The 144,179-nt window shown below is 43.3% G+C and overlaps 8 protein-coding genes and 3 non-coding genes across 22 annotated transcripts in view; 8 read left to right on the top strand and 3 right to left on the bottom strand.

Moving 5' to 3' along the window:
* SLC31A1 (solute carrier family 31 member 1) overlaps positions 1 to 14,789 on the bottom strand; it is a 19,438-nt gene extending 4,649 nt beyond the window's left edge. The window contains exon 1 of one of the 3 annotated variants that reach the window (XM_075185440.1): positions 14,687 to 14,789. Coding sequence is in view for 1 of the 3 variants with exons in the window: in XM_075185439.1 (XP_075041540.1) it covers positions 1,636 to 1,637 (2 nt within the window). In the remaining 2 variants the exon portion in view is untranslated. Of the gene's footprint in view, positions 1 to 139; positions 412 to 1,635; positions 1,654 to 14,686 lie in introns of those variants that run through there. The other 2 variants (XM_075185439.1, XM_075185441.1) reach the window with 2 other exon arrangements.
* A 244-nt stretch (positions 14,790 to 15,033) lies between these two features.
* On the top strand, positions 15,034 to 38,718 carry FKBP15 (FKBP prolyl isomerase family member 15). Of its 4 annotated transcripts, XM_075185434.1 has the most exons (31): positions 15,035 to 15,192; positions 18,539 to 18,648; positions 18,827 to 18,908; positions 19,820 to 19,889; positions 20,086 to 20,160; positions 22,145 to 22,243; positions 22,527 to 22,676; positions 23,279 to 23,347; positions 23,689 to 23,832; positions 24,388 to 24,515; positions 24,737 to 24,785; positions 25,038 to 25,157; positions 26,383 to 26,488; positions 26,689 to 26,798; positions 27,378 to 27,489; positions 28,232 to 28,341; positions 28,431 to 28,544; positions 29,419 to 29,513; positions 29,891 to 29,993; positions 30,350 to 30,382; positions 30,722 to 30,893; positions 30,988 to 31,124; positions 31,691 to 31,837; positions 33,117 to 33,200; positions 33,670 to 33,771; positions 34,162 to 34,215; positions 34,303 to 34,404; positions 35,241 to 35,348; positions 35,962 to 36,728; positions 37,471 to 37,555; positions 38,133 to 38,718. In XM_075185434.1, exons 1-31 carry the CDS (start codon positions 15,143 to 15,145, stop codon positions 38,208 to 38,210), a joined length of 3,765 nt encoding a protein of 1,254 aa, XP_075041535.1. In that variant the 5' UTR covers positions 15,035 to 15,142; the 3' UTR covers positions 38,211 to 38,718. The 4 variants fall into 4 exon arrangements, with proteins under 4 accessions (XP_075041538.1, XP_075041535.1, XP_075041537.1 ...); XM_075185437.1 differs by lacking the exon at positions 37,471 to 37,555 and having other exon boundaries at positions 15,034 to 15,192; XM_075185436.1 differs by lacking the exon at positions 34,162 to 34,215.
* Positions 38,719 to 47,055: 8,337 nt separating this feature from the next.
* On the bottom strand, positions 47,056 to 86,623 carry LRSAM1 (leucine rich repeat and sterile alpha motif containing 1). 5 transcript variants are annotated; one of them, XM_075185432.1, is made up of 25 exons: positions 86,503 to 86,623; positions 79,153 to 79,256; positions 75,093 to 75,149; positions 74,948 to 74,992; positions 73,614 to 73,691; positions 73,383 to 73,451; positions 72,560 to 72,644; positions 70,399 to 70,520; positions 69,021 to 69,111; positions 68,803 to 68,933; positions 67,850 to 67,879; positions 66,985 to 67,107; positions 66,754 to 66,893; positions 66,104 to 66,148; positions 65,844 to 65,914; positions 64,794 to 64,893; positions 64,035 to 64,122; positions 63,865 to 63,939; positions 59,849 to 59,929; positions 55,281 to 55,376; positions 54,965 to 55,063; positions 54,755 to 54,886; positions 54,469 to 54,541; positions 53,989 to 54,137; positions 47,056 to 52,643 (listed from the first exon to the last, which is right to left on the bottom strand). In XM_075185432.1, exons 2-25 carry the CDS (start codon positions 79,222 to 79,224, stop codon positions 52,518 to 52,520), a joined length of 2,178 nt encoding a protein of 725 aa, XP_075041533.1. In that variant the 5' UTR covers positions 79,225 to 79,256; positions 86,503 to 86,623; the 3' UTR covers positions 47,056 to 52,517. The 5 variants fall into 5 exon arrangements, with proteins under 5 accessions (XP_075041533.1, XP_075041532.1, XP_075041531.1 ...); XM_075185431.1 differs by lacking the exon at positions 86,503 to 86,623 and adding an exon at positions 86,318 to 86,495 and having other exon boundaries at positions 79,153 to 79,252; XM_075185430.1 differs by lacking the exon at positions 86,503 to 86,623 and adding an exon at positions 86,318 to 86,494.
* Positions 86,624 to 86,770: 147 nt separating this feature from the next.
* Positions 86,771 to 90,714, top strand: RPL12 (ribosomal protein L12). Its single transcript, XM_075185427.1, has 7 exons — positions 86,771 to 86,935; positions 88,036 to 88,109; positions 88,742 to 88,840; positions 89,578 to 89,659; positions 90,209 to 90,295; positions 90,454 to 90,566; positions 90,659 to 90,714. Exons 1-7 carry the CDS (start codon positions 86,899 to 86,901, stop codon positions 90,662 to 90,664), a joined length of 498 nt encoding a protein of 165 aa, XP_075041528.1. The 5' UTR covers positions 86,771 to 86,898; the 3' UTR covers positions 90,665 to 90,714.
* On the top strand, positions 87,844 to 87,968 carry LOC142102649 (small nucleolar RNA SNORA65). The gene has a single exon (XR_012679304.1). It is a non-coding gene; the product is annotated as a small nucleolar RNA SNORA65 (small nucleolar RNA).
* Positions 89,375 to 89,500, top strand: LOC142102650 (small nucleolar RNA SNORA65). Its single transcript, XR_012679305.1, has one exon. It is a non-coding gene; the product is annotated as a small nucleolar RNA SNORA65 (small nucleolar RNA).
* Positions 90,030 to 90,155, top strand: LOC142102651 (small nucleolar RNA SNORA65). Its single transcript, XR_012679306.1, has one exon. It is a non-coding gene; the product is annotated as a small nucleolar RNA SNORA65 (small nucleolar RNA).
* Positions 90,715 to 98,625: 7,911 nt separating the features above from the next.
* On the top strand, positions 98,626 to 110,619 carry ZMYND19 (zinc finger MYND-type containing 19). The gene is made up of 6 exons (XM_075185426.1): positions 98,626 to 98,959; positions 103,927 to 103,986; positions 107,403 to 107,509; positions 107,726 to 107,869; positions 108,647 to 108,827; positions 109,538 to 110,619. Exons 1-6 carry the CDS (start codon positions 98,909 to 98,911, stop codon positions 109,679 to 109,681), a joined length of 687 nt encoding a protein of 228 aa, XP_075041527.1. The 5' UTR covers positions 98,626 to 98,908; the 3' UTR covers positions 109,682 to 110,619.
* A 3,548-nt stretch (positions 110,620 to 114,167) lies between these two features.
* DPH7 (diphthamide biosynthesis 7) lies at positions 114,168 to 122,670 on the top strand. Of its 3 annotated transcripts, none has more exons than XM_075185422.1 (10): positions 114,168 to 114,224; positions 115,604 to 115,768; positions 116,287 to 116,423; positions 117,239 to 117,326; positions 117,869 to 117,960; positions 118,054 to 118,220; positions 118,541 to 118,613; positions 119,050 to 119,115; positions 120,087 to 120,253; positions 120,393 to 122,670. In XM_075185422.1, exons 2-10 carry the CDS (start codon positions 115,628 to 115,630, stop codon positions 120,818 to 120,820), a joined length of 1,359 nt encoding a protein of 452 aa, XP_075041523.1. In that variant the 5' UTR covers positions 114,168 to 114,224; positions 115,604 to 115,627; the 3' UTR covers positions 120,821 to 122,670. The 3 variants fall into 3 exon arrangements, with proteins under 3 accessions (XP_075041523.1, XP_075041525.1, XP_075041524.1); XM_075185423.1 differs by lacking the exon at positions 114,168 to 114,224 and adding an exon at positions 115,169 to 115,180; XM_075185424.1 differs by lacking the exon at positions 119,050 to 119,115.
* Positions 122,671 to 124,018: 1,348 nt separating this feature from the next.
* MRPL41 (mitochondrial ribosomal protein L41) lies at positions 124,019 to 126,019 on the bottom strand. The gene is made up of 2 exons (XM_075185425.1): positions 125,911 to 126,019; positions 124,019 to 124,539 (listed from the first exon to the last, which is right to left on the bottom strand). Exon 2 carries the CDS (start codon positions 124,525 to 124,527, stop codon positions 124,120 to 124,122), a length of 408 nt encoding a protein of 135 aa, XP_075041526.1. The 5' UTR covers positions 124,528 to 124,539; positions 125,911 to 126,019; the 3' UTR covers positions 124,019 to 124,119.
* Positions 126,020 to 127,515: 1,496 nt separating this feature from the next.
* PNPLA7 (patatin like domain 7, lysophospholipase) overlaps positions 127,516 to 144,179 on the top strand; it is a 112,726-nt gene continuing 96,062 nt past the window's right edge. Inside the window, exons 1-5 of the mRNA XM_075185421.1 lie at positions 127,516 to 127,614; positions 138,112 to 138,143; positions 138,683 to 138,757; positions 140,398 to 140,485; positions 142,724 to 142,806. Of these exons, the coding sequence (XP_075041522.1) occupies positions 138,114 to 138,143; positions 138,683 to 138,757; positions 140,398 to 140,485; positions 142,724 to 142,806 (276 nt within the window). The 5' untranslated portion in view covers positions 127,516 to 127,614; positions 138,112 to 138,113. The remainder of the gene's footprint in view (positions 127,615 to 138,111; positions 138,144 to 138,682; positions 138,758 to 140,397; positions 140,486 to 142,723; positions 142,807 to 144,179) is intronic.

Below are 144,179 nucleotides of genomic sequence, written 5' to 3'. Positions count from 1 at the left end.
TCTCTCTCACGACTTGTTCAGAAGACTGTTAATAGAATGCTCTGAAGCCACATTTCAAAGAAATGCGTTGTGGAAAAAGGGAACTGAAAATCATGTACACATAGGAGTCAAAATATGGGAAAATTGTGCATTGGCTGACCTGGGGCTAATGTGAACAACAGTCGTATGCAGGTACCGGGATCAACGAGTAAGACGTGTACAGCGCGTTTCGCCAATCACATTGAATTCCTTTATATTCTGTAATCTATGGCTTCAAACAGCTGAAATTAGGTCAACTGGACATAAAATTTATACTCTCTGCAGATGTTAAATAAACACATTATAGGAAAACAAAGAATCAGACATATCTCTGGATAATTTGTTTTATACTCATGATTGGCGGGGATGGTGCACACAGACGAAACTGTAATCTTTATCCCGATTGGGCAAAACTGGCCAAAGACGACACTCCCCAATATTGGAAGAATGTGATTAGCTCACCCCCTACACCCAGGTCGTATAAAGCGGACACATCCAGCTATTTTTTGCCCAATTCAGTCTTCGTATCAGCGAAGCGTACAATTATCTGTGGGTAATGAAAGACCTACGACCAAATCTTGTAAATAGTTTAAAAAAAAAAAAAAGACATAATTACAATTTAAATAAAAATGGGATACATTTCTGTCGGTCGGTGGTCTAGAACGCGTTTGAAAAGCCTTGTGTGCTTTAGCAAACAGGAGGGAAGAGTCGCTATATAGGATAATACGTCCATATTCATAGAAATTTAAATAGAACTTTATTAAAAGGAAGTGCAGATAGGTACATAAAGTGTGACAGGTATTTCTTTGTGTGTGTGTGTTATTCTAATTATCACTGTGTGCGTGGCAGTTACGAACAACTTAGTGGCAAATCATCTGCCTGTGCCCTGCAATTAGACACATGGTTCTATGAAGAAAATAAAAATATAAATTGCTGTGTGACATTTATACGACAAACTGAAATGTCCTGCAGAGAAGTATGTCACAAACATGACCGACTGCCCCCCAGTGAATGACTTCCACAGTGCAAAGGTGCATTAATCAGAGGGTGTATGTCAATCTGCTTGTGTGCCGGGGTCCAAGTATATCCTGGGACAGAACGGCTACAGTACCATGTACACTCTGGATACAGATATAACCTAATAACTACATTGCAGTTATATCCCCAAAAATCTAATGGGATTAAAGAAAAAAAACAAAAAAAAAAAACAAATTAGTCCAAAAAAAAAAAAATTGCGAAAAAACATCTTGGAAGCAGATTTGTAAATACTGTTTCAAGTTCCTTTAGTTATACAAAGCAACTTTTTGCAATAAACTAAAATCAGTAGCTTATTTAGATCAGATCGCTTGTTATTTTGTCTGACTTTACTCACACAAGCTGCATCTTCCAGTAATTATATATATATATATATATATATATATATATATATATATATATATATATATATTTATTTCACTGAGGCACTTGGTAGGAACAGCTACAATAATCTCCATTGAACAAGAGTAATCCGAGTGGGGAATAACGAGCACAATATTAACGGATAGCAATAAGAGAAGTAACCCAGCGAGAGGAGAGTGTTTGCAGAGAGCACGCTAGCAGGACTCAGATAACACTCACATAACTACCGGAATACACAGCACAGCGAACAATTCAGAATAATTCCCAACGGAAGCAGGAACAGACTACAACACGTGTACTCACCTGAGAGACGGTCTGATGTCAGATTCCCCAGGACGTCAGGATAAATAGAAAGAGTCAGCGTTGGTTTATAACGCTGCTCCGCTCAGGGGACGTCCTTCCTCAGCAATCACGTGATCATCACTTTGTGCCTAATTCATTAACTTCTGTCTGCACCAAGTGACCTATAACTACACGTCTACAGATAGCTATAAAATACTGCGAAATGCATAGGAGATAATGCTCTCCCCTACCGATAATTATATGGATGTTAGAAGTCACAGATAATTCTGTGACCATACAAAGGCACAGGCTTGTAGCTATTTAGACCAATCACAGGAACCAAAGGCGATTTCTAATATCCATATTAGAAACATTATTCTCAGTAAGAGGTGCGTTGGTCCTTATGATAGACAAGTTTTCCTCAGGAACACCGAGGTCAGGCCTTGGTCAACCTGTGGCTCTCCAGGTGTTGTGGAACTACAACTCCCAGCATACCTTGCCAGCTAACTGCTGTGGCTCCGCTCATACCACTCTGCCCTATGCTGACATCCTCTGTCACCTCTGTGGGGGCAGAGGTCAGCTCTGGTCTGTTTTGTAGCAGAGGTGCATTATATGTAATAGCTGAGCATTATAATACAGTGCTGCTCGGGTCCAAAAACAAAGCATTAGAGCTCTACGTATGTGAGCACGGTGTACAAAATCTTAGGGCTCTACGGAATAACTTATATAGCGTCCTAGTGCTACGATTTAGGAGCAGAGCAACACCTAGGGCTAGATTTACTAAACTGCGGGTTTGGAAAAGTGGAGGCGTTGCCTATAGCAACCAATCAGATTCTAGCTGTCATTTATTGAGTGCATTCTACAAAATAACAGCTGGAATCTGATTAGTTGCTATTGGCAACGCCTTCACTTTTCCAAACCCGCAGTTTAGTAAATATACCCCATTGTGTCAAATTTAGGGGCAAGTATAAAATATATATATATATAATCTCTCTAAGATGTTAAGTGGATTGTTTTGCAAAGTGGAATCAATTTTATCTGTACAAAATTAGAAAGAAAAGTGGTCTATCAATGTTCAGTAAAACATACAGAGAGATTGCTATACATATTTGTATTGTGTTTGTATTTGCACCAAATAATCACATTAGAACCAATTTCTTTTTTTGAGGCAACAACAAAACATAGTATTTACCAAATCATAACTTTTAAAACACAAGTTTTAAATCGGGAAACACAACTCTATAAAACTGTTTAATATGAACAATGTGTCTACATGATATCTCTTTAAAAATGACATTTTTGGGAAGCCACCTCTTCCCTGATATGTAAAAGCTTTGAGCTCCTGCGCACGAGATCGGCTCAGACATTCCCCAAAAGTACACACTACACGCTAAGAGTATGTAAATATACTTTGGCAGAACACAGATTCCTTGGGTCATTTCCTTGTAGCGGTGATGAGTGCTGGCACCACACGTACCCAATTTCACAACACTATGAGGGACATTAATTTCGGAAAGCCAGGAAACAGTTGGTGTTGAGATTATAGAAAGGGGGGGGGGGGGGGCAAAATGACGCGAATCGCGTCATTTAGGCTGGCAGTTGCAGGATGCAGGAGACTTGCCTGCTCTCCCGGGAATCCGTGAGACCGACCAGAGTTTCAGGAGTCTCCTGGACATTCCGGGAGAGTTGGCGGGTATGGTATTATTTACAGAAGTTTATACGTGTATATTCGCGATACTGTAGTCAATAGAGAGTCTTCGATAACACAAGATCACGTTCCGGGTATATTACAGAGCTTGACGCTATATAACGCCACTACCTGTCCACATGCAGCAATCCTGCATGGTCTTATCTATCTGGGATAAATGCTATTCAATATGCGGTTATTGACATCCTACATTACTTACAGATAAGTGGCAAGAACCATTGTTATCAGCGTGATCTTTCCAGTGTCAGCAATACATTATATATTACCCTACAGCCTTTCACACACTTGGTTTATAGCAGAACTAAATGACATGGGTGGGACGTGCCCCTTCCCAGCTCCTGAAAACATTCACGGCTGCCTCACTTTTCTCACTTGTGGCTGAAATTCCATTCATCATCAATCACTTCCTCACTACCGTGTATAGAGCAACACAAAATTGCACATAAGACGACAACTAGCACAGACGAAGCCGACGGAGGGGACGCTGACGTGATAATATACCGCTTGTGAGGCCTTACTCGCAGGCCTGTCCAACCTGTGGCTCGGCAGGTGTTGTGAAACTACAACTCTCAGCATGCCCTGCCAGCTATCAGCCGGCTATCCACTGGCAAAGCATGCTGGGGCTTGTAGTTTCACAACACCTGGAGGGCCGCAGGTTACCTACCCCATGGCTAGGAAAATAATTTTGAACATTTAAAACTTTATTGTCCATAAAAAAAATACAAAATGAAAAGCAGAAAAACTCTCCGAGTCCCAATATCTCTCCAAGAATTGTGTGGAGAACAGGCGCGGCACGTCGTACAAGGTCTACCCATTTACAATCTTCACAGAGGGATCGTTAGATGTTCAAAGTCTACAAAAGTCTATAAACATAAATAAAATCACTGCTGATCAGCAAAACTCCAACCTCACCTTATAGCAATATGTACTAATCATTAACCGGAACTGATAGCAAGGCAACGTTCCACTTTTCCTATAGTCACAACAGTACGCAAACAGGATTCAGGTGTACCTTAGACTTCCCGGACTGGTCAATTGTTTTTATTATAGAGTTTGGTCCTTGTGCAATGGAGAAACAGATCCCGTGGGTGTACTTTTATTTAACCTCGCTAGAGAACAAACAAACCCACAAAAATGAACAGACAGGAAGTCTGATGTACACAGGAGAAATACTTCCCCTCATTAAACAAACAAAAAACCTCCATAGTTCTGTCAATTTAATGAATATTTTTCTAAACATTTGTGAACGTTACATATAATTCAAATACACCATATTACTTACTGCCATGTTCCGCCAACGCCTATAATATTCCGCGTAGGCGGACAATCGGAGGCATCATGTGATCCGCGGCATCTGAAGAACACCGCATCACTGTGTGTTTAAGCTTAACGTACTGCCCTCCACCGGAGTTCTTCTTAAATGGGCCTTTAAAGTAACTAAAGAAGCGGGGAGGAGGGACTCTGGTCTCCTGATAAATTATATAAAAGACGGAAACGATCGTGTAAATCCAGACCTGAAGGTAAAGACACGCCATCCGTGTTATATAGGGAATTGTAGCCGAGATCGGAGAGGGAACAAGGAAATAAAGGATTAGACGGAAGTACTGAGCGGTGTCACAGCAGATGCCAAGGGGATGATTAGGCGGGCGAGGTTCCAGCTCTGGGTAACAGTTACTTCATGCCACGGCCTGGTGACTGCTCGGTGGCAAAGGTGTAATTAATTGCATAACACACTGCGATTTAAGTTCAAACATTTTTCAGGGTCATCAGCATCAACCTTCCTGAATCTTGTGGAGGGACAGCTCTTAATTAAATTATGTCATTTGGACACTAGGAATAATCATCTACCTTGCAAGATAAGGCCGTGTAAGTCCTCAGTATAAGCTGGTGAGAAGAGCCGGCTACAACATTCAGATTGCAGCCCCTGTAATTTCCCAGTTATTTCAAGCTGGGTTTTTGCCGTGTCACAGAGCATCCCAGTCAGAGACCCCGTTCACACCGCACCTTGGACGCGGCAAATTCCCAGGTAGAACGTGTTTATACCGAACACGGTTGAAAAACCCGGGTCATACTGTTCACACTTCAGACAACCAGAGACTGACACCCGAATAACCCTGCACTGACCCCCCTTCACACCGAGCCTCGACCCGGGTCGTCAGAGCTCGCCCCTGCAAAAACCTACGTTTTTTAGGCAGCATGAATGCCTCTGACTGTCCCCCTACGCGGAATATTATAGACGTTGGCGTACCTGACGTGGCAGTAATACGGTCTATTTTAGTGTAACATGCTGCATTGGGTTAAGTTCCTCTTAAAATCCAAGTTACTTAAATTGGAATTATACGATAGTGACGTTCACAAAGGTTTCGAAAAATATTCATTAAATTGACAGAACTATGGAGGTTTTGTTTGTTTAATGAGGGGGAAGTATTTTTCCTATGTACATCAGACTTCCTGTCTATTCATTTTTGTGGGTTGGTTTGTTTTCTAGTGAGGTTAAAGAAAAGTACACCCACGGGATCTGTTTCTCCATTGCACAAGGACCAAAATATATAATAAACACAATTGACCAGTCCGGGAAGTCTAAGGGGGGTTACTGACAGTAGCGTCCCAGGAATTAAAGAGTGAACTGTAGGCCGTGAAAACTTGGGATAGTCTCCTAAAATGTAACCAACTTCTTTGGCTGGCAGGACACGCTGAGACTTGTGGTGCTGCAGGCTGATTACTTTTCAGCGACAGGGCTTGTCCTCTAGATCCAGCGCAGCCCACACAGAGCGACCGTTGTTCAGCCTGGCTCGCAGTCGCGACTGCTCATTAATTTAAGTTATGAGCGTTCCTGCTTGTTCGCAGCCAGTGACCCAGAGAGTACACCATGGTGACAGATTGTCAGCCCTGTGCACGGTAACAGAGGATCCGCGGATAGAGCCCCTTACTCTCTGGGCTTTATTTGCTGTCGTTCTGCAACAGGTCAATTCAGAACTTTAGACTAATTAACGTCATGCATTAGAATTTAAGGGGTTTCCCGCCCTTCAGACAACTTTAATTTTTTTTAAAATTTAGTTTCCTGTGTTCTTCAACAGTATTTCTCTCGTATAGACAGAGTCCCCCCCCCTCCCTTCTAAACAGCTCAGGGCTTCTCGGTGGACACAATTCTATAAAGTGCACAATGCAGAGCTCAGCTGTGTCATAACCAAGGGCAATGGACCAGCCAATAGGGATGGTCTCACACTCTGCTAGTAGACACTGCAAGTGTTAATGCTCAGTGCAAATCTGCAAAGCTCCACCGTTTTCTTGAACGACAATGAACCTGGTGTTATTGGAATAGAGTGGGTTTGCAGGATAAAGTGACAGATCAGTGGGAAACCGATCAGCCTCAGGGTCCTCCCCCATGGTGGATGGGGTTTTGGGGACCCTTGGCTCTCTGTGGAGAAGATACCTAGGAGTTTCATCCAGGGTACTGTATAACAATGACCATGTTGGCTAAACACGAACAAGTTGAGAGTATTTCATTGCAAATCCACTGATCCTTGTTATAGCAATGCACTGATTTCTGGTGCAGTAGGCATATGTTAGAGAAAATGTGTTTTTGTAGTAAAGGAAATCCCACACTAATTACACCATTTCATTTGTGAGTGACCAAGACATCTTTTAGCCTGCATGCACAGGAGGGGGTCGTTAGACTTTCATCCTGTGTCTTATAGCGAAAGGAAACCTAACAGCACGTCATTTAGGAAATCACAGATTGATAGAAGTTTTGTTAAGCTTAAATTGCATTTAAATCCAAGTTAAGAGAACATATTACATCCTGATGCTAATCAAATCATTGAATGTAATATCTCAGACTACATGGTGCCATCTAGGAAAGGGGGCTGGTCTACCCCCCTGCCAACATGTGTGGCAAAAACAGTATATAAAGAGCAGTGTTTGACCATGTAATGTATTATACCATCTGAACTTCTGGAGATCACTAGTACCTCAAACTAGTGTATAATGGTGTTTGGAGCAAATAAACATCACTGCTTAAGGATTCTGCCTAACGTCTACTACCTGCTGTAACCAACAGATAAGAGCTTACATTCTAATCAGTTCCCCGACTGTCCTGTGTTGAACCCAGCATCTCTGTGTCAACGCTCTGCCTGCTACCCAGCAGTCCTGATCCATAGTAAGGCAGTCAGGAGGTACCAGCCAAACGACAGCACAGGTTCCATGAAGAAGCCCAGTGGTGCCAGCGAGATTCTCCTACTACTAGTGCACAGTTGGCGAGTGTCGGGTGGCAAGGTGACACCAGTAAGTGTGGTCAAGAACGTCCCTTTGTTCCTCCTACAGACCGGGTGGCAAATTGTTTAATCAGAGATAAGAGAGAACAAGGGGTTTGGGTTAAACACTCCATCTGGCCAGACATAAGAATATCTTGTCTAACTTATAGAACAATTAACATAAATACACCCGGCGCAATTACATACATTAACCAACTCCGGTAAGCAGACGGGACTCACACGCGTATAGTAGGAGTGCAAATACGGAAATGGATTTGGAAGGGTTTGTTGTTTGCTTGGAGGATAAATTAAATATCATTCACAAACTCCAAGCGGCTAAGTGTTCACTCAAGACAGCGCTGTCTGTTGTGGAAATAAAATGTGAACATATTATATGTCCCATCGTTAACTAAAGAGGTTTCTGTGCTAGAATTATGTATTTACACACACACACAGCACGTGGGTGGTCTGCTTCCTCTCTTCTCGTCCCCATCCTCCGCCCCTCTAAATCAACGTCCAATAAGAAATAAAGTACATCTTGTTCTGTGACCGTTCACAGAACTCTGTACAGGTTTTTTTTTTAAATATATATATATTTAGATAAATGGAAAGGCTTTAAATAACGGTGCCTGTGCACCTTGAACAAGTAACGTGTCTCACTTTTATAGTTTTCCAAATGAACAGAGATCGGGCAGTATCAGAAGCACAGTGTGTTGCAGTGTTTCTCACAGCGTAACACCCTCCCCGGGCTTTAACCCCGGTCTGACTGACTGTCATGTGAGTAGTGATCACATGACCCTTCCTTGCCAATTCATCATACTGCATCAGTCAAAACAGTGCCATTTCTCATCAGCATTCCTTATGGTAGAATAGGCTGTATACAAATAAATGTGATTATTAATAATATTTAGAACTTCACTTAATCACTCTTTACATAATATTAGCAGTTTGGCCTTGTGTTGGAACCCCCAGCAATCGCTGTATCTAGTAGGGTCCCATGACCTCTACCAATGACCTTTGGTGCTATTCGGATCTGACACAGCGGCTCTAAGACTTTCAATTGGAGACAATGAGTTGGATCTCGTGCTTTCAATGCACCAATTTAAATTAATATTTAAAGTTGAAAAATCCCTTTAAGAAAAGCCATGACATTACTGGTTATAAATAGAATGTACATAGACAGCTTAATGAGCTTTAATTTAACTGCAATTCTGAGAGGGGTTGGCTCTGCCAGACCAGTTTACAGCAAAGATAAGGTTAATTAAGGTGTCCGTACACAAGACGATCCCAACCAAAAAAAACCTGCCACGTCTGCGTTTTATTTGGTTATACATACACGCAGTCAACGACTGTAATCACAGTTCACCCCAAAGAACATCATATAGATCCCGATCTCCCAAAGACCCAGCGGGTTTGCAGTCAATCAGGTCTAAAAGCCGGATGGACAAGCTAAGCACCAGTACTCTGTCAGTACCATCATCATTTATTTATATAGCGCCACTAGTTCCGCAGCGCTGTACAGAGAACTCACTCACATCAGTCGCTGCCCCATTGGAGCTTACAGTCTAAATTGCCTAACATACACACACACAGAGAGACAGACTAGGGTCAATCTGATAGCAGCCAATTAACCTACTAGTATGTTTTTGGAGTGTGGGAGGAAACCGGAGCACCCGGAGGAAACCCACGCAAACACGGGGAGAACATACAAACTCCACACAGATAAGACCATGGTTGGGAATCGAACTCATGACCCCAGTGCTGTGAGGCAGAAGTGCTAACCACTGAGCCACTGTGCTGCTAACCACTGAGCCACCCCTGCAGCTTCGGGATGGGGCTTGTCCATTAAAACAGGCCTTCAGCTGGAGTTCTGGGATGACGGATATAAACACAGTTAGGAATACTGCCAAAATGGAACGTGTTAGAAGCTGGCGTAATGACGACTAGAGCCAAAACAAATGTTATACCAAATATTGTAACAGCCAAGGCCAACAGCCAGGGCACAATGTCCATCCTATCAGCTGTACAAATACGTGGGGACAAATACCCACTCCCCCAGCCTACAGACACCATGCATTGTCCAGGAATAACTCATTGCAACATTCAAAGAAATTACTGTCAGTGACCTCAGAAATGTTCTTTGCAGTATGGGGGATTAGGATATTCTCATACCATTACTCTGTGCAGGCTATGGAGAAATTAAGGCGTTCTGTCTACACCTCTTTGCCTAATCTCTGCCATATTTTTAGACTTTGAGACCCTGACCTCACTCCAACGGAGATCACACTACGCACTCACTAATATCTCATACGCCACTTACCGCTAGGCCACTCCCCTTTGCCATTATATAGCAAGTCGGTTTATCAAACTCGAATATGATTGGCTGGAGGGCTCAGGGATGACATAACAGGGCGAGAGCGCCTTTAAAATGCATCTGTCACCTACATATGGCGGCAGCAGCCATATTCCTGAGAATGCCACCTATCGATTCACTTGAAGGCAGTGACACAATAAGGAGGCATGAGGCATAAGTGCATGAGGTGGAGGTTTTCTGCTGAATATATGGAGCCTCCCAATCTTTACACAGCTTTTTATACGCACACAGCGCTACGCAATTGTCGACTCTGACAGACTGGTGGACATTTACCACAACTGGTGCAATGGAAAAATTATTCTGTTGCTCATAGCAACCAGAATCAATATTGTACAAAGACAAATCAATATAAACATTTTATTGGTTGCTGTGGGTAAAACTACATTTTCCTGTGCACTCGTTATTACATAAATATCCCTAATTGTCCGAGCAAAGGAATTCCTCAAAGTTGCAATATCCGGAATCTTCCATGTGATCTGTATGCAACTGGGTACAAGTGAACAGAGGGCGCACAATGTGTGTGACAGTATCAAAAGGCTGCACAATGCACAATACTGTCATCACTATATACACAAAACACGATACAGAACAATCCACAATGCTTCTAGATAGGACACCACAATCAGCACACGGACTGATACAGACATCATCTGTGTGCGGCTATAAAGGTTATTCTGTATTAAACCACACTGGAGGATTAATTTAAATTAAATAAGCATTTCAACATTTTTTCCTTGTAACAGGAATACCACGTAGGCTTGGCACCCTATACACTTTAAAATGTACCTTTGACCTACGACGCAGGTACATTAAACAGCTGACAAAATGGCTACTGCAGTGGCCCGTAATCCTCAGGTAAATTCTCACAGTCAGCTCATGTTTGGCTGCTGAAAGCTGTAATTACATGTTGCAACAATAATTATAATTAATACATGTGATTAACCTTAATGAAAAAATAAATAAATCCGACAACCTGTACTACTGGCAGACAACAGCCCAAGCTATTATTTGCCAAATCCCCACCGTCGGCACCAGTGTCTGGGGGTTTTCTCTATAAAGTATTTTTTTCATAATTATCTCAATCGCTGTGAAGTGAACTCTCCCAATGTATCAAACGAAGCTTTAATCGCTAACGAAAACGGCGCTGAAAATAGGACGAATAACTAGACAGATAAACGCTAATTGCTGATGCGTCGCTCTGGTTGAGTGAAAAATGGTTTCACCGAAACGCAATGTTAGTAACCGCGGATTGCTGAGGATTTTGGATCCCTTTAAAATCGATTTAGCAAAATACTATTTGTAGATAAACTGAGGGATGTTCATTGTTTCACCATTATAGCAAAGATCTAACTGCATTGTCTGTTCACGCTACGCTAAAGCGCTACGGAATATGTTGGCGCTATATAAATAAATGATGATGACCACTGCAGCAAATATAACATATAACATGTTAATACACAGTCATGTTTACCAACATAATGACAAGGTGATTAAGCTAAAGATCAATATCTTATACACATACAATAAAGTGCACTTATTAGAATACAATGCCCCCCCAGCAAAACACTTTTCACAACTTCAGAGGTTCAAACGCTTCCTAAACTACCAAGTTTTTTTTTATTTTTGCTTTAAAGACTTTATTTTACACAAGGCCAGACAATTATCAAACAGTCAAACTACAAACAAGCCGGATAATTAAGAAAAGATTCTTAAGAACACAGAATAATGACAGCAAGAAATAGCAAATAACAGACGCCGCTTAAAACCAATTAAGGGGGGTGAGGTTAAAGCCTAGGGGAGAGTCAAGTTTTATTTTTATTTAAATGATTAACTAATGCCCCCCCCCCGGACGACAGAAAATTGCGCACGCAATTGGCCTTTCTGTTTTAAAAGAATATTTGTAGCATTTTGCTGCTTCATAGAAGCCTCCCAATAAAAACGCTCCAAAAAATCATAAAATAACCAAAACGCTCAAACGTGCCTACGAATATTTTTTGTTTAAACAAACGCCAGCGTAGAAAATGACTTATTTAAATACGCTTCATGAAAAAACAAATATACATATAGCTTCACAGTACAAGCTTATGCCCAAAAATTAGACCCTATCCCATTCACAAAGATTTCCTAAATACGTGGCAGGACGGGCCCTCCTAAAACGCAAACACAGATGGGAGTTGTTATGGCTGAAATCTTGGACGGTTGAGGGGCACCTTCCATACGGGGCAGCTGTGCAGGAACAAACTCCAATTATTGGCACAGACCTGCTCCCTCCCGCCAACTTCCTAATCCTGGGTGACCTTACTGCCCTCGAGCAGTGGTTACCCTGTGATCTCCAAAGACATACTGATAGGTTAATTGGCTGCCAATAAATTGACCCTAGTCTGTGTCTGTCTGTGTGTGTGTGTGTGTGTTAGGGAATTTAGACTGTAAGCCCAATGGGGCAGGGACTGACGTGAGTGAGTTCTCTGTACAACGCTGCGGAATTAGTGGCGCTATATAAATAAATGGTGATGATTATCTGTCCCCTTCTGTTAACAGCTCAATGAAAAATAACTTAAATACAGCTGGGCCGTGTTAAAGTCTGCCTGAGATAATGGGAGTACCTCTGTTTTTACTTTGCAAGAAAGTCCTACAAAATGTGAATCAAAATATGATGCAATATTCTGTAATGTTTCTTTAGAACCAGTTACCTCAATCAGTGTCTGATATTGAGGTACAACATACGTCCAAATATTAAATAGGGAAATGACCAAGCTGCTTTAATTCATATAGACTTTGATGCTGGCGTTCAATAGGCACGTAAGCAGTGAGGACTAAGTACAAGGACGAGGGTGAATAATAAAAATAACTATAATAAACAAAGGAAATATTATAGATACAAACTCAGCCGTGAGTAGATCAATGAGCAGTTTTGCAACACACTGGCATGAATCGACGGCAGGGATTGGCACAGGAGCATGCGGGGGGACGAATGATCATTCCACACATTGCAATATGTTTTTACCATTATGTCTGATTAAATTCAATCTGGATTTTGATTGTGGGCAGCGACGTTTATTGGGATCATGCAAAAAATTGTCCCACAGTTTGGTCAATAAGGAGGAAAATGATCAATAAAATTAGATTTTGTGAGGTGTCAAGTTCACATTAGGGGAAAAATTGGGAACTATGAACATAGTGTTGCAAAGAGGCCAAATATTACTACAGTAACAATGAATGTGAGGGGTCCCCACATTATTGCTGTATTAAGAGGTGATATAGGTGAAACCACAAACAATTTTGGGCTCACCAGGTGGTGGGAGGGAGTAATTAAAGAGTGACCCCATATTACTCCAGTGTCTCATCCCACATAAATCTTGTGACATGGGATGATGGGAGGTCATATGATCATACATTATATTCTTCCTACTGATAATATACAGATTGGTTTATTAAGCACTAGAGCTCTGCAGAGCATTGCTCTGAGCAGATGTTACCCCAGTCTGCAGAGCATTGCTCTGAGCAGATATAGTACTCCAGCCTGCAGAGCATTGCTCTGAGCAGATATAGTACTCCAGCCTGCAGAGCATTGCTCTGAGCAGATATAGTACTCCAGCCTGCAGAGCATTGCTCTGAGCAGATATAGTACCCCAGCCTGCAGAGCATTGCTCTGAGCAGATATAGTACCCCAGCCTGCAGAGCATTGCTCTGAGCAGATATAGTACCCCAGCCTGCAGAGCATTGCTCTGAGCAGATATAGTACCCCAGCCTGCAGAGCATTGCTCTGAGCAGATATAGTACCCCAGCCTGCAGAGCATTGCTCTGAGCAGATATAGTACCCCAGCCTGCAGAGCATTGCTCTGAGCAGATATAGTACCCCAGCCTGCAGAGCATTGCTCTGAGCAGATATAGTACCCCAGCCTGCAGAGCATTGCTCTGAGCAGATATAGTACCCCAGCCTGCAGAGCATTGCTCTGAGCAGATATAGTACCCCAGCCTGCAGAGCATTGCTCTGAGCAGATATAGTACTCCAGCCCGCAGAGCATTGCTCTGAGCAGATGCTTTACCCCAGCCTGCAGAGCATTGCTCTGAGCAGATGCTTTACCCCAGCCTGCAGAGCATTGCTCTGAGCAGATATAGTACTCCAGCCCGCAGAGCATTGCCCTGAGCAGATATAGTACTCCAGCCCGCAGAGCATTGCCCTGAGCAGATATAGTACCCCAGCCTGCAGAGCATTGCTCTGAGCAGATATAGTATTCCAGCCCGCAGAGCATTGCTCTGAGCAGATGCTTTACCCCAGCCTGCAGAGCATTGCTCTGAGCAGATGCTTTACCCCAGCCTGCAGAGCATTGCTCTGAGCAGATATAGTACCCCAGCCCGCAGAGCATTGCTCTGAGCAGATATAGTACTCCAGCCTGCAGAGCATTGCTCTGAAGAGATATATTACCCCAGCCTGCAGAGCATTGCTCTGAATAGATATATTACCCCAGCCTGCAGAGCATTGCTCTGAAGAGATATATTACCCCAGCCTGCAGAGCATCTCATATGCACCAGATCTGGCTTTCTTGTGACCCCTAGTTACACATACTCGGTTCCTGCAGATAATTTCGTACAGGTACTGTAGTCTTCTATGTGAGCCGACACTGACATCACTACACTCACACTCACACTCACCTGTCCTCCCGGCCGCTCTCTGCCCGATGTCACCTCGGAGCTCCTCACACAGTGACCGAGCGCCGCTGACTGACACATCCGCCGACGAGGACCCGCCCAGCGACGTCACCCCGGGGGCGGAGCTAATATATTTCCTTCAATGAATCCTCGCCAGAGCCCCGCCCTCTCGCTGTCACTCAGCCACAGAGTCCGCCCTCTGATTGGCTGAGCGCAGAGAGGCGTGACCCGCACGGCAGCCGTCCTCCTGCGTTCCAGGAGGGCACTCGGGCGCCACGTTGCGGTGGCTGCGATAGATTTACGTCAGAAGCCGGCTTCTCCTTTACGGCAGGAGGAAAGAGGAGGAGGAGGGCCGGGGTGGGGTACAAGGGGGTCAGCTGACAGCCCCGTGATTGTCAGGCGGCCCCGGAAGACGCGGACACCGGGTGTTTCTCCCGGCACCTACCGTACTAGGCCGGCATGTTCGGGGCAGATGAGGAGGACGGGGACTTCCTGTCCCCCACAGGAGGGTGAGTGGCCCCTGGGAGAGGAGGGAGAGCGCTGCGCACACTGCAGGGGTGCAACTGTCACCTCATTACCACCTGTCAGTAAGAGAACACTCTGTCAGTAAGAGGTGTAGTTTTTCTACCTGTCAGTAAGAAACAAATAAAGATCAGTAAAAAAAAAAAGCAAAACACCATAGACAACCTGTCTTCTGCTGTAGAACTACAAGTCCCAGCAAGAGGATAAGGGGACATTATTTATAATAAATCTGTTCAATGATAGGGGGGAACCATTTAGATTGCAAGCTCTGGTGAGCAAGATCCTCATGCCTTGTGTTACAGTGCTTTGTAAATTAAGGTTAATTAGAATGGAGACCAGAGCTGTAACTAAAGCTGGGTACACACTACAGAAATTTCCACCAACTTTTTATGCCGAGCGATTTTACATGTGATCGATGGTCTGATCGCTCGGGCCATGGACTGCATACACACTAGCCTTGTTTAAGGACGATAAGGGAAGAGCAGACGTCCCTTTAGTGACTTTTTACAGCCATGTTGTCGTGAGCAATGACTGTAATTTCGTACTCACTGTTGTGGATCGGTCGGAAGTTTATACACACTACACAGCGGAAACGAGATTGGAACGAAAATATTAAACGGTACAACCAACCAAAATGAGGCGACAATCGTCCATTTGGGCAGACTTTCCACCATCGTGTCACTGCACACACTGACCCGACTTTTGAACGAGCGGTCGTATGTCGGCTGATTGAGCCGATTATTGGACGAAAACAGTGTAGTGTGTACCCAGCTTTAGAATTCTAGCGCCTGGGGCGAGAAAGACTAATACCGCCCCCCCCTAGCACTCAATTTCAACCAAATGAACCTAAAATATTCCTAAATTGTGCCCCCCCTTCAGCTTTTCGCCCATCGCAATTGCCCCTGTCGCACAGCCCTGATGGAGACAATACAATCAACCAATGGGAGGATGGGTACATACAGCGGCTGGCTGGCAAAGTGTAATCTTGGGGGGCAAGACTTGGCTTAATGGTCTATTAGGAACATTTTAAAGGAAAAAAATGCAGATGGCCCAGCTCAAGGTAGCCCACTATGGAATCGGCCGGGGGGGGGGGGGGGCAAGGTTCCCTTTGTTCCCTCAGCCCGGCCTGCCCTTGGGTACATAACCATCCAAGTGTTCCAGCTTTTTTTTGTTTTTTGAGACGGTCTCTATAAAACTAAGATTTTAGTTACATCGGGGAGACCTGTGAATTACATGAGTAGATTTTTTTTTGTTGACTGGTGCATTTGCAATACTGAGCATGTACGATATATACAGTATACCTGTATTTATATGGACATATTCTGTCCCTGTACTGACACACTTTCTGGGGTTAACCTTTCATGATTTGAACGAATTACCAGTAAGAAGTTGCATGAATAAGTCAGGGAGGTAAAAAGCAGAAGTTAGGAACAGCCCACAAACTTCTCCATCATTAAAATGTCTGATGCATTTATTTTTGCTTAATTTATAGTCTTGCACTGGGGGATCTGAACTCTTGGCAAACTAATTTTCCTAGTATGAGCAGCTTTGAGGCCTGTAGTTGGTAGAAATATTACCTAGCAGGATGCTATGAAGTATGAAAAGTGGAGGACTCTGCAGTAGGTTTTTTGCACACCCATTGCCCACTAAAGCAAGGGGTACTGGGTGTAGAGTTCCCCTGCTCACCTGCTCAAGTGTAAACTAGCAGTCACACAGTAACAGGGAAACCTACAGCATAAGGTCCTCCTGTCATACTGGGAATTAACACAGCCTAGTCAGGGCAGGGCTGAAACCTCTGTGGGGGATGCCCAAAAACGAGCGCACAGGCCTCCACCCACAAATATACCAGCCCCGCTCTGTAGACGATCCCTTCCCAGCACCACTGGGCTATGGGCACCTGGTTAATGGACAAAAAAATGGCAAATTTACCACACCAGTAGTCCCAATATAAAGTTATTGGGTCCTTAAGATCCCTGCCATTATACAAACATAATTGTTTTAAAAAAAAAAAAAAAAAAAGTCTCATGACCCATTCACTTGTATAGTCAATTTACTGAAAAGAGTTTCTATATATAATGCACCACTCCATTGAAAATAAAACATTCACACCAATTATTTTTCGCGTTAATATTCTTATACAGTGGCTGAAGTTGAATCCATTGTCTCCAGTTTCCATTGCGGGGAATTTATAACTCTATGCTATGTGATATATATATATATATATATATATATATATATATATATATATATATATATATAATATATGAACTTTTTCTACAATCACTCCATAGTGAAGCCATTTTGTGAGGTGACCTTTTTGAAGTGAAGGTCACGTTTGTCTAAAATCTAAGGAAAGTCAGAGGACAGGCCTGAGGAGATGGATGGACAGCCCCCTAGTTAGCGGTTCTTAAACCAGTGTCAGATGATTTGTATTAATGTAATTAACTTAGATCGTAACCCAGACATCCTGATCCCATCACACGCTGCTCTCTCTCGGCCTGGGGAAGGAGATGGGAGTTAGCTCTCCAGCGTTCTGCCGGTTTGCAGTTACTTCTGCAGAGAGGTGACAGATACCACACATGCCTGTCGCACTACGTAACCATTTCGTGTCATTGGGGAACTGAAGGAGGAAAAAAAAAATATCTTATAGAAACCCCCAAGCGGCATGTCCCAGCCATGGAGGACAGACTATCTGTGGCAAGAGAACCACGGGTCAGTGCGATGTCCGATGTATGCGTGCGTATAGACCAGCCATCTTGGCTAACCTGTTACCTCTGATTTAATGCACATTAGGGAGATTACTTAAGCTGGTGCATAGAGCAGTGATGTGTTGTAACCCATAGCAACCAATCAGAAGTGAGCTTCTAGAGTAGTCTGACAAACATAGAACATGCTTATTGGTTGCCGTCGGTTACAGCACATTTTGTATTATTTGTTAATAATAATAATGGTTTCTTACATGTAAGTATATTTGAAAATACATATATTGTTATGTACATGATTAATCATTAATAAGCATTCTGCTGCATTTCATGCAAACTCTGCCACTGGGGGGCGCTGTTTCTATAATTTGTTTAGTCTATTGTTTAAATTTCATTATTACTTCTGAATGGTTTAAGTTAAATGCAGTTAAAAATGTATTCTTTTAGTATGGCGTCATCCTGATACACAGTAAGGTAGCCTGCAAAATGTATTTTGAAACCTGTTTGTAGTCAGTCAGGTTTCCCGTGAGTGTAAGTGAAGCGCGTCGGCATACCCTGTCGGCGTATCTTCTTACAAATAAAGTTTGTCATGTAATCCTAGTATAATGAATGGTGTTTATTTCCTGCATAGGGCCAAGCTGGCCTCGCTGTTCGGCATGGACCAGACGGTTTCCGCGCAGGGGAACGAATCCTTCCAGTACACGGCCCCCAAACAGCCGAAGAAAGGACCCGGGCCAGCCGGTGAGAGCATCTCTGTCTCCTGACTCTTGCTGTGAACCCCTGAAAACTAGGGGAGGGGTACTGAATAGAATCTTTGAAGCAATTGTGTTAAATGGCGGGGGGTGACAGGATGGGAGGCAGCTGTGTGGTTTCCAAGTGATCTCCGGTTTGTCCTGACCTTTCTTTACTCATTTGCCAGGTACTAAATCCCCCAAGCCCCCTGGAGCTGCTGGCCCTGCGCCCTCCGTGCTTTTCGCCACAGCCGTTCATGCCTATAAATAGTAAGTTGTGTCCAGTTCATTTTCTTTTAGAGTCCCGGGGATTTACTGTCGGCAGTAAGAGAGTTAAACCACGTACAATATTAATTTGCCATTTAAATGTTCATATAAGCCCTGTATCAACTCCTGTATCATGTAGAAATAGGTTCAACCTTTGTACTCCCAGTGATGGAGTACTTTATCTGTACGCGGTTTACTGCTGAAACCTCATCTCAGTGACCTGCAGTCCACTCCTAGAAAGGGTTACTGGTCTCTAGCCAATCGGATGTATCCGTGATGTCACATGGTACTCATGTCCATGAGCATCTGTCCACTGCACGCCGTGGAAGCAGCCATTTTGTGGGCTGGGCCAAGGAGAGTTCAGTGAATTAGGAACTAGTGACCTCTCTGAGGTACTTCGTGAACGAATATTACTGAGATACTGGTTAATAGTAAAATGTTACTCTGCATTCTCATGAATATTACTTTACACTGCAAAAGGTCACAAGTGTGTTGTTCACAGTAATGATGGTTTCTTATCCCCTCACACTTAGGGCTGGATTTACTAAACTGTAGGTTTGAAAAAGTGAAGGTGTTGCATATAGCAGCCAATCAGATTCTAGCTGTCATTTTGCAGAATGTACTAAATAAATGATAACTAGAATCTGATTGGTTGCTATAGGCAACACCTCCACTTTTTCAAACCTGCATTTTAGTAAATCTAGCCCCATGAGTTGCTGTTGACATTTGATTAACCGAGCCAGTAATTGAATGCAGCCTGCAAAATGGCCGCTTTCACTTGTTGCGCAGGTGATGTCTGTATGTTAAATTAATCTTAATCAGCTACCGTGACGTCTGCGGCGATCATGATATTTCATGAATAGTCAATTTATATCTCACTGGTGTGGAAAACTCTCACCTTGTTCTTTGTGCAGTGTGAACGGGCAGTACGCGAAGCAGGGCAAATTTGGGGCGGCCGTTCTGGGTAATCACGCTACTAAGGAGGTGAGTGGACTTCATTCCCGAGCTGCGGTGTTGCTCTATGTCACCGGTGTCTAGCATATTTCTACAACATGACGTGATGCACAAAACCATCATATGTGATTATTAATTCCAATATTCATCGCCCCTGCGTTGCGTCCAGTGATTTTGCTTCACTCGCTGACCCCCCCCCTCTCTGCTCTGTGTCTTTGCAATTCAGTACAGGATCCTTCTGTACGTCAGCCAGCAGCAGCCAGTCACAGCGGCCAGGATACACTGCGGGTTCGTGTTCACGGTAAGTACAGCCTCACGGAGCGCTTACCAAGTCCTATGTCTAAGTTTAAACTCTAATTCTCTAGGCCAGTGAAGGCTAACCTGTGACACTCCAGGTGTTGTGAAACTACAAGTCCCAGCATGCTTTGCCAGCTATCAGCTAGTTATCTACTGGCAAAGCATGCTGGGGCTTGTAGTTTCACAACACCTGGAGTGTCTCAGGTTAGCCAATGCTGGTTGTCATGAACTAGCTGCGATGAGACGTCCTCACTGCTTCATGTATTATGTAAACTACACACTAACCTTGACATTGTGCTTATGACAATGAGACATTTCCTGACTTATGTCATACCTTGTATTTTTATTTTATTTAATTTTTTTTAGCAGGAACGTACAAACCCAATTTCTCAGTACATCAGCCCCAGGTGTAGCCTATTGCACACAAACATGTGTCCTATGGAATAATATATGTAGGTCAACCGGTACAAAGTTAACAATGACTCCTGCTTCCGTCATCTTCCTAATTTGCTGTCTGGCAGATAACTGCATCGGGAAGTCACTAGATGCGAATGGCCCTCTCCCTTCATTTGGGTATTGTGCTGGTTAAACTGGCTGAGCCACTTGTCTGTTTACACTTTGCAATAGATGATGAGACAAGATCTGATTTTAGTGCTGAAATGTTTCCTTGTTAGGTGATTTAAGAGCCGGAAGTAACGGGGTAATGCGTATTTACCTCTACTCTACTGAAAAGTAACAGCACGTGTCAATTTATAGGATAGACTAGATTGTTCAGCGGATACGTGTGTTTCAACGGACGCGTTAATGATTTCGCTCTTCAACAAAGAATTGACAGTGATCAAATATATTTCCGGCACGAGAGTCCGTTTTTAGAAAAATATTTCCTAAAAGGGCGTCTGGCCGAGTTACTTTCCTATTTAACAAATGTTTTGTTAGAATATTCTTATTTACAAAGTGTTAATTTTGTATTTCCTTCCACTTAATTTAGGCTTATTTTATTGTCTTCATGTTGCTGTGATGTGTCATCTGTGTTGAAAGAAGATGCTTTATTTCTGTGATATATTGCAACACAATATTTTGTCATCCAATACTGTTGCATCATATCATCAGCTATTTATACAGCACCACTAATTCCGCAGCGGTGTACAGAGAACTCACTGACATCAGTCCCTGCTCCATAGGAGCTTACAATCTAAATCCCTTAACATACACACACGCAGACCGAGGGAGACTAAGGTCAATTTAATAGCAGCTAATTAACCTACTAGTATGTTTTTGGAGTGTGGGAGGAAACCGGAGCACCCAGAGGAAACCCACGCAAACATTGGGAGAACATACAAACTACACACGGATCAGGCCATGGTCGAGAATCAAACTCATGACCCCAGTGCTGTGAGGGAGAAGTGTTAACCACTGAGCCACTGTGCTGCACATATATTAAGGAATAGAGAGAATCAGATCTTGCTGTGTCTATATTAATGAGAGGCTGTACTTTAATCTCTTGTTATTCTTGAAGAACTAATCCTCTAATGAAGCGAACAGCACATAAGATGGTTATTAAATCGATTCCAATCATTTTTAGTCACTTACTGTCACAGTTATAATTTAAATTATTTTGCTTGTTTCTTTCTGTTTCAGCAGAAAACCAATTTTTTATGATTCATAATAAATTATTTATTCTAATAATCTATTTACCCCAGTGTGAATTGCAGTTAGATAACCATTTTCTCTTACTGTGCAATGGATTATAGGTATTTCGCAGTATCTCCCTCAGTGCTTCTATTTATACTGTGTACCGATGATCATTATCACCAGTATGAGTAAATTTGGAGCCTGGGAAGAGGGGGATATAGTCTAGATTTTGTCCAGGGACAAATCCTTGTCCTAGGGATTGAATCCTCATATTCTAGAAGTGGGTGGTGACTTATATTGTCCGTTTGAGGGGTGCGAATTGATAGTGGGGTCCTTGTGTCTTCTGACATCTACAGGTCCAGCTTAATAACTACGCCGCCTTCTACGATGACCAGAGGCAGAGCTGGTCTGTTATGTTCGAGTCGGAAGCCGCAGCCGTGGACTTCAGTAAACAGGTATTGTCCTCCACTCACGACTGGACCCCAGTGACACCTTAGTACTGTATAGAATCTGCTTCTAAAGCGCTGTATTTAAACCATAGGGCGCCAACTGTCATATTTATTTTTTTTCAGTCTAATTCTAAAAGTAATTAAATGGAAAATATAATTAGCATAAAGAAATGAGTCTGATAAAGCAGTACGTGTTATCTCTATTAGATATTGGTATATTGGTGCATTATATAATTGAATGACCTTTTATCTGCATCTAAGAGGCCTCAGCGTGTCGTTCTCCCGACAGGTGTGCATCGCCAAATGTAACTGCGCCCCCTCCCTGGACGCCGTGGTCTCCCAAGATCTGACACCTGGGGATGGGCCGGCAGCGGACGTCGGGGACTTGTTGGAAGTTGCGTACACGGGATGGTTATTTCAGAACCAAGGAATTGGACAGGTACACAAGTAATAATAAGACAGTTTTCAATGACTAATAGCTCAGAAGACCTTTCCCTTCTTCCATCCGAACTCGCTTATTGGGGTATCGCAAGGATCTGGGGATAAACTCTAGGAGGACTGCAATATCCAATCCTGGGTGCCAACTACATTAATAGTAATAATTACATTTATGTATATAGCGCTTATCTCTCAGTAATAATTTTAAGCACTCCATAAAATACATGGGTGCAGGAAACAACATAAGATCTGTTATATTATTAAACTGATATAAAGGGGAGGATTTGTTGTACTTACTGTTGTACAGTGCTTCTCAGTGCTGAAGGGGCACACAGACTGTCCCACAAAGGGATATTGGGTCTCTTGTAGCAATAAACTGGGGGGGAGCAGGAGGGTTCTTAAGCAGGGGAGGAGTTTAAAAGCCCCGCCTACAAGGAGCGGAACATATCTCCTTGTCTGTGTCCCCTGCTGCATCGGAGAAAACGATTTAAAGACAAGTAGAGAAAAATCCAATTCCTCCAACATTTGAACCCTGTGTTTCTGTAACTCACATTTCCACATTTACTCTGAAATTTTCTGCTTTTCCGTCGTATTTCTTTTCAGATCTTCGACTCCAACTTGCAGAAGGACAAATTCCTGCGCCTGAAACTGGGCTCCGGGAAAGTCATTAAGGTAAAATAACGTTCATCATGTATCTTGTATTTGAAATAGAGCAATCTACTGATGTCATATAATAGTTACTATGAACAGAGTTCTCCTAGAAAGACCATTTGTGTTTCACAGACTTTATTGGCTTAGAATTTATTAAGCTGTTTGTGACCTCTTGCTTCCTCTGTATTGTTTTGCTTAGAATTTAATATTTTCCCCAATTGTAATTCTGTGAGTGCTATTGCTTGTATTACTTCTTTGCATTGTAAATGGCCACAAATTTTGAACACTGATTTTCATAAAGTTTTATTATACCTATCTCGCGCCCTCCCCTCGGCTCTCCCTCTTCTCCTCTCTTTGGCCAGGGCTGGGAGGATGGAATGTTGGGGATGAAGAAAGGTGGGAAGAGACTTCTGGCCATTCCGCCGGCTCTTGGTTACGGTTCTCAGGGATTTTCCGGGCGGATTCCGTCTAACGCCACCCTGATCTTCGAGGTGGAGGTGAAACGGGTGAGTGACTGCGCCTGCCTTGGTTATTGTACTGTTTTTATTTATAAATGCTTTTGTTTTCTAATTTGTAACTATTTACTACTTTTTTTTTTTTTTACCTATCATTGCCCCACATGCTTCTGTTGTTTGAAGTGTCACAGTGGAGGCAGCCATTTTGTAGTTTGAACTACTATTCTACTTATTCTACCTCACGCCTCAGTGATGTTTCTATTTACCAGTTAATTGATGGTCTGCATTTTCAGTAATGTTGGTCACTAAGTGCCTCGTGCCTCACTGCCCTTACTAGTTCCTATTGATTTGTCAGCCTGCTCTGTCATGAATGTTGGTGCCTCATGCCTCAGTAGCGTCACTCATTCCTAGTGATCTGACCCCCTTCCTCTTTTATGTTGATTGAGGACGTAAAAATGTCTACCTGAATAGGTAAAATGTAGACTTTAAATGTTTATATCGCTGTTGGAGAGAGTTTTGGACTTTATATTGTAATACTACTTCTCATCCAGTGGAGGGCAGTCTTGAGTTTATGGAAAATAAAGTTTCATGTTCTCCTCTTTGCAGATGAAACAGAAGGATCTGGGAACTGATAGACAGAGCACCGGCTCCCGTGATTCCCCGGTGTCCATCACAGACAGTATCCCCCCTGAGACCCTGCTTCAACCACCAACATCTGTGCCACCCAAACCTGGGTAGGTCCTACAACCTGCCTGTTCGGAGACCATTCTGCATGTCCCATGGATTGATCCAGTATGCGGGGTGTAATGTCTCCTCCACACCACTAGGGGCAGTCACTGTTACTGACTGCAGACTTATAACGTATTGGGTTATAATATGCACATTTATTTACAGTAATAGATGATCAGTGCCTGCTTGATCACAACTGATTTCTGGTAATTCTTCCCTTCTCCAGAGAGCCGGCTGTCCGGGCCAAGTCTAACTCCATCAGCGAGCAGCTAGCAGTAAGTGGGTCAGGTCTACACTTACCTTGTCGCTGCTGTAATAAGCTTATCTGAGTTCTTTGTGATGTCTGTGTACCGTTGGAGCCATAACTTAAAATTTTAGCGCCTTGGGTGAGAAGGAAAGTTTCCGCCCCCCCCCCTAACCCTTAATTTATGAGTATTTTGGCTTAATTTGATTAAAATTGAGTCTGTCTATGAACGTGTTGGCACATTGTGGATATTTCTTGATGGCTGAGTTTTCTCGTTCCTCAGAATCCCGATATGGCCAAAGCCAAACTGATCCACAGAATGGCCAGGATGGGGCAACCAATGCTGCCGTTCCTGTCTGGAAGCTCCACGCCGCAGCCGGATTCCAGTGACTCAGAAATCGAGGTGAGGTGGCTTTGTTAATGAGCCTACCGTGGACGGTCCCGTCCAATTGGCCAATGTTGGCTTTGATAATCTAGTGGGTGTGGCTAACATAACCTAGCGCTTGTACGGGTCATATTGTGGTATGATCTTGGTTAAGACGAAATAAATAAAAATCTAATGGCGGATTATATTTTGGAGTCTACTGACGGGGTCAGATCCTGCACATGGTTTAACCTATTGGGAACTTGCCTCTGTGGGTGGGTGAGAGTGTGAAATCCCAGGGTACCTTTCTGTCCTACAGTTTCTGTGCTAATTCCCATTAGAATACTTCAATTAGAGATGGGTTATTAAAAAGAAGGGTGACTGGTTTAGCCTCCCAAACCTTGTAGTGTTGGCTAGGCATTGCGTTCATATATAGTATCCTTGTAATGTGGGGTCTTGTCTCTCGCGGTATCACGCGACATGTTTGATACAGGTGTCGATGTCCGTCTGAGCTTCTCATTTGTAGGAATGGGGAGTTCACGTGGGAGGGGCATTGACACCCGATCAGCCGGCCAAGCGTTTAGAGCGGACAGCACTACAGCGTAGGATAAGAGCTGTTGGTCAGTAACTCCCTTCGCTAACTCTGGCAGCCTGATGTTGCCTATGCAGAGTAGAAGACAAACTGTTTAATACGGACGTCCACCAGGAAAAGTCATGTCTGAGATGTTGGGTAGATCAAACTCCTCTTTCGGATCCTGGAATGCATTAAAAATCCTGTCCTGAATTAATTGGCCAAGATACTTAATCCCGTGTCTCCACCACACCCCATATTCAGGGATTAGCATTAATTTGGCTAAATTTTTAAGCCTTGCGGGGCTATAGTAGCAGCTATACAACCCCCGCCCTGGTCCATGTGGTTATAAGTGTGAAACTTGTGCTGCCATTTAATAAACTACAAGCTAGAACAGAGGCATCGCACCCAGTCTGTGAGATATTGCTGAGTTCTCCAAATAAGAGTAACGTTCAGTCTGACAAAGAGGAGATTATAAGTGGCGGATAAACAGGCATCTGGTGATATAAAGACCTTGCGCTTTCCTACACGTTGTCGCGCAGGAGTCGTCGTTAGACCGCGGTGGTTGTTCTGGCTTCGCCCACCCGATGCCGTGTAAATAAATACAACAGGGGCTCAAAATCAATAATTGATTCCTGCACTTATAGCGGAGAATTCTCTTTTTGCAGTAAAATATTATTGTTCTTGCTGTAGGACCCGAATACCCAGCGGACGTCTCCACATCCCGCTGCTCCTCTACCTGTTCGGCCCTCCCCACAAATCAGCCATACCCCTGTCACAGCTCATATACCTGCTCCAGGTAATTATTAATATAATAATCATCATTTATTTATATATCGGCAGCATACTCCGCTTTGCTTTCTAACTGCAGGTAATGTGTGTGCGCACCTGTTACTGATCCAGATCATTTTGAAAGTAAGAATGTTGAGGTTTGTTACAATATCAGGTGGAATTCCTCAGTGTCATGTCTTTATTTAATTTTTTTTGTGTCCTTTACAGTCCCTCAACAGCAGCTAGTGCCTGGGCTTCTTACCCCATCGACCGCCCTGTTACCTGTGGGGTCCATCCCCTCCCAAGCCCATTCGTTAGGGTCACCGTCTGGTTTCCAGGTGAATACAGATAATTTGACGTCTCTTTGGGTCTTAAAATGTAACAAATATAGATGCCGTGTACTATAATGGTGTAGTATTTACTATAAGGGCATGTACGACACCCTAGTGGCAGATCTCAATGTCTGCAGATCACTCTGGTCCTCTACACAGAGCCTCAGGGAAGAACTTTCTCCTAAATTGCTACAAATACACAACAATTGCTTATGACAGATAGAGCCCTGGGGGGAAATGTATCATGCTTCCGATATTGGGCGACTCTGATGGCAGACTCGCAGAATATCGTTGAGTTGCCGAAGACAGATCGTAATACATTTACCCGCTGGAGTCGACCCCACCCCCGACCTACAATAAATTATCCGTCCTGCAAATCTTGTACAAATTCCTGCATGACATGTATTTTATTACCGACTGAAATCTGTGGCCCTAAGAGCTTGCAATCTCTTGCAGCTCTAATGCAGGTTGAGTATTTGTATCATAGGAACATGTACTGGAAGAGACAGGTAGATGCGTTCGGCACATAAAACTGATATTTGCTGGAGACTATGTGTATAATAAGTGTTTATAATTCTCTTTCAGCCGTACACTGGAATCCAGTACACCTACCCCCAAAACCCCACTGCTGCCACCCAGCTGCAGCCTGTAGCACACGTCTACCCCTCTCCTGTGCAGCAGACGGCTTCCTATCAAGGTACAAAGGTTTTTGTTGTTGAATAGATGGATAGAATTTGTTGCCGGTAATGGCTGTAGTGAAATTACGAGAAGGGTTTGTTGAGTTTCCTTTTACAGATAATATGCAAAAAAAAAAAAAAACCGTGTTTTCTGGACAACAGACTTTCAGGAATTACAATTCACCCGGCAGCTCTGAGTTGGTGCTTTACCCACTGGTGAGCGCTAACGGGAAAGAAACAGTCTGTCTGTAGGTAGAAATTCTGTTATGGCATAATCCTCCATGGGTGAAGTAGTAAGTCGAGTTGCCATGTGAATGGCATTTCTCAGAAGTCTGTTCTCCTGAATATGGGTGACTTATCTGTAATACAGGTGTAGGATCAACAATCTGCATACGTGGGCAGCACGGTGGCTCAGTGGTTAGCACTTCTGCCTTACAGCACTGGGGTCATGAGTTCAATTCCCGACCATGGCCTTATCTGTGTGGAGTTTGTATGTTCTCCCCGTGTTTGCGTGGGTTTCCTCCGGGTGCTCCGGTTTCCTCCCACACTCCAAAAACATACTAGTAGGTTAATTGGCTGCTATTAAATTGACCTTTGTCTCTGTCTGTCTGTGTATGTTAGGGATTTAGACTGTAAGCTGTAACGGTGCAGGATCTGATGTGAGTGAGTTCTTTGTACAGCGCTGCGGAATTAGTGGCGCTATATAAATAAATGATGATGATACATGACTTACATATGGTATTTGTATGTGTTGTATTTAAGCCTCAGGTGATGTCACCTCGTTCCTGATGACGGAGGCCCGGCAGCACAGCACTGAGATCCGCATGGCCATCAGCAAAGTCATCGACAAGATCGACATCCTGGCCACTAAGGTATGGCGTTCCGGCGTTTCCCCATCCGTCTCTTCCTTTTCCCTCCCCCTTTGGTCTCTCACGTCTTCTCATGTCGTCTGTTTGGGCAGGTGGACAATTTGCCGAAGGAGCACGCGGCTGGGGCTTCTCACCTGCTCCCCGGGATCTCATCCATCACCATGGAGAGCGCCATGATCATGAATAATATCCAGCGCATCGTTCAGGTGAGGCGATTAAATAAATAATGTCCATCTGGTGTTGTTTCCAACACAGAACGTTAGTTGCTAATTTAATAAAGTTTGTAAACAGGTGTTGATTTTTCTTAAATAAAATTGATGCAAATATAAAAAAAATATATAGTATCTAATTAATTATTCAATCCTTAAATTTATGTAAAAAGCAACAAATGTTTGTAAGAGCTTCTGTGAGTATCTGTAGCAGATTTCTCTTCACATCTTGAAAATGCAGTTCTAGTGGATCGCTTCCAGTAATATAACTGAACTGTGTGTAATAATTTTTGCAATAAGCTGCACATAACACATTAGTCATCCAGTAGTAACAATGAACTTTTATATGCTGAAATAATAAAACCAAATGGTGTTAGAAGTGGGATGGGGTCAGGGCAAACAGTCCCCAGGCGGCATAGCAGTGTGTTTGTTAACCAGAACACCCCCCCCCCCCCCCCCCCCCAAATCATATAACCCCCGAGAGAGCCAGGTATTGCTCTGGGGTCTTTTTAGATGAAAACTTACAACCTCCATTCAATAAGTGTGTCTTGGGCTTTGTGGGATGCAGTTATGGGGCTAGGAGCCATGTACTTGGGTTCCTGGCCCCCAAAAACTTTATAAACATTGTTCAAATGTCAATACCTGGAATATCTCCAGAGACCTGCAACCAAACTTCAGCACATATCTTGAGACAGATGCAATCATCTCCTTTTAATCCCTTACTTTTATTAAAGACTAAAACCGTGTATTTAATGCACTCTATAATATAGTTTAAAGTTAACATTTCACAAGGGAATCCCATTAACAGCCTTTGATAGCAATTAGACGGTTTTCATTAAAAGCCAATAACGTAAATCTTTTATCGTGTCAGGAAAACGAGCGTCTGAAGCAGGAAGTGCTGGACAAGAGCAGCCGGATAGAGGAGCAGAACGGGAAGATCGGGGAACTTATTACCCGCAACCAGAGGTAGAACGGGCACGGTTCAGCGCCCCCTAGTGTCTACAGAATAAAAACTTTTACTGAAAATAACTTAAAGGGTAACTCCAACTTCCGAGTTATAGTTCAGGCTGATTTTTTTTTTACTTTTGTTGCTCTTGGATATGACCTGTAAGCTCAGGTCTGTGTGTTGGATACAGTTGTATCTTCAGAGCAGAACTGTTGCCATGTCTGAGGCCAACAGACATGACCTAATGTGAAGGTGGAGTTCCCCTTTAAATTGTTTTATTGACTTTTACAAACATTTATTCCCTACCGCGACATAAAATGACATGGGAAGTCTCTGTCTATTGAGGATTGCTCATTGCTACCATGTCATAGTGTGTAATATGTCCATCTACGGGCAGGTATGTGGAACAGAGTAACATGTTAATGGAGCAGAGGAACGACTCTCTGAAGGCCTCAACCGACAACACGCAAGCGCGGATGCTACACGCCATGCAGGAGAAGGTATGTTAGCCTTGTCCGCTATAATGCTTTCTGACTTACTATGGTAATGGTTGGCTCCACTCTGGGAGAAGACGGTTGGCTTGTTGTGCAATCTCTTCTCCCGTTGGTTAATCTCCGCGTGATGTCATGGCCTCTTGCTCTGTGCTTGTGAAATGATCATTGGTGGATTACGCAGCCATGAGCTGGGCCTGGTATGTGGAGATCAGTGCAATGTCTAACCTCAGATAGAATACATTCGTTATTGGCACCCATTAGTGAGCCCCCATGACGAATAACAGAGTTACGAGTCTTTTGTCTCTCCTTTTGCATTCTGATTCGCTGGCCTGTTCTCACTGTCGCTGCTTTCTCTTTCCCAGCATGCCTTGCACATGGATCTGGGCAGGTACCAGGTGAGGTCATTAAGGGTCTCGTTCTCATGCGCTCTCTCTCCCCACTACTCATTTTACTAACTTTACACATTTTTCTAAAATATTTAGAACTGCTATAATGCACAGAGTGCATATAATAATAAGCAAAAACAAAAAGGAGGGTGTTCCTCCCTGACCCTGTGCACCTGTGAGAGTGTATTAAATAGTGTGCACAGCCTCTTCAGTACACGACAACAGGGATGCCAACGTAGAACAGTTATGCCTTAAAATTCTTTTTACCTTTTTATTAGACGTAGATACAGGCATGTTGGTTGGGTCGGTGCCTGAGCTGGTCATGCAATTACCGGTTCCCTTTTGCAGGCTAAGGTGGCGGAGGAGCTGACGGCTGCAACCGGCCAGGTGTCGCGGCTGCAGCTGGAGGTCACGGCCTATCAGAAGAGGCAGATGGATCTCCAGACGCAACTCGGAGCTGCTCAGCAGGAAGCAGAGAGGTGTCGCGCGGAACTGAGCTCACTGCAGGTGCAGCTGATAGGTGAGTGCACACTCCACTCCAGGCAGGGAGTGCGTGGTTTAGAACCTTCCAACATGGCACACGGAATGCTCCAATTATCTTTTCTGTTCTTCAGAGGTCAAAGAAACGTCGGAGCAGACCAAGACCCGCGCCAAAACAGAGAAGGAGAGCCGCCGTAGCATGGAGCTCAGACTGGCAGCGCTAGAAGAAGAGATCTCCGACGTAAAGGTGGAGAAGGGGAATTTGGAAAAGGTGATTTGACCTCGTCCTGTGTCCTCTTCTTTGGGCACCGGACCTCCTAAGATTCAAGTTGCGTTTTCTCGCTGATGTTACGGTTTCCTAGAAAATTGATTGGCTGTATTATCATGAAAATTATGGTTCAGCTAATAAAATAGCTGCCTCTATTGTGTAACGTCAATAGATGCAGATTACTTGTTAATTTTATTAGAGCATCATTATCTAAATTTCTCTATGGTGGTTTCATGTTGTCTTGGGCCAGCTTCCTGTTTAAAAGAGACATCTGGCCAAAATGTTTCTTTTACAGTCTCCCTCAATTGACAGAACCACAGAGGTTCCATGTCGGAGATCCCATGGTTCTGGCAAGTCAGCTCTGACCGGTGTACACTAACCGGTGTATTCAATCTGGAGAAGCAGTGTCCTCTGGCAGTGTTGTGTTGATCCAGAACAGTAGAGATCTTGGACCTGGGGCCACCACAGTTCTGAGAGGCGGATTAATTGGCAAAACCAAAATATAGTGTTGTGATCGGCTTTATGCTGTGTGTGCATGTTCCTACGTTAACGCAAATATTTTGGCGCAGAGTTTGGCGGAGAGAAAGCGCAAGTCCCAGCAGGAGCGGCAGCGGGCTGAGGAGGAGCAGGAAGAGTTACGCAGAACCTCCCAGGAGGAGCTGGAGAACCTCAGGCAGCTCCTGAAGAAGACACGGGATCAGGCGTCCACGGAGCAGGTCAGTGGGAGTCAAGGTTGTCTAATAGGCAACATGTTCTCATGGGACTCTCCTGCGGTGGTTAAAAAGGGGAACAACATAAAGAAATGGGGGTGTCACTTGACAGATTGGGGTATTCATGGATTAATAGTCGGTTTTAAATTGGGGAATAAGAATTGGGTTTGGAGGACAACCATTAACACCTGACTCCAGATTACAGGTCCTCCTATAATATTTGATGACCACACATTGGGATGGTGGGCTTACATCAGTTTCCCTATCAAACCCAGTCCGATTTTGATATTTTAGAAGAGGCATTATTAACGTAATAATAATAATACAAAGTCGAATTGGGTGGGTAAATTTGTGAGGGCCACATTCATTCCAAAGGCGGGGGGAGGGAGGGGGAGAAGCTAAACAGTTTCCCCATTCAGATTACTCTTTACTTTCTTGTTACGCTTATTTTAGGCTACACTTCTATTTCTAAAGACTGCATTTGTGTTTTAGATGAATGCAGTGCAAACACATTAAAATCAATAAAACACCAAATTAATCTGCTATATTATGAAAACGGTTGATGTTTAGAAGGTTTTGGGGGACTGATGCGGGAGAGGGCTGGATGTAGCCCCCAAAACGTCACTTTGCCATACAGTACTGTTGTTTAGAGGGGCCGTGCTCTGTAACATGCAGCTATTTTGTAGGAAATGAGCAGATTGTGTGACCAGATCTCCGTGTGTTTAGTAAAACTATTTGCTGACACTTGATGCACTTCCTGTGTCGCCAACAATCTCCAGTCAAATATCAGCTTCAGTTATCAGTTTAGTGCAAGTCAGACTTAATTCGCTGACACGGGCAACAATATTTTCTCACAATGTGATCACAATGACGTTTTACAATTATCACTGTGCGTCACTTGAGATCCTGAGACTTTTCAGCAACCTGAGAATCAAAGTCTGAACACTTTGAGCGGTATATATAAAAGCCGCTGTACGGCCATGTGTGTGGGCAGATTGAACGGTTATCATTCATGCTTTTCTGCGTATGATTAAGATATGAAGCTAATCATTGATCTGTGTGTGGTTTGATCTTGCAATTAAAATTCATAATGGGATGGGGGGGGGGAGGGGGGGATTCACTTAAAAACTGATGTCATGTGTCTCTGTGGACTGTCCCCGGATACATCCGCGGCCACTTGAATTATCGCCCATAGAATAATCGTGCTTGTGGGAACCTGAGGCGAATATTTGGATGGGATACGTCTAGATTCTTTTAATAAAGCTTTTATTTTTGTCTTTTTAAGCTGTCGTCCTCCCGGGACCGTGATGAACAGCAGATGTCTGAGCTCCAGGGTCAGGCTGCGCAGCTGCCGGCGCTTAAGGAGAAGGTAATTCCTCCGACGGGATATATTCTCAGAACAATGGGAGAAGTGAGCGGGGAATATGATTAGTCTACCTCCGTGTGATTACCGCTTCTCCAGAATTATACCCCTACATTTCCTCTGCTAGTTCCCCTTTCATTCAAGTTCAGTCAGAATATATTTTATTTTATCTTCAATTTTTCATGATTTAAGGCAAAAATAAACGTGTTCATTTCATTTGACGTGGTCGTCCACTTTCATTTAAGATTGATTTCTGCTTCCTTTACTGAAACCCTTTTACAGGTCCTTGTTTCACCTGCCTGTAGGTGTCGCTCTAACTGCCCCCAAACCCGTATTTCCAGCAGTAATGACTCTTTGGTGGAAGCGGAGGATACTGAACTAAAATTAATGTCCATAAACAAAGTTTGGAGAGCCAGGAGGTCACACTACACGGTGGAGAATCCCTTTTATTTTCTAATTTTGTCCCCTTCCCCAGTGCGCCCAGCTTCAGGGTCAGATCGCGTCTCTCACTCAGCAACTGCGAGAGGTCCGTGCCAGAGAGAAGGAGAGAGATGTTGAAAAGGACCAGACAGAGGAGGTGAGTGATACAATGTTACACAGTGTTCCGTAACTCATGGCAACCAGTTAGATTGCAGCTGTTATGTTAACAAGCACTGTTCAGAAATGAAAACTAAGCTCTGATTGGTTGCCGTGGGTTCCAGCATTTTTCACCAGGTTATTCAATAAGTCCCATTTTAAATGTAATTTTTGTGTCCGTACCTCATTTTCCTCTATTGCAAATGAAGTGTCTTGGGTTAAATCCATGTTTCAATCTTTATATTGTTATGTGAAAGCAATGTGAGAGTACCGGTATAATCACTGACGGGTGCACATCATTAAATCTATATTTTCTGTGTTTTGTTTCTTTGAAAAAAAAATAATAATTCCACAACCCTGTTTGCACATCCCGTGTTATCGCGATGAGCAGAAAGTCGCTGAACTCCAGGCGGAGGCCGCTCAGCTCCAGCCTCTCAGACAGAAAGTGAGTCCTCCGACAACTCTCACTGACCGCAGCTGGTGTTTGTGATTATTATCTTAATTGGTTTCCCTGTTCTGTGTCCCCTTCCAGTGCGCACAGCTTCAGGCGCAGGTCGCTTCTCTGGTAGAGCAGCTCAGAGAAGCTCGTGTGAAGGAGGAGGACGGGGGTCCGGCCACAGACCTCGCAGAGGAGGTGAGGTTCTCGTGGGATAGAGGGGTGACGCCTAGTGGTGTAATCGTGCCAGTGCAGGCCCTGTAATGTGTATTTTGGTTGCCGGGGTGTATTCCAGGTCAACCTCCAAAGTAAGATGCAGGAACTCGCCGTTCCTGGTTTATATTCTCTCTATTGACAGATGTATAGCGCCACTTCTCTAAGTCCTGTATTAAGTCTGTATACTGGGATCTGTGACAACACTGTTTATAAATGCTACATATTATATTAGCCTCACTCTTGCATAAACCACACCCACTATTTAACATGGCCACACCTACCACCATCCTGCATGGCTGCTCACACACCCCTTTACACGTCATAGTGTCCTTATCTTCAGGTATAGCCCTGCACCATCTGTATTTTCTATTTCATTTATATTTCTTCATAACCTGAATTTAGTCCTAGATTGTACAGGAAGGTCTCACTAAAGCATCAAGATTTCTGGGCTCAGATTGTCGGCCAGTGACCCATGTCCTACAATATATAGGACATATGTTAGAATTAGTTTACCACGGGCTATATTCATTGATGATGCTTCGTTGTTCTTTGTAAGGCTTGGGGCCACACAACAGCTTATAAGGGCTCCCTAAGTTTGCACAAACTTGGAAAAGACTTGTCGTTAAAAATCACTTAAAATGTACCAGCTACCTGTACACAGTTTAGACGTCGTTCTGTGAGGCCCCGCCTTAGACCTGTGAGGCCCCGCCTCCTAGATCATTTACTGTCTGCCTTCTTGTGTACATTTGTTCAGCATACAAAACGTGCACTGTGTATAAGACACGTCCACTGTAATATGTACGTCTCCCCCCTCCCAGGTAAAGAAGATCATGAACGGGGTGTTCCAGACCCTCAGGAAGGAGTTTGACCTGGAGGAGTCGTACAGCGGACGAGCGGTGCTGGGAACCATCATGAGCACAATAAAGGTAATTAGCAGCATTTATCTCCAGGTTTAATGTTAGACGCCTGTCTGTGGCTCGGTGTCAAAGATAATAAATTCTAATTCTATGTATACAGCTTCTCTCCTCCGTGGTGTTGTATCCGGGCCACTGAACCAGCTGGTATAAATTAGGTTTCTAAATATTTCTGGATCCAGTCAAGTTTCAGTTAATCCTATTGGCTAAGTGTGCCAGCCAATCAGGGCAGAGCTTTTTAGTACCATTGTTTGTGGTGGTATTAGGTGTGGAGAAACAGGTAACTGTCATCTACACTTAATGGAGGCAGATATTTTGCAGTAAATCCAGTATATAGGGAAAATCAGCTCATCAATTTACTGGGAACCAGTGTCCTCCATTGAGGTTCTTCATAGCCAGATATTCATGAGGCACTGGTTCCTAGTGAGGGGATAGGCTGCATTCTCAGTGATGTCACTGGCTCCTTGTGAATGGATAGGCTGCGGTCTCATGAGTACCTCTTCAGCTTACACTCTGGCTGCCTCCACTGTGTGTTTGCTACAGTTTCCTTTGAACAAGTCCTTTCACAGGAGGTTGAGGCCGTTTTGAATCTTATTTTTAAGTATTTGGTGCTGTCTCCTCTCAGGCTACTACACTACAGCTACTGAACAAGCCCCCGGAAGATGAGCCTGCGGGAAGCAGCAGTGACGAGGGGGAGGAGGAGGAGGACGGAGATAAAGAAGCAGAAGTTCCTGTCCAGCTCGTACACAAGTCTGAATCGGCAAATCCCGGCCGACACAAAGCCAACTCTGTAGACCATGAACAAAAAGAGGAAGCTGTTAATTCTGCTGTGGAGGAGACGTCCGATAAGGAGAAGAATGAAGGGGAAGCAGAAACGGAAAACCAGTCGGGAAATCAAGGGACGGGACCCGCATCCAAAAAGCCGGATGAGATAGAAGAAGTCCTACACGTGAAGGTCATCCAGGAGGACTTTGACAGCCCGTCAGCCCTTGTACACATGATCTCTAGCGATATGCCGGAGTCCAGCACGTACGTGGAGGAGGCCGCAGGAGAATCTGTAGAGGAGAAACGTTCTCTAGACGACTGCGGGACAACTGTGAGTAGGGAATCTCGGCCATTAGCTGACGAAGCGTCTCAGAATGGTGGAACAGCTCATGAAGACCATGCCCTGCAGGAAGACCCGCTTGTGTCTAAAGCATCCACCGCCTTGTCGGAGGCAAATGATTTAGAGGACGGAAGTCCAGTAAAACCACCGCCGTTGGGAAGCGACGATGAATGTAGCAGCCCTCTTTCTCTAAAGAAAGAGACGTTGCCCCTCCGCTCATCAGGAATCCATACAGCACAGAAGAACAGTCCGGTCAAATCTGACAAGGAGAAGACAAGTGACTTCAGGTTAGCAGAGGACCTCGGTCCATAGAGAATATGAGGATCTCTATAGTTCTTTATTTGCAGCAATTGTATCCGATATACCGCACATAACCACACAGGTCAGAATTGGGTATATTAGTAAAATTGGTGGGTTCACCCTGCCTGTGACTCTTCTCTGAAGCATCTCATAGACCACTGTATATAATGTAGGTGCTAAAACACATCTTATATGGATTGTACGGTCATCAATTGCATGAACAATTATATATTCAGTAAGTCCCTCTTTATAATGTTCCACAAAAGTTCTTAAACGTCCGTCTGGAAAGTTCTTAAAGGTCCGTTCATCATCATAATTTATTTATATATATTGTTCTTCATAGTCAAAAAACATGAGACGAGGATTCCACATTGAAAAGATAATGAAAGTTGGCCTTATGGAATATATAATTTAATTTATTTATTTGGTTTCCTAAGGCTGCGGTATAGAATTCTCACTATGCATTTATAGTGCGTAATTTCTGCAAACACTTTATAATCTCCGTAGTTGTCACTCCCACAGGTGACCATTTACTTTCCCATAAAAACAAAGGGCATTTACACAAACGTAACAAAAGAGGATGTTGGCCATAGATTTGCGTTTTTGCCCAGCTGTAAATAGTGAGGACTGTGGACCAGTAAGTTCGTGGGTCATTAGTACAGACCTCAGGTGTTGTAGCAGGAAAATGGTGTCTGCCCGCTCAATGGACGTCTGTCGTTCTGCTTTCAGCCTGGACGAACCTGACGAAGAGGATTTGTTTAAAGTTCCTCCTGCGATAAAGCCAAAACATGAAGAAGAGGATGAGGAGGACGTGGCAAGTTTTATTTTAGTTTTGTTTATTCCCCCCCCCCCCCCCCCCTCCCCATATAACACCCTGCTGCGAGACTATAAGGGATTGGTCTTCTCAGTACACTGTGAGATTGCTCTTAGATGACAAGAAAATTATCTATCCTGCCCCAGCTGGTACTATGTCGGTACAATGAGAATTGTTAAAGTTTTCCTGTTGCATAGTGGAGGCAGCCATTTTGTGGACTGAACCAATATGGAAAGGGGGTGGGGGTGTCGTCATCTACAGTTTCTGTCACGGTGATGTCGTCTGTAGCTCCTACTGACTATAAAGGCAGCATTAGACTATTGAATCACCACACAAAATGGCTGCCACCACCATGTGTATTGCGTAGGTTAATGTTTATAGTTTTAATTTAATAGACCCTCTAAAACTACCTATGATGCGTCCCTTCGTTCCAGATATTTATTAGCTTTTTTTTTTTTTTAAGTGGTCTCCTCATGTCCCTTTCCTTTTGTGAGATGCAATTACTGTAACTGGGACCAATTTTTAAATTTCCATGACCAGTAACGATTACTCACTGTCCCCCCTCCTCCATCTTTAGTGCCTGAAGGGGCGACCCCCGCCGGCCCCTCTGTTTGGAGATGAAAACGATGACGACGACCTGGACTGGTTGGGGTAACTGCCACAGACCCTGGGTTTTGGAGATGAGCCTTAAAAATTGACTGCACAGCCTCGACCCCCTCACGGTCACCAGACAACTGGACCACGGTGCATTGAAGAATTATTTCTACGTCCACGTTTGCGTCTCCAGCTGATGTTGGAGCCAAGAAAACTGTCTGCTGCCATTTTGTTTCCTTTGAACGGCAGTAAGTTCTGTATAATCCTGACGTTTCTATCAGCTGCAGAGTGGAAGCTATAACCACACAGCCGCCTTTAGCGGAAGGACCCACAATGCACTGCAGGAAGCAGGACGTGACCCATAGGTTTTTGGGAATAATGACCTCCACGCTGTATGGTGTGGATCACCAGATCTCTATGTCAGTCCATTGTTGCAATTAATGTTTCTGACGACATCTATATTAGGAAACTAATTCCTTTGGGGGTTTTTTAAATACTTTGTAGGAGCAAGAAGTACATTATATTGAATTAAAACAAACAACTCTCATGTTTCCTGTTGCTGCCACTGATCAGATCATGTTTTGCTTTTGTCTTTTGTGGGACACTTAGAAGGAAAATAATTTTTTGTGAAGGGGGGGAAAACCCTCTGAAAATATAATCCTGCTAGAAGTGTTCTTTAAAACCAGCCGTATTCTATCCATCGTTTCCCCACCTCTAACCCCATCGTCTCCTCCCGCCTCGCTGGTTGTCTGTCCAACGACTTAGGGGTCGTCTCTCAGAAGATGACATTAGCATCCAGTGTAGTTATTCTTTGCAAGTTTTATGAGGCTGAAAAAATTTGCAGGTTCCCATTAAAATAACCGCACTGGTGAGATGACAGGGAACGGGCTGCAATAATCACTGTAGAGACTAATCACAGCCAGAAAGTAAACAGACTGATTTTCTCTGGCTGGTCTATGTCTTAGTACTGATCTATGTGTTAACAATGAGAAAAAGACACTCTGTTTTGGAAACTCTCCATCATATCCGAGTTTGGCAATGACATAATATACTGTGCAATTCTACGGCATTTACTAAATACACAAAGTATTCGTTTTAATGGACTCAAATACCTTTAGTAATTCATTCTGCAGGTGAAATGGTCTTTATCGCAGCTACGTTGCTGTAGCCTCCAACTACACATTGTGTCCTGCTGCCTGTCTCCATCTAAGTTTGATAATGTTTCCCCAGATGCCAGGGGAAACTGTCTCCCACATTACTAACCCAGACCACCCCCCTCTATTACTGCCCCCTTCGTATTCTGAAATGAAACCAATTGTATTATAGTTATTTCCTATATAATAAAGATTGTCAGCCATACCTGTCATTGCTTTCACCAGAGCTCTCTATACATGAGCATAATGTATATAGAACAGTCCATTGTCATAAGAAACTGTATTTCCATATTTTCACCTTCGACCTGACAAAGGTCGGCCGTTCTGGTGCACGGCCCTTTGCAAATTTTTTATAAAGGAGCTACTGCTAACTGTCATAAATAAATATGTAATTGGTTTCATAACTTGACAGAAGTGGAGATGTTTTACATTGCATTCAGATTTGCTGTGCAGAGGAGCATAAGCTACTGTTCTCTGTTATCAAACTTTTTTTTTTGAGATGCAAAGATTTAATGCAGCATCCTTTAATAGTTTTATACTTGTTCTCTCAGTTAGGCAACAACCACCAAAAAATAAATAAGTCCTACACTCATTGACCACCAGAACCACCCCCATCCCATAGAATGGTGATTCTGGCGCTCGACTTTTGGATCAAGCGGCCGGATTGGTCAGTCTGTGGCCCCCTCTAGTGTTCCTTGTAGTTTGTAGACTATATTAGGTTTTGGGGGGCAGCCCTTTGTTTGCCCCGTTACTGTTCCCATTTTATTGCTATTTCCACATTAAAATAGCTTTAGGTAACTGAAATTCTTAGAGCCAATAAGGGGCCTTCATTATATTAAAACCCCCAACCAGGAGGCTTTAGTTCATAAAGTACAGGTTGCCCTTGGTCTCGATAACGACGGGTGTTCAATATATGCCGTGGATGAGATACCCACCATAGCTACAACAATTAACGCTTTGATTTCGGAAGATGTCACATCGGTTTGCTGGGGTCAGGGAGTTATGTCCACGGCATATACTGAGGGTTGAAACCGGTTCTCCCTCTAGCTTGGAGGGACATCTGACCATGGGGCTATACCCAGACCTAGGGGATCATGTATCTTCCCACCTAAGCCTCCCCACGTACAGACCCTTGGGGCTAGATTTACTAAGCTGCGGGTTTGAAAAAGTGGGGATGTTGCCTATAGAAACCAAGCAGATTCTAGCTGTCATTTTGTAGAAAATACTAAATAAATGACAGCTAGAATCTAATTGGTTGCTATAGGCAACAGCCCCACTTTTTCAAACCCGTAGCTTAGTAAATCTAGCCCTTGGGCTCTGAGACGGATATTCTGAAAATGTGGAAGAACAGGAAAATGTTCTTTGATAGCACAACTATACATTTTATACCATGTTTTATTAAAATGGTTGGGGTTTTTTTGGCAGGGGGTGTAAAAATGTAAAAAAAAAAATTTTGCAAGTCGATCTTTTGCCATGATTTATAAGAAAATATATTATTACAAAAATTACTTTATATTATGGTTAACTAAACCGCACCCATTAACATATAGCATAGATGGCTTGATTCATTAAGGAAAGTAAGGCAAACAAATAAGTAATTTGCACCCCTTGCAATGTAACATGGTTTTGTCCAGTAGAAAACTTTAGTTTCTTTATCTTCCACTTAAGTTAAATACTGGCTGTTTTATCATGTAGCACACAAATACTTGATAGCTTTATTTCAGGGGCGGATCTAGAAAAATGCTGTACCCGTGGCGAGATAGGGGGGGGGCGATTTAGGCCCCGCCCCTTTCTAACATCTTAGGCTGCTGACGGCTGCACACTATGTGCAGGTCCGTCCAGCCGTGACAGGCAGGGACAGTGTGCTGCCCGGCTGCTCTGATTGTGTTTTAAACACAGTCAGAGCAGCCGGGCAGCACACTGTCCCTGCCTGTCACGGCTGGGCGGACCTGCACATACTGTGCAGCCGTCGGCAGCAAGATCGACCCCCCCGGATCCGCCACTGCTTTATTTGTACACTGAAATTTAAAGTTGATCTAGGACATGTCCTACCCAACTATAAATCTGTCATCCCATTTTAAATTTACCTCCCCTCCAATGCATCATGGTTTTGCCAAGGTGCAAAGTTACTCCTTTTTTTTTTTTTCTTTTTTTTTTACTTTCCTTAATGAATCGGGCCAAGAGAGTGCAAAGGGGTGACCATTCTAAAGACAAGAGAACACTTCCTCCTTTTTTTTTCTCTTTGTTTATGCAGTATCCCCATATTTTTGTTAGCTAACATTAATGTCATGTACATTGAACACAATATATCTGTTTGGGGTTGACACAGGAACCAAGTATTTGTTACACTTTTAATGTTATCGTTCATTACAGCTAATATCAGTATAAATGCAAATGAGAATATACAAGAATATAAGAGAGGATCAGAGCATCTTGATCAATATTACATAACCCCGATAGACAAATCCTGGCAAATTTATCTGTTCACATTCCTTCCCTTGAACAGTGATTTATAGAAGGTTACAACATCGGTTCAAAGGGCGTGAAGGGTGTTCCAACAATGCTGGAATATTTTTCTTGCAGTAACAAAGTTTCCTGAAACAGTTTGTGTTCAACAAGTGAGGGGGTCACAATTCAATTTTAAGATTATTCCGGTTGTCTAAATATGAGGTTCTTTGCGAAAGTAGCTTAATGTGAATAGATGAAGGAGCGGTTAGAGGCACATTCTGCAGTCCTCCTACTGTGATTTGTGAAGAAGTAATCTGCAGTTTAACGATGCTAAAAGGAAAGATGATATTGTGGATGAAGTGAGGACTAACCAGAGACCCCCTCCCCCATCCCCAAGACACACATTGGATGATACAAATGTAGAGAACTGTGTAGCTTTGGTGATATTGGGCCATGAATGGGCATCAAATGATAGGGAGAATTAACAGTCTGCCATCCAAGGGCACAACAAGAGGGTAAGACCTGGCAAAAGTCCTTATCAATGTCCCTAGTGATTATATGCTTTGATTTCTGGACTCACCTCTTCCTTCTACAGCTACTTACTTGAAGAATATGAATATGACGAAAACACAGGCGAGAGAGATGATCACTCCCAGGGCAAAGCAAAGTCTCATGCTGTCGGCTGAGAAGGACATATTGCTTGGAGTTGGGTGGGTGGCTTCATTCAGTTCCACCCTCCGGGTTATTCCTAACAGGTATGTACTTCTGATTTCTTGCATGTACCTGCCACCCCACAGATGGCCTTCATCAGGGACCACGCCATCACTGATTGTGAAGATGGAGTGATGAGGAGAGGACATCTGGTCCTCGGAGAGAGAAGGTGAGGCTCTTCCACTGGAGAAGCCAGAGCTCTCGGACTGGGCATCATTGGAGCCACTGCTGGTCACGGTCATCAAGGATGCTCGGCGTAAGGTCTCCTCATCGGTCTTCAAGGCCTGGACACCGGCTTCGGGGATGATGGTCACTCTACGGCAGAAAGGACACACCACAAAGGTCATCAGCAAGCTGTGGCACACCAGCTTCCTCAGGCAGTGCAGGCACAGGCTGTGTCCACACTGCAAGGTCTTTGGTGCTCTCGATTTGGAACAGGTCCTGTAAGCCTCGTAGCAGATGGCACATTCCCCTGGACTGTCCGCTATCTGGAGAGACGGAAGATCCATACTACCGGTGAGTGCTCAGGTTCTTCTTGGTATCCAAAATTTAAAGACTCTTCTATTTCAGTTAGTGAACGTCCCATTCATTACTGGCATCGGCTGCTTTAAATATACCTGTCACCATCACTTGTAATAGGATGAAGGGACCAGAGAATCCTCAATGCTTGCAAGGTGTCAACTTCTAGATAGCCATTGAAGGAATTCTTTGTAGGATATGCGTTTTCAATGCAGATATTGGTTGGATGGTGGAAGCAAGATTTCAATTTTAATCACACCAACTTCACATAGAGGAGTTAAGTCCTGCAAAACAAGATTTTGAAGCGCTAATGCTGAAAAAGATGCTCAACTGTGCGAGGAGTCTATCTCTGGAGCTTGTCTAATCACCCTGGAAGAGTCTGTGACATTAATTATCACACAGTCCACTCCAACCGCCTGTCGGGGGCCAAGATTGTTCTCCCAGCCAAACGATCAATGTCCAGTAAAATTCACAGCAAGTCTCCAACAAAAGTTAGGACACTTCAGTAATCTTGCTTATCTCTGGATCTCCTAGATGTTGCGCTGGTCGGTCCTCCAGACTTGGCTTCCGCTGCAGTTCTCCCGAGCCTCAGACTGCTGAGGATCCCAGTGAGTGGATGTTCCAGCCTTGGTGGGGCTCTTTTTGTCCAGTGAAATGTGGACTTCGAGTCCAGGTCTCAGGCACGGTTGGTGGATTTGTTACTAACTAATGTAAATGTTTGCATTACGAGGGGGGATAGGAACTGTGCAGAAGTTGAAGAGGGTGTAAGCAGGGTGTGCTGACCGCTGGACTTTGTCCAGGCTCCTGATGTCTGATGTTGTCCTTGCTGCTCCCAAGTTAAGCTCTGGGATTAAAGCAAGTTATCCCGATTACTGCAATAAACAGCCTGGGCCAACACTGTTCACTGGCTCCTGTACTATCCAGATCGCCCAGGCTTTCTTGTAATAAAAACAAACCTAGTTCTGGTGCAGTGGTAATCTGTGGCAGAGAATCCTGGGACCTGTAGTTCCACAACAACTAGAGAGCCTAAAATGTCCTAACCCCTAGCTTAGAGTATGAGAAGATGCTCTTACAGCCCTATACATTATAGGGAGGTGACAGAAACCTCTTGGCTTTGTATATACATGATGAATATTTGTTGGGAGTTTGAGTAAAGACTAATCTCCGTCACTACCAATTTGACATTCTAATTACTATTTTAATTTTACAAATATAATTAGCTTGGGCTGTTTGTATGTACTTAATAAATCAGCTCAGGCCACATATTTGACATCGCCCATTTTAAAAAGATTTATGGAGTTGGGACAGAATTATGAAGATAACAAAACTTTAAGTAACAAATGTATATATATTTTTACCTGGTTCAGCTACAACTTAACTCTAGAAGGTATGGTTATGTATGGGAATACCTTATATTACTTGCACATACAGACACTGTTAGGCTGGGTATACATTACAGGTTTTCAGCTAATTATCGGGCCAACCGCACGATAAACGACCGTTCGGCCCAATATCGCATTAGTGTGTACACTGCAACGATGAACGTATTATCATTTCAAAGCTCATCGTATTGTTTCATTTGATTTTTAAACCAGGGCTAAAAATCTCATTCAATGATAAACAATGTCGTACCAATCCTGCATGGTGTCTGCACTAAGGACCGGCAGTGTCCATAGATCTCTATGCAGTGTGTCTGCACTCAGGACTGGCAGTGTCCATAGATCTCTATGCAGTGTGTCTGCACACAGGACCGGCAGTGTCCATAGATCTCTATGCAGTGTGTCTGCACTCAGGACCGGCAGTGTCCATAGATCTCTATGCAGTGTGTCTGCACTCAGGACCGGCAGTGTCCATAGATCTCTATGCAGTGTGTCTGCACTAAGGACCGGCAGTGTCCATAGATCTCTATGCAGTGTGTCTGCACTCAGGACTGGCAGTGTCCATAGATCTCTATGCAGTGTGTCTGCACACAGGACCGGCAGTGTCCATAGATCTCTATGCAGTGTGTCTGCGCTCAGGACCGGCAGTGTCCATAGATCTCTATGCAGTGTGTCTGCACTCAGGACCGGGAGTGTCCATAGATCTCTATGCAGTGTGTCTGCACTCAGGACCGGGAGTGTCCATAGATCTCTATGCAGTGTGTCTGCACTCAGGACCGGCAGTGTCCATAGATCTCTATGCAGTGTGTCTGCACTCAGGACCGGCTGTGTCCATAGATCTCTATGCAGTGTGTCTGCACTCAGGACCGGCAGTGTCCATAGATCTCTATGCAGTGTGTCTGCACTCAGGACCGGCAGTGTCCATAGATCTCTATGCAGTGTGTCTGCACTCAGGACCGGCAGTGTCCATAGATCTCTATGCAGTGTGTCTGCACTCAGGACCGGCAGTGTCCATAGATCTCTATGCAGTGTGTCTGCACTCAGGACCGGCAGTGTCCATAGATCTCTATGCAGTGTGTCTGCGCTCAGGACCGGCAGCGTCCATAGATCTCTATGCAGTGTGTCTGCGCTCAGGACCGGCAGCGTCCATAGATCTCTATGCAGTGTGTCTGCGCTCAGGACCGGCAGCGTCCATAGATCTCTATGCAGTGTGTCTGCGCTCAGGACCGGCAGCGTCCATAGATCTCTATGCAGTGTGTCTGCGCTCAGGACCGGCAGCGTCCATAGATCTCTATGCAGTGTGTCTGCGCTCAGGACCGGCAGTGTCCATAGATCTCTATGCAGTGTGTCTGCGCTCAGGACCGGCAGTGTCCATAGATCTCTATGCAGTGTGTCTGCACTCAGGACCGGCAGTGTCCATAGATCTCTATGCAGTGTGTCTGCACTCAGGACCGGCAGTGTCCATAGATCTCTATGCAGTGTGTCTGCACTCAGGACCGGCAGTGTCCATAGATCTCTATGCAGTGTGTCTGCACTCAGGACCGGCAGTGTCCATAGATCTCTATGCAGTGTGTCTGCGCTCAGGACCGGCAGTGTCCATAGATCTCTATGCAGTGTGTCTGCGCTCAGGACCGGCAGTGTCCATAGATCTCTATGCAGTGTGTCTGCACTCAGGACCGGCAGTGTCCATAGATCTCTATGCAGTGTGTCTGCACTCAGGACCGGCAGTGTCCATAGATCTCTATGCAGTGTGTCTGCACTCAGGACCGGCAGTGTCCATAGATCTCTATGCAGTGTGTCTGCACTCAGGACCGGCAGTGTCCATAGATCTCTATGCAGTGTGCAGAGTCACCATCTTTTAAGCGGAAGGTTATTACAGATGAAGAGCACAGATCTGACGGTAAAACCTATATAGTGTGTACATAGGGATCGGCTGCTGATCCAGACTTTTATTTTAATCGTTGGTAAAATCGCTATTAATATCACATCAGGAGAAAGTTTGTATACTGTGAACTCAGCATAACTAGTTGCCATCCTTCATGTCAGCAATAAGTTGAGGGTGTGGGATGAATAAGAGGTCAGTAAATCACCCCCCCCCCCCCCCCCCAAGGCAGAGTCCGAAACAGCCGACTTCACCTCTATAAATTTCAGTTCTGCCAGATTTGACCCCTCTGTTTTGCTTATGAGCATTTAATTTTATAATAGAGCAGTAACGTAATGTTCTTCATCTTTTACTGTTGTTTGATTTGTATTGGCCCTTTCTTTATTAATCTATATCTCTTTATTTCTCTAGATTGTAAGCTCTTTAAACAAGGATTTACAATTCTACAATATTTACAAACTTCCATTTAGTTTTCAACTGCAGGGAAAAGTATTTATTCTCTGATATTTCAATTTAAGAGCCAGAATGATTCTCTGGTTCAGTAGAAGCGGGTTGTGGCTTTCAGGTAGAGTTTGGAAAACCTACGTCTCTCCAGTGCTGGTGAAACTATAGGAGTACTAGTAAGGGATGCTGTGTCTTGTAGTTCCACAATAGGTTGCCTACTCTGCTTCAACGATGACCCTAAACAATTGCTTGGTCTGTCAAGGCATGCTGACTGCTTTAGTGTGAGAGATGATATATCACAGAATGGCCAACAGATCCCCTAGTAATCTAAATTTAGAGTTACAACAAATCAATCAGACTCTTAAGACGTTGTTCAGGTATCCATGCAAAGGCACTTTTTTATTATAAGTACAGCTGAGGAGTCTGGGACATCCCCATGCAATGGACCAATGGCACAGCACAATGTACACAGCACAGAGAGTATATATCTGTATAGACAGCTCTAGACATAGGATCCAGCAATGTGTTCTACAGTATTATTGCACAATGAACCAGAAACACAAGTGTGTGGAGGAAATATAAAAGTCGTGTAAAGGATATATTAGAATAGCCCTGTAGTAGTTACTGTACATATACTTTTCTCATTGATGGAACAACAGCTTAGGGCTAGCGCGTTTCATTGTTGCTTAATGTGAAATGCGTCGGTGGGATAAAAAAAAGTGTTTGAGCAGCAGCATAGTGATTTGTATTGAGTTTCTTTTTGAAGGTGGGGAACCAGTTGCAGACACTGGGCCTATAAATCAGAGTATTACAATAACTGGAAGGATTTTGTATGTAGATGCTAAAACATTTTTTGAAACATCATTTAAAATTAAAGTGTCTGTACAGAATATACCGCCATATCAAAGCAGTCAGTCACGAGTTGGAGGGCCCCTTGTCCTGCTCTCTATACCTCATAAACATCTAGCACCTGACTGGTCCCCTCACCTCTGCCTGTACATTTTAACCAGCCGGTGAATGATTTGCCGGCTGTGCTGGGTGAGGACCAGAGTCCGGATTCGGCTGCAGGTCACTGCTTTGATCACCTGGTAAGTTCCAGCACGTTGGACAAAGAAGGTAAAACTATCCTGCAGGAATCTGTCCTTCTTTGCCCTCTTCAAGGTGCAAGAGCCGTGGTTAAGTAATGAATGTTTTGGGCTTTGTACCGTAGGACACTGCTGTATAAAGCATTTCAAGAGAACATTGTGGATTTGGAATCGCTATGTGTGGTGTTTCTGCAGGAACTCAAACCGCCGGAGCAATTCTATATATATATAACTAGGATGTAAGTTTTAAACCGCAAGCAAAATTTTTGCACATGTCTCAAAATAAGTGTTTATTACCTAATATTTCAATTTTAGGAAGGAAGTGGAGACACTCTGCTAGGCAGAGGCCAGTGGTGTTGACCCTGGCTTTTGGGGGAGCGAAACCTAATGAATTACACATCCTAGCATAGTACTGTCAGGGTGTGCTGGGACTTGTACTTCCATCAGAGCTAGGGAGGCATGGGTCACCTACAGTGGTCACCCTGGACAATTACGTTCTGTGGCTGTTGGGGCATACTTGAACTTGCAGTTCCACCACAATCAGTAAATTAGAAATAATACTAAGTAATTATTGATTACAGCATAGTGAAAAGTGACTTCTGGGCAGCACGGTGGCTCAGTGGTCAGCGTTTCTGCCTCACTGGGGTCATGAGTTCGATTTCCAACTATGGCCTTATCTGGGTGGAGTCTGTATGTTCTCCCTGTGTTTGCGTGGGTTTCCTCCCAGACTCCAAAAACATAATAGTAGGTTAATTGGCTGCTATTAAATTGACGTGTGTGTGTGTGTTAATGTTAGGGGATTTAGACTGTAAGCTCCAATGGGGCAGGGACTGATGTGAGTGAGTTCTCTGTACAGCGCTGTGGAATTAGTGGCGCTATATAAATAAATGAGAAGGATGATGAGGCATTAGTTAATTCTACTGGTTTTAATACAGTAAAGGTCTGAACAACCTGCACGTTAGACGGGAAGTCCAATTATTTTGTTATTCTAACTCCATTAACCCCCGCAGCGGACAACAGACAATACATGTAAATGTTGTTTTCAATCAGAACACAGCAGACTACAGGTACCAATGTTGGCAGATCATCTGATTATGAATCAGGGAAGCCCTTTAATTCGGGTGGACATCTCATTTAAAAACAAACAAGTATGGGATGGAATCTGTGTAATGTCCACACTGAAACTAGAGCCGTGAGTCAGATCTGTAACCTGTTGTCATCTTTTAATAAACCACCCATCCTTAAACACAAATTGCTTCACCTATAGAGGCTTGTGATAACACCCACAGACATATAGGTACAGAATGTGAGATATTTACATTTACTGTACAGCTACTGTTCTCTGTTATCAGTAACTTTAGACTAAGGCTAAGTGACTTCCCTGGGATTACTGACAGGAAGTCAGCTGTGCGTAGGAAAAATGTCTCCCCTCCATAATCACAACTTTACCTCACATATCAGTTGTGATAAGATCATCAAACGTTCACATATAATGTTAGCTGTAGCAGCTATATAGCAGCTCTTTTATAGAAGCCAATGTGTGTTTTGGGTTTTATTGGTCCTTTAAGTAACCCCAAATTAAATGAGGGTGAAGGGGATTCTAGCTTTGTGGGAACCGGAGATAATAAAAACACCCTCTTCTGAAACAAATCCCTGCTACTGATGAGTCCGGTATAAAATAAAGACCATTTATATTTTCAGCTAGAATGGTCACCCTTCTCAATGGGTAACTGTGGAGTCCCGAGCAGTGCAAATGTCATATCTCTTGAGAATTTATATGCCTAACAACATGCAAATGTGTATATAGTACATAGGCAGCATAGTGGTCAGCATTGTTGTCAAGTAGCACTGGGGCCATAAGTTAAGAGTCCAAGCAGGGCCCTATCTGTAGGGAATTTGTATGTTCTCCCCATGTTTGGATGGGTTTCCTCCCCTACTCCAAAAACATTCGGTAATTGGCTGCCGACAAAATGGACGTGTGTGTTTTCATGGGATTTTAAACTTGATAGGGACTATCAATTATGCCTATTCTCTGTACAATGCTGTGTAAGATGATTGGCGCTATATAAAACTATAATAATAATAAAATTCCTTCACATTTGAGAGTTCACAGGTAACCAGCTATGAAAGAGGCTTCCCGCCGTCCTCAGACAACAGCAGGGAGAGTTAGCAGTCAGTCGGGGGAGACGAAGATGGAAACTGAGCTACAGAAAAATGGCCACCTCATTTATGTAATAATATAGTCTGCAAGTAAGTCAGTTTAAACCGCACATATCGCAGACACACGGTGGAGGCAGCTATTTTAAGGTCTGAAGTAATATACATAAGAATGCAGCCAGGCACTTGTGGTACCACACGTCTCCGATAAGCTGTATTCTTATAAGTACTGGTAGAGCCCAAAAAAATGGCTGCCTCCACGTTGTGCGACAGAAACACTTTAATACTAAACCAGCCCCGACCCAGAATCTAATATTATTTGGATCAGGGACACACTTTCTGATAAACAAGGCCTAGTCCAGTGTTGGCTAACCTGTGACACTCCAGGTGTTGTAAAACTACAAGTCCCAGCATACCCTTCCAGCAATAAGCTGCTATATATTGACAAAGCATGCTGGGACGTATAGTTTCACAACACCTGGAGTGTCACAGGTTAGCCAACACTGTCCTAGTCTTTACAAGAGTCCACATCAAGCTGCTGCGCCAGATTTATATTCATGATTACCAGGTTCACTAACTGGTGCTAGTTTGTTCTGTTCTCTCATGATCTTCACTTTAAAGGTTGATTAACCTTGTAATAAAACATTAATCCTTATGCCCAGACTCAATTTCTCCAAACACACCGGAGAGCAGGACAAGTGCCTTGTAAATTGAGCTGGTTAATCACATTGTATTCCATCTATTAACAGACTGTATATAAAAGGAGAGATATAAAAACAGGTGCACCGTCAGGGGGCTATTTACACTCCAAAAACTAACAGCGTCTAATGAAATTACTATTATCCAGCCTTAAAATGTTGTAATAGATCAGTGTTGGCTAATCTGTGACACTCCAGGTGTTGTGAAACTACAAGTCCCAGCATGCTTTGCCAATATATAGCAGCTTATTTCTGGAAGGGTATGCTGGGACTTGTAGTTTCACAACACTTGGAGTGTCACAGGTTAGCCAACACTGTAATAGATGAACAGTATCGGACGTTAATAAACGGACATTGAACTAACTCTACCTGTACAATACATTGGTGACGCTGTGAGTTCTACCTGCCCAGTTCCTAAGTAGGAGGAAATTAATCAACTTTAAAATTGTCCATTGATAGAGCAACATATAAGATTTTTACAAGTTATTAGGAAAAAAAACAGGACTTATAACTCTGTGTTAATACTGGTTTTCAGGTAATGCCTCGTGCACCCTGTGGAGGGAATTCAATTGTCTGCGTTACTGCTAAAAGTAACGCGGCCTGCGCACTATTACCGATATCATGGTAATCGTGCGCATTATTACAGTTAATATGGTAATCTTTAACGCTGGTATTTGCTCACAGCTCAGGGAGCCGGAAGTAGAAATCAGAGTTAAAATTACCGTATTAACGGTAATAGGTTTAAACGCTGCGTTGAGCGTGACCGAATTGAATTCACCTCTGTACGTGTTAAAATAACGCCCCCTGGATGCAGTTCCAGCTCCAGCGAGTCGTCCCGTAATCTATAGTATACCTGCTCCTGGGCAGTTGTGATCTTCTCACAACTTATCTGCATAACAAGCGTTCACAAGGCGGGGAGCAAGTATAACGCAGAATACGGGACCGATCTCCCCACATTTGCATACTGGCTGCACTTTTTCCTATACAATCATCTGCCTGTAGGGAGCGTAGAAAAACTAATTTTTTGTTTTTTTTATGTACTAACACCAGAGTGACAGGTCCTCTTTAACCTGTACATCTTAAACCTAATTTTAAAATCTACTGAGTATACAGCAGTAGACAGACAAAGTCCAGGGTTGTTAGTATCTTAGGGGGACAGTATTGACAATTGGGGGGGGGGGGGGGGGGGGGGGAGATTGCTATTTAAAATAAAAAACTTCAGCATATTTTGAATTAAATAGGAACATCGACAAAGCTGTTGTGTGTGTCAGACAATGTAATCTAGACTATATCCAGCTATACCACAGATCACAGCACAAAGCACAGTAAACAGAAGTAAATGTGCAGATCTAGAGCCAAATGCTCATGAAATCCAGCTATGAGTGTAAGAAATACTCATCGTATAATACAATAAATTAATCTATGGTATATGTACATTTACATGAGAAATAAAATGTGTACAAACAGCTCATTGTTCTTTCTATCGTGCTCAATGTTCCTACCCTAGACATACTCAGTGTCACTATACACAACAGAACTGAACCAGAGAAGAACGGCCGGTTACACCGGAGATACTCTGCATCGGTAATCACAGCAACGCAGCAGTGAACGTAGGAGGAATGTGTATATAGATCCTGGACTTGCCTCACAATACTGCATCTATGTAACTACATCCCTGCAGTACCAGGTCTATCCACTGGTGGGCGCACATTAATAAGCATCAGAGGTGGTTGTACACAGCACTGGTCTATATTGCAACTTATTCACAGAGCGAGTGGGAAGAGATGGAGATGGATACTCAGCAGACCCATTCTCCAACAATGAATCTGGCTCCTTCCTTTTATTCCGTGTGGGCGATGAGCAGCCGCTTCCTCGTTCTCCCCGACCTCCCCTAAGTGCTGTGGTAGATCCGGATGCGTTGGGTGATGTCTCTGCGGCACAGGGGGCATGTCTGGAGGGCATCTCCGCAGTTGGTGCAGCAACACACGTGCCCGCAGGGCAGGAATATCGACTGAGCCTGAAACACAAGCCAAAAACAGAGTATTGTCATCTACACACACACTGGAGGCAGCCATGTTGTGGGTGGAGCCAACATTTACCTTCTTACTGATTTACTAGGAGTAAATCCAGTGGTGGAACTACGTCCACTACAGGGAAAGTGTGCAATCTCTAAAGAGCCCCACCCATGCGGGTCCCCCTCCCAGGGTCCCGACTCATCACATAACTGTCAGACCTACTTCAGAGTCCACCAGACATTTCTCAGTCCCCATCAGACTACCGTCATGTCTATTCAGGGTCCACAAGACCCCATCATACTATGGTCAAATCAACTTCAGAGTCCATCAGACCTTTCTCAAACCCCATCAGAATACCGAGGCCTACGTCAGACCTAAAGAGATACGATCAGCCCTACGTCATAGTCCACCAGTCCTCTCTCGGACTTTATAGCTCATTAGACCTCATAAGACTACAGTCAAACCTACTTTAGAGTCCACCAGTCCTCTCTCAGACCCAATCAGACTTCAGAGCTCATTAGACTACATGAAACTACAGCGACACATACTTCAGAGTCCATCAGACCTCTCTCAAACCCTATCAGAAAACCGAAACCTACATCAGACCCCAAGAGGTACCATCAGTCCTACTTTAGAGTCCACCAGTCTCTCAGACCCAATCAGACTTCAGAGCTCACTAGACCTCATGAAATTCCAGGTCAGACCTACTTTAGAGTCCATCAGACCTCTCTCAGACCTACTTTAGAGTCCATCAGACCTCTCTCAGACCTACTTTAGAGTCCATCAGACCTCTCTCAGACCTACTTTAGAGTCCATCAGACCTCTCTCAGACCTACTTTAGAGTCCACCAGTCATCACTCACACCCAATCAGAATTCAGAGCTCATCAGACCTCATGAAACTATGCCGAGACCTACTTCGGAGTCCACCAATTCTCACTCAGACCCTATCAGACCTCATGAATCTATGATCAGACCTACTTCAGAGTCCAGCAGACCACCATCAGGCCATAAGTCCACTATCAGACCAATAAAATGATTATTAATACTGAGCAGAACAGGCTGTTTTGATGTTTGTCTGATCGGTCTGTGCCTGGCGGTAACCTGTTACGTTATGCAGGTGACATTAGACGCCGGGGCACATAGCTATACTGGATGAGCCTAAGCTATGTCCCTCAAGGAACCGTATCTGCAAGTGCTGGGAAAGGGGTTACTGAGGTAGATAATTATTTCTATAAGGAAACACAGAGTCTTCTTGTGACCAACAAGAAAAAGTGTTAAATGTAGGAAAACGGTAATTCTGAGGAGAACAATTAAATAAATAGTGATATGTCTACATTAGGACATACCTCTAGCTCCATGCACACAACACACTCAGAGTTCCGATTAGCCATATCCAGGATGGGGAGCATGGGGGCCGATGGGCTGGGCTGGTTGGCTGCAGGGGAGCTGGGCTCCGACACAGGAGGAGTCACTTTATCCAAAGACTTGGGCAGTTCTGCTTCCACGTGAAGAGGAATAATAGAGAGAAGAACGGACCAAACAAACATTAAAAAAGTATTCTCAGTGGTAAGACACTCATGAAATAAAATAAACAAAATAATTTGAACAAAAGCGACATCATATCAACCACTTAGAAAGACGCGATCAAATACTTCTGTCATCCGCTGACCAGAAGCTTCAACAACGGACCACCAATGACGACCATCTGGCCCATCTACTGTGCCTTGTTCTCTTATTAGAGGGTAACTCTAGACCGTTGTTTATCCCAAATACAGTAAGATTACATTCCTTTACGGTTGTCAAGAACAGGACAGATAACACATTACCCTTTCTTATTCTTCGAATCTCTCTGGCTCGTTCGATGATGGATATCTGCAGGCCAACTTCCTCAACTCCGACCTGTAGTAAGAGGAAGTAGATTGGGTATGTTGCCACAAATAAATTCCCTGTTGGGCAGTCAAAAGTTGACCAGCAAGAAATATTCAGTAATACATGTTGGCAAAAGTTATTGTGTCCTTATTCTAGAACAGCTGGAAAGTTACCTGTTGCCCGAGATATACAGAAATCTGCAAGTAGACAAGTTTCTAAGCCCTTCACCCAACAAACACCTACCTTCTTCAGATTGGCAGGTGTCATCTTCTCCAACATCTCCAGACAAAACCTATGGTGAGCGAATATCGGCAAATACTTCTCTGCTGAAAGCTCTTTGAGAAGATCCACTAGTTCCTTTTCTAGACCTTCCTCCTAAGAAACAACCACAAGTCAATGGGTTTCAGAGGATGACGATGAGGAGTGATATCTACCAGATGATCTAGCACCAACCTGGATTCTGAGGGACAGAGGCTTCTGGTTCAACAGGCGCTGATACTGGATCAACCAGTAGTTTTCCTGCTTGGCTTCGCTCTTTGCGTCCAGCTCCAGCTAAAGAAAGATGTAGATAGCCCATTGGAAGACAAGCCCATCAACAGGTCCAGACTGAGAAGAACCATTAGTGGCCAAAGAGCCACTAGTGCCATATATCACATACTTTTTTGAGACAATATAGGATAAACAGAGGTATACAAAACCCATCTATGTCTAGAACATGGTCACAATTACTCGTATGTCCAGCCAGGACTCTGAGAAACGTCAAACTCACCAGCACGGCCAACAGCTCCTCTTCTCTCTGCTTCTTCTCCTTCAGCAATTGCTGTAGGAGATCACTCAACGCTCGGCGCTGCTCCGAGATCATCTCCTGATGTAATGAAAAACATTGTCACATACGAGAGGAAATGGGGGAGAGGACACCCAGTTCTAGGCCTAGGTGTCCAGTTTTAGTGGGACCTGAAGGGGTAAATGGACATCTCTCCTTATGGGCAAATAATGAATGGGATTTGCAGCCCACAAGCTCCAAACACAACAGTCAATATTCTGACAATGTACTAAATATTGCTGGTAGGAGATGTAGAAAACCAGGGCAGCAGCAGGGCAGGAGGGGGGGGGGGGTGATCTATGGAGTGGTATACGAGCAAAATGGATTTATCTCTGCTGGTAGGAAGCAAAGATGGGAAAAACAAAGATGAGTGATGAAATGACCCTTTCTCCTTCCTAACCCATCTAACATTTCACAGGCCAGCGACTGGTCGGTTGGACGTTGTGTGAATCACATCTTTTCATATAGGAATAAGAGTGTTAGACTTGAATTCTGTGGTATCTAGAGTAGGATGTGGTAGGCGGGCAGGAGTGTGTTCTACGGGAATTATTCTGGCTTGGAAGAATAGGCTGGGATACAACGAGGATCTGGTCAACTTGGGTCAATATACAATAAGAGGGAAAGTTGGATGTGAAGGACAGGCTGCATGCGGGCGTACAGAGGCCACAATGAGATGGTGGTATAATAAGGTTTAATCTGGAAATAAGAGCTCTGGTGTGGAAGTACAGAGATCTGACCAGATGTCCTAATAGGATTATTGATCTAGGAGATGCTGGAATAAATTGTTCAGGTTCTTGCATAGCAGCCATGGTGTTGGAATACGGAGGTCAGGAGGACAGGTTATGGGAAAGATTTCTTAATAGAGCCAGTGATGCCCGTTATAGAGAGGACAGGCTGGGTATTGAAGTATGAAGGCAATGTGTGTCTTGCTTGTATCATTGTTGGAAAGCTGTTACGACAGAACAGCCAACTTATCCTTTGAAATGACTCACACTTAACAGATTTGCATTATTTTATCCCAGTACATTCTACAGTCCTCCCTTCATTGCAATCGTCCATGATTAAATCGCAGTTAGGTATATATAGTGAGGAGAGAAGATTTCAAACCAGTTAGAATGTTCCTGAAGTGAGTAATTAATGTCTGACCGACCAACTAATATCAGCGACCAAAAGCTGTTCTCTAATAAGGAATATACCATAATACTGGACCTCCTAGCCGGTGTGGGGGATAGACCAACAGGTACAGGAAATATTTGTTTGAAATTTGTTGCTGCTAAAGTATGCTCTACCAGTTACTGGGAACATATGTTCCCAACAAAGGTGGTTTATTTTGAATAATATATTCAATAAATGTATGGAAAAAAAATATGTTTAAGTTTGTTGAATCGGAATTTCTTTATCTGTTATTGGGACTTAAGTGGAGATCAGATCACATTTTAGGACAAATTAATGTACAGAAAATTGTGCAGGTTTTAGAAACTTTCTCTCACCACTGTACATGGTGCCAAGTAGCATTGGGATGACCGAGGACCATTAGATTTGGCTTTATCCCATCAGTGAAATTGAACAATAAACAGAGGGCCTCATTTACGAAGCACAAAATGGCCTAGGCGCAGAATTAAACCCTCAATTTTGGCAAGCGAGGCTAGATTTCCAGCCATAGCTTTGCGCAGCAGTGAAAAAACAAGGTTTCATTTTCATAGGAGCGCAATTAGTAAAATGACAAAAAATGGTGGAGAAGGCGTACAGTCAATTCTACTCCACAAAAGGACACAGAGCTGGCAGGGATGGGGTCTTGTCCTATACTTTTAATGGGATGCATTTCGTAACTGAACTGAGAAACGCGTTTCGCCGCTGCAAAGTAAAATACATCTTTGAGCACACAAGAGTGTCAATGTAACAGACAGTCCTAATGCCCATCACTCTGATGGTGAAGTTAGGGTTTAAAGTGGTAGGAGGGTGGAATTCTGCTGAAAATAGGCATTTCTATGTCTAGTGCAAAAACAAGGCGCTTTGCGATAAGCACGTCGTAAATGAGGTCAAGAGAACACACACAACAGTGTTTTAAACCATAACACACATCCCCAAAAAGCTTAACAAATACACAAAGAAGATATTTTCAGAATATATCACACCGTTTTCTTTAAAATTAGAATGCAGACTTTATTTGTGTTGACTACGCACAAAGGAAGCAGCCGTTTTGTGAGCTGAACCAATACCCGTGAGATGTAGCAAAACAAATTCACTGCTCCTCTCAGTGCCGGTATTGTAATATTGATTCAATCCACAATATAGCTGCCTCAATTGTGTGCGGACGACAGGCTCTATTTAAATGGATATGGGTTTGGCTGTTCCTTGTGCATTCAACTATACCTGTTAGAAAAAGACGCTGGATTATAAATACGATTGACTACACAAGTTTTATTCTTATATATTTAAAATTTTTGTTGCTCTCTTTTAATTGAATATGTCTAGGCTCGTAATGCACTGAGTGGAGCCCAGGTAATGAGTTTCACAGACTACAGAAAATAATTTTTTTTGTAGCACTTTCTTATAAATGTGTTACGGCCACTAGAAAACAACGGTGTTCTCGAGAAAACAGTCTTGTCCACTGAAAGAACAGTGGATGCATCGTAGATTTAAAGACACAGGAGAGGAATACTTGTATGGATCAGAATAGAACAGCCAGACTGGTATCCATAAATGTAACCTTCACGCGTTTCTTAAATTTGTTAGAAACACACAGAGACGAGACCAAGGACCCCCAACCCTGACACAAAGTATTAGTGACGTTACAATTATTACTGTGTCTCGCTGCCAGAAACCAGCAGGAAACACGAATTAAAAGACGGACAGACTGACGAGACAGACTTGGACCAAGACCGAAATACCGATTGGCCTAAATCATTGGTGATAGGCACAGAACAATCTATAGACAGATAATCATTGTGAAAATTAAAGGATCACAAAACCGAAAAGATAATTGTTTTATTACAGCAAAATCATTCTGCATTTTATTTGGTCATTGCTTAACAAGTCCAAAGGGAAGAAAATAGTAACCAGAGATTGTTATACATTCCTATTCTGACTGCATAACTGGCTTTAGAAATCTTATTTATCATACGAAATTAGGGCCATACCAGTTGGTTGTAGCATCGTATTTGGTGACTTTACAAACTCCTCCTTCCTTCCAGGCCCAAGTTTAAAGCAGCAATATTATTAAAAAAATCATGTGTTTTTTAAACAAAGTATTGTGGCATGCTATAAGAATGTTGGTATTTACATTTCTTCCTTGTTTATAACGGTTTATGATTCTGGACTACCGTGGCAACCACAGGCACATGATGTAGAGAGCAGAGAGGCTTTGGAACACCCTCTGAGATCTGTCTGCGCTGTAACATACTCCTTTCTCTTCTACCATCACATGACACGCTGGGTGCTGTGAGCCTGTGTCTGTGCAGCAGACTGACTGTGTCTGGCAGCCATTTTTATTGGCCAAATAGATATTTTTTTGAAATGGAGATAATGATGAGTCGTAGAACAGCTAAGAAACATATATGCTTAAAACCTACTTCATTTGTTATTTAAATCAAAGAAAATATATGTGGGATTGCTGCTTTAAAGTGGAACCATCATCTACACACCAGAGGCAAACACTTTGTGGGTCAAACCTATGTCCAGCCTATCGATTCACTGGTATCTAGTGACATCACTGGAAACACGCTGTCACTAGTGAACCAAGACTGCTTTCTCATAAATAAACGAATAGCCCACAAGCTGGCTGCCTCTACTGTTCACATGTGACAGGGATTTTAAGTTCCCGTCCCTTATCTACACTCTTATCTACGCTGCAGCAATAATCTTCTGCTCCACCCCTTTAGGGACTCGTACACACGGGTATTCATTTTAAATTTTTAACGCGTTTTGCAAACTATATGAAACGCGTTGTGATGCCGATAACCCAAGAAATAATAAGCCTGGGCCTTTACATACACACTCTCTGATTATAAAGCTCATTATGTACACAGTAAGGTCTGAGATCTTTTATGATTCGATCAGCTATAGTGAGGACTAAGGCGATTGCTTTGCATCACCAGTGTGTACGAGTTTTAAACAGACAGATATATGCAGGTAGTATGATCCAAACATGATCCTAATTCCCAGCCAATAGCAAAGTAAGGTGATCAGACATTAATACAAGACATAGTTTGGACCAGAGACTTCAGCTGCTGCAGAACCTCTTGGCAAGCTGCATCGCCATTCCTCGTTCTACCCGCAAAGACATTGGCGCGTTTCCGTAGCCCACATGACTTGCAGTTGCCAGGAGGTTCTGCGGCACAAGCAATTCTACCAACACTTGTCTGTTTTGGATGGACAATTGGCATCAAACAGGGGTCCAAATCCTTCCACTCCTCTCTCCAAGTCAGCTCATGCTGTAATCAGCTAGAATTGAAAGACAAAAAGCCAGGGTCTATGGTTTTTTATTCTGAGAGACCCTGGGGGTAACCACATACCTGAAGTGCCTCTGTGTCCAGCTCTTGCCTCTTTACCTCCAGCTGAGTCAGTTGCATTAACTCAGCTTCTATTAATAAAATCTAGACAGAAGATGAGACAGGATGGTTTGGATGAATAGACTCTCACTAGCATCAGCGCATTGTGCTGCCGGAGGGAAGCCAGGGGAGAGAGCGCGACCTCCGCAGCAGCCCAGGCGTTAGGAAAGATATCACAATACATGCACTGAGACTTACGACGTTTCCTGCATAGCCAGCAACACGCTCAGACTGTTCTATTGTGAAATATCCGAAAGTAGCAAAATAACAGTAGATTAGGCTTCACGTGGTTTAAAATATAACTTATTGGGATGCGAACACCCAAAATTAGGTGTTTGGCGGTGTTGCCCATAACAACAAATCAGATTCTAGCTCTCATTTATACAGTACATTCTAGAACATGATAGCTAGAATCTGATTGGTTGCATTGGGTAACCAATCAGATTCAAACTATCATTTATACAGTACATTCTAGATATATGAAAACTAGAATCTGATTGGTTGCTATGGGCAACACCTCCACTTTCTCTCTTTAGAAAGTCCTAACTACAGGCTGATTATCGGAATATTGTGACAAACTAGCACTGAGCAGAACAGGAAGAAATTATTAGTGAAATACTGAGAGCAAAACAAAGCATTTAACAATAAAATGATAGTTAAAAGCAATATTAGAAAGACCTATTTCTACCATTCAGAAACACAACATATTTTCATGTCATGGGGATAATTTGCAACAACAAAAAGCAGTGCAAACCTTTGTGTGTCCCATTGTGCTGTGTGTGCACATACGTACAAGCCCACAACGTGCATAGGTGTACAGAACGCTCACGGTTGGTGCAAGATGGCACTAAGAACCCTATCTGTACCAATACCGTGCCAGCCTACTAAATAAAGAACAACTGTCATCCCCACTTAATAGAGGCAGACAGCTTATTAATTCTGTAGAAAGCAATACCTCGTGCCTCAGTGTGACAACTAGTTCCTAGCGAAGGGATGGGCAGTATTATCATGAATGCAAATGGTATAAACAACGTTTACAAAAGGTCGGGGGTTGTTCATACCTATCCGCTGATAGATGTTGCTAAGGAAAGACAGCTCTTCACAATCTATCTGTCATATAAGAATTCTGCCTGAATTCAACTGGTGAAAACTAAGAAACACAGTGTGTTTCTTTGTTTACAACAGATGATTTCAGGCAGAAGTTTTATTTCAAGCATCATTGAGTTACTCCAGCATGTTTTACTATCATTTAAGCTATTCTCTACAACTTGGTAAACTAGAAAGTCTCCTTGTAGCTGTGAATGGGAGTGCCAAAGAAAAAAAAGAAAAAAACTCTAATTGGATTAAAAGACCTAAAAATAGTTTATATAAAAGTAAACCCCACCCATCCGCTACGGGTGAAAAAAATCCACAGACTGGTGAACATTTTATTTATTCCACTCTGTCATTTGATACAGGACCAATAGAAAGTCTTAGGGGTATATTTACTAAACTGCGGGTTTGAAAAAGTTAAGATGTTGCCTTTAGCAACCAATCAGATTCCAGCTGTCATTTTGTAGAATGTTCTAAATAAATGACAGCTAGAATCTGATTGGTTGCTATAGGCAACATCTTCACTTTTTCAAACCCACAGTTTAGTAAATATACCCCAAATACAGATGCATGTGCAAAATGAGGAGCTGAACACCAATCGAGGGGAAGAAAATGTTCCCAAATATTGCCAATGTTTTGCCTGACATCCCACATCGACATCACCCAAGACCTTATTTTTTCAACAAAAATCACTGGCAGGGCGGCCCATCCTTGAAAATACTTCTAACAACGTCATAGAAAATGCTTTTAGTGACACGTTAATAAAAATAGGTCTTGATCCTAGATGCGAGGAGTTATCTATAACAATAATGAAGGTCACGGCTTGTTCACATCCCTACACAATCTCCAAACCACTGGTCTGACGTGTGTGTGCCTTAATTTTGTGCCAGGCCCAATTTGTACAGATGGGTGAATGTTTTGCAATGTTTTTCTGATCAGTAAACTTACTGACGGGTGGCAACCTTGACCATAAGTTATATTTCATGCACTTTTTTTAATCAGTCATGATTGTAGGAACTGGTGCTCTATCAAATACCTTTATCGCTTCAAAGACAATATAGGAGAGTACTCGTCGATCCTCTTATTTGTCAATTCTGTACCTCTATAGTGACATGCAATCTGACCCCCTGTGAGCCGGTTATGTAGTTCATGCAGATTTGCAGGGATTTTCTCCTATTGTCCCCATAGGCAAACTGAGGGGGGAGGGGGGTTCCTTGTGCCTGGAAACCCCCTCCAAGCCTGGGGCACTGTATAATTGAGGTGGTTGGACCCTGCTCCCGCTTCACACGGCTCTGCTTGAAAAGGGAGATCTGCGTGCACCTAACAGTAGTGCACGCAGCATTGTCCATGTATATTATGGGGATAGGAAGAGTTGGAGAGCAGCCAAGCACTGTCTAATATTATAGCCACGCCCCCATGCATGCTGGTCACGCCCACTGGCGGCGTGGTGTGGAAACCCCCCCTCTACAAATCCTGTGTTTGCCCCTGGTCCCCATGCTATGTGCAATAAGATACCGGCCCAGTTACAGCAGCGGTGTGCCCGAATCATCAACACTTAGCACGAGGTGGAGCAAATGCCAGGACACAAAGCACAGAACGACTATAGCGCCTGAACTGTCACTGGCAATGACGTCTCCTGCCGGTGATGTGACACTAAATGTAACCAGACCTCCCCGAAAATGTAAAAGCAAAAAGGGGGAGATCAAAATAAACAGCAATGCCAGGCAGAGGGGGAACAAAAGAGGAAATACATGCAGAGGTGTTGGCAATGGTTAGGATGAAAACATCATGTATTCGATATATATATAGCAACAGTTGTGGAACATGAAGTGCACCGATATCAGAGAATACCAGAATAAAACAGCATTTCAAATTGTATGACATATGTCATAGTAATATTTAGCCAGCACAGTTATATCACGTAGACGTGAGTACATCTAATGCAGACAAAGAGGTGGCGGACACAGCTCACATAGAAGAATAACATAAACCTATATATAGCATAGACATTCCCATGTCCTAGGCAAAAACAAGTACTGAAAATGTTTAAAGGTAGTGTCCCTTTAAACGGAAACTACCCAAAAAGTCTTGTGTGGGATTGGTCTTTGAGATTTGAACTTGTTCAGACTGCATTGAAAGATAGTTGCTCGAGATTTTTTTCTACATAGTAACTGTCTCTTTAAATAGTGGCCTCATAGAGAACCAAACGAGAACAGAAAATTGGGAATCATGGTGTAGGGCAGCTGTTCCCAAACACTGTGGCTCGTGGTGATCTCACAGGGGTGCCGTGGCCACGGCCGGTGGTAAACTGGGTCAAGCGAGGCGGGGGACTACTTGGTAATTATTTTGGCTTAGGGATACCTTGAAAAGATTATGGAGATCCTAAGGGTGCCTTGAACTGAGAGAGTTTGGGATCCACCGGTGTAGGCGATAATGGCGATTATAGTAACGGGCCGAGATAAAGCCAGCTAATAACTTACTCTAACTAGAAGGCTCCTTAACATTATACAGAGCTCAACGTTCCCTTAGACAAGATCTAATGTCCCTCCTACAACATGAAATGCTGTTTTAAAATTGAAGATCAATAATAAAATCTTGTTGCACACACAAGTTTAGACAGTCACTTTGTGGGCCTATATCGAGCCTGTTGATTCAACGGGAAGTAATGAGGTGCATGAGGCACAAAGTGCCCCGTGCCTCATCCACGTCGCTATCTTCCTCGTGAAACGATAAGACTAAATTTTCGTGAAATTTGGATCAGTCGACAAAACGACGGTCACCACGGTGTGTAGGTGCCGAGTACATATCGGTATTCTTGTAGGAACTTGTATAAACGCCCCCTCTGTTCTGGCAGAGTCGCCCCTCTCCCCACCTGTGCTCACACCCACCTGTTCCCGAATCTGACGGTGCATGAGATCTTTCTTCAACTGCAGGGCCTCAAAGGCGGCTTTCTGGATCTCTGACTGGCAGGGGGAGAGTTAATAAATATTAGTTATAAATTACACCGGTACCCTTGTACAAAGAGGAACAGGGAATTTAAATGATGTCTCCTACATACCTCCTGCAGAATCTGACTGATGGCTTTACTCTGATCCAGCTGCTGCCAGGCCTGGATCTGCTGAAGCTTGCGATCCATTTGGGCCAGACTGTCAACAACATGAAAAAAAAAACAAAAAACACTAAATGCCACTAAATTTTCACATATGACCCAAAAAAAAGTGTGTGGGGGGGACGGGGACCTAAAGACAAAGTCTGCAGGCATTTACCAGTGCGCTAGGTGATAGATAACAACCATCATCATCATTTATTTATATAGCGCCACTAATTCCGCAGCGCTATACAGAGAACTCACTCACATCAACCCTGTCCCATTGGAGCTTAAAGTCTAAATTCCCTGATATACACACAGACAGACATAATTTCTCATCCTTCATTACGATTTCTCATGGTATTATAGAACGCTATTATATATTACAGAATAGCTAATTCTCATTACACAGACCCTTTCCCTCAAAGTACAAGGGGTGAATCCAGAAGAAGTTTATGCTTTCAAATGCTAAACTGTACTTCTAATCCCGAGAAATCAGACTTTGATTGCAAATCAGCCACCTCTCCGAATGTGCTGAACAAGATACCGCAATGTCCCGAGACATTTGGCAAATAGATTAATGACTAATTTTCATTGTTCTACGACCCATATAATAATTAGCAGACTCCAGCTGCTTCGCTGTTATTACGTGACTTATAATGAATATCTACACAATCATTGACAGCTCCTGTGCGACCCTCCTGTAGGACCTGGGTTTTTCCATCTCACCTGGAACAAGTCTGATAAACCATTTCCTGACGCCGGGACTCATAAGCCATCTGCAGAAACTTGTTCTTGTAACTTTCCGCCAACATCTGCTGCATCGCGGCTGGGGAGACAGAGCGACAGGGGGGAGAACTCCATCAGGACTGGCGGGTTCACATCAGGAAACGGTTCATATTGGACATTGGCAGGAGTTTATCAACAGTCTGTGCAATTGCAGCCCCACAAGTACCATGTAAAGTTCTGTTACTGTATCTACTTGGTTCACTAAAGTATAGAGTTTACATATAGCTGCAAATCCTATAAACCGGATTATTTCAATTAGAACACTATTGAAGTTTGTTGTTGTCATACATTTTGCATTTTGACTTATTTTAAAGGGTAAGTCCACTAAAAATGAATTGTGCCTAATTAAATCATTATATTGTGTATTACAGTGTATTACATTATTCCAAAATGTCTGATAACCTGATACTTGGTGGTGGGGGCCCCTAAACCTGTTAACCAGGGCACTCACCTTTCCCACCCCTACTTCCAGTGATAATACAGAATGAGGGGTGGTAGTTAGTACACAAAGAAATCAATCTGGGGGTTTAGTGTTTAAAGCAGACCTCCAGTCTGGCGGCTAGTGTTTAAAGCAGACCTCCAGTCTGGCGGCTAGTGTTTAAAGCAGACCTGCAGTCTGGCGGCTAGTGTTTAAAGCAGACCTTCAGTCTGGCGGCTAGTGTTTAAAGCAGACCTGCAGTCTGGCGGCTAGTGTTTAAAGCAGACCTTCAGTCTGGCGGCTAGTGTTTAAAGCAGACCTCCAGTCTGGCGGCTAGTGTTTAAAGCAGACCTCCAGTCTGGCGTCTAGTGTTTAAAGCAGACCTCCAGTCTGGCGGCTAGTGTTTAAAGCAGACCTCCAGTCTGGCGGCTAGCGTTTAAAGCAGACCTCCAGTCTGGCGGCTAGCGTTTAAAGCAGACCTCCAATCTGGTGGCTAGTGTATGATAGGTCCCCCTTCCACCCCATTATGTACACACTTTCTGAGAGGCTTGGTCAACAGATGTAGTACTTACAGGCCACTTCCTTCCGGCGCAGATTGTCCGCTTCTTCCTGGGTAATCGCCATCAGCTGCTCCATTTTTATCCTGTAAAGAAGAAGATATTATGACCATGTATCACCCCCTTATTGATCCATCATTCTGATGCCCCGGCCTTTACCTAGTCTCGGATCCCACAGACATTTACACAGGGCGTGAACAGACCCAGACATATCTGTGGCAATCAAAACGTGGCTGATGTGATGACGGTATTAACCCTTTAGTAACGTCACCTACCTCTCATCCTCCAGGGACTTCAGCATGGAGGAGCTCTGCTTCTGTCTGCAAAGTAAGAGATTCAATTACTAAACAGGATCAACTGTAGAGCAAGTAATGCAAAAAATAAGTAATCAATTGATAATAAAGGGAAACATATACATATATAGGAACTCTAACCTCAAACGCTGTATATGCCAGACACAGTCTTATGTTATAACTTCTGTGCAGGCTATAAAACTCAGGGGCATTGCATCCATTGACTCTGAGAAGAGGTACGAGGGGTATCCGAGTCAAATTATAGGTGGGGGGAGGGACTGTGTTAAACGCACCAGCTTATGTCAAGGTCGTGGGCAGAGCCTAGGGAGAAGGTTCCAAGAACCAGCAGCATTGGGGCCCTGGCTGTCGGCTACCTCTATGCCTCTAGACCGCCATATTTTCAGTCCTCTCCATTTATGATAACATCTCCAATTATGTCATGCCCGGCATCCAATAATGTCACTTGCTGCTAGGCCGTGCCCCCCAAGCTACTATAATGTAATAAGACTAATAAGAGAGCTATTGGAGAAAACAAAGGCATTAAGGGGAAGTCAAACAATGGCACCTCTCCTGAATACAGAGCTTTGCACACATATTACCGCCCAGGGGGGGGGGGGGGGGGGGGATCTGACCTGCGGTTCTTCTCCAGTAGATTGGAGATCCGGTAGGAGATTCCCTTCTCCATCTGTTTCAGCTGGTCCTGCAGCTTCAGGCGATCACTCTGCAGCTGTCGTTGATGCTCGTTCAGCCCTTTCTCCATCCTGCACTGTTCCTGGGTAACACACAGACACAAACCGTGAGCCTACGCCCGTACGGCGCATCTTTATCCCCCTCCCAGAGGATCCCGGTCACCAGGCGCTCACCTCTCGCACGGTCTGTAACATCTCATCCTTATGAGAGTTGTTCTGGAGGAGAAGCTGAGCGTGTTCTCTCTGGCCCAGGTCTAAACGGCGCTCAAAGTCCAGTTTTTCCAGCATTTTTTGTTCCTAAACAAAAAGAAATTGTGCAGATCATCAATGTAATATATTATATGACCACCACGTTATAAGGGGAGATCGGTCCAAACTCACGCTTAAGGCTAAATTTATCAACCAATCACAATCTAGCTATCATTTATCTAGTACATTCTAGAAAATGATAGCTAGAATCTGATTGGTTGCTATGAGCAACACCTCAACTTTTCCTTTTATGAAAGGTTTGATGGCTCTATCCCTTAGTTTTCATGATTTAACACATGTTGGATAGGAGGAAAATACAAAATACACTAGAGCTGCTGATTAAAGTGAACGCATCATCTACACACACTGGAGGCAGCCATCTTGCAAGAGTATTGAGTACGCCACATATTAATGTAATAGGAACTTGTGAAAAGCTCCATTGGGGGATATTTTTTTTTAAAAGCGGAAAAAGCAGAAAGTGGGGTTAAGTTTTGGAGAAAATAGTGGTAAAATGAATGCATTTTCTGTAAAAACATCAACATTTTTGCCTCAAGTCTAGCGCCAAAAAGGGTTTGTAAAGCAGATTATGGACTAGATTTACCAATTGACCACCACTGTTGCAGGCCATCCCTCACTGATATCCCCTATCACGGTGTACCTCAACCCCGTACCATGACATCATAACGTTCATACATGGTGGCACAGTGGTTAGCATTGCTGACTCGCACCGCTGGGGTGATATTTTCCCGTTTCTTGCCCGTGCCACCCAGGTGACAGATTCACGACTCACCTTTCTCTTCTCGTATTCTGAAAATTTGTTCTGTAAGATAAAGTGAAATGTAGGCGTGAACAAGCTTCTAAACACTGACCACAAAAACATCCTCAAATCAGGAATGAAATATTAACTTCCCGGACAGTTAATAATTCTGTCTATATTTTACTACAGTGTCTATTGTAGGACAAACCTCATCGAAGCTAGAGAGCGTCAAACATAATTATACTTCTTCGCGGTGTTTGAACAATACCTATTGCTTCTCTCCTTTACTTCAGTATCCGCTACTAGAGAATAATCTGCGCACAGTACTTCCAGCGACAATGCTGCAGCCGTTCTTACGCCAGCCACAAGCGAGAGAGTCAATCCAGCGTGATTAGTCTCCGGAACAGTCCACGGAGCCACATCGTGCCAATGTCAGGACTGAAATTTCCGCTTATTCTTCCCTCGCACCCCATAGAGGTGTGAGGAAAAAACAAACAGAGACTCCTTATCGCAACGGCCGACAATGTACGCAGCCGGACATCGCTGCCCACAGAACCGTGTCACAAAACATAGCTGTATGACAGGGCAGCCATGGCTGCGTTAATTAGATATTCACTGGGTTTTCCAAGATGGGAGTACTGAGGTAAAAAATTGCCATAGAAGGTGAAATGCCCTATCTGTCTCACAATAACTGATCTATCACAGAGTAAAAGTAATTTTTTGATATAATTAGATGTATGCAAATCCTGGCTTTAGCTCTGTTTTGACCAATAGACACCTTAGAGATGTTAGACTGACCATCCCAGCGGCCATTTTGTACGGCGTGATAAAACCAACAGAAAATGGTGCACATAGGTAGACAAACCCTACTTATCTATAGAACATCCCTTATTATCGGTCACGTTCCCTTCCTACTTATAAATAATTAGCACTTTTTTCTGTATAACTGAAAATGGATTTCCTGACCCTTCTACAACAGAACTGACCTGCCACTCTGACTCCTCCCTCAGCGACATGACAAGAGCGCCATCCACCGCGTCTGCCCCTCCGTCGCACGCGTCGTTTTCCAGGACGGAGAGCAAATACTGAGAGGGTGGGCAGTACTCAATGCCCAGAGCTGGAGAAGAATCGGGGACAGATAAAAGGTATGATATCCACAATTGTTTGCACGGATTTTATATTATATAATATTTTATTTATTTACCTTTGCACAGGAACTGCTGAATGGTTTCTGTCCCCTCGCTGCACACGGACGTTGGGGGAAATACCATCTCAGAGGCGTTTAGAGACAGGGTCTACAAACCAGTGAAGAGGACAGATTGGTGTTATATATGTAGACTATACCAATATTTATAGAACTGTACAGCTGGGGAGGATACATAAACGCATTTAAGGAGATATTAGACCCAGATTGTTACTGACCGAAGCTTAAAGTGTAAGCGCAATGGAGGGGGACGTTCTGTGAGCTGAACCGCGATTCGTGAGAAGGCAGCCAATCAATTCAGGAGGCACCAGTGACATCACTGAGACATTAGGCAAATGTCTCATGAATTGATAGGCTGCATGCTCATGAATAAATACAGACAGCATAGGACTATGTTGTGAAGGGCTACAATGGGAATTTTGCTTCAGAGGTGCAGTATTAGCCTAAAATGAAATTTGAAGTAAAAATTACGCATATACTAAATACCCCTTAGATTTAAGCAGGGGAGAGAAATAATCTAATACTTCAATTTTTCAAGCATCCTAGTGGGGTCTATTTATACTTGGGACCTCACAGTGGATTCACTAGTGAGTAGGATTCTGGGCTACCATGGCAACCACAGTCACACGGCACATGACGCAGAGAGGCTTTGGAACTCCCCTCTGAGCTCCTTCTCCACCCTTTGCCATCACATGACTCGCTGAGAGCTGTGAGCCTGTGTCTGTCTAGCAGATAGACCAGTGTTGGCTTACCGGTGACACTCCAGGTGTTGTGAAACTACAAGTCCCAGCATGCTTTGTCAATATATAGCAGCGTATTGCTGGAAGGGTGTACTGGGACTTGCAGTTTCACAACACCTGGAGTGTCGCAGCTTAGCCAACACGAAGATAGACTTTGCCTGGCAGCCATTTTTATTTGCCAATCAGAGAGCTTTTGAAAAGGAGATAACAATTTAACTTGCTACTTAAAGAAGAAAAAAAAATAAACACGTTATGTGGGATTGCTGCTTTAAATGCATGGGGACAACATACAAGCACAATTAATGTACAGTCCCCGGCAGATCTGTTATTATATATGCTGACAGAGGGAGAAAGTTATTAATAAGCAATAAAAGAAAGACACTTAGGGCTAGATTTACTAAGCTGCAGGTTTGAAAAAGTGGGGATGTTGCCTATAGCAACCAATCAGATTCTAGCTTTCATTTATTTAATACATTCTACAAAATGACAGCTAGAATCTGATTGGTTGCTATAGGCAACATCCCCACTTTTTCAAACCTGCAGCTAAGTAAATCTAGCCCTTAGCCAGTCACTGTAGGAACAAGCAGCCTGGAGGGCGGTAAAGATTGGGATGCCAGTCACTATAAATTATAACTCACCTCTAATGTTCGGACATTGGCCAGAGATGGGGGCAGCTCGTTCACTCTGTTTTCACTGATGTTCAAAGTACGCAGACAACGGAGTCCACCTACTGTCACCGGAAGCTGCTTCAGCTTGTTCCCTAGTAAAATCATGGAAGGCGACATTAGACGCAGACATCAGAGGACTGAGCGTAACCGACAACGGAGGTGGCTGTTCTGTGTGCTGATCCGCTAGTCATGAGTAGGCAGCCAATCGATCACTAGGAAGCAGTGACATCACTGAGACATAAGACAAGTGATCGGATAGGCTGCCTTCTGATGAATAACGATTCTGCCCAAAAAACTGCTGCTTCCATTGTATGTCAGCGACAAGTACATGTAATCACACACAATAATATGGAACCGCACATAATGCTGGCACAGAGGAAAACCCAATTCCATGACAAACGGCTCTTATTGGTGATTATTAAACAATACTCACTATGCAAAACAAACCTATCAATCTAAATTACAACTATTCAAATAGCCCTGTGCAGGGGATATGCATATAAGTGATTAAGTAGACAAACGTATCTATTTATGTCAATTAAATAATATTAAATGCAGATATTTTTCTCAAATGCTACTACGCCGTACATCCACTTAAAAAAAGCTACTTTTGAAATGTTGTTTTTTGGATCTGTGTGTCCCACAGACTGGATGAAAAAGAAAAAAAGAATACAAAATGTTGTGTTGTCATAGATACCAAGATGTTTGCATTACTTTGAACAAAGAGATAGAGTATGCTGGGAATTGTAGGCTGTGCACCCACTGGAGTTATGATTCTGTATTTATCTACAGCACATAGAGATGTAGGTGAAGGGTACAATTATAGTTCCATTCCAGTACATCCAACGTGCATCAGAGAACGTACATTCATCTCAAAAGCAATGAAGTGAGATTAACAAGCATTTATAGCTTTGTTTTTACATGCATTTGGCTTGAAAAAGATACCAACTTCCTGTTAGGCCACAAAAAAAGATTGAACGCAATTGTAAAATCATATAATATACATGCAATAAAAAAAAGACATTGCTAATGTCAGTACGGAGCTGGGTACACACTACAGAAAAATTATCCCGATGCAATATCGCTAACGATTTTACCAAATCCCAATCAGCAGCAGATTCCTGTGTACACACTATACACGTTGTACAAGATTTACCGTCAGATCTGTGCTCTTCAACTGTCATAACCATCGGCTGAAACGATCCTGATTCTGCACACTGCATAGAGATCTATGGACACTGCCGGTCCTGAGTGCAGACACACTGCATAGAGATCTATGGACACTGCCGGTCCTGAGTGCAGACACACTGCATAGAGATCTATGGACACTGCCGGTCCTGAGTGCAGACACACTGCATAGAGATCTATGGACACTGCCGGTCCTGAGTGCAGACACACTGCATAGAGATCTATGGACACTGCCGGTGCTGAGTGCAGACACACTGCATAGAGATCTATGGACACTGCCGGTCCTGAGTGCAGACACACTGCATAGAGATCTATGGACACTGCCGGTCCTGAGTGCAGACACACTGCATAGAGATCTATGGACACTGCCGGTCCTGAGTGCAGACACACTGCATAGAGATCTATGGACACTGCCGGTCCTGAGTGCAGACACACTGCAGGATTGGAACGACATCGTTCCATCGTTTACCGAGATTTTTAGTTCAGTTATAAAATTAAATCAAACTATACGATGAGCTTTGTAACGATAATCAATCATCGTTGGCGCACACTAGTGTGCGGTCGTTTATCGTGTGATTGGCCCAATGTTAGAGTGAAAAACCTGTAGGGTCTGATTCATTAAGGAAAGTAAGGCAAAAAAATTACAATGCAAGGGGTGCAAATTAGTTTATTATTTTGCACATAAGTTAAATACTTTCTGGTTTTTTTTCATGTAGGACACAAATACTTGATAACCTATTTGTACACTGAAATTTGAAGTTGATCTAGGACATGCCTTACCCCAATTAGAAATCTGTCCCCACGTTATAAATTTACCTCCCTTCCAATGCAACATGATTTTGCCCGGGTGAAAAGTTACTCATTTTATTTGCCTTCTTTTCCTTAATGAATCAGGCCCGTACTGTGTACCCAGCCTAAATCTATTATAAAACCAGACACTTGCCTTTCACATTTAGGGTCTGAAGTTGGACCAAGTCTCCGATGGAGTCGGGGAGAGAACGTAAGACGTTCCGTTCTACATTCAGCACCTGGGAGAGGAAGAACGGTACATTAACGCTAGAAGGTAGTTCCGCCACTGGGAGCAGAATATCATCCACCTCTACATGACTGTTCCTAATTGTTATAAAGAGCAAGTGATGGCAAAATGCAAATGACGTTTTCTGCGGAATTGAGGGTAGGGATCACTACACATTTTCTTTAAGTGAATATAAATAAAAATAAGAAGATCACATGCAAATCAATGATCTATTTCCATATGGATGAAATGCAGCGCTTCAGCATCTCTGTAAGACACTACTAAGGGTCAACTGTGCTCCATAAGACCCGGCATTTGGAGCGTTGTAATATATGAACATGGGAAGGTAAGATGTGAAAATCGGCATTTGCATTTCAAATCCACTTTAAAAAACAAATCAATGAGTCCTTCTGGAGACAAGTTGATCTTTTACATACAGCCTATGTATGTTCTTTATTTACACCACAAGGCCACGGTTACAACGTTCCTACACGTTAGTGAGATCTATAATGATTCATTCGACTACTTTGCTCAAATCACTGTTCCTGGTTCTGTCTGGAAATTTAGAAAGCGATAGCAACACTGACACCTGCTGGCAATATGGAAGTAATTAAACCCCATCAAAAAGAATGGTCTTACTGTTATCTACAGTGGGTCATAGTGAGTAAATATTCACTAAATAAGTAATTGTGCACCAGGCATGCTCACAACACAATGCCCATCACATTCTACAAGTGTCCGATGACTTTACCCGTAAGGAGGTCAGCTGTCCTATGTCGGCAGGGAGTGATGTAATCTGGTTGTCATGAAGATCAAGGACCTAAACAGAACCATAGATATATAGATATTTCATTGAAGTTATAGATTGGTTAATAAACACAGTACAGGACACACTAAAATCATGCTTTCTGCAAGAACCTTCCATTATACAATGCACCATAACTTTATAGATAAGACTGGTAAACTGACAATTTATATTTACCTTTAAAGTGGCTAAGTCTAGTATTTGGCAGGACTTGGGGACCAGCTGAGATAAATAATTGCTATGAAGGATCAACACCTGCAAAGAGACATCGACCAGATTTTAAGAGACGTGGTTGATAGACGTAAGATTGGTTATACACGTCTTCCCAGAATCCTTTGCTGTGCAGGGCAATTCCAACAATAAAATGACCAAGAAATGTCCTAAATCAAACTAAACTGGAAAATATCTGAAATAAAGAATCTATACATTTTAGGGCTCACTTCACTTTACAACAGATAGAAGGAAAAACAAAAAAAAATTTTAATTTTCACATTGCTCGAGATGTTCGATCTACCGGATGGGGATTTTTCATGTGTAATTGCTGTAAATCAGGAAACAAAATATCTTGATGTATTTTCTTCAATATCAGAAAGGGTCGGTTTACTTAGAAGTTGTTCATTTCATGTTGTCATATATCTGGGAAAGTCTGTCCCACATCCTTAGTCACCGATTTAGAAATAAACTATTGGCAATGATATGCGCTCAGGGCCGGTACGTGTATTCTGGGACAAATTAAATAATTGCTGGGTGCACCTTACTGTGCTGAACACGTATTAATGTGTGTATTTGAGCTGACTAATTGCTATTCTTCCTGACTTGACTTGTACCTCCATCATCCCGTCCTTTCCTTGGTAGTTGCTGCTTAATGGGGTAAACCTGGAGGACGTGACCTGTGGGCATCTCTCAGTCTTTTATCTCCATTCCTGACCATGAGCGAACCCTCCTAACCCCACGCAATCCTGCGCCAATCTCTAACTGCAAAGTGGTTCCACTACTAGGTGTCGTCACATAAGCGACTTCTAAAACGTTCTAATTCTTGTAACTTTATTTCTAGCACCATTTACATATAAACTTGTTTTTAAATAACAATAGAGAACAAAAAGAAAAGAACTAATTATTTAACACATTAAACCCGCTTGGATCAATCTGCACTACAAAAACGTATTCACTTGAATACATTTTTTTTAATGTACCTGGACAAGACTGAGGAGCAAGCGTCAGTTTGTAATAAGTTAGTTCATTGTTAAATAATTTGATCTGGTTTTAGCTTTGCTCTGTATTTGTCCCGCTTTGGAACGAGTGCGTTCCCATTGGCTTTTTCCCCTACCGTGTCCATCCTATCCTCTGCTCTTTATTTGTAACAGAAATTAAAATTGTGATAAAAGCTTACTATTATTTTCTGCTAACAGCGATGATCAGAGATGGACAAAGAGAGACACAAAATATTTTCAGTACTGTAAGAGCGTTGGGTAAAGAGGCACAAGGAGTTCAACTCCGTCCTGAATACTGACCTTCTTCTGCAGGACCCGACAGGTGGAGAAAGCAGCATCGGGGGTCTGGAAGCAGACAACTGGACGTCAGTGTGGAAGGGGGACAACATCAGCATTATAGTATACACTGAATATACATAAAGAAGAGAGTCTGGCGGTCGGTTACCTCTGATAATTCACATTTTGAGATGTCCAATATATCATCAGCTCCGGCTTCCTTTGCCTGGAAAAAAAGAATAAGTGTTTCATTAAAGGGTTTGTCTGCAAAATGGTAATAATGACCGATGTGCTCTCCACGGGCAGAACCTAATAAGAGGACAGTACTGGCCCACAGCTGTCCGCACCATTCACAGGCTGGCACTCCTCGGCGCTCCGGCCACCCGCGGTCTCCCTGCTCCGCGCTGAGCGGTATATACAGTAGCACAGCAAGGTGTAGTTTCAACTACAATTTGTTTGTTCACGGCTGGGGGAACAGTCCATAGTATAGAAGGGCAGGGCCAGCGGACTGTGATTTAACCTGCTCCCCGCGGCCCCTTCCACATAACAAGGAGTCGGGATGGCGGAGAGACACCAGCGTGTGAATGGGCAGCGTGTGAACGGGCAGTGGGCGCATTCACTAATCCAAATCTATCATCTGATTTTTTATTTTCCTATTTGATTCTTTCTTGATAAATAAAGAACTTTTCGTCCTAATACAAAATATATAAACAACAAAGAGCTGTATAATGCAGCTATTTCGGGACACATATTTTTGGGAGCAGTTTTAGAACGATTTGTTAGTCAAGCAAAAGCTATTTAGGGGTGTGGTAATGCATTTGGCAGAGCACATAACTCCATCAGTGACAATGAGAAGCATATAATTATCCCAAATATTAAACATTCTAAAACTTACATTGCAAACCTGTGTCTCATCACATTTATATGTGCAAGTATGTGACCTAATCATACTTATAGTGCCAGTCTGTGACCTCATCCCCATACATTACTAGCCTGTAACCTCATCCCCCATACATTACTAGCCTGTGACTTCATCCCCCTTACATTACTAGTCTGTAACCTCATCCCCCTTACATTACTAGCCTGTGACCTCATCCCCCTTACATTACTAGCCTGTGACCTCATCCCCCATACATTACTAGCCTGTGACCTCATCCCCCATACATTACTAGCCTGTGACCTCATCCCCCTTACATTACTAGTCTGTGACCTCATCCCCCATACATTACTAGCCTGTGACCTCATCCCCCTTACATTACTAGCCTGTGACCTCATCCCCCATACATTACTAGCCTGTGACCTCATCCCCCATACATTACTAGCCTGTGACCTCATCCCCCTTACATTACTAGCCTGTGACCTCATCCCCCTTACATTACTAGCCTGTGACCTCATCCCCCTTACATTACTAGCCTGTGACTTCACCCCCTTACATTACTAGCCTGAGCCCTCATCCCCCTTACATTACTAGCCTGTGACCTCATCCCCCATACATTACTAGCCTGTGACCCCATCCCCCATACATTACTAGCCTGTGACCTCATCCCCCATACATTACTAGCCTGTGACCTCATCCCCCTTACATTACTAGCCTGTGACCTCATCCCCCTTACATTACTAGCCTGTGACCTCATCCCCCATACATTACTAGCCTGTGACCCCATCCCCCATACATTACTAGCCTGTGACCTCATCCCCCATACATTACTAGCCTGTGACCTCATCCCCCATACATTACTAGCCTGTGACCTCATCCCCCATACATTACTAGCCTGTGACCTCATCCCCCTTACATTACTAGCCTGTGACCTCATCCCCCTTACATTACTAGCCTGTGACCTCATCCCCCATACATTACTAGCCTGTGACCCCATCCCCCATACATTACTAGCCTGTGACCTCATCCCCCATACATTACTAGCCTGTGACCTCATCCCCCTTACATTACTAGCCTGTGACCTCATCCCCCATACATTACTAGCCTGTGACCCCATCCCCCATACATTACTAGCCTGTGACCCCATCCCCCATACATTACTAGCCTGTGACATCATCCCCCATACATTACTAGCCTGTGACCCCATCCCCCATACATTACTAGCCTGTGACCCCATCCCCCATACATTACTAGCCTGTGACCTCATCCCCCATACATTACTAGCCTGTGACCTCATCCCCCTTACATTACTAGCCTGTGACCTCATCCCCCATACATTACTAGCCTGTGACCTCATCACCCTTACATTACTAGCCTGTGACCTCATCCCCCTTACATTACTAGCCTGTGACCCCATCCCCCTTACATTACTAGCCTGTGACCCCATCCCCCATACATTACTAGCCTGTAACCTCATCCCCCATACATTACTAGCCTGTGACTTCATCCCCCTTACATTACTAGTCTGTAACCTCATCCCCCTTACATTACTAGCCTGTGACCTCATCCCCCTTACATTACTAGCCTGTGACCTCATCCCCCATACATTACTAGCCTGTGACCTCATCCCCCATACATTACTAGCCTGTGACCTCATCCCCCATACATTACTAGCCTGTGACCTCATCACCCTTACATTACTAGCCTGTGACCTCATCCCCCTTACATTACTAGCCTGTGACCTCATCCCCCTTACATTACTAGCCTTTGACCTCATCCCCCATACATTACTAGCCTGTGACCTCATCCCCCATACATTACTAGCCTGTGACCTCATCCCCCTTACATTACTAGCCTGTGACCTCCCCCCCTTACATTACTAGCCTGTGACCTCATCCCCCTTACATTACTAGCCTGTGACCTCATCCCCCTTACATTACTAGCCTGTGACCTCATCCCCCTTACATTACTAGCCTGTGACCTCATCCCCCATACATTACTAGCCTGTGACCTCATCCCCCTTACATTACTAGCCTGTGACCTCATCCCCCTTACATTACTAGCCTGTGACCCCATCCCCCTTACATTACTAGCCTGTGACCCCATCCCCCTTTACATTACTAGCCTGTGACCTCACCCCCTTACATTACTAGCCTGTGACCCCATCCCCCTTACATTACTAGCCTGTGACTTCACCCCCTTACATTACTAGCCTGTGACCTCACCCCCTTACATTACTAGCCTGTGACCTCATCCCCCTTACATTACTAGCCTGTGACCTCACCCCCCTTACATTACTAGCCTGTGACCTCACCCCCTTACATTACTAGCCTGTGACCTCACCCCCCTTACATTACTAGCCTGAGCCCTCATCCCCCTTACATTACTAGCCTGTGACCTCATCCCCCATACATTACTAGCCTGTGACCTCACCCCCCTTACATTACTAGCCTGAGCCCTCATCCCCCTTACATTACTAGCCTGTGACCTCATCCCCCATACATTACTAGCCTGTGACCTCATCACACATACAAAGGCCAGTCTGTGTCTCCATCTGTATTGCCGTATGGCTCCTCACTACCTCCGGTATATATACAATTCCTGGTGATTACAGTTCACTTGGATGAAGGTATAACGCACTGGGCTGTGTCCTGAGCAGGACTATAGAGAACTATGATTATCAGCTTTCCAAAGTACTGCTCTGGATATAAACAGCAGGCGATCTAATGCTGTGCATAGGAGCTGTAACATCTAGGTACTAGATTCCTGACTGATTATATATATATATATATATATATATGTATGTATGGTGTTACCCTGAGCCAGTGCGGAGAGGAGGAGAGAGCACCAAAGGAGGACATTCTCTGGTCCCCAACCCCCATTTCTTAGTCTCTATGACAAGCTGGACACCCAGACCTGTCCTGTCCTGACCATGGCTGTGTGTGGGCAGCTCTAGCGTATAATTCATTTTTTGCTCATGTCTAAATCATCAGCAGTGAGTTCCTACAAGTGCCCCTCAATGCCACTGCTGAATCATAGCTGAAAGTGCATAGCATGAAGCTGCTGTCTGGGGCAGTTCAGTAAACATAATACATAAAGAGATGGGTAGGAATTTAGGAAAGTAACATTCGCCTGGCAGACTAAGGGGTAAAAGTAACACACAGTATAAAGGGATAATATCGCTGTGGCCGCTATGCAGTATGATATTCTCCCTTTACATCAAACAAGACATGAGATGAGATCACCTTCTGGCATTGTGATCATTAGTGTCTGTGTTGCGATCTCTTAAACGAAACAGAGAACTTAAATGGAATAAACAATTCACCAGATGAAGCAGACAGTCGGGTCTTACCAGGCACATCTGATACTCAAGGCGTTTTCTCGCCTCCCCGCTCTGCTTCTGTCTCCTGAAGAAAAGAGGCATCTCGCACCAGGCTCCTCTCCAAGACAATCTGCCTGAAACACAAGACATGTCAGGCACGCAGGGCTGGATCCTCTGGGAGGCCCAGTATAACAAGTCACACCGTCAGTTTCGCTAAGGAACCGCTCCCTGACACAGGCTGCAAAGGAAACAGCTCGTGCAGAGGAGGAGACACAGCCAGATCCTCACACTGACAGTCAGGAATAATCTGGTACAGACACAGCCGGATCCTCACACTGACAGTCAGGAATAATCTGGTACAGACAGACACAGCCAGATCCTTACACTGACAGTGAGGAATAATCTGGTACAGACACAGCTGGATCCTCACACTGACAGTCAGGAATAATCTGGTACAGACACAGCCAGATCCTTACACTGACAGTGAGGAATAATCTGGTACAGACACAGCCGGATCCTCACACTGACAGTCAGGAATAATCTGGTACAGACACAGCTGGATCCTCACACTGACAGTCAGGAATAATCTGGTACAGACACAGCCAGATCCTTACACTGACAGTGAGGAATAATCTGGTACAGACACAGCTGGATCCTCACACTGACAGTCAGGAATAATCTGGTACACACACAGCCAGATCCTCACACTGACAGTCAGGAATAATCTGGTACAGACAGACACAGCCGGATCCTCACACTGACAGTCAGGAATAATCTGGTACAGACAGACACAGCCGGATCCTCACACTGACAGTCAGGAATAATCTGGTACAGACAGACACAGCCGGATCCTCACACTGACAGTGAGGAATAATCTGGTACAGACACAGCCGGATCCTCACACTGACAGTCAGGAATAATCTGGTACAGACACAGCTGGATCCTCACACTGACAGTGAGGAATAATCTGGTACAGACACAGCCGGATCCTCACACTGACAGTGAGGAATAATCTGGTACAGACACAGCTGGATCCTCACACTGACAGTCAGGAATAATCTGGTACAGACAGACACAGCCGGATCCTCACACTGACAGTGAGGAATAATCTGGTACAGACAGACACAGCCGGATCCTCACACTGACAGTGAGGAATAATCTGGTACAGACACAGCAGGATCCTCACACTGACAGTCAGGAATAATCTGGTACAGACAGACACAGCCGGATCCTCACACTGACAGTCAGGAATAATCTGGTACAGCGCAGCCGGATCCTCACACTGACAGTCAGGAATAATCTGGTACAGACAGACACAGCCGGATCCTCACACTGACAGTCAGGAATAATCTGGAACAGACACAGCCGGATCCTCACACTGACAGTCAGGAATAATCTGGAACAGACACAGCTGGATCCTCACACTGACAGTCAGGAATAATCTGGTACAGACACAGCCGGATCCTCACACTGACAGTCAGGAATAATCTGGTACAGACAGACACAGCCGGATCCTCACACTGACAGTGAGGAATAATCTGGTACAGACACAGCTGGATCCTCACACTGACAGTCAGGAATAATCTGGAACAGACACAGCTGGATCCTCACACTGACAGTCAGGAATAATCTGGTACAGACACAGCCGGATCCTCACACTGACAGTCAGGAATAATCTGGTAGAGACAGACACAGCCGGATCCTCACACTGACAGTGAGGAATAATCTGGTACAGACAGACACAGCCGGATCCTCACACTGACAGTCAGGAATAATCTGGTACAGACACAGCCGGATCCTCACACTGACAGTGAGGAATAATCTGGTACAGACACAGCCAGATCCTCACACTGACAGTCAGGAATAATCTGGTACAGACAGACACAGCCGGATCCTCACACTGACAGTGAGGAATAATCTGGTACAGACACAGCTGGATCCTCACACTGACAGTCAGGAATAATCTGGTACAGACAGACACAGCCGGATCCTCACACTGACAGTGAGGAATAATCTTGTACAGACACAGCCAGATCCTCACACTGACAGTCAGGAATAATCTGGTACAGACACAGCTGGATCCTCACACTGACAGTCAGGAATAATCTGGAACAGACACAGCTGGATCCTCACACTGACAGTCAGGAATAATCTGGTACAGACACAGCCGGATCCTCACACTGACAGTCAGGAATAATCTGGTAGAGACAGACACAGCCGGATCCTCACACTGACAGTGAGGAATAATCTGGTACAGACAGACACAGCCGGATCCTCACACTGACAGTCAGGAATAATCTGGTACAGACACAGCCGGATCCTCACACTGACAGTGAGGAATAATCTGGTACAGACACAGCCAGATCCTCACACTGACAGTCAGGAATAATCTGGTACAGACAGACACAGCCGGATCCTCACACTGACAGTGAGGAATAATCTGGTACAGACACAGCTGGATCCTCACACTGACAGTCAGGAATAATCTGGTACAGACAGACACAGCCGGATCCTCACACTGACAGTGAGGAATAATCTTGTACAGACACAGCCAGATCCTCACACTGACAGTCAGGAATAATCTGGTACAGACACAGCCGGATCCTCACACTGACAGTGAGGAATAATCTGGTACAGACAGACACAGTCGGATCCTCACACTGACAGTCAGGAATAATCTGGTCCAGACAGACACAGCCAGATCCTCACACTGACAGTCAGGAATAATCTGGTACAGACACAGCCGGATCCTCACACTGACAGTGAGGAATAATCTGGTACAGACACAGCCGGATCCTCACACTGACAGTCAGGAATAATCTGGTACAGACAGACACAGCCGGATCCTCACACTGACAGTGAGGAATAATCTGGTACAGACAGACACAGCCGGATCCTCACACTGACAGTGAGGAATAATCTGGTACAGACACAGCAGGATCCTCACACTGACAGTCAGGAATAATCTGGTACAGACAGACACAGCCGGATCCTCACACTGACAGTCAGGAATAATCTGGTACAGACACAGCCGGATCCTCACACTGACAGTCAGGAATAATCTGGAACAGACACAGCTGGATCCTCACACTGACAGTCAGGAATAATCTGGTACAGACAGACACAGCCGGATCCTCACACTGACAGTGAGGAATAATCTTGTACAGACACAGCCAGATCCTCACACTGACAGTCAGGAATAATCTGGTACAGACACAGCCGGATCCTCACACTGACAGTGAGGAATAATCTGGTACAGACAGACACAGCCGGATCCTCACACTGACAGTCAGGAATAATCTGGTACAGACACAGCCGGATCCTCACACTAACAGTCAGGAATAATCTGGTACCGACAGACACAGCCGGATCCTCACACTGACAGTCAGGAATAATCTGGTACAGATAGATACAGCTGGATCCTCACACTGACAGTCAGGAATAATCTGGAACAGACACAGCCAGATCCTCACACTGACAGTCAGGAATAATCTGGTACAGACACAGCCGGATCCTCACACTGACAGTCAGGAATAATCTGGAACAGACATAGCCAGATCCTCACACTGACAGTCAGGAATAATCTGGTACAGACACAGCCGGATCCTCACACTGACAGTCAGGAATAATCTGGTACAGACAGACACAGCCGGATCCTCACACTGACAGTCAGGAATAATCTGGTACAGACAGACACAGCCGGATCCTCACACTGACAGTCAGGAATAATCTGGTACAGACAGAGACAGCCAGATCCTCACACTGACAGTCAGGAATAATCTGGTACAGACACAGCCGGATCCTCACACTGACAGTCAGGAATAATCTGGTACAGACAGACACAGCCGGATCCTCACACTGACAGTCAGGAATAATCTGGTACAGACACAGCCGGATCCTCACACTGACAGTCAGGAATAATCTGGTACAGACAGACACAGCCGGATCCTCACACTGACAGTCAGGAATAATCTGGTACAGCGCAGCCGGATCCTCACACTGACAGTGAGGAATAATCTGGTACAGACAGACACAGCCGGATCCTCACACTGACAGTCAGGAATAATCTGGTACAGACACAGCCGGATCCTCACACTGACAGTCAGGAATAATCTGGTACAGATAGAAGAGATTCTGCGTACATTAGGTTAGTTGCATCACCGCCAAATTAAATTCCAATATTTGTACTTCATTATTCCATCCTTCACCTCTTTATAAATAAACTATTATTTCTTTTTAATTATAATAGCAAATTTCTTTCAAAATCTCGAGGGTGCTACCAGTGGCAACTAGTAGTCAATCACAAACACCAAAAAGGTCTTCAACCAAAATCAAATTCTACAAACTGTGAGCTAATGATATTACAGAGTAGCGACATATAAATCTCATTTCTCATATGTTTATTTCCCACAGGGCCTGACTAATGGTTCAGGACTCCCTCCATGCCGGGCTAATAAGCCAAATCATCCTTAATTTAAAATCCGGTTTCCTTCACCTCCAGATATGTTCCTGCATTTTCGAAATTCAGCTCCACTTGGCTTTTTAAAAGGGTCACGACAAACTCATTACGGTTTGATCAAAATTAAAACTATGTAGCGGAAAGGAGGCTCGAACAAGCGCTACTGAGGGTCACAAAGTGAAGGGCGAGGGGGCTGTCACCCGTCATAGGATAGGATAACTCATTGCTGTCAGCGTTTACTATAGGAATACACCAAGGTTAGATCCCTCTAACATTTACTCTTTCATTCTTTCTTTTTACTTTGGAGAACAACTATTCTGTTATATTAAAATTAATTTCAGTTTATACCTCTCCCTGTTCCAGTTTTGCACCCTCAAAAATTGCCAACTCCCTCCCACCCCCCAAAAAAAAACCTGCAGCCTAGTCAGCCTATTGGATAACAGAGTCCTGATTTTCCAATAGAGGTACAGGGAATATCATCATCATCACCATTTATTTATATAGCGCCACTAATTCCGCAGCGCTGTACAGAGAACTCACTCACATCAGTCCCTGGCCCATTGGGGCTTACAGTCTAAATTTCCTAATATACACACACACAGACACAGAGAGTAGGGTCAATTTGTTAGCAGCCAATTAACCTACCAGTATGTTTTTGGAGTGTGGGAGGAAACCAGAGCACCTGGAGGAAACCCACGCAAACACGGGGAGAACATACAAACTCCAGATAGATAAGGTCATGGTCGGGAATTGAACTCATGACCCCAGTGCTGTGAGGCAGAAGTGCTCAAACAGGTTATAAGAAACAGGAGGAAAGGAAGCACAGGAAAGAAAAGCAACAACTCCCTGCTGTGTATTCAGACTAAATAAGTGTCGGACACTCACAGAGGAAAAAGGTCTGATTAGCATGAGGCTTCCTTTAGAAGTTACAAAACAAAAACAAATTTCCTCCCCAGGCATACTGTCTCAGAAATACATTCCACACAGAAATACAACACAATACAAAAGAAATCAGTACATTTGCAACGATATACAGTGGTGCCCTGCACCCATAATTAAAATAAATAATAGAAAGCAGTGTTACTATAGCTACTATTACCAATATCAATGTAACTTGTGTATTAACCTAAAGACTTCCTGATGCTGGAAATCATTTACATATGTCAAAGTAACCACATTCCTTTCATGTATTTATTATAGTTTCAGTACAGCCATACAATTGTTCATCATCCACTGTGTACACACAAACAGATTATGTATATGCTCCCTTTCATCTGTGTCATTGTATACACAAACGTAGTTATTACAGACAGATAGATCGATCATGAAGGACTTTCTTGTACACCTAACAAAATAAATTTATTGTACAGCACTAAGCACTAAAACGTGTACTCTCCCATTCCTTTGGTCTCCTGGCCCTTACAGGAACGTGGATCTCCCCTCTGATACTGCTTCCTCCACTGCACTCTCCCACGGGGGTCTCTCCTTCAACCACAGTCCCCGTCCTGAGGACCTCCTCTCCTGGGTACACCTTCAGTGTTACCCCCCTCTCCTTCTCCTCCTTTGAAGTTCACTCCATCCGCCTCTTCTCTCCACCTTCGTGCTGCTGTCATCTATCCTCCCCCTGGCCCTTCCTCACAATTTCTTGATAACGTTGCCTCCTGACTTTCCCATTTCCTCAATTCTGATTTTCCCACTATTATCATTGGGTATTTTAACATCCCTACTGACTTTCCTTTTCCTACAGCTGCCTCTAAACTCCTAACTCTCTCTTCCTCCTATGGCCTCTCCCAATGGACAACTTCTGCCACCCACCGTGATTGGTCACTCCCTGGACCTAGGGGCTGATTCATTAAGGATCTTAACTTGAGAAACTTCTTATTTCAGTCTCCTGGACAAAACCATGTTACAATGCAAGGGATGCAAATTAGTATTCTGTTTTGCACATAAGTTAAATACTGCCTGTTTATTCATGTAGCACACAAATATCAACTTTACATTTCAGTGTACAAATAAGCTATCAAGTATTTGTGTGCTACATGAAAAAAACAGTCAGTATTTAACTTATGTGCAAAACAGAATACTAATTTGCACCCCTTGCATTGTAAAATGGTTTTGTCCAGGAGACTGAAATAAGACGTTTCTCAAGTTAAGATCATTAATGAATCAGGCCCAGTGTTCTTCCATCTCAGTGACATCTCCAACTCTGACCACAAGCTCATTTCCTTTGCCCTCTCTTTACCCCTTGCCTCCCCACTCCCACCCAAAGTCACTTGCACACAACGTCCCATATATATATATATATATATATATATATTTACAATGTAATTCCTAAAGTCAGATCAAGTTTTCAGAGGCATAATCATACTACATACATATAGCATTATAAACACTTTTGCAGCTTAATAAAATGACAGTATGGTCTATGTACCTAATAGCAGACTTAGACAACATGTTGCTCTTCTGATCACTTGGGACTTGTAGTTTCACAACATCTAGAGATCCACAAGCTGCTGAGCTCTGCTCAATAACCACAATGTGTAATGTATTAAAGGGCTGGGGTCCTACACATAGCAGGGGGTGCTTACACATGGCAGGGGGTCCCTACACATGGCAGGGGGTCCTTACACATGGCAGGGGGTCCTAGTCTATGTACACAGTGTAATCTATCCTACTAATACAGGTACCTAGGTGGGGTATAGGACCTGGCATGGGGCAGACAGGCCTGGTACTCACTGCTGAGAGGTAGTTGGCTCCAGGGACACACCAGGGGCCCTTATTGCCCTTCTTGCTCATGCAGAATCTCCACAGCCATTGACATCAGATGTTTCCGGGTCCCAGAGTCACGTGACCCACTGCACACCCAAAACACATCAGCAAGAGCCCCCTGGCGGCCGTCCGGTGTATCACCAGCCAAAAACTGGGATTTGTAGTCCCACAGCATCCCGTTCGCTCAGCTCTTTAAGGTCATTTGTTTCTCCTTAAGTAGGTATTGTTTAGAGTGGTCACACAGGACGCCGATCACTGTGATATACATATATATATATATATATATATATATATATATATAATCAACATGCGCGGTTAACAGGTCGCATTTGGCTGCCACACCTAAGATGGCGGCAGTGAGCGGACACGCCAGGGTCTCGCGGGATTTGGAGCCTTGATAAGAGGCTACTGCGCATGCTCCACCTTCTCTTTCTTGTCCGCTTCCCAGCTGGTGAAGGTGCAACTGTCATTTCGGTCGTCCCGAATCCGGGTTCATCCGACACCGTAACCGGCAGCGTGAAGTGGATCTCCCTTAGCCCGGCACAGACATGCCTCCTAAATTCGATCCCACCGAGATTAAAGTTGGTACGTGAGGCGGGGCTGGGGAATATGCGTGGCCGAGCGGAGCCCCCCTAACCCCCGGGCAGGCCGCAGTGCTGGAGGTGGCCGTGAGGCTCTCACGTGACTTACATCCGGGGTAATGAGAGCTCCCAGGTCGGTCCAGGGTCTCAGGCACGTGGTGGGGAGGTGAGAGGGGGCTTGTTACTGTATTTTGCTGATTAGATGGGCACTTGTACACCGTATATACAGTAGTACTGGGGCACGTGATATTATGTGCTACTGCCAGATCTGCAGCTTGATGTCCTCCCTGACACCACGGTGAGTTCACGGGGGATCTTTTGGATTTAGGCCACGTATTTGTTGGTTTTTCCAGGAAATTATATATTGTTACATTAACATGGTCTTTCTACCATTTGTTGTCACACTTGTATTAAGCTCTTTAGGTTGGATCTGCATTAATCTGGGGTTCATATCCTTTACATGGGGGGGAGGGACAGTATTTTTGGGTCATGCAATTGTGATTAACTAATTTGTATAGTTTGAGCCCACTATGGATACCTCTATGCTGGGATAACTTGCTGCATGGTATAATGTACAGTACTAGTCTAATACGTGGCAGAAACTGCTGGCTTTGTATACTGATGCAAACTGACCTAGTGCTGACAAAGCCAGTTTAAAGTACTTTCAGATGTGTGCTTTGTAACTGAACTCTAGCAAATGTAACTGCTTTCTTTATTTGGTATCCTAAGACATGCATGTGTGCAGTGCTTGAAGAAAGGGTTAATAGGGGCATTGATAGGTTTGGGTGACCTAGACCCCAGTATTGACATTACTTATTAACCAACAGTTGACAACTGGCCAGTGGTCTTTAGAAGACCATTACTTCCTCATTTAGGTCATTTTTTGCACTTCACCCATGATTCACTTAGCCACCCGCCACTATACCGGTCTCCACGTGTCTTGGTATAATCCAGTGGTGAGCTTATAGTAACCTCTTCTTAGGAAACAGGGCTCCTCCACGTGTGATCTGCCCTGTGCCGAAAGATTGAGAACACTGTTGCAGTATTAATGGGGTATATGCACCCGTTGTCTTTTCTCGATTAAGACTTTCTGTTTTCTTGTAGTATTCCTGAGATGTACAGGAGGTGAAATAGGAGCCACATCTGCTTTGGCCCCTAAAATCGGACCTCTGGGTTTGGTAAGTTAAATTTATCGATATGCCACAATGACAGAACTTGGCATCTTTAATATTAGGATTTTTTAATTGCAGTATCTTAATGCCACTCACAGGTGCTTTACCTGCTAATGGAATTACACACGATGGGTAAACCTCAATGCTTTTAAGTCTCAGTGTATATTGACTGCTTAAAGCACTGATAGGTTTTCTAAAATATGATTTTTGATTGGACAGTGTACAAAGCCCTCAATACTGTCAGGGTTTGAAAAATCAGTTGTGATATCCTGTTTTACTCGTAGCAATTCATTTCAATTTGGGGCATTTAGAATGCTGTACTTTAAACATAAAGGCAAAATTGCTTCTCTGGCATCAGTTTTGCGACCCGGGTTACTTTTGTCTATAGGGTCTAAATCTATAAATTGAGTCAGTTCATAAATAAGACTATAAAAGAAGTCAGTTCAGTGTTTCAAAAACAGAAATAAACTGGTATTGAGAGAGAACAATACTAGCTAACATGCAAATAGGCCTCATATAAGTCTTCAATTAAATCTGGTGTCTTGTTTCCAAAATAAGATACCTCTATTGTATTGGTCTATGAAACAGTCAAAATTGCAGTTGTCTGAAGTGTTTTGTTTTTTTTTAAATTGTTTTAGTCTCCCAAAAAAGTTGGTGATGACATTGCCAAGGCTACCGGTGACTGGAAGGGGCTGAGGATCACCGTCAAACTGACCATCCAGAACAGACAGGCTGCGGTAAGATCTTTGTTACTGGCTTATAGTCCTCCTCCCACATTTCCCTAATAATGACCACCCTCCTTCACTAGTGGTCACGGTGCTAGCATGCACCTGCATACACAGCAGCGCCATCAGACGTAGTGGGTCAGCGTGCCTGGGCGGCTATGGTCCTGGGCATCGTGGCTGTAATTGGACAAACTCTGGGTGGTCTCATTAAAGCTCAGTGGGTACCTTAGTGAGCTGCTGTATAGAACAGACTGGTCCTGCACTGTTTGACTTGCCAAATGTGTCCTAAATCTGCAAAAGTTGCGTATGTGTTCTACAGCACAAGCTAGATTCCCCCCTCCCCAAATACTATATATATTTTATCTTTAAAGTGAAATTGGTTATGAAATAAAGACTGATAAACGTCAGCTCTTCTGACACTGGAAAGTATATTCCTGCAGTTGTGACCCTTAACGCTTCCTGATTGGATTATAGACTTGACATCTCTGCATGCCTATCTGTCATGGGGGTAACAAGAATGTTTTAAGAATAACCATCTACAAGCCACCCGCCACTATACTGGTCTGCCAGTGGCCTAGTATAGTCCAGTGGTGAGCTGAGAGCAAACCCCATCTTAGGAAACGGACTCTTTCCTCACGTGATTGATTCTGTGCCGAAAGACTGGAAACAGTTACCGCGTTGGTGCCGTTAATGGTGGGTGTTGGAAACGTGTATATAGAATAAACTTTTATTTTTTTTCTTTATCACAGATTGAGGTAGTGCCGTCGGCCTCTGCTCTGATCATCAAGGCCCTGAAGGAGCCTCCCCGTGACAGGAAGAAGCAGAAGAACAGTAAGTTCTCCCATTTACCTGTTTGTCAAGCACATGAATGAGGTTTTTCTGATGAAGTCGGGGATCTTTCTAGTTTAACACAACTTGTGTATCAGTCTAAATGTTGATTGCAGATCTTTTTGGGCTTAACAGTGGTTCCCAAACTGTACCTAGGCTCCCTGGGGTGCCTTCGCCAGGGATAAGCAAGGTGGGGGGCTGCTTGGTAATTATTTTGGCTTACGGGTGCCTTGAAAAAATTATGGAGACCCTGAGGGGGTGTCTTGAACTGAGAGTTTGGGATCCACTGGCTTAACCAATGTTCATTATAGATTCACTAGTTAAACACCAGTTGTCTATAAACCTTGCTGTGTAGCGGGTATTTGTACAGCCACCCGCCACTATAGCAGTCTGACGTGACTGTGTATAATCCAGTGGTGCGCTAAGATTAACACTCCGTCTTAGGAAACAGGTTCACTCTGTCTGTGAGTGAGTCTGTGCCGATAGATTGGAGACAACTGTGCTTACATGAGACGCAGGTTGTATTGACATCTCTCCTTTTTAATTGAACAGTTAAACACAGTGGCAGTGTTACCATGGATGAAATCATCAGCATTGCCCGTCAGATGAGACACCGCTCCCTGGCCAGAGAGCTCTCCGGTGAGTACATTAACCTTTAGGCTTGAACTGAAATGTCATTTTTTGTTTTGCTCAGCTGGTCATTAGTTGCATGCATGGGGGGGGTTTTGCAGGACAGCCGTCGTACAGTCTAGAGGTGATTTGACTGGGTGTTAAACTGTATTTTTTGCCTTATTTAGGAACCATTAAGGAGATCCTGGGCACAGCTCACTCCGTCGGCTGCAATGTTGACGGCAGACATCCACATGATATCATCGAGGATATTAACAGTGGCGCAGTTGAATGCCCAGCGGTAAGTGTCGTCTCACCAGCTGCTTAGACCTTAGATTGCTCAGTGCCGTTACATCTATGTGACTTGTTTTGTTTGTTTTCTTTCCTCCACAGAGCTAATCCTGCTATGAAGAGGACTACAATATTCAATAAAAGTTAAATCTACATAATGTGTCCTGTATTAATGTAACATGCAAGGGGGGGGGGTTGTCAGACATTCAGTGGAGCTGAATGTATTTAATATGGGACATAACATGGTAATCTCTTAAAAATAAGATATTAGAAAATTGTAATGAAGGGTCTAAGGGGCAAAATTGTGACACTAGCTGCCCCAGTACTGGTTTGCTGTACAAGGTTTAGATATATGCTGCTTGTACTGGAAGTAGATCACTTCTGCGCTTCCAGAATGAGGATTACAATCCTCTGCGTTACCCATGTGTATTTTTTTTATATGTGCTACTAATTTCTTATAACTTCTAAATGAGAGCTCTGCCTCTCGTGTAGCAAACTGAGAACTTGGTTAAGAGGCTGTTGGCGGCCCTCTATTACAACACATTGGTTTAATCTGTTAAGACAGCTCATACAGAACTACACTTAGGGGCGTATTCAATTGTTGCCGTTAACGCGCTAAAACAGAAAAAACGAGCGCTCTAAAAATATTAGCGTTAATACAGTAATTACTCGCTAAATTTGAGCTGCGAGATGAAATTCAGCGAGTAAACTACCGTATTAACGCTAATATTTTTAGAGCGCTCGTTTTTTTGTTTTAGCGCGTTAAAAGCAACAATTGAATACCCCCTGTAAGGTCCTTGGATCATAGATCTTGTTCACTTCTCACAAAGTGGAGCCATAGCACACAGAAGGGAATACTTGTACTCAAAGCATTTCAATAACAAAGCAACGCAACCTCTAGAATAGGTTTAATCTATAATTAAGGTGCACTTGGTGTACAGCAGGAGGCTGATAACTTCTACAGTATAATCGGATCCTCACTTTTAATATAAGCTGGATGTGCGAATGTTTCAATGCCTGTCTACAGCAGTGTTGGCTAACCTGCGACACTCCAGGTGTTGTGAAACTACAAGTCTCAGCATACCCTTCCAGTAATAAGCTGCTATATATTGGCAGAGCATGCTGGGACTTGTAGTTTCACAACACCTGGAGTGTCGCAGGTTGGCCAACACTGGTCTACAGCGACCTGTCTTCTGGCTGGTCTCCATTCACCACCCCCAATGCCCTGTCTCCACCTGAATGGTTACTGCTCCCATCTCCTGGGACAGTTCTATAGCTGCCTTCATCAATACTGGGTGTACACTGAGGCATTAGATGATGCAGTAAGGCTTGTAGTTAAAACACCACTGAAGCACTTGTACGTTGTAATGTAATACTGGAACCAGCTATTGGTGTAAACACTCATGTCCATGTTTAACAGTTAAGTGCTGCAGTAAAAGCCAGTGGCTTTCAATGGCTGTGTGAAGGATGAGTCTGGCTCACGTCAGTCATTGTTTATGACCTTATCTATAATATAATTTAGGCCGACAGTCAGCGGTGCACAGACTGTGTGCTAAGTGATCCACCACATAAACCAGTCGCTTGTCTATGCAGAATCTCCACAGTAAAAATGAGGAAATGGAAGCTTTTTATTCTGTTTCAGTCCCCTGTGAGCCCCAACAGTGCAGGTTTTCCAGGTCACATGTTAAATAACTACTACCTATGGGTCTGTTGCAACGTCTGTCAGAAATTACAGCTGTGATCCAACAAGGAGATGTGGAAAACTTGCACTGTTGGCGCTCCAAGGACTGGGCTTGAAAGGTCAAGAACAATCTTGAGCCGAATCAGAGCATGGAAAAGAGAAAAATGTGAACATTTTAAGAAAAGGAATTAAAAACATTTCAAACTGGGATTGTTTAAGGAAAATCAACTGCTGGTGCTGAGCTTTGTGTAATAAGCGAACACCTTGTTACCCAGGGGCCAATATACCTCCAATTTTTCAGATGGCCAAAGTAAGATACTAAAGAGTTAGGTTTGTTTGTTTTTTCCTCTCCAACTAGTGCAGTGTTGGCTGACCTGTGACACTCCAGGTGTTGTGAAACTACAAGTCCCAGCATCCTTTGCTAATATATAGCAGCTTATTGCTGGAAGGGTATGCTGGGACTTGTAGTCTCACAACACCTGGAGTGTCACAGGTTAGCCAACACTGAACTAGTGTGTACAAAATGATGGTTAGGATATTGGTGCTAGGGGCAACTCCACTTCCTTATAGGTTTGATAAAGCTACCCCTTGGTGTGTGAAATGCTTCCCTTTTTTTTGTTGTGCTTTCAGATAAAACAAATATATATATAAAAAATAAAAAAAAGCCCCCTAACCATATTAAGCCCCAAAACACAATTGCTTAGTGGTAATTAATTCTAAAGTTATTTAAAGTATACTGGTAGCACAACAGTAAGTGCTAAATGGTTTTCCCTTCACTGATATCGCAATGCCTGGTATTATAGATACAATCTTTTAGAACTGATTGTGCAAGTGATTTCCATGGCCCAGTGCTTAAACGACTTTATTGTCATGGGTGTGGGAAACTTATTAAGCAATTATTTTGCAGTATATTAAGCTTATCAGATGTAGATGGTTCTGTGTTTTGTACAAATTGTTCAATGCAAACATCGTCAGAAGATGGTTTGATACAGAATTGATAGCATTGTGTGAGTGGGTATAATATGTTCTGATGTGGTGTCTGCTCTGCATAAAGTTGACTCCTGCAGTAATACTGTAGTCAGCAGTTTGTGCGCTGTAGCCTCGGGGAATGGCTCAGTGTGCTGGAAAGAATACACTTGCTACATCAGCATCATCGGACTCACTGATGCGTTCTATTGACCGACGCTGAATAGTTATAGTACCCAGCGCCCATCTCTGAGACATGTACATCACGGGGAAGTCTGACTACAACTTTGTCTGAAGTCCGTCCATGGGAATTAAAACTTGATAGACAAATGTGTATCTGTATCACAGAGAATGTTTGTCTATCCACAATAAGTATTGTAAAGTAAATGCCCTGACATTTGGTTCTCCCAGCTGACAAGCCCCTGATAATACCAGGCATACACTCTGTTCATATACAGAAATGCCCCTTGATGATTTTTGCCTATCAAAGTGATCAGATTGATGGCAATCAACGGAAAGATTCAGATTTGCATAGTTATTCTGATATCCTCTCCAACAGAACTAGGCAGAGTTCATTCCCTTAAGTTTTGTGTTGCTGATTGAAGCTTGCACTCTAACCAATGTATTATGGGTATCCCACAATCTCCTTTTATGCAGATGATCTTACTAACAGATCCAGACTGATCACTTCCACCCCTCTTTTAAAGAAATTGAATAATACTGCTTTGCAAATGGTATAAAATTAACATGCAAATAATTAAAACATCAGTTGTTTAAGGCCAATCCCTCATATTCTTAGATTAGAGTTGGGCTCATGCTGTATTTTTATCTCCTGGTTTGTTTAAGCTGATGCAGTTAGTATGATCACACTTCTTGGACGTCTATACCTTTCATCAAAACCCTCCCACTCTGTTGAAGGTCTTGGGTTTTAAAACTCCTGACGTTACCTCCCAATTTCTATGTGCAAAAAGCGTCCTTGATCTTGGATGTTGATTTTACGAAGGTTGGCAGGGGGAGAATATCTGGTCCTTATGAATGTTAAGCATTAATATATTGTGGTTTGCTCGATGCCTCTTATGAAACTGCTGAAACCCATCTGGGATTTGGGCATAAATCGAGACTGAATGTGTTGGGATAGATTCCGTCTCTTGGCTACTCTGAGCACTGCCGAAAGGCAGTGGTACATTATTTGGCAACGTCCCCAACTGGGACCAGGCCAATAGATGTCAGTTTAGCCCCTACTTCGATAACCCTGCTCTTCAACAACCCAGGCTGTAACCTGTCTGCTTTTGAACAGTGGTTTATAAGTGGTATAAAATATAGGAACAATATCTACTGTTGACATATTTTCCAGTCTTTTCTCAGATACAAGATAAGTTCAAGTCCCCCTATAAAAACTTTCCAGAAACTTACAATTGAGACATTGTCAGCACAATAAGGGGCAGGCTGACTTGTAGGCCCCCTGTCCACATTTGAGTCACTTTGCTTAAAGCAAGCTTTAACAAACAGTCTTACCCACCCTATACTGAGTGCAAGTTTGCAGGTCCTACCCCTAAAGATCTCCATGAGAGGGGTAAGGGAGGCAGATCTGGGAGAGACACTGAACGATGTAGACTGAAAATTTTTGGGAGCTGTGTTAAGGGGACAGATTACTGCTATGTACTGTGTAACACACTGAAGATTGCACAGTGACAGAACTGAAATATGTGTTTAAAATGTGCATTTGTGAATTAAAATCACTCCTAATGGGTATGAGACTGAGGCTAAATTATAGGCTGCAAATCTATGCTGTCCAGCCCTTATGTATTTGGTTCCCTACCGTTTATAAAAATCACGTTAAATTTTACCAGCTTCTCTGTAGCAGTAAGGATTAACTGTTTTGTATACAACAGAAACATTGTTGCAACAAAGTTCTGTTTGACCCAATGAGTTCAATCTACTATTTTTATTTTTTACAAACATTATTGATACATATCCGTATATCGGACTTATCTCCAGCTTGCAAGTAGATAGGTTAGAAACCACTTTAATTTATGATTGTTTTCCAACCAGCAGGCGGCAAAAGAGTTAATGATCATGTTTTGCAAATCATATTTACTGAGGGATACTATTATTCATCCTTTCTTTTATTTGGGGTGACTTGCCTTTTATATTTGGAGGGGAAAAAATTATCCAGGACACGATAGCGTATAGATCTACTTCTGGGCTCACCTTTAATAAACATGCCATAAATCACGTGTTCATCTTATCTATTTCCTTCACAATGCACCTTGTCTATTTACTTTTATTTTTTGTGAATAATATTTGTATAAACGCCTGATTATGTCACCTGGGCAGCCAGGTAAATTGTTACGGAATTTAGAAGTCATTGACAAGTTCTAATACGTGTAAAATATATATATATATATATATATATATATATATATATATATATATATATATTCACAATGTTATAAACTGGCATCCACTTATCTTAATTTGCTACACAACCTGCAATAAATGTCATTAACTTGCTCTGTCTTGGATGTGCATTCTTGACAAACACCTGGGAGGAACGAAAAAGGATGGGGCTATAACTGTACTTTTCACCCCCCAAAAATACAGAGACAAAAAAATATTTCATGCACAGTTACAATACATTCTTACCTAACATAAACATGTAACATACATGCAGTACAGGTTTTATGACTAAAGTATTAAACTTCTTAACATTTTATGGACCTCTTGGCTTATTTCAATATTTATTGACACCAAGATGTTACAATATTACAAAGGTATAGAGAAAAAGCAACAACCAATCACATCTGTTCAATACACGAGGACCATCTCAGAAACTGCGTACATGATAGGACGGATTGGGGGCAGAGCTGTTTAGATCATGGGTGTGGTCCGTTTTTGTCCCAAACTTTCATTTTTTTTTAAAACATTTTTTTGCCTGTAGGTATATAAGTATACATTAACAGCTTGTTTGCACTGCCGGTATATCTTCAGAATAAAATGCAGTTGCTATAATAAATGCTATTTTATAATGTCGCTCCAGGCAGAATCCGCTATAAATACACACTAAATAAAAACAAAAAAATTGTAACCATAGTTATATGGGATAAGACATAGCTACTGCAAAATATTCCCTTTACTATAAATTATAAGGATGTTATAAGACACCAAGGAGCATAAATGGCCTCAGACCAAATGCTTTTATTTCTGAGGTAACTTCTAACTTACAGTAGGGTTACATTATTTTTATTTAACACAAGTTTTCCTATAAAACACTAAAGAGAAGTCCCCATTTATAGATATATATATATATATATATATATATATATATATATATATATATATATATATACACAAGTTAACCCGTGCATGATAATCATGCATTCTAGTCAAATCAAGCTACTTAAGGTGTTAAAAAGGTTACTACTGCTTTCATTTTAACTTCTAATATCCTTACATTTCACAGTAGTTGGGTATTATTATTTGTTTTAATACAATAGTAGTTATTGACAAAACATTCTTGTTTTGTTTGTTTTTTTTTTACTTTATTTAACTAATTTATGTTTAGTAAACTTATTTATTTTTTTTGTTTAGCCGCTACATAACAATGTTTTTCCTCTTTCCTTCATGAATGGGACAATTTTCACATATTTGTAACTTCCCTCTTTCCTGGGGAATTATTTTTTTCCCTGTTAGTATACACAAAGTAAATTTATAATGGTGTATAGCTTCCTTTTCGGGGAGAAAGGTCTATATTTTATTGTCATGCTGTGACGTTACCGAACATGGTTTGGGGAGGACAAATGTTTTGGGTTGCTGGAACCATTTGGGGAATTTTGGGGTAACCTTTATTCTGTGTGACATCACCCTTGATCTAATAGTGGAAGGGGAAATCTGATCCGGACCACCCCTGCCCAAACCGAAGGGGGTGATGTTACCAGATTGCCAAGCAGCTACCTGGATCTACATGAGGGTGTGCTCAGGCAATTCCAAATTTTGAACACAGCCCTCACATTAAGCACTGTGTTCAAGCGATTGGGAGGGCAGAAATTAACTCATACTTTCCAACTCTCCCAGAATGTCAGGGAGACTCCCTGAACTAGGGGTGATCAACCTCACTCCCTGAAGAGTCTGGCATTCTCCCTGATGCTGAGCCAGTACAAGACGTGGTTGGCTTCACCATCTGTGGCATGATGACACAGTTCAGAAATTGTGTCCTATGTCCATGTATTGATGCCTATGGAGGTGGCCATTTTCATGGAGACCCAGATTTAATCAAAGACTGACAGGTAAGACAACATGACTTCAGTGATGGAGACAGAAATGTAAAAGACACTTCAGTCTCTAGAGATTCATTAGCTGCTTTTCTTTAACGGAATGTCCGGGAGACATCCTGGGAGAGCAGGGCAGCCTCCCGTTCTCGCCCCCCCCCCCAATAGATAAGGGGCGGGGTCGGGGGCAGATGGGACTTAATGATGCAAATATTGCATCTTAGCCCCTTAGGGGCCAAAATGATGTGATTTGTCAAGCCCTGCCCCCGCATGCCAATGAGGAAAAGTTGCCAAGTATGAATTAAATTGATTGCTTCTTGCTACTTCCTTGGATGGTCAGTGACAGCCTGACTTTATTAATGGTAAAAGCGAGCAGACGCCATTACCACTCGCTGCCTCACTAGGTTGTTTCATAGCATTAGTGGCACCATGATGTGTAGAAAGGGTAATTTGGAACTTGTTAGTTAAGTATTTGCTTTTTTTTTTTTTACATTTTTTTTAATTAAGAGAATGGTTCGCTGTCTGTCTGATACATTGAGGTGTGATATTAGAAGACTGATAGGAAGCTTGCCCATGAAGGTCTGATGCTAGGTCTTCTGTGATCAATGTAATAGTTGGCTGACAGCACATGGCTCCTGTCAGCTAATTGCATCTCCCAACTGTCCTGGAATGAGGGCAAAAGTCCTGATGTGCAGGAGAATTGCCTCAATTCTGGACTGTCCACATAATTCTGGACAGTTAGGGGAGGGGGCCATAGGAACCAGTAATTAGCTTTCATTGTCTAAACTGCACTAGATAAATGACAGGTAATCTGTATGCTATGGTATATCTGTGCCAGGGGCAGTGGTTATACACTGTATTACATGCCATGAAGAGCCTGCCCTGGCAGCAGCCTGGAATCTGCTCCCAGGCACCTGACACGTGCGCTGGCCCTTTAAATCCTAGCACCTGTCCGCCAGCTGTTACATCACTGGCCCAGCACAAAGCTTCCCGCGAAACTGACGTCACCCAGGCAGCCAACCCGCCTGCTCCCCCAGTAGCGTCAGAGAACGCGACTGGCCACGCCCACCGCGCCTTCCGATTGGCCGGCGTGTACCGGCTGCGCGAAGTAGCCCTGCGTCCGCCAGCGACTGCGATTGGCTGATCGGTTCCCCCCAGGCCTCGGATCCCGCCCACTCTGGGTGTACCCTGTGCGCGCGGCGGGGGGAGAGGCGGCGCGTGGCATCCTCAGCCTGGTCTCCCGCGTGCGGCGGCGGCAGCAGCAGCAGCGCGAGCTCGGGGCGCGTGGCTCCGCATATCTCCCGCGCTCGGCGCGAGCTGCCGGCACCGCTTGTGGCCCGCGGAGAGGAGGGGCCACGTGACGGGAGGCGGTGGAGAAGGCATCGGGGCTGAGGAGGTGGGACAAGCCGCTGAGTCTCGTTCCCTCACCCACCGACCATGACTGACTTCAAGCTGGGCATCGTGCGACTCGGCCGGGTGGCCGGAAAGGTGAGCACCGGGGACACTCATGTGACCGGACAGCCGTTATTTGTGATATCTGCACGGGAGTACGTATGTCCTCTATAGACACACCCACTGCTGGGCGGGGGCAGCAGAGCTCCGCCCTCTGTCCGGCATGGAGTGTTGGGGAATGCTATAGTCATCCCATTACCCTCCACCACCGCAAGGGGGCGCTCTGTAGTGATCCCCTATATCCCTGTACTATACACCACAGCAAGGGGGCGCTCTGTAGTGATCTCCTATATCCCTGTACTATACACCACAGCAAGGGGGCGCTCTGTAGTGTCAGGAGCAGTGATCCCCTATATCCCTGTACTATACACCACAGCAAGGGGGCGCTCTGTAGTGTGAGGAGCAGTGATCTCCTATATCCCTGTACTATACACCACAGCAAGGGGGCGCTCTGTAGTGATCTCCTATATCCCTGTACTATACACCACAGCAATGGGGCGCTCTGTAGTGTGAGGAGCAGTGATCTCCTATATCCCTGTACTATACACCACAGCAAGGGGGCGCTCTGTAGTGTAAGGAGCAGTGATCCCCTATATCCCTGTACTATACACCACAGCAAGGGGGCGCTCTGTAGTGTGAGGAGCAGTGATCTCCTATATCCCTGTACTATACACCACAGCAAGGGGGCGCTCTGTAGTGTAAGGAGCAGTGATCCCCTATATCCCTGTACTATACACCACAGCAAGGGGGCGCTCTAGTGTCAGGAGCAGTGATCCCCTATATCCCTGTACTATACACCACAGCAAGGGGGCGCTCTGCAGTGATCTCCTATATCCCTGTACTATACACCACAGCAAGGGGGCGCTCTGTAGTGTCAGGAGCAGTGATCCCCTATATCCCTGTACTATACACCACAGCAAGGGGGCGCTCTGTAGTGTCAGGAGCAGTGATCCCCTATATCCCTGTACTATACACCACAGCAAGGGGGCGCTCTGTAGTGTGAGGAGCAGTGATCCCTTATATCCCTGTACTATACACCACAGCAAGGGGGCGCTCTGTAGTGTCAGGAGCAGTGATCCCCTATATCCCTGTACTATACACCACAGCAAGGGGGCGCTCTGTATTGTGAGGAGCAGTGATCTCCTATATCCCTGTACTATACACCACAGCAAGGGGGCGCTCTGTAGTGTGAGGAGCAGTGATCTCCTATATCCCTGTACTATACACCACAGCAAGGGGGCGCTCTGTAGTGTCAGGAGCAGTGATCCCCTATATTCCTGTACTATACACCACAGCAAGGGGGCGCTCTGTAGTGTGAGGAGCAGTGATCTCCTATATCCCTGTACTATACACCACAGCAAGGGGGCGCTCTGTAGTGATCTCCTATATCCCTGTACTATACACCACAGCAATGGGGCGCTCTGTAGTGATCTCCTATATCCCTGTACTATACACCACAGCAAGGGGGCGCTCTGTAGTGTCAGGAGCAGTGATCTCCTATATCCCTGTACTATACACCACAGCAAGGGGGCGCTCTGTAGTGTCAGGAGCAGTGATCCCTTATATCCCTGTACTATACACCTCAGCAAGGGGGCACTCTGTAGTGTCAGGAGCAGTGATCCCCTATATCCCTGTACTATACACCACAGCAAGGGGGCGCTCTGTAGTGTGAGGAGCAGTGATCCCTTATATCCCTGTACTATACACCACAGCAAGGGGGCGCTCTGTAGTGTCAGGAGCAGTGATCCCCTATATCCCTGTACTATACACCACAGCAAGGGGGCGCTCTGTATTGTGAGGAGCAGTGATCTCCTATATCCCTGTACTATACACCACAGCAAGGGGGCGCTCTGTAGTGTGAGGAGCAGTGATCTCCTATATCCCTGTACTATACACCACAGCAAGGGGGCGCTCTGTAGTGTCAGGAGCAGTGATCCCCTATATTCCTGTACTATACACCACAGCAAGGGGGCGCTCTGTAGTGTGAGGAGCAGTGATCTCCTATATCCCTGTACTATACACCACAGCAAGGGGGCGCTCTGTAGTGTCAGGAGCAGTGATCTCCTATATCCCTGTACTATACACCACAGCAAGGGGGCGCTCTGTAGTGTCAGGAGCAGTGATCCCTTATATCCCTGTACTATACACCTCAGCAAGGGGGCACTCTGTAGTGTCAGGAGCAGTGATCCCCTATATCCTTGTACTATACACCACAGCAAGGGGGCGCTCTGTAGTGTCAGGAGCAGTGATCTCCTATATCCCTGTACTATACACCACAGCAAGGGGGCGCTCTGTAGTGTCAGGAGCAGTGATCCCCTATATCCCTGTACTATACACCACAGCAAGGGGGCGCTCTAGTGTCAGGAGCAGTGATCCCCTATATCCCTGTACTATACACCACAGCAAGGGGGCGCTCTGCAGTGATCTCCTATATCCCTGTACGATACACCACCGCAAGGGGGCGCTCTGTAGTGTCAGGAGCAGTGATCCCCTATATCCCTGTACTATACACCACAGCAAGGGGGCGCTCTAGTGTCAGGAGCAGTGATCCCCTATATCCCTGTACTATACACCACAGCAAGGGGGCGCTCTGCAGTGATCTCCTATATCCCTGTACTATACACCACCGCAAGGGGGCGCTCTGTAGTGTCAGGAGCAGTGATCCCCTATATCCCTGTACTATACACCACAGCAAGGGGGCGCTCTGTAGTGTCAGGAGCAGTGATCCCCTATATCCCTGTACTATACACCACAGCAAGGGGGCGCTCTGTAGTGTCAGGAGCAGTGATCCCCTATATCCCTGTACTATACACCACAGCAAGGGGGCGCTCTGTAGTGTCAGGAGCAGTGATCCCTTATATCCCTGTACAATACACCACAGCAAGGGGGCTCTCTGTAGTGTCAGGAGCAGTGATCCCCTCCATCCCTGTACTATTATTATCGTTTATTTGTTAGGCGCCACAAGGTATCCGCAGCGCCGTACATGGTACAAACAGTAGACTATACAGGGTAAAACAATACAGAACAATAAATACAAAGTACCAGAACTTCAGAAACTCCAGGCAGGCAAATACCGTAAAGACGGAGCGGAAGAACAGGTGTGGAGACATTAGGGGAGAGGGGCCCTGCTCATACGAGCTTACATCCTTAGGGAGGGTAAACAAAATCAGGCACAAGAGGGAGCCAGTGAAGCAAAGGGCAGAGAAAGGGGGCAGGGGAGAAACAGAAGAGGTGAGAGGTTAAGTGGATGGTTGGTAGGCCTTAAGGAACAGGTGAGTTTTAAGTGCCCGCTTGAAGGAACACAGATTGGGTGAGAGACGGATTGGAGCGAGGGAGGTCGTTCCAGTGAAGGGGGGCAGCTCGGGAGAAGTCTTGTATTCTAGAGTGGGAAGAGGTAATCAGAGTGGAGGAGAGGCGGCGATAATTGGCCGAGCGCAGGACACCACAGCAAGGGGGCGCCCTGTAGTTTCAGGAGCAGTGATCTCCTAGATCCCTGTACTATACACCACAGCAAGGGGGCGCTCTGTAGTTTCAGGAGCAGTGATCTCCTATATCCCTGTACTATACACCACAGCAAGGGGGCGCTCTGCCTGTAATGTCAGGATAACTTGAATATACAAACCCTAATTTCTCTTGATAAGGTCACCTGGGGACTTCTATTGAAAATTACATGGGACATGAATCCGAAAAGGGAAATATTGCGAGCAATTATATTTAATAACATGTATTATCGTTTGAAAGGGTTGTCCACCTTTGGCCCCAAGTGGTACATGTGGGCGGACGACAAGAGTTTCCTAAATAGCAGGTGGAAATCCACTTTAATTGTTTATTTTGTCATTACTTTGCGTAGCATCACATTTACCATATTAATGTTAATACATCTTTTCCGTTGGTTTAATGATCTGGGGTCACGTAGGGGGAATATACTCTGCCACTTAGAATTATGAGCTAGTTGAACTTGTCTGACTTGTGCTAGTGTACATCTCTAATGTGTAATTACCTTTTTTACGTCATTTCATGTCAGCCTCCAGTAGCTCCCAAACGCTGCCTCCTCCATCCAAATCATTATTCCAGGCTGGAGCTTCCTGGGCAGTTCAGTCTGATTAGTTACTGAGTGTAAATGTCATGTGTGTGTTGAAAGGATAACCCAGCAGGGTATTTCTGCTTTGTACTGTCTGGTAAGCAGAAGGGTAGAGGGGATCACTGGTGAATTTAGCCCCATGACCTTTATCTAATAATGCCATGTTTAATTCTGCATTGCTTTCTCATGCAGAGAATTGTCAGCCGCCTCCAGGGTCTAATTAGCATCTTTATCGGGTGGTGCTAGATTTGTGATTGTGCAAGGTCCATCGAATGCTTCTACGTGAGGGTGTGTCTTTATACCCCGCGTTACTGTGATCTTGGCTGTTTACAGAGTTCACACACGCATACATTTTGTTTAACTTTTTTTTTTTTTTTTTTTTTTAGGGACTTGAGTTCCAAGTCCATTATATGTTTCATTAATTTTTAAACCACAATTCTTTATGCTGCTCTTGTGTATCTAAAGTGATGTAAGCCTGTCACAGATTGATTAGTGCTTGCCCATGGTTGAGTTGTTTATGGTTGAAAATGTCAGAGGGTCATTCTCACACCCCTTTCTTTGGCTTAATCTAAATTCTTACCAGCGTATGTACTTCTGCCTCTGTGTTATTTGTGTGTTAGGTGCCCAGTGTTCTCACCAGGACCTATATCCCGGGTGTTGCACCCCCTAGTGTTTTTACTTTCCACCCAGCTTTTGAAGCCCAACAGTCTTATTATAATAGAAACTGTGTGTTAGACCACTGACCACCCCTGGCATTATTGCAAAGTATTACAACTGCCCCCATCCGGCGGCTTCTTAATGCCACCCCACTGGCACATCTGGGTGCCTCTATTGGACAAGAATTGGAACAGTATTTGTCATAGATTTAGTAGTCTTGTATACAGATGTATTTAACACCGTGTATTTTGCTTCTTCTTTTCAGATAAAGTATACACTAATAGATGAACAGGACATCCCGCTTGTAGACAACTATTCATTTGAAGTAAGTATGTTTCACTTTGCTGACGTTTTGACTACTACCTACTAATATAAATGCAGCAATTGGTGATGCTGACAGGGAGCAGAAAAGCTGTAAAGGTTTAAGAACAAAAATGTATAGCTGTCACCCCTCTTTCTTAGAGAACCCCCCTGTTGTCTGGTCATATTCCTAGGATCTGGCCTTGCATGTACTAAACCCATGTCACGAAGACTGGACTTGACTGGCTTTGCTACAAGACTTTCTGTACAGTGCATTCTAATTGGATTTGTAAAGTAGTTTAGTCTAACGGAGGTTTTTTTTTTTTCTTTGCTGGATTTGTGAAGTCGTCTTTTGGGGAATTCAAGGTGAAACAAGTGATCAGCTGTTTGTACAAAAAAACTCTGGGGTTAAATGATCATCCCATTTTCACGTGTATATACAATGCATCAGGATCAATCATCATAATTTATTTATATAGCGCCACTAATTCTGCAGCGCTGTACAGAGAACTCGCTCACATCCGTCCCTGTCCCATTAGAGCTTACAGTCTAAATTTCCTAACACACACAACAGACAAACACAGACTAGGGTCAGTTTTGCAAGGAGCCAATTAACCTACTAGTATGATTTTGGGAGGAAACCCATGCAAACACGGGGAGAACATACAAACTCCACACAGATAAGGCCATGGTCGGGAATTGAACTTGTGACCCCTGTGTTGAGAGGCAGAGGTGCTACCCACTGAGCCAACGTGCTGCTCCAAATATAATATAAATATAAATACATTCTTGATTATTGAACTCTATCTAAGCAAATATTATACAGATTAAAAGAAAAGTGTCCCTCAGTAACCTATTAGAATAAATATGCATTAATGTTTCCATTAAGTCACTGTCCAACAATCTGCAAGCTCTGCGGATTGCATAAAGGGGCACACTTATCGTGTCGCTTTAATATTTTTACCTGCACTTTATTGTGGTGTTGGGATTTTTTATTTTTGAGTCATGTCTACTTTTATTTCTTTGCATCCAATTAAGTCGTACACAAGTTTGGAGTGGGATTTTGTTCTTTTCTAATATCCATTTATATGATCTAGTCACTTAAAGGGCGAACCGTACCTATTCTTTCCGATTCCATGTGTTAGCTGAATCCCACTGTCCGGCACTGTGAGGCTTCCTCATCCCCCAAGTGCGCAGCCAGCCAGGGGGACGAGGAAGCCTATCCGTGCCTCTCCCACAGACCTAATTAACAATTGTCTACGGAACTTTGTGGGAAAGGCATGGAAAGACCCCTTCTCCTTGTCCTGGCAGAACAAAGCATGATTGGCTCGTTGCGGTGCTTAGTGTGGGGTCATGTAGGGAGTAGGTAATATGGGTGGAACTTTGTAAACTGATCAGAGCCTTTCCTGTAGGTGCCTCTATCCTGTCTGTCCTAATCCTAGAAGGAGGATATGTCACTACTACTACAGTTCAATGCTCGTGCAGCTGTCTGTAACCATGTAGTAATTACATTTTGTTCCCACTATCCCCTTTTCATATTTACATTTATTTTTTTAAACTTTAATTTAAGTGTGCCCCTTATCTAATAGCACTGGGAATATGGGATGCTTTTTGCAGCTGATGATTGAATTCCCCCTCTGCTTTAGCGAATTCCTTCAGACCCCTATAGCCAAGAGATGGTTTTCAGTGGGCTCCAGGGTTCTTCCTGTCCGCCCCGCATCACAGGAAACGGCTGTATCACATGAGCTTTCTGCTAAGCAGGGATTGCTGTTAAGCTTAAAGACCGGGATCCCTGTTAGCAGGGTTCACCCAATAATGAAAACCGTTCTACCACTTATAATCTGCTTAAGGCATTGGGGTGACCCAGCGGTCACTTGAGTTCATCAGGCATTGTCTCTGATAGTGCATCTGAGGGTGGTAGCGCACGAATTGCTTTGTGCTGACACAATGAGATGAGAACGCTCATCCCTTGTGATAATGGAGTGATTAAGCTCTGTAGCTGCTGAATGAGGGAAGGAGTTAAAGAAAATTAAATTTAATAGAAATTAGCTGGTGGCCCCCATAGTGACATTGTTATTGGGTTAATACCCCCTCCACTAATACAGTGGATGGAGACTAACCTGAGTATTTACTTTATTTTATTTTAATTTTTTTTAAAGAATGTTTTTGTTCCCCTTCAAGGCACAAAATACATAAAAACTGATCTGTGACGCGGCAGCGGTCGAGTCCTGAATTCTCTCCTGTGACACCCACCCCATCGACTACTAACATTCTCCCACCGGCAATACCCATGCCAAACACTCAAATCCATCATACTACTCTCAAATCCAGCGTACTACTTACACTGGATAACTAGTAACCAAGACCACGACGTCTGCTTCAAACCACCAGTTCAATTTTTCCTTTGTGCGTAATTCTCGTTTTGGATGTTTTGCCGAATGCACATGTATGTAAAACCATACATATGTGGCATCTATGCGCTCGTCACCATCTGTATTTTTATATTTTCTGGGCTTTCTGCCCCCCTTCCCCCATATTACTTTATTTATGGTGTGTGGTTTTACAAGGTGGGACTGTAATTTTTCATCTTTTTCTCCGTGGCCCTTTTTGTTGCATGGAAGCAATGTTATGTTAGTATTGTGCTGGTGAAATGCATTGTGGGAGCAGAATGTACAGATACTAATGAGGTCAGGGAGCAGACTTGTAAAATGCGCACTAGATTTGTTTATTTTGCCATTAGTGCACAAAAAACTATGTATTTTTTTTATGTAACTTTAGTAGAAAATGTACCGTCTTGTGGGGGGATAACTTGTTGTGTAAGAAGAAACATGGGCAAAGGAATGAGACCAAAATAATTAAATCTTGAAAAATCGGATTTCCGTAGCCAAGTGTGGTTTTGTGTTTTTGTTTCTTTGATTGTGTTTTTTTTTTTTTCTTGAATAAATATTACGGAGAGTAAGGCAAAGGAAGGAGTGAATTTGATCCTGGACAAACCATGTTACAATGTACAGGGTGCAGATTTTATTATTATTTTGCACATAAGGCAAATACTGGCTGCTTTTTTCATGTAGCATACAAGTACTAGATAACTTTTTTTTTTTACACTGAAATGTATAGTTTATCTAAGACATGCCCTACCCAAGCTATGAATCTGCCCCCCCCCCCCCCCCCATTTACCCCCTCTTCCAATGCAGCATGGTCTTGCAAAGACTCAGTTACTCTTGTTTTTGCTTTACTTGCCTTGATGTCCCAGGCCCTAGGTTCTTACATTGAGAAAGTCCTACATTGTCCAGCGATTATATTGCCTGATTGAGTTTGTGATAACGCATTTTTGTTTGTTCCTCATAAATGCCCTGTGCGTGGAAGGTACACCGGTATAATTTATCATGCATGAGCCTTCCAACGCTCAGTCACTGACTCCTATACATTGTTATTTCTCAGGCTCGCATGGAGGTGGATGCTGATGGCAATGGTGCAAAGATCTTTGCATATGCATTTGACAAGTACAAAGGAAGGGGGTCTGGACGACTGCTTCATGAATTGTTGTGGTAAGTGTTCAGTCCATCAGTTGTGTGATTATAGACCTGTTGTTTACACTGCATGAAGCATTCCCTTGTTGTATGCAACAATCCCCAATCAGAAAGTACAACATGCCGACTATTTCCCAGCAGCCACATCATAAGGAAACTGTTCCTTATAGAAGAGTTGCAATATCAAATCGCTCTGACAGTTTACGTTTTAACACGATACTCCCTCTTTTCTAGGCAGCGGCACAAAGGCGGGATTGCATCTGGATTCCAGGTGTTACATTTAAACGGCATTACGGTTGATAACCGACTGGATAATCTACAAGTGGTTCCTTGGGGCTGGAGACCCGAGATAGTAGAAGAGGTGTCTAGCAAGCAAAGGTAAATATCAGTGTAATCTACACTTCTCAGAAGTACAGGCTGATATCTATATTTATAGCCTAATACCAAAGCTATGTCCCTAATCATAGAATATAGCAATAGACGTTACTCATTGTCCATCTTCAAATAATTACCTGTGTTTGCTTCTGCACAACTTATGTTTGATGTTAAAAAGTAACCATTGAGTAGCTTCAGTTTTCACTAAAAATATTCTAATAAGTGATTGCCTGGCTATGTTTTTTTTAGATAGCCCTTTGTAACATACCCCTATGTATGTAAGTAGGTATTATAGAGGGACCATAACTGATTAAGGCACAATGCCCTGCCTCTGGGACTTCTACTTTTTTGGGGTATTGCTCCCTGGCTTGCTGGGCTCCCTGGCTTGCTGGGCTCCCTGGCTTGCTGGGCTCCCTGGCTTAGTCTTCGTTTTTAAAATTCTCTTGGCTGGGGTCACTGGGAATGAGTGTCTGGAGAAGGGTGGGGATCCTGGCGATGGGTGGGACTGAGGATGCCAATTTTATTAATCTAAATATTGTTGGTACATGAGGCAGCACTGAAATGGTAGTCTCCTGCACATTTTCTGAATTCTCCAGGGACCGTGCTATTTTCATGTGACCAAACCCGTGTACGTGGTGATCATTCACGACCTAATATCAGACATATGGGGAACCCGTATAATGATTTACCATGGCGATAGCAGAATATCCTTCTGTGGACTGGGTGAGGACATGTCTGTACAGACCGGTTCCTAAAATTCTCATCTGTTTTGTCTTTTAGGGAACAATCCCTATATTGGCTGGCTATACAGCAACTTCCCACTGATCCTATAGAAGACTTGTTTCCTTTGCTGAACGTCACCCGCTGTTACAATGCGAATGGAGAAGTTGTTCGAGAAGAAGAGAATTCCTGTACTTACTACGAATGTCATTACCCTCCCTGCACAATGATAGAGAAACAGGTATGCGGAGGAACCCCTGAGATGTCGCGTGGTGGTTTTATATTTACTGGGCATTGTAGTACATAAAGTAAGCCAGAGTTTTTCTGAATGAGAGTGAAGTATTCTGGGGTGTGCAGGTGCTGAAAAGCAAATTGACACAAGGGGGCCTGGGGAACTCCAAGTAAAACTTAAATTCTTAGTTTAGCCAAACAAACAACACACTACAAATACTGTCTTATGGGTTTGTCTGAAGTTTTCACATTTCCACAATATGTTTGTTTGTTCGTTCATGGTTTTTGTGCAGAAATACTCCAATCATATATATGGAATTATAGATGGCTTTAGAACTGGGTAAGAGATTGAGACTGAGCAGCCTGGGGGTCTGTGGTGAATGCGACACTTGATTGGACAGTAAGTGCAGCCAATCAGTTAGATGCTGCATCTGCTTTGCATCCCTATGCTAGCAGACTGAATCCCTAGCTATAGTCTACTACCACTGACTTCTCTCCTCTGTCTGCTGTTACTATGGGGCACAGATGGTTCCTTAGCAGGTAACAGTGGGGGGCCTCAAAGTGCTACATATGGAGTACATTTCCTGAAAGAGGGGGGCTTGTCTGAAAGCAGACATCCGTTTTAAGTAGGTGTCGTGTTACATGGATCATGGTCTTAAGTTTTAGAATCTTGAAGTTGTTGTTCAGCGCAGCTCATGAATCTTTGCTTTTGTTTTCCAGTTACGTGAATTTAATATATGTGGCCGATGCCAACTAGCAAGATACTGTGGTACCCAGTGCCAACAGAAAGACTGGCCCGCTCACAAAAAACACTGTTGCGAGAAGATACGTATTTCGCAGTGCGAGCCGGACCCAGAGCGATGACTTCAACCCTGGAGCTCTTCTGTACGCTCCGTTTTTTTTGTAAGGAGACCGGGATGTGTTTTGCACACTTACAAGTGACTGGTCATTGATGCCAGAGGCACTGAAGATAATCCTGTGACGCTTGAGTGGAAATAGGGCTATGCTGGACTATGCCGCATCGAGCTGGGACTATCCATTCCAGTATTAGAGTTTGTCATACAGACTACTGTGAAAGCTCCGGCTGGGGGCTTGGAATATTTATGTTGTATGTAAAAAGTTAATGTACAGGGTTTTTGTTTTTTTTTTTGTTTGTTTTTATGTTTTGAGGTTACAACTGATTGATCCAGTTTTCAAACATGAACCTCTGACAGGCTTGTGTTTGCCCTCCATGTGCAGATTCTGTTTGCTCTCCCATTTCACTGTGGAACAAAGCAGAATACATCAGGATGCATACACTGGTCAGTTGGGATCTGAAAATATTATGCATGGAAATCTAAAAATAAAATTAAAAAATAGCAGGTGGGTTTTTTTTTGCAATTTATGTCAAATTGTGTGGGGCATTGCCGATTGGTGGTTGTCATCTGACTGGTTAAGAAGTCCGAGGGGAAGATCTCCTGTTGAAAGCCGTCTGCAAGTCCCAGGTGCAGAATAAAATCACAGTTCCGTTTCTTACTGTACTGTGCAAAATCTCTAGTGAGCTGCTTAATGGTGGGTCTGACATCAGTAAATCACTACAAGTGTTTTGTAAGCCCTCAAGTTGATGGATACATGTAGAATGTGTGGGTTGTAGTCTTTTTATTTTTTTTGTAGACACAAGAATTGCCCTATTGAAAGACAGAATTCTAACATGAACATACAAATATTGTGTATTCCGCTCAGGGCCGGAAACCGCATTCTCAACACAAATGCCCTATATCCTGCTAAATAAAAGTTTCTGATACTTTTTATATAAATCATTAGATTGTAACCTTTTATTTCAGGCTGGACGTGCTACTGAGATATAATAGATAATATTCCCGGAGATGGAATGTGCTCTGTACAGGATTCCGTCACTACGTAAACTGAAATGTATAATGAAACATGGTTTAATTTATATTCTAAAGGAGGTGGGTTAAGGAATAGACTAATCAAAAAGGGTGTGTGTGTAGTCCAAAGGATGTGGACACCTACTGAACATAGCATCCGTATGTGCTTGTTAAACATGTCATTCCAAAACCATGGTCATTAATATGGAGTTGATCTATGGTCTTTGCTGCTATAACATCCAGTAGATTTTGGAACATGTTTGCGGGGGTTGTCATCCATTCACCCACAAGCATTAGTGAGGTTGGGCACTGATCTTGGGTGATATGACCTGGCATGCAGCTGGCATTCCAACTCATCCCAAAGGTGATCGTTGAGGTCAGGGCTCTGTGCAGGACACTCAAGTGCTTTCACACCAAACATGGGGAAACCATTTTTTTTTTTTATGGCCCTCACTTTGTGTAAGGGACACTATCATGCTGAACAGGAAAGGTCCTTCACCAAACTTGCCACAAATTTGGACGTACTCAATGCTATAGCATAGAATGACGTTCTAGAGCAGTGGTTCCCAAGCAGTGGTTCTCCACTAGACTTTATAGTTAGCAGTACACATTCTGGTAGGAAGCGGTCTGGTGTCTGCCAAGCCCAGATCGTCCGGAAAAGCGTGATTCGTCACTTAAGAGCACGTGTTTCCACAGCTCCAACGGTGTTGTGCTTTACACCCCTTCAGTCAGTGTTTGGCAATGCATCTGGTGATCTTTGCAATAACCGCTTATAGCTCACTGGGGCAGCTCTAGCAGAGCAGAAATGTGACCACCTGACTTATTGGACAAGTGGCGTCCTATGACCATACCACAGTGATGGTCTCTGCTCTTCAGTATGACCCATTCTAATGCGAATGTTTGACTATGGAGATTACATGGATGCTTGATTTTATGCACCTGTTGGGAGCAGGTACGTCTGAAACTGCCAAACGCACTAATTAGGAGGGGTGTCCACATACTTTTGGTCATGTAGTGGGCACTATATCTATTGTAGTACTGTATTGTATTTAAGGATTCCTATACCTCAGGAATAAGCACGGACACCAAGCACATAGTGAGAGAACCTATGTGTGCAGGAAGACCATGCCATGATGGGAATGAGCCAGGGGAATTGTCTGCTGATTCAGCGCCAGCTCTGCCACAGACAGGCTCGAACTAGGTTTACTCTTTATTTTAAGAACTACCCTACACTTGCTCTGCTCCACCTACCGCCATAGATGGCCTTAGAAGAATGACTCTTATCAAGGATGAAATGACAAATTAAGTGGGTTGCTGTGGTTGACTCCAGCATTGTTGGGTTACAATACTACGGCAATCAAGTAGTAGCTGAAATCACTGCCTGCAGTAACCTGTGTGAAATGTGAGCCGGAACTGTAACCCTACTTGTGTTGCATCTCCTCCAGAGTCTAGTTCAGGCCTGTCCAACATGCGGCCCTCCAGATGTTGTGAAACTACAAGCCCCAGCATGCTTTGCCAGTAGACAACCTGTTGATAGCTGGAAGGGCATGCTGGGACTTGTTGTGAAACTACATCTGGAGGGCTGCAGATTGGACAGGCCTGGTCTAGTTCCTTCTTTAATAACCGTTACTTATGGTCAGTGAACACATCTATTACACGTCAGTTGTCTGTAGATTGTCCTTGACTTGTCTCCTACCACCGTGGCCCAGAGGGGAGCAAGAAAACCCCTGAGATGTGTTTATAAAGCAAGGGACAAAATAGCGCTTAACATTAACGTTGACTATCCTGATTATCTCCCCAATTTCACTTCTGTGTGATGGTCTATATTGATGCAAAAGATTAGGTATCTCTGATAGGAGCAAGAGCTACATTACTTTGCCATACAGAACCAGGTGAGGTCCGCACCATCATCTCCATGTTCAATAACCCTCTACCTGTTAGACTTTATACTGATAAACATATAGGGGGCTATTATGGGCAGCATGGTGGCTCAGTGGTTAGCACTTCTGCCTCACAGCACTGGGGTCACGAGTTCAATTCCCGATCACGGTTTTATCTGTGAGGAGTTTGTGTGGGTTTCCTCCCGCACTCCAAAAAACATACTGGTAGGTTAATTGGCGGCTAACAAATTAACCCTAGTGCGTGTGTCTGTGTGCGTATGTTAGGGAATTTAGACTGTAAGCCCCAATGGGGCAGGGACTGATGTGAGTGCTCTACAGCGCTGTGGAATTAGTGGTGCTATATAAATAAATGATGATAATGTTGGTGCCTTGCTATTCCTGCCTTTATTGCAATTACTATGTCGCCCAGTAGATACCTACCATGCTTTAGTTTCATCCCAAGAAACTTGGATTGGGGGGGTGGGGGGAGAGGGGCATCTTGTGATGTCTAGCTGGGGTTAGATACAATCTGTAATGTAGCCAGATATTATTGAATATACTGAGCTTCTAAAAGGAGACATTGGCTAAAGTTACTTATTTAGAATAATTCCATTGTTCCTCTAATTCCAGACCCACTTGGACAGAACTTATTGCTGCCAGTGGTGGCTTAAACTGACCAGTCACCAGATCCTCTAGGTTTAAAAGGTTCTGCTTTATAGCATAATGTCTTGTACACCATATAGTAAGCAAACAAATGGCTCCCCACAAGCACAAGATGCAATAAAGCCCCAATTGTAAAGCGCTACGGAATATGTTGGCGCTATATAAATAAATGATGATGATGATGATGAATAAAGGGGTGGGGGGGGGGGGGCTGGTGAGAGGTCCGCTTGAACATGTTACTCTGGCTTTTACATAACAAATTTTATAGCACAAATAACAGAAGCAATGCTATGCTAGCTCACAGATTAAACCAGAAACTAACCAATATTTTATTTCATCATATCAGATTTATGCTCTCATCCCGGCAATCACCATTCCATTATCTCCTCCTATGTACAGCCATAGGAAAATGTGAGTGAAACAGGTCATGTTAGAGGGTCGTCTTCCCCCAATATGGTAAATGCCCAATAGTCATCATTAAATTAGAGGTGCCAACCGCTCAATAAGCTAATAACTCAACGACACCGGCATTAAAATCTTGAATATTATTCTAATTAATAGAGATATTAAAATCTCTCACTGTACAGGACCAAAGCCCTACAAAATGGGGGGAAGGGGCCTTTGCTACTATCCATACCGTACAATCTCTATATTATATATGCAATGTACAGTGATAATATCACAGCACCAATTATAAGTGACAGATTCACTAGACATCTATGAACATAAAACTTTACTTTCAGTTTGGGAACATATTAAAGTCACATGTGCATTACATGTATATTAATGAACCTTTCCAACCACCCTCATTTGTTAATTTGAAATCAATTAATATAACTCTGTGCTGTACAGCTGTGACATAGAGCCAGTTACACTGGGGAAAGGCTATTGGAGGAGGCTTCTGTCAATCACTGTGTACGGAAGGCGGATCCTCCATGATAAAAACCCGGAAGTAGTTGCAGGGCAGTGTGATGCTGTACTGCATGCTGGTGATTGGTGAGTGAGACTATATGTGACTGTCACTTATATACATTATATATAGTACAATATTATACATCCCCAGCTCTTGTACACTGACCATGCTGGTGATTGGTGAGTGAGATTATATGTGACTGTCACCTATATACATTATATATAGTACAATATTATACATCCCCAGCTCCTGTAAACTGACCATGCTGGTGATTGGTGAGTGAGACTATATGTGACTGTCACCTATATACATTATATATAGTACAATATTATACACCCCCAGCTCCTGTACACTGACCATGCTGGTGATTGGTGAGTGAGGCTATATGTGACGGTCACATATATACATTATATATAGTACAATATTATACATCCCCAGCTCCTGTATACTGACCATGCTGGTGATTGGTGAGTGAGACTATATGTGACTGTCACCTATATACATTATATATAGTACAATATTATACACCCCCAGCTCCTGTACACTGACCATGCTGGTGATTGGTGAGTGAGGCTATATGTGACTGTCACCTATATACATTATATATAGTACAATATTATACACCCCCAGCTCCTGTACACTGACCATGCTGGTGATTGGTGAGTGAGGCTATATGTGACAGTCACATATATACATTATATATAGTACAATATTATACACCCCCAGCTCCTGTACACTGACCATGCTGGTGATTGGTGAGTGAGACTATATGTGACGGTCACATATATACATTATATATAGTACAATATTATGCATCCCCAGCTCCTATACACTGACCATGCTGGTGATTGGTGAGTGAGGCTATATGTGACGGTCACATATATACATTATATATAGTACAATATTATACACCCCCAGCTCCTGTACACTGACCATGCTGGTGATTGGTGAGTGAGGCTATATGTGACTGTCACATACATTATATATAGTACAATATTATACACCCCCAGCTCCTATACATTGACCATGCTGGTGATTGGTGAGTGTGTGTATGTTATGTGACGGTCACATATACATACTAACAGGGCTGTATGCTGTTTGATATATTTAATAGTTCTGTAAATATACTGTGTCCGTGGTGGACAGAATTTGTGTTGTGGCTCCAGCACCCTCTCACACACAGAGGACACAACAGCTGCTTTCGGAAGACACAGGATTTTTACAACGTGTACTGCTTGATACATTCTGCTAGAGAGTGTATCTAACAAGCTTAAGAAGGTCTATTCATTACTTAATTTCCTTAAAATAAATTGCAAGGGCCGTGTATATTCAACACAGCATCTTCCCAAAAATGTATCTTGACAGCTTTTCCTTTAAGTGAGGTGACACCAATCAGACACGGTGTGTGTATGTGTATATATATATATATATATATATGTGTAACCTCTGAGGTTTCTTTTAGGAGAGGTGATGTTCTGACCCAGAGATGTCTGTACACTGCAGATCCCGGACACTACAGGTCATAGACACGGAGTACAGTGCGGACGCTGTGGAGTGGTGCCCGCTGAATGACTGGCATACGGTCCTGGCATGTGGAACTTATCAGTTAAATAAACCAGAAAGTGATGTGAGTATTTCACTGTCCTCTCTTACCATCTGTTTGTATAGACTATTTAGACCCATCTGGTCCGATCGGGCCAACAGCACCCATAATTTACAAGTTACTATGTATATTTAAAAAGTAATTGATTGATGAAGAAACCATTAACACTGAAAATGTATTTTTTATTTGTACTGAGTCCATTGAGTTCTGAAGCCTTTAAAGTGAGCTTGTCATCTGCGCACAGATGAAGCGGCCGTTTAGTGGGGCTGAACCAATATTTTTTAGAAACAAGTGACATTGCTAAGGCTTGAGGACCCAGTGATTACACTGAATTATTGATTCAGGCCACAAAATGGCGTCCTCCACTGTATCTTTGAGAGAGGTCCACTTTAAGTATGGGGGGGGGCGTTAAGTTGAATTTTTTTTACATTTTTTTTTTTTTTAGGGCCCAGTAAAACCGAGGTGTACGGTGTGAAATGAAACTATTGTGTATTATTGTCATGCTCTCCACACTGACTCAAGCTGTCCCCTTTACCCCACAGCTGAGCGGAGAGAGCAACGATGATCCACACTTGCGTCTCGGTCGTTTCTACCTCTATAACTACGATCCCCACCGGCTACTTTCTCCAGTATCTGAGCTCCAAAGGATCGAAACATCGGCCATTCTGGACATGAAATGGTAATCATCGTTGTCAACGTGTTGTCATTTTCATACAGGCTCATTTCTGGAATAGAGACATTTGATAATTTTTCAGACATAATTATTATAATAGTTATTACCATCACTAACGTTGAATTGTAAAGCGCCATAGAGTCCTGCAGTGTTAATGTCGAGGACGTAGATAAAACGGGGACCTACAAGGTAGAGAAAGTAAATTCCGGGAAATCAAAACGTAGGGAGGGACCTACTCATGTGACAGCTTAAAATCTGGTGGGAAGAGTTTAAAGCTGAGACAAGAGCAGTGAGTGTGGCTTAGAGTAAAGATTGGGACATGAGAATGTAGAACGTATTAGGTTGACAATAATATCCCTAACCATATAATACTGTCTACATTTGACTTTCTAAATGTCGGCCAAATAAATGTCTAGTTGTCGACCGCAGACCATTTTTATTAAATGTATTTATACCCTTCCTAGTCACAATCCATCACTGACTAATCTATAGGTCTTTCCTTGCAGCTCTAATACAATGTAATGTGCAATGTGTGACAGCACGTTATTATAAAACCTGGTATTATGTAGTGTATTATAATGGCAGAACAGTTGACGCAGGTCTGTACATCCGTAAAATTTCCTCTGCTGTCTGAGCTGAGAGAAAGGCGAGGGAAACATGACACACGGACTAGTACAGCAACCAGCAACGCAATCCCAGGTGTCGGGTTTTACCAAGCCCACAGACTAGGGTCTGGTTTTGTCTATTTTAAACAAGGTGCAGTAGCTGACAGGAGGTGATCACTTAGCAACACGGCAGCCATCTTGTTTTCTTCTGCCTAGGTGCCATGTGCCAATCTCAGACTGTCCCATGCTGGGAATTGCCAACGCTAAGGGTGCCCTGGAGCTATATAGATTACAAGGCAGCAGGGTAAGTGTTTAATCTGCCAGTCTGGCTTCTTACGCTCCTCCGTGAATCCAGTCTATATTGGTATGAGGATCTGTATGGAATATGTTGTAATGTTCACATAGAGGGTGGTATGCTAGGAAAAAAAAAACAATTTAGAGTATCTTCCACTCATATCCTAGTTGTACAACACTACAGAATTTGCTGGTGCTATATTAATATTGATATGTAATGGCATACGGAGTCTCTTCTTAAATGGGAGGGGGGCAGCTGTCGCTCAAGGAGGGTACTCGCAGATAGATACGGTAGCAACTACTGGAATTGGATCCGGTAAGCATAGTGATAAATTGGTATACAGTATCTTTTTATATAGAGTTGTACTAGGAGGATTCATAAGTAACTGTAGTAAGAGATCCCTCCATATAGACACGTGAGGGTTTAGGATGGAGCTGGTGCCTGTAGCAGTGTTGGTCAGTAGTCTAGTAGACAGTCGTAGTCACCAGGATTGCTGAGTGCGGGTGCGTAGGTTTCCCTGTCTGTGCGCTGACTGTGTCTTCCTCCAGTAGGAGAGTTGCAGGGTGGAACCTGTGTGCAGCGTAGATGTGGGCGACGAATGTCTGGCGCTGTCTCTTGATTGGTCCACGGGAAGAAGCGAGAGGTGAGACCTGTAGCCGTCATGCTCTGCGGTTCATCGCAGGTGACCTGTAACTGTTCTGTGTCTTCACGTCGGACCCCGTTCTCTCCCGCCCAGCAATCTCCCGGTGAAGATCGTCTGCAGCGACTCGAAGGGGCGGCTGAGTTTGCTGCGGCTGGAAGAGTCTGCGCCGGCGCTGGACATCCTGTGCCAGTGGGGGGCCCACGGGTATGAGGCCTGGATCGCTGCCTTCAACTACTGGAACTGTGACACGGTCTTCTCAGGTGTGTACAGGATCCAGCGCTACGGGAATATTAAGGGATTCTTTAGGATTACCCTGACGTGCTCAGAACTTGCTGAGTTAAATGCTGCTCAAATCTGAGGCCCAAGGAGGAAAACACTCTATAAAATACCATATATTGTCATGTACAAACTTCACAGAATTAAAGATCAGACTAATTGAAATACTTAACAGAAAGAACATTAAAACAATGGGCTATATACAACCAGAAGTACATCGTCCTGGTAATGAAAGGAGTAGGACAGGTAGGTTCTATTACTCTGTGGCCATTCAGTGACAGCCTGTCTTTGCCTTTGAGTATAGGCGGAGATGACGGTCTACTGAGAGGATGGGACACGAGATCTAGACCGGACAACCCCCTGTTTACCAGCAAACGGTAAGAGCAACGTGCGGAGATCTGTATCTGTACAGAACGTGAAGGCCTGGTATTGCTGCTAATCTGTCTCCTTTTAGGAGGCCACTAGCAGGCCAGGCATTTAGAATAACTCTGTTTTAAGCACAGATCAGCTAATCACTAAGGCTGGGTCACATGCTGAGGCAGAGATTTAAAATGACCTGTGTACTCCACATTGTAGTCTCTTCTGACTTGTGACTGTAATTCATTTAGAGCAGTGTTGGCTAACCTGTGACACTCCAGGTGTTGTGAAACTACAAGCCCTCAGCATACCCTTCCAGCAATAAACTGCTATACATTTGCAAAGCATGCTGGGACTTGTAGTTTCACAACACCTGGAGTGTCACTGGTTAGCCAACACTGACTTAGAGGCATGTAAATCTAATGACGAGTTATTCACAAAGTCTCTCGTTCACAGACACTCAATGGGAGTGTGCAGCATCCAGAGTAACCCTCATCGGGAGAATATTTTGGCCACAGGGAGGTGAGCGATCATTAATATTTCTTCATGTAAATACTACATGCTGGAGCCTCTGTCCACTTTAATTTAATGCAAGATTGCTAAACCAGATCTGTCCGCTTGTCAGTAATAGCTGCTACCTCTTAGCAGTAATTGTGAAACATGGGAGTGGCTATTTGTCGTGGGGTCACATGTCCTGATGACTCCAGTGGTAAGTGGGAGTGGCTATTTGTCGTGGGGTCACATGTCCTGATGACTCCAGTGGTAAGTTGGGAGTGGCTATCTTTTGTGGGGTCACGTCCTGATGACTGCAGTGGTAAGTGGGAGTGGCTATCTTTCACGGGGTCACATGTTGTCGTCTTTCAATTATTTTTATTACCATTTTGTTATTTAATCTGTTTCTCCAGGGTTTGGGGAAGTCAAGGGATCCCCCTAGCTTTGGGGGGTTGGTGGAGTGAAGACCCGGATCACCTTTAAGGAGTCTTATGGCCATGAGGGATGGGGATGAACTGGGTCCTACTCCTTTTGGAGAGGGCCCAAAGGACCAAGCCCCCAGCACAGTGTGAACACCGGACTTTGTGTTCGGAGTCGCGCACCTCGGCCTTCAATAAAATAAAGAAATCTGTTGAATACAATAATGGTTCCCCCTTCCCGCATTGTGTACCAGCCACTCATTGTGTAGGCTCTGCTTCTGAAATCTCTTACAGTGCTAGGATAGGGTGTCCAGAGAAGACCTAAATAGCCTCTATGGTATTAAATCATTTGTTGAATGCCCACAAACCTATATCAATAATTTACCCAGATATGTAATAAATACCACTCGCACTAGTCCGAAAGCTTTTGATTTGCTCCAATCACAATATTTTTTTGATGAAACGTTTTTACTTTGATCAGTTTTTCCCTCAGATCCACGGCGCCATAAAGTGCAATTGTCATTTTACTGTCTCTAGCCTGAGATACTTACAGGTATTGTCTGTTCCTTCTTTGGATCCTAGTTATGATGAACATGTTCTCCTGTGGGACCTGCGGCAGATGAAACATCCCATGTCTGACACCCATGTTCAGGGAGGAGTCTGGAGACTGAAGTGGCACCCAACAGATAGCGCCCTCCTGCTGGCCGCTTGTATGCACAACGGCTTCCACATCCTGGACTCTGCATCTGGTGAGAGAGGGATTTAACCACTAACCCTAGATTATAGCGATATGAATGTGAAGTGCTGCTCATTAAACTAAAGAGCAGATGGTTTATCTTAAATCTGTTTGCAATTCAGTCTGACGCTACGTTTTATGTTGCCCATTAGATGGTTGTCCTATCGTGTCCTCTTACGCTCTACACAACTCTCTGGCGTATGGCGCTGATTGGTCCAGAGTATCTTCTCCAGATACCTTGCCGCCCAGTCCGGAGCCAGTGTCTCTAAATGGGAAGGAGTCCGTTGTTAGCGGAGGTGAGGCTGCAGGACCAAAGCTGGACCAGGCCATGCAAAACTTGAAAATCCACTTTGAGTCGCCCACCGGCAGCTTTGACGTGTTTCTGGAGGACGAGTCTGGAGCGTACGTCTCTGAAGATTGTTCTGTAACGAGCGAGGTGGCAAACCAGCCTGTCCTTGAAGCTACCACCTCGGTCAAGGATGGACAATCCAAAACTATCGTGGTGGCTACTTGCTCTTTCTACGACCATGTCCTGCATGTCTGGAAGTGGCAATCTCAGAGGCCGCAGTCTGCAGAATGACCCTTCACCTTCACTAACCAGTCATTAAAAATGATCTACCTCCTGCTGTGCTTTATGTCTAAACACACTTGTGGGATGGTCTGTGGCCCACATGGCTGTGGGGTAAATGTGACACAATGCTGAGGGAATGTTCGGATAACCAAGAGGGTAATTTTGACATTTATTATATATTGGATTTACAAATTGCTTGGCTCATAAGTTTGTAAAACTGAAATAAAACCAAGGAGCTGACGGTGCCAAAATGGGACGACCACAAACGATCTGCAATAGACGTCATAGCAGAACTGCCAAAACCCTGCCTGTTATCACCTCAAAGCAGCTCTGTGGGGTGGAGTCGGGCATTGTATGAACTGAATGGCTGATAATGCAGCCTGGTAAGAACTCTGAGGCACTGTGTGAGGTAAATTGCTGAGGCAGCCATCTTGTGGGTTCCTCTTCTTTTCTTAAAATTGATAGGCTTATTGGTCCAGCCCAAAAAAATGTCCATCTTCCCTGTATCCCTGTGATGTCGCTGGTCCCTGTTGAATTTATTAGACTATATTTTTAATGAATATTGGTTAACGTCAGAAATTGTCCACCAATGTGTGTGGGTGATTGACGAATTTGTATGGCTCTCGCTTGTATGGGCAGCACCCCCAGTCAGTTCCCGTTGCTGTGTGGATTCTCATTTAGAAATCTTTAAGTAAAAGATGCACGTTCATGAGGTAAATTATTTTGCACATCATTTTTTTTCCCCCTATTCCTAAAGGAACTCTTATCAAATAAGTATAATGATATGTTTCTATTTGGTCCTAATGAAATTTTAGCTCTTTTTAATTTTTCAAACAGAGGTTGCAGGATACTGGGGTAACTTTTGAGTAGATCAACTGACAGTGTTAATAATCACCAGTTTCACATCTTGACTGCAAATCTATTCACAAACCTTGTACCAAAGGCTGGGTGCACACTGCAGAAACCTTCTCCCGATGCGAACGAGAATCTTAGTCTGGTTTAAAAATCAAATTCTCCAATGTGTTTTGGAATGATAATCGTTCATTGTTGCCTAACGGTCGTTTATTGTAGTGATCGGCCAAATAAACTGTTGAAAACCCTGTAGTGTGTACCCAGCTTAATTAGTGGTACAAAGAAAACAAACAATGGGGAACACAGGTAAGGTAGTGAGGTAAGGTAATAATGGATAAATGCAGCTGGATTAGTGACTAAGTTTAGATTGGAGTCTATGGATAAATCTGCTTCTAGGAGTTAATCCCGATCCTAATACAGGTTTTTGTTTTGACCAGATGTTCTAAAAAATAAGAATCTTTCTGTAGAGACCTCCCAGAATACTTAGGATACACAGTCCGTCCACTATAAATCATTGAGGCAAATAGCCACAAGAAAGCAGCTTATTAGTCCACTACTCTCATGGATAATGGTTTAGCTCACAGGCTGCATTCCCTGTTGTATGACTTTCTTAAAATAGATTAATAATGTCTGGTTGACGTGCTGTAAGCCAGTAATATATACAGTTTGCAATAATACAATAAGCAAGAGTCTGGTCATTCATGTAACACCTAATGCCTATATCCACTTGTATGTACGAGAGCAGACACATAAAGCAATAAGGCCAATCTCAAGATACGCCAATGCCTAGCAGAGACTTGTGCCAAACATCTAGTTAGTTGCATGAAGCCTTTGGGATTGTATGTGATGTACAGAACAGGCAGAGCCCAATCATACCAGCAGCCAGTTTCATGTTATAGGGAGGTTTTGCAATATATACTCATCTACTACAGTATCAGCAGATGTCTATATATTATATATATTTTTTTGTAATGTCTATATTTGATCAATAAATACTCTTTTCATTACATGCTGGTCTCTATAAATGTTTCTTGTGTCGGCAATGGAATTTGTTTAGCAGTAGTAGGCAATCTAACCTTCGCTCTAGCTGTTGTAGAACAAGAAGTCCCAGCAGGCATGCCAGCACTTGTTACACAGATGGCCAGCCCCGGGTTCAAACAAAAACAAGGCAATGTGTATCTACTTGGCCAGTGCTGAATATCTGATTACATTCCACGCTCTTAGAGATGGTGATAATTATATTGCACTATCAACATTATTGTGTATAGTCTGCAGATTCTTCTTATGAATCAATGATGTAACAAGTGATTGCAGTAAGGTGGAGCAAATGGTTGTGTATACATAGCCCTACACTTGGATCTTTGGGGGGGGGGAGGTGGACAACACAGGACGTGGTATAGATGGAAAATGTATGTAACCCCTGTACTCTTCTGTAAGACTTATTTTACTAGATCAGTGTTGGCTAACCTGTGACACTCCAGGTGTTGTGAAACTACAAGTCCCAGCATGCTTTGCCAATATATAGCAGCTTATTGCTGGAAGGGTATGCTGGGACTTGTAGTTTCACAACACCTGGAGTGTCACAGGTTAGCCAAAACTGTGCTAGATGAACTGATCTTGAGGAACAAGACAGGGTGATGTGTGCATGCATCCTTTCTAAGCAGAGGAAATACCTGCCCGAAGTTTCTTGGGCTGTTGCTTTGTGTCTGTATAAATAAAGCTTTCTTCAGGAGTGTAACAGAATATGCCTCCCCCAAATACAGGACTGGTTGTAGGAAAGAATTTAATCCTACCTGCAGATCTAAATAATTGTATTTATATTTAGAGCAACTTGCCTGACTTTTAATTTCCTCTTAAATATGTCTGCAATCCCCTCCTACACTAGTACATATAGCTGAATCCAGCAGGGTCCTATAATTATAGTAATTGTACTAGACTGCTGGGCCGCAGCTGGAAGAGACAAAGGATAGGACAGCTAGCTTTGGGCTGGAAGGCTGTAGCACATTGTTACAGCAAGTACCAGGTCACTGCTAGTGAGGGGTAACCAGTGTAGAGACCCCACTCTTATAATAGCACAGAGTAAGGATGTATAAACTCCTCCCCATGCCTAAAAATTGGGGAAAATCATTATTAAACCGTAAGATTAATAGAAATGCCTCTTTATGCAGACAACAGGATCGGTGCCCAATTTGGCAACACACAGGGGATGAACAATGACCACTCAACATGCCGCTAGAAGTAATCTTCCACCCCCATTTACCCATATGATTGAGATATTTAATTTTGACTGCCTTTTGACCACAAGCTGCAACATCACAATGTGTGGTTGACATTATACCGTAGAACCCGAACACCTTTCATTAATGCATGACTGGCATATTTAATTTAATTAGAAAATACAGAGTTATATAATGAGGTTTTCCAGCCCCGTGTGAACAATTCAGAACATGTCCCCGCTATTGGACATAGTTCTTTGGATACAGCTGGAATAGTTTGCCCTCTTGGGTGGACTCAAATCCATACTTTTGCAAGTTCTTTGGATCAAAGATCCCCTCGTCAATATCTTTCTGTATGACCGGAGCCGCTGTTTCCATAAACAGTTTCTCAGCCGTCATTTCCTCTTCAGCCCCCTGGGGCGCCCGATAGGAGACGTAAGGCTTTAATTTGAAACCAGTCAGGTCCGGAACCAAAAATTCTGGCACCATCTCCTTCACTTTGACAAATTTCTTGTTTGAGGTCAGGTACCCGACTCTCTTGGCGCCTCGCCCACGATTAAAGGATTTGGGACCCATCTTGCTTGTTATCTCAGCCATTCTGTCCGAACCACGAATGAAGCCACGGACAAGGTTGTGAAGCAGCCCCATGGCGGTGGTGCGCTGGAAGAGAAACGCCTTCATGTAACTTCTCCAAACATATTGCATTATAGGTGCACATAGAATTAACACAACTGGTGGAGGGGAACACATTTGCACTAATGAGGCACTTTGCACAGCACCATTTTTCTGACACTTCCATTTCTTTGCCCTGTTTTTATGTCTCGCCAGGATATTTTTTAACGTTATTACTATATTACTGTAGATTTGTAAGGTGCTACAGCGTCATACAGTAGGGAAAACAGTACACACATAAAACAGGGACATACAAGGTAGACAAATTAAAGGCAGACATGAAAACAAAAGTTATGAAGGACCCTGCTTATTAGAGAGCTTACATTCTAAGTGGAAGAGGGCACAGCTGAAACTGGAGGAGCGAGTGTGGCTCAGAGTGGAGATTGGGACAGTTGTGAGGGTGTATTAGTGGGAATAGTGTTATTGGGGATAAGGTCACCTCTAAAATAGAGATGGGTTTTCAAAGAGCATCTAAAGATTTGAAGGCTGTGGGAAAGTCTGATTGAGCGTGGTAGGGAATTCCATAAGTGGGGAGCAGCACGGGAGAATTCTTGTAGGCGGGAGTGAGAGGTGGTTACCAGAGATGAGACAAGACGCAGGTCAGAGGTAGATCTAAGAAGGCGGGAGGGAGAGTATTTTGATATGAGATTTGAGATGTATGCAGGGGTAGTGTTGTTTAGCCAGTGTAGGGATTTGCAAAGTGGTGCAGCAGATGTGGAGCGATGAGAGAGGAAGATCAGTCTTGCAGCGGCATTTATGATGGATTGAAGTGTGGATATATGGGTGTTGAATTCCAGATAGCAGGAGGTTGCAGTAGTCAAGATGGGAGATGATGAGAGAATGGATAAGAGTTTTGGTGGCATGTTGAGTAAGAAAAGGTTGGGACACTTCTTTATTTAGTATTTATTTAACTTATTGATATCAGTGCTTATTTTACATATGCACTTTCTTGTGCTTTATGTGTGTGTCTCACGTTTTTCGAGGGGTTTGGACGAGACCATTATGGGCAGCCCTCCTCTCTCTCCAAGTTATCGGAGGCTCCCTCTTTCTGGGGAGAACTGAAGACTCAAGTCCCAGCATGCTTTGCCAATAGCAAGATAACAGGGTATGCTGGGACTTGTAGTTTCACAACACCTGGAGAGCTAACGGTTGACCAGACTTGCTGTAGTGACATCTTGGGGAGGGGGGGTGGACTGGGGGCCATCACTAGTGATATGACAGTACAAGGACATGTGGTGAAGATGGGGCTGCTATTAGCAAGTGTGAGGGCCACTACTACATAATGCTTGGGGCCACCCCTCACCACTGACATAAGAGCCAGGGGCCCCATGTGCGGGATACAGGGGGTTAATCTCTCACCTTCACTCACGCCCGTCTGTGCCGCAGAGAAAGTCACTGTCGCAAAGCTGCCGTAAAGGAATCGCCGACGTTGCACCACGCTTGGCTCTGAGCCCCGTCCAATCACATCACGGTGTCGGCTACTCTGCGCGGTGATTGGTCACTTTCCTGTCAACGCTGCCGGACGTCCGATTGGATGATCTCGTTGGTGCCGCCCCTTGACGACGCTTTCTTTTTAGTTGCTGGCTCCGTTCCCGCCTCTTTCTAGTTACCTGACGACCAAGTTATTGTTAGTGAATGACAGGAGGGCGGGGCTTCGGTGTGGTCACGTGTCTATACTGTACATTAATGGCAGAAAGCTGCATATTACCCCTTATAATTAAAATCAGTAATAAGTTATTGATGCCTATTAATTATTTACCTATTAATAGGAGACAAAAATGTAAATATCCAGATATCACCCACAAAGGGGAAACACACTGTTTAGTATTATCCTATCATTACACCGCAGCGCTGTTCAGCGTCACCTCCTGACATTACACCGCAGCGCTGTTCAGCGTCACCCCCTGACATTACACCGCAGCGCTGTTCAGCGTCACCCCCTGACATTACACCGGAGCGCTGTTCAGCGTCACCTCCTGACATTACACCACAGCGCTGTTCAGCGTCACCTCCTGACATTACACCACAGCGCTGTTCAGCGTCACCCCCTGACATTACACCGGAGTGCTGTTCAGCTTTACCCCCTGACATTACACCGCAGCGCTGTTCAGCGTCACCCCCTGACATTACACCGCAGCGCTGTTCAGCGTCACCCCCTGACATTACACCGGAACGCTGTTCAGTGTCACCCCGACATTACACCGGAGCGCTGTTCAGTGTCACCCTAATGTTAGTCTATTGAGCATTTCTTTATCATCTTTGCAGCACCACCAGGTGTTCTTCCCGGCAGCGACTGTTTCTGGCATCCATGCGCACCTAATATAGATACGGTCACACAATTGGCCAATGGCCCAGGCAACCTCTGGCTCTTCAGATCATCATCAGCTATTTATATAACACCACTAATTCCTCAGTACTGTACAGAGAAACCCACACAAACACGGGGAGAACATACAAACTCCACACAGATAAGGCCATGGTCGGGAATTGAATTCATGACCCCAGTGCTGTGGGGCAGAAGTGCTAACCACCGAGCCACCATTCTATTCTCATTTGCTTCATGTGAATACCCAAGAAGACCCTGGAGCACTGCAAACTGACTGCACCACTCACTGATCCACTATGGGTACAAATTCCACACAGAATGCAGTAAAACTACAAGTCCCAGCATGCTTTACCAGTGGATAGCCACTGGCAAAGTATTCTGGGACTTGTAGTTTCACAACACCTGGAGAGCCACAGGTTGGCCAGACCTGCCATAGGAAATGGCAGCATTAGATCTGTCTTCATAATCTGCCCCACATCCCCTGTGATGATCCTGCCCCAGATCTCCTCACATTCTACCCCCTCCAGCACCATCTCACAGACCACTGGGGACACAGTGGGCTGTTTATAAGTCTCACATGGAGGGGGCGGTACCGGAAGTGCTTGTGAATGGAAGCTGCACTGTGATTGGTTAGTGCAGTGTTCCTTACAGCCAAGCAGCAGCCGGGGGTAGAGTTGAATCACGTGACGGGTCTGTCAGGTGGGGAGAGCGGAGGCCGCGAGACACCGGGACAGCCGGTAAGTGACCGGGGGGAGGGGGAAGTGTGACAGGGGGTGAGGTCAGTGTGACCGGGGGGAGGTCAGTGTGACCGTGAAAGGGTGCACTGTGACAGGGGGTAGGTGACCGGGAGGTGAGGTCAGTGTGGGGGCTATAGTGGGTGTATACAGGTCGGTAAGTGACCGGGGGGATCAGTGTTGATGTATCTCTGTACTATACACTAAGGAATAATGTCACTATATGGTAGTATGTAAGTGTACTGTACATTATATGGTAACATCTGTGTATACTGTACATTATATGATAAAATCTGTATACTGTACATTATATGGTAACATCTGTTGTATACTGTACATTATATGGTAACATCTGTGTATACTGTACATTATATGGTAACATCTGTGTATACTGTACATTATATGGTAACATCTGTGTATACTGTACATTATATGGTAACATCTGTGTATACTGTACATTATATGGTAGTATGTAACTTTACATAGTACCTATGGGATAATGTTATATGGCTATATATGTATACTGTGGGGAAATGTTACTATGTGATAACATCTGTGTATACTGTACATTATATGATAATATATAAGTATACTGTACGCTATGGGATAATGTCACTGTATGGGTTCTGGTACAATGCTATTATATAGTTATGTATACTATGGGATAATGTCACTGTATGGTAACATCTGTTTATACTGAACACTATATGGTAATATAAAAGTATACTGTACACTATGGGATAATGTTATATGTATACTGTGGGGTAATGTTACTATATGGTAAGATCAGTACATACTGTACACTATATGGTAACATCTGTTTACACTGAACACTATGGTAATATATAAGTACTGTACACTGGTATAATGTCACTATATGGGTTCTGGTAAATGCTATTATATAGTTATGTATGCTATGGGATAATGTCACTATATGGTAGTATGTAAGTGTACTGTACATTATATGGTAACATCTGTGTATACTGTACATTATATGGTAACATCTGTGTATACTGTACATTATATGGTAGTATGTAACTTTACATAGTACCTATGGGATAATGTTATATGGCTATATATGTATACTGTGGGGAAATGTTACTATGTGATAACATCTGTGTATACTGTACATTATATGATAATATATAAGTATACTGTACGCTATGGGATAATGTCACTGTATGGGTTCTGGTACAATGCTATTATATAGTTATGTATACTATGGGATAATGTCACTGTATGGTAACATCTGTTTATACTGAACACTATATGGTAATATATAAGTATACTGTACACTATGGGATAATGTTATATGTATACTGTGGGGTAATGTTACTATATGGTAAGATCAGTACATACTGTACACTATATGGTAACATCTGTTTACACTGAACACTATGGTAATATATAAGTACTGTACACTGGTATAATGTCACTATATGGGTTCTGGTAAATGCTATTATATAGTTATGTATGCTATGGGATAATGTCACTATTTGGGATTTGGTACAATACTATTATATAGTTATGTATACTTTGGGATAATGTCACTGTATGGTAACAAATGTGCATACTATATGCTGTATGATAAAACTGTTTCAGTCATTATAAGATGCAGCTCTCAGTATTTGTATAGATTAAGCACAATAGATGTGTACTGTAAAATCCTTTGTGGTTCGTGTGTGTTCTTCTTTTGGATTAATTATTAAGCAATTATTGGAAAACAGATGGCTAGATGGTAGTAGGTATTTAGACAATGTGAACATCTGGAACTACATGCTGTAAGTCAGTACACGTCTAGCAGTACAGTGTGTGCGTTCCCCAGCATGTGTGTAATTGTTTGTAGAACATACATGTACTGTAGCTTGTACTGTAAGTTTAGTAAAGTGGATCTGTCACTTATATATACAGTAAAGGCAGACAACTTGTAAGTGGAATATTGTCTGCTGATCGATCCAGGACTTTGAGCCTTGTGCTTCAGTGATGTCACAAACTCCTAGTGAATTGACAGGTTGAATATTGGTTCATCTCATAAATACTAAGAAATACATATTTCCAATATAAACAGCATACAGTTAGGAAATTAAATAAAGCTTATCTATAATATTCATAGGCCAGACTAATAAAACTTTGTGTGATCCAAGCCTTCTGCTTAAAAAGTAACTATTTACTTTGTTAAATAAAGCATTGACAGATAGTCCTTTCAAAAACTGAATTTGTTTATATAACCAACATCCTGTTATTCCAATATTATATCATATACCAGTGGTTCCCAAAATGTGCACCTAGGCTCCCTGGGGTGCCTCAGTGATCTCACAGGGGTGCCTCGGCCAGTGGTAAGCAAGGCAGGGGACTACTTGGTAATTATTTTGGCTTAGGGGTGCCTTGAAAAAATAATGGAGATCCTAAGGGTGCCTTGAACTGAAAAAGTTTGGGATCCACTGTCATATACCGAAAGTCCACAAAACATTACAATCCCCTCCAGGATGCCCAATAAATTCTGGCATTGGCTCATTAAGTTCAAACCTATCTCATTTTATAGATCTGAATCTACAATCATGTTTTGAAGTTGATGTCCTTTTTGAGGAACTAGACATTTACAATTATTAGATACATTCAAATGGTAAGAAGGTTTTATCAACAATCGTTCAAACGCTCTATCCCTCTATCCTTCATAACAAGGGTATTAGATTTGTTAATAATTTGTTAATTAGAGATCAGAATCAGGAATTATTTATTAGAGCCTAAAAAAAAATCTAGTCGGGCTGTTAAGACCAGTCGAGTCCCTGTGAGTAATCACATTTTTATTTGTTACTATATATAATAACAATTTTATAAAAGAATTGAACAAACTCTTAAAAAATTATTGGAGTGTTCTATTATGTGATTCCAGTTCAGGTTCCCATTTGCCAAAAAAAGTGATATATGGAAGAACTAATAATTTATAATCAATATAGTCGCAGAGTTTTTTGAGAAAAGAGCCAGGGTCTGATCAGATCTGGTTATCATTGTTTGTCACATGTTAAGAATGGATGTTATCCATGTCAATGGTGCAATGTTTGTAAACAAATGGATAAGAAAAATTACATTGTTACAAAAAATGATAGAATATAAAAGTCTCATTAATTGTATTTCAACTTTCAGTATTTAAATGATTAGGTGTAGTTGCAATTTAATTTATATAGGGAAAACAAAAAGGATGTTGAAAACTAGGATACGGGAACATGTACCCAATATAGAAATGAATGTTGTAGTTCAGTCTTCCTACACATTTAAGTGTTTTTCACAAACAACGTTTTTATTTTTAAGGGTATCGGAATAAATACCCATCACTTATAGAGGGGATAATAGGGAAGTACAACTCTAAAAGCGAGTCCTTCTGGACTTATGAGATGTACTCTCTGGTTCCAGCTGGATTTAATGAAAGTTTCGATATAGTTTATTTTTGGGTTGTTAGTTTTTGGATCACAGGCATATTTTGGTTGTTTATCCACTATATATCTGCGACCCACTCTTCTTTTCCTTTTCCTTTTTTTTTTATGTTCTGAAATGTACAATTTATATTTTTTAATGATTTTCTATACCTTTTTAATAACTGTATGATGATATATATTGTGGATTTGTAATTATGCATTATGTAATGATTATTTTTAATAATTTTTAAAATCATGTTTACTTTACATATTCTTTGATGTTAATTTGAAAACCGTTTTGTGAAGTTAATGATTAATTGATTTTGTTATTGATTCTATATGTACGATGCATTTTCGATGGCGGTGGCCATTTATTTTGTGAACATTATTGACTCTTTATTGGCGGTGGCCATTTTGTTGGTGGGATTCATTAATTATAGTTATCGCGAGATCATCCACGACCATCGTGGATGTGATCTTTCACACCGAGTAAGCTAATGACTGATGTCATCATTACTTGGTGCCGATATGCTGCTTTTGTTACGAGACTGTTTTTAATTATGCGCATTATAAAATCATATTTGGTGCCGTGACGAAACGCGTTGGGTGGTCATTTTGCACACTGTGTTTGTGTTAGTTATTGAGCCTCGGTGGCACTGCCTGGTCCGGACCTGTTACAGCTTTTCATACTACATACTAGTAGGTTAATTGGCTGCTATCAAAATTGACCCTAGTCTCTGTCTGTGTGTGTGTTTGTTATGGAATTTAAACTGTAAGTTCCAATGGGGCAGGGACTGATGTGAGTGAGTTCTCTGTACAGCTCTGTGGAATCAGTGGCGCTATATAAATAAATGGTGATGATGATGGTTAAGATAAGCTTCATTACTATTTTATTCTTCTAAAACATTTTAACTAGTGTTGCCAATAAATACTTTGCACCGATGAACTCCCATCCCCCAAGTGACAGAACAGTCAGATCCATGCAGTCCTAGGGCTAGATTTACTAAGCTGCGGGTTTGAAAAAGTGGGGATGTTGCCTATAGCAACCAATCAGATTCTAGCTGTCATTTTGTAGAAAGTACTAAATAAATGACAGCTAGGATCTGATTGGTTGCTATAGGCAACATCTCCACTTTTTCAAACCCGCAGCTTCGTAAATCTAGCCCCTAGTGTTACTCGCCTATGCCCCCATCTCTAATAGTTCAATTTTCCCCTGAGGCGTTCAAGAGAACCCACTGCTTAATTCAGTGTGTCGATTATACCGATTGGATGGCTGCTGTAGCTTGGCAACAGCCATCCAATCGGCATTATTGAAACTCTTCTTTTATTTGGACGGGGGGAATCCTATTTACAATAATAGTTTTAATTGGAGGTCTTATTTAATAATTTGGTTTTTATGTGCATTGTCCTTGGTGCTGTTGTTCTGCGTGTAGGTCAAAACTGGCCACATGTTCCCAACAAACTGTTATTGGCTCTCGACGTCCTGCTGCAACATATTTGTAACTTGGGAAACGTTTCCGTATTTAGGAGCATTAGATAAGAAGGTTTTGCAGGGCCGTATGAACGTTTCTCTGTAATTCTAGTGTTTGCAGCTTTGTCTGTCTTGAATGAGGAAGAAGGTCGGGGAAAGTTAACGGCCTTGTAAGTTATGTAAAGTGTTATTAGCTTTGTGTTGAATGATATCGCTGTCTCTCTTTGTCCACGCACGTATGCAAGTGTGACTGCAAATGGCTGTGGATGACTAGGATAGACTGGGTTTTATTTTCATGTTTGGTTGCATGCATTGTCTTTGCATTAAAACTCAAGTCCGTTGCAAGATTTAAACTCCAAGGACAGATTGTTGGAGCCAGCGATTTTGTAATGTAAATGTGATTCGCGGTAACATGAAAACAAGTGAGGGATGACTATACACAGTCACAGGTGTCACAGGACTTGTAGTTTCACAACACCTGGAGAGCCACAGGTTGGCCAGGCCTGAACTACAATTTATGCACCTTGATATATGACGTACAAATAGGGATCTTGCTTAAGTATAAAATCAGTGAGGATCAGCATTTTCTTGTTGTTGACATCATCATCAACATTTATTTATATAGCACCAGCAAATTTCATAGCGCTTTACAATTGGGACCCTTACTGATTATATTCACTTAATTCCGCTCTGTGTGTTATTTCGGATGCCTGATCGACGCCTTTCAGCAGACGAGATCCAGTCAACGGCTACATTTTGCTGAGAATGTTAGAATGCTGTCATAATTATTAAGCTAATCAAGAAGTTGGCGTGAGCTGGGTGAATAGGGAAACCAATTAAAAGGAAGGTTGCAGTATAATAAAAGTTTGGTTTATTGCAATAAATAAGTAAATGAAGTAAAACCGTACACTTACAAACCAGTAATTGGCATAGAGACACTTAGAACTGTCTCTTGCTTTTAATCATTGTTGTACATCGGCACAGGCTGACCTGGGCGCCCGTCTCTGTAGCTACGCGCTTCAATATGAATGTTCTCTTACCGGTTGATTAGGTACAACTGGATATAACCAGTTATTATATGGACACTTGTTTGTAAGTGCATTGTGTTACTTTATTTATGTTAATAAAATACACTTTGAAACTATTGGAAGCATTTTTTTTATATTGTTCCCCTGTTCAGCCAGCACACTCCAATACATTGTCTATTATTGCACCTGTATGGAGAAACGCGTGTGGTATCATGGCAAGGCTCAACCCGGATAGTGTTGCAGTGGATGCGTTGAGTACACTGGAACCATAATAAATGATTATTATTGGACATACTGTGGACAGTATTTACCTTTTGGGAATGTCTGATCGTCTCTGTTTTCAGTTTTTATGGCATAATTACTACAATTTGAACAAAGCTTCACTCATTAACTTGGCTAAGAAAGATCTATAAAAATGATGTTTCCAAAGTATAATAACCCATATAAAATCGTAATGTGGGGAAATTATGTTATATTATAGTCTATGTGATAGAAATACGCAACTTACCAGCAAGCTAAGAATCAAGTCGTACTCAATTGAGGCCAAAAAATACAGCAGTGGAAAATAATCTAGGGATCTTGTGTATGGGCATGCAGTTGGGTACTTTATTTTATTTTTTTTTTGTTCTAAATGTCTCTGGAACACAGTATGTAATGCACAGAAACTAGGAAATGTGTAGATCTATCAATCCAACTTGTATCGAGCCGTTCCATAGAAACACAAACCGTGATGACTGGTCTGTTCAATAACTTCTTCTGCCTATACACGTTCCCAAGGCACCGTGTGTTAAGCAAATGTTGACCCTGATGACAGATTGTATGTAAGGTTCTCATACTTGTTGGAAGCCCACTGGCCAGTTTTCGGACAACTTGCCACAAATGTCAGCACGTGTGGGCCCAAAATAATGTACCGGTATTGTGCTTTGTATACTCCAGGGTGATATATTTACTAAACTACAGGTTTGAAAAGGCGGAGATGTTGCCTATAGCAACCAATCAGATTCTAGCTGTCATTTATTTAGTACATTGTACAAAATGACAGCTAGAATCTGATTGGTTGCTACACCTCCACTTTTCAAATATACCCCCGGATGTCAATCGAGACTGGTGGAAAATGCTGCTGGGTAATGACGGCTTTTAGATTAGACACGACTTTTATCATTAACTGTGCTTTATGAGGTCGCCAAGGGGCAACACGGTGGCTCAGTGGTTAGCACTTCTGCCTCACAGTGCTGGGGTCATGAATTTGATTCCCGACCATGGCCTTATCTGTGAGGAGTTTGTATCTTCTCCCCGGGTTTGCCAGGGTTTCCTCCGGGTGCTCTGGTTTCATCCCGCAATCAAAAAATATACTAGTAGGTTAATTGACTCCTATCAAATTGACGTGTGTGTGTGTGTGTATGTTAGGGAATTTAGACTGTAAGCTCCAATGGGGCAGGGACTGATGTGAGTGAGTTCTCTGTACAGCGCTGCGGAAATAGTGGCGCTATATAAATGATGATGATGATAGGATGTGGCTGAACCTGGATTTTCTGGAGAAAGTTCTTCTTTAACGTCCCTATTAGAAGTTCATAAACCTTCCTTTGAGGAAGGAATGGGTGCAATGACTTACCTAGGTGGCCTGATTACCTCTGATGAGGTGAAGAAGGCCGTTCTCCTCAGGGCCATGACTTCAATAAATCCAGTGCCTGTGTATGTATTATACTGTTAATGTATTGCTTAACAAATGCCAACAAAGAAATGGTTGTCTCGTCTTTAATGTGCCTCGTCTTAGGTGATTCCTCTGTTAATTGTTATTTTTTTGCCACATGACATGTAGGCGTCCTGCTCCTTTCTCAGTGAGGTACACCTGACACTCATTTCACACAGTGCTGAGTGTACCTGTCTCTATCTAACACGTGTCTGACTTTAACCACTGTCTCTGCTCTCGTTTCTGTCTCTTGTCCTTTAATGCTGACCCTAACCCTGACCTCTGACCGCTAGCTGTGGATTTACCCTTCTTATTATGTGTGACCTACGTCCTCCACTCATGCTGCCGCTAAGACAGGTAGGTGACATGTTCAGTCCTTCCGTCCGTTGAGCCGTCTGCACCCCTGGTCCAGGATATTATTCCATTGTATTACCTAGTGAAGGCTTGTCCTCAAAATTGGATTTATTTGTGCTTTGTTCATCTATTGTTCCTGTTTAAAGTACACCTGTTACCTACACACGGTAACAGCTGAGCGAATATATTCAGGGATTACAGCCAGAGACAGACCAGTGACCTCACCGAGGCACTAGAAGCATTTGCAAAATGACTGCCTCCATGGTGTGCTAGCAACATTACAATGAAATATATTATACATTATATATATTATATGTAGTCCTTGTTTTGCTACATTATCAGCCAGTTTAGGGCCTGAGGGCCTGATGCAGAGCTGGTCAAGACATGTAAAAATAGCGCATTGATATGCTGAGCTTTGCGCATCTTAAATTTTGTGCAGGTCTGCACCAGTAGTAGACATCAGAAACAGAAATTTTCTATTTTTTTTTTTTTATTTAAACTTTTAAAACTTTACTGAAGAATATTTTTTTTTTTTTAACTTTGTGTTTGGTTTTATTTTATTAGAGATTTGTTTTTTGTCTTTAAGTTTATTGGTTATCTCCTGAAGCACTGATACAGACCAGTGCTGAGAAGGCTTCTACCTACAGACAGACAGTCTCACTCTTGTTAGAGCTCATCAGTGTAGACTCTAATTTCTCAGTGGCTAAAGTATTGACTGAAAAGGCGGCCATGTAAACGGCATGGCCAGAAGTCTGTGCTTCAGAGATGGACTTGTTTATTTGCATAAGTGTTTCTAAGAAGTTGCTTAAAACTCCCCATTACTTTTTAAGTTTTATTTATTTCTATCCTTTAATAAAACACACACACAGTCTTGAAACCATAACCAGATGTGGGGAAATCTTAATTGCGTAATCTAATTTTGTTGCTAAAGTCTCAGAAACATTGTTCCTATCCACTCACTTGTTCTTTGTGTTTGCAGTGTTGTTGAGGACAGAGGATTGTGTAATGTACTTTATTTTGACATTGCAGACAAAGTTCCTTATTTAGCATTTTCTTAAAACTTTTTTTTATTCTGCTCTTATTACATATCAGGGCTAAATTAATTCCTGTTTTTATGTGCAATAATACATTATGCCAGAAAATGCCATCAATTGTAAGCTTCACGCCTTTTAGCTCTTTGCAGCAAAAGGCCTTTTCAATTTTGCACAATACTTTTGCTTGCGTGCAATGAATTATCACATGAATCTGCTCTTCACACTTTGGGGTTAGTGGGATTCAGGCACAGTTGTGTAATCCATAGTTAATGTATATTTTGTTAAAGCCTTGGCTGTCCAACAGTGCGAGAACAGAAGTAACCACTAATAAAATAATTTTTTTTTTTTTTTTTAGTGCAGTTCCCTTAGAAATGAATAGAGCTGTTGCACTTGATATAATATAATTTGTATCTGCTGTTGCACGAGCATCCTTCTGATGATGCACACACAAACAGCTTCTTGCATGTACTTTGCTTCTTTTTGTCATGATGGCATACTAGTTCTTAACACAAAGTTCCACTCATCTTCTTGTGATCTTATTGTTAAGGTAACGGACACAGACTTCCTAGTCACTGGCCGACTTGTTCAGCATGGGTCACACTGCATAATGAACAAATCAGGCTTAAATCATTTTACACTCCTCCCACAGCCCTAGCTTGATTTACAGGTGGCACTCCCACCTGGTCTTTATAGAGGACTTTTCTGCAGGTGCTTTGCTTGATTTGTCTCACTGCATATGCTCCCGGTCAGTTGTGCGAAAGAAACCTCTAAAGCACTTAAAAATAAGTTAAATTACACTCTCTATACTATTATTTTGTCACATGTATGTTCTCCACCTGTATATCTTTAAACTAGGAGTGGAACTTGAAGCTCAAACCGGGCTTCCAGTTCCGTGCATGCTCCGAGCCCAGCTCACGCTCAGTAGAGCGCACTTGGGACCCACGGAGAGATAATTGTTAAAGGCCTCCATCTGAATGAAAAAGTACCTGGACAGCCTGGGCTCCTCCTGCTAGTGCTTTTGAACGTCATATTTTTTTCCTGCCCCCAAAAAATATAAAAAATAAACCTGAATTTTCAAAGCCTATAAAGTGACATATTGCCCTGAATGGGAATTATGGTTTTAATGTCATGAGCGCTAATTCTGTTTCCTGCACATGGACCAGGTTTTGTGGACAGGTGTGCGTGTGTTGTTGTTGTTGTTGTTGTTGTTTATATATATTATTATTATTAAAAAATATATATATATATTAATAATATTATTTTATTATATATATCACTTCTGCAATGGCCTCTTCACCTGGGCTCCAAATCCCCTGCTTTAACTTCTTCCATCTTTGTTTTTTACCTGCCCAGATGGCTGCATTAACTTCATTTATGTTCTCAAAGCATCAAGTACTGTAATTTTAACGTATCCTCTGTTTGTAGATAAGAATAAAGCCCAGAACTTTCAAAACAAAACCAAGCTGCACTTTGTACAATAATGTGTTCTCTCCTATGCTTTTATTTCCAGATATGGGTGATGACAACAGCAGCTGTGTGGAGGTAATGTGTATAAATACATTATACCTAGTAAAACACCATGCACGTATGTTTAGTAAGCTGCGTTTGTGTGATGTGACTGTGTGCTACTAAGTCTTAGGCCGGTGGAGTCACAGAGGGGAGCGGAGGTTACTAAGCTATGACCCTGACCTCTCCCAATGGTCATCAGTGGTGTCAGTGCATCAGCGCTGGTTCTGACTGCCACTACTGTGAAAACTGATCCAGTGACCTTCCAGCAGCTGCCTGCAGCATGATATCGGACTGAGAGACTGATCATTGTGTGGGGGCCATGGGTGGGAACAGTATTACAGAGGATAAGGAGTCGGTGGCATTGCAGCCGTTACTGTGACAAAGCTGAGGGTAGTGCAGTGATGGGATTATTCCCGGGGACATGTTTGTAAAGACTCTATTTGCTTCTCAATGCATTGACTGAGCAGCAGACAGACTCCCAGACGCTGCTGTGTGAGATCCATCCCTGTGTGTGTTTGCTCTTTGTGTGTGTCCTGTTCATAAGTCTCCTAAACTGCGCTCTCTCTTCCCAGCCGGCCTTTTCTATGGGTGTAGACCTGCGCACCAGAGTGCTCCAGTTCGTGGAAGAACGGCTCCAGACTACCATGGTAAAACACTCAATACTAGAGATTACTGACCTTGTGTCCTCATCCATTATATTGTCCAAGAACTTACCTGTGGCTTAAACTAGGGGATATTTTACTTCCTGTATCAGGGGACAAAGTAACGCAGAATTCCGGAGGGAATCAGTCTGGTAAAGGGACGGCCATTGAGACGAGGAGGGGAGGTATGAGGAGAGGTGGGAGTCACTTGGTGACGCGTTTTGCCAATTGCATCATCGCATTCCTGCCCACTCACTGATGTGGGCGTGGCTTAGTGACGCGTTCGGTGTCACCACCAGCCACCTTGAAGGAGAATTGTCCTATCTCCCATTTCCCCTTGGAGTCTTGGGACATTTCAGGAGACCAGACAATTAGGATTTAATGCGGACCTGTCGCCTGCAGAGAACGGCACATTAAACAGATCTCATAACCAGCAGCTAAATATATGTTCCATTTACTGTGTGTTACAGCTGTTTAGTCTGCTCTATAGCGCTATAGCTATGAATATTAATGAGTGTAATAAACAGCCAAAGCGCTGTGTGTTTTTGGGTGACATCATTGGGCTAATTTGATTGGTCAACTTTGGCTGATAAGATTGTAAACCCTGTGTATGTTGCACCATCGAATGCTCCATAATACGTGTAAATAACAGACTGGAGATTAGTGCATGGGGGGGAGGGGGAATATATTAATACACAATACGGACAGATATAAGGATTAGCTACAAGTCAGAGTAATGTAGAAACGCACTGGTAGAAAGCCACACACACAGCAAATCAGACATAAGAGCCGATAATGCCATTAAGTAGACTAGATTTAGACTTATGCATGGGGTGAAGGGGAGAGAGACTGTCCAATAACAAACTATGAAGCGTCCTTAAAGGTGATCGAGTGATTAAGATATAACGAGAGAAATTGCAAAGACTGCGACGTAAGATACACAACGAATGTCTAGTGACCGACCCGGATCGATCCGCTACTTGGATAATATAATGAGATATAAATATGTACTCAGCACATGATATCTGGTGACTTCATTTTGAATTGAAGAACAATAAATCTCTGTGATGCTACGTTTGGATGATTACGGAAGGATATAAGTAGATAATAACTAGGATACAAAATGATGAATTATAGTTAAAATGGACAATGAGACGTTTTTCCGACATTAGAAAAACTTACTAGAGTCTATCAAAAGGGGATATTAAGTACATCGTTGTCATGGAGAGAGCAATGATTGTTTAAGCCTAAGTAATTGATGATGTATGAGACCGACTAATAGTGATTTTATGGTTTTAATTTGTTAATTGCAGGCATTACAACATTTTGACTGTTTTATAAGATTCATTTTGCAATAATTTTGGTTTATTTGACTATAAATATCATTGTCCGCAATTGACACCGTAAGGGCGTAGCATTTTATTGCGTTTTGTTCCGTAATTATGGCTTGTGTAATAACTGTACATGCCGATTAAGCTCTTATTCGGTGCTATTTAATTGTATTTTTAAACTGCATGACAGATGAGAAGAAGAGCTTACAGTCTATATGAGAACAGAGTGTGACTAGTACATTTGATATGATGACAGACTTTACCGAACGTCTCATCTGTTATTTTGTCTCCCCCCCCCCTCCCCTGGTGATACAGCTGACCGGAATACTGATTGGGGCCGTCGTAGCGCTTTCCCTTATTGGGATTGTTGTGTTCATCGTCTACAAGAGATTTCGGCAATCCAGTGAGTATATTATGTCTGTTTTTCTCCAATTGTTGAATATCCAGATAACTTTTTCGGAAGCGTTGGTACTTACCCTATTTGTCACCGGACCCCCCCTTCATTTCCACCTCCCTCCAAGCATTGCATGTTTTACAGATCTCCTCTAAGGAGCACAAGTTCAATAAATAGTGACCTGGAAAAAGCTTTATCTTTATGTAGTATTTTCCCAATGATGAAGGACCCTACTGTTAACGATATTGTGGATCGGAAGCTGGGATCAGGGGGACTATTTAAGGAGACAGGTGCTGTAAAGATTTAAGTGTAAATGTATCAAGATGTGAGTTCCCTGCTGGTTTGAAAAGTGGAGATGTTGCCTATAGCAACCAATCGGATTCTAGCTGTCATTTTATTTAGTACATTCTACATAATGACAGCTGGAATCTGATTGGTTGCTATAGACAACATCTCCACTTTTTCAAATCCAATGGAACTCGCAGCTTGATACGTTTTACCCCTTAATATCTCGTTAAGATCCTGTAGTGAGCAGGTTAAAATATAAATATCAACCAATTCATATTTCTGCATCAGTTTGTATTAACTTAATTAAAACATCCAGTTGAAATTGGAAAAGACACTATTTTGTTTAATATCTCCTCCCGAAGTTACAACGGCAGGAGCCATCTTTTTTTTATTAATCATGCTAGAATGTTCCTGAATCTGTCTCCTCCCTCTCATTTATATACAATGCCACTGCCTGTACATGTTGTTATTTTATAGTGGCAGGCCCACTTTTAAATCAATAGACGGTTGCTGAGATTGGGCTGTTGACCCTATGCGCTGGCTTAGCGAAGCCCCTAACCCTCCCTCGCTCCTCTATACCAGTCTCCCTCCACTTTTTCAGCTTTCCAGTGATGCTTACACTAGGGGGAGGGGCATCGACAACCGCTCTACCTGTTTTTATTTAGGAACCTTATTTGATAGCTGTGCTGTTCTGTGGTATTGCCCTGAAGTAACGGCTAGCTCCCAACACAGCCGTAGTATATATCGTGTTTTGCAGCTGGACTTGATGCTGCTGTTGCAGTCGGTGGATGTCCGGCCTGGGGCCTTGCTGAGCAAACAAAGTAAAGTGTAAGATTTGCTGACTATTAAAGTACTATAGCAGATCTGACCGTTGTGGCTTTGAACACTCTCCTCCACTTGTGGCCTCTCTAAGTCATGTGACTTTATAGCCCTTGTGCAGTGAGATGGAGAAGTGATTGTGTCTTGGCATGGAAAGGACGTTTCTGTGTCCCCTCCCTGCTGAGTCTTTCTAATCGCCTGGGTGCAGTTAATAAGTTATATCACAAGTACATTTTGTGACCGATACAGACAAGAACCTGGCAGAAATTGCACAATTATTCACCTAGCAATCATTTAACCCCTAAATTGCTGTCAGCTGGACCTACTGCAAAGTATTGTTTAAAAAATAAAATAAAAGTACTATGCCAAGAATCCATTGAACTTGTAATTAATGGTGAAATTATATAGTTTGTGTCCCTGTTTATTGGCTCCAACACTAAACCTGCCGCTTGTATAGCTGTTCCCGTATTGATAAAGCTCAGAGCTCTTTATGTTACATCTTCCACAGGCTCTTGGTAACCTCCTGTTCCCATTAGTGATCAGTAACAATGTATCAAGGTCCTTATTACTGCGCTCTGGGGCATTCTCCAGTACAATCAGTCAGTGGGCGGGGCTAAAGAACACAGTGCTGTTGTGAGGAGGAGGGGGAGCAACAACAGGAGCTTATTAACTGTCTCCTGGTAGCCGTCTTATGGATAGGGAAAATAGTGATTATTTCTAAGCGTTCTCTTTCGTATGTGTTTTATTGTGTTCTCCTACATGTATTTAATTTTCCAGTACTGCATCTTTATTGGTAAGAAGTAATGAGATATATATATATATATATATATATATATATATATATATATATATATATATATATATATATATATATATATATATCTATATATCTATCATTTGAAGCCTTGCCTTTTGTAAATTATCTGTAGCAAGGGTGCAGGGTGTCTAGAATGGATTTCTTTATACTTGGGCACAAACAGGAGATTTTCAGCCCATTTGGGGAAAGTATCGTCTACAGTGTTCTCCTTTTAGTAAGTAAGAATCAGACCACCGTTCCTGTTGTGTTTATAGTCTGTACAGCGCAGACGTTTTACTTTACACGGCCTGCACATGACACCTCTCCGGTGTTTGTCATTACAGAACAGCAGCAGCCAGAGGTACCGCGCTATCGATTCCGCAAGAGAGACAAAGTGATGTTTTATGGCCGGAAGATCATGCGGAAGGTAGGGCGATGGTGCTATAAGGGTTTAGAACACAATGGTCACGTTTTCACCAGAACTGTAAGTGTTTACACTGGAGCACTGCAAGAGACCCTGGGTTCAATGTATCAAGCTGAGAGTTTTCTGGCGGGTTTGAAAAACCACTCAGATTCTAGCTGGCATTTATCTATTAGATTCTAGCTGTAGAATCTAATTGGTTGCTATAGGCAACATCTCCTCTTTTCAAACCCGCCGGAAAACTCTCAGCTTGATACATTTATCCCCGTCTCTTTAAGCAACTCGATAGGCACAATGCATATGTTCAGTGTCTAGTTTCATCAGAACGCATGCAAAAAAAAGTCTTACTACAACTGTTCTTAATGCCTCCTGTATATAAAAATGCATTTTTATAGTTTATCTGCCTTGCAAACAAATGTTTTGGCATGCATATGTATCGGTTATAGCTGGTGCAAGTGATACGGCTAAAAAAACCACATACCTAAGAGATGCCCAGAGACTGAATAGGACGAGTGTGCGTGCGCTGTACTTGGCCACGCCCTTACTGTACATTGTCTACATGTGTTTGCGCCATTCCAGTCCATAGGCAGCATTAAGTGACATTTGTGGTTGCACATGATGTACTTGCGTCCATTGCCGTAAGGTCCATTTCTGAGCATACTCAAAGCAACTTCAGGCAAGATGCTGCACGCAGTGGAACTTGCGTCTGGCGATGAATATGGCTCATTGTGTCCTCTATTACACAGTAGTCAAATAAAAGGATCTAGTTAAGGCCGTAGCATTAGTCTTGCTTCATCATTATTGTCATCATCACCATTTATTTATATAGCGCCACTGATTCCGCAGCGCTGTACAGAGAACTTGCTCACATCAGACCCTGCCCCTTTGGAGCTTGCAGTCTAAATGCCCTAATATACATACACACACAGACAGAGAGAGAGAGGGAGAGAGAGACTAGGGTCAATTTTGATAGCAGCTAATTAACCTACCAGTATGTTTTTGGAGTGTGGGAGGAAACCGGAGCACCCGGAGGAAACCCACGCAAACACGGAGAGAACATACAATCTCCACACAGATAAGGCCATGGTCGGAAATTGAACTCATGACCCCAGTGCTGTGAGGCAGAAGTGCTAACCACCGAGTCACTGTGCTTGCTTCATATTTTTCCATATAAATGGGAATGGTAAGAGTATTTAAACGGAAGTACACCCACCTGCTACTCGCTTAATATGTTTATTCGTTCAATATAGTCACATCGCTCGCCCAGCACCAGTTGTTCAACTATAAAACCCGTGTCAATTGAATTATGAGGGAGTAGTGCCAATATACCTGCCCACTCCATAGATATATTCCTGGGCAGTGTAGCTTTTGTGATGAGA

The sequence above is a fragment of the Mixophyes fleayi genome, chromosome 9 (assembly GCF_038048845.1).
Source record: "Mixophyes fleayi isolate aMixFle1 chromosome 9, aMixFle1.hap1, whole genome shotgun sequence".
NCBI lineage: Eukaryota > Metazoa > Chordata > Amphibia > Anura > Limnodynastidae > Mixophyes > Mixophyes fleayi.
This window is presented reverse-complemented; position numbering and strand designations above follow the sequence as displayed.

Coding starts and splice junctions, on each gene's coding strand:
- FKBP15 (XM_075185434.1), top strand. CDS start 15,143: ATGTTCGGGGCAGATGAGGAGGACGGGGACTTCCTGTCCCCCACAGGA. Junction 25,158..26,382: donor CCAGTGACTCAGAAATCGAG/GTGAGGTGGCTT, acceptor TTCTTGCTGTAG/GACCCGAATACCCAGCGGAC. Junction 34,216..34,302: donor TCCAGCCTCTCAGACAGAAA/GTGAGTCCTCCG, acceptor GTCCCCTTCCAG/TGCGCACAGCTTCAGGCGCA.
- LRSAM1 (XM_075185429.1), bottom strand. CDS start 79,272: ATGTCTTGTGTTTCAGGCAGATTGTCTTGGAGAGGAGCCTGGTGCGAG. Junction 72,645..73,382: donor GACAGCTGACCTCCTTACGG/GTAAAGTCATCG, acceptor TTCCTCTCCCAG/GTGCTGAATGTAGAACGGAA. Junction 70,521..72,559: donor TCAGACCCTAAATGTGAAAG/GCAAGTGTCTGG, acceptor TGATTTTACTAG/GGAACAAGCTGAAGCAGCTT.
- RPL12 (XM_075185427.1), top strand. CDS start 86,899: ATGCCTCCTAAATTCGATCCCACCGAGATTAAAGTTG. Junction 86,936..88,035: donor TCCCACCGAGATTAAAGTTG/GTACGTGAGGCG, acceptor GTTTTCTTGTAG/TATTCCTGAGATGTACAGGA. Junction 89,660..90,208: donor CAGGAAGAAGCAGAAGAACA/GTAAGTTCTCCC, acceptor TTAATTGAACAG/TTAAACACAGTGGCAGTGTT.
- ZMYND19 (XM_075185426.1), top strand. CDS start 98,909: ATGACTGACTTCAAGCTGGGCATCGTGCGACTCGGCCGGGTGGCCGGA. Junction 107,870..108,646: donor GAGGTGTCTAGCAAGCAAAG/GTAAATATCAGT, acceptor TTTGTCTTTTAG/GGAACAATCCCTATATTGGC. Junction 108,828..109,537: donor GCACAATGATAGAGAAACAG/GTATGCGGAGGA, acceptor TTTGTTTTCCAG/TTACGTGAATTTAATATATG.
- DPH7 (XM_075185422.1), top strand. CDS start 115,628: ATGTCTGTACACTGCAGATCCCGGACACTACAGGTCATAGACACGGAG. Junction 115,769..116,286: donor TAAATAAACCAGAAAGTGAT/GTGAGTATTTCA, acceptor TTTACCCCACAG/CTGAGCGGAGAGAGCAACGA. Junction 116,424..117,238: donor GCCATTCTGGACATGAAATG/GTAATCATCGTT, acceptor TCTTCTGCCTAG/GTGCCATGTGCCAATCTCAG.
- MRPL41 (XM_075185425.1), bottom strand. CDS start 124,527: ATGGGGCTGCTTCACAACCTTGTCCGTGGCTTCATTCGTGGTTCGGAC.